Here is a 136,551-nt window from a genome sequence, read left to right as displayed (position 1 = left end):
TAGCAAGTAAAGCTGCCACCCGCAATTCTACATCCCAAATGGGCTCGATTGGGGTCCCTGCTACTCTCCTCCACTTTCAATACTGCTCCATGCTAATGGCCTGGGGAAAGCAGCAGAAGATGGCCCAAATAAAGTTACCAGCTCCAGCCAGGGGACTGAGACCATTTGGTGAGCGAACCAGCAGACTGAAGACCTACTACCTCTCTCTTGCCCTCTGTAACTCTTTCAAATAAAAATAAATAATTTTTTTAAAAAGTGACACTTTGAACTAATTTTAAAAATCAGGGCCAAGTATTCAGTTAAGACGCTCCTTGAACTCCCACAAACCATACCCAGGTGCCAGGGTTCAAGTCAGATGGGGCTGGTGCCGTGGCACAGTCGGTTAATCCCCTGCTTGCGGCGCCGGCATCCATATGGGCGGTTCGAGTCCCAGCTGCTCCAGCTCTCTGCTGTGGCCTGGGAAAGGCAGTAGAAGATGGCCCCAGTCCTTGGGCCTCTGCACCCACGTGGGAGACTGGGAGGAAGCACCCGGCTCCTGGCTTTGGATTGATGCAGCTCCAGCTGTTGCAGCCATTTGGGGAGTGAACCAACAAAACAAAGACCCTTTCTGTCTCTCCCTCTCACTGTCTGCAACTCTACCTCTCAAATAAAATCTTAAAAAAAGAAAAAAGTCAGCTTCTGACTCCAGCTGATACATACCCTAGGACACGTGGACAGGGCTCAAGTACTTGAGTCTGACTCAAGTTTCAGGCTCTTGGGCTCCAAGCTAGGCTTCAGGGCATTCAGGGAGTAAGCCAGTTAAAAAACAACTTAAGAATGTCTGTCCATCTCTATTTGTTTTTAGACCGTTCAAATAAATTTTTAAAGCTAAGTAAAAAGGTATTTGCCTTTGCCCTATGTATTCCAGTACTCTCTCTCTCACAACAGAGACAGCCAGTTTCTTACACTGAGTTTCTCAATAGAAACACAACGATAAATTTTTATTACCCTACACTGTGCAGCACCTTGCTTTTTCCATTTAATTATACATTTTTGGTGTCAGCGTCACCACTATAGAAAGCTTCCTCTTCCTCCTTTGGTAGAGCGCATTACTGTTGCACACACTTTTTAGAACCAATCTAAATGGGCTTAGTTTCTAATCTTTTCTTAGGCCAAAGAGTGCTGCAACAAGCAACCTGGTACCTGTTCAGTTTCCTGCAAAGGCAGTATATTTGTTAAGATTAACCTCCAGATGTGAACAAGCTGGGTCCAAAAGTTATCACAGATGCCACCAAATCACCCTTCATGCACCTTTTCTTATGCCAGTCCTAATACCAAGTTCTGAGGCTCTGAAATGTGTGAACTGTTGGGCTCCCATCTCCCCACACTCCAACTGAGTTTCTTTTTCTTACTTTTACTAACTATTGCTGCCTGGCTACTTTTCTATATTAAGTATAAAATCCACTTACCTAATTACAAAAGAAAAAAAAAACCTGTCAATGCTTTTATGAGGATTGTATTAAACCAATTTACTGACGTTTCCACTCTCTAATGTAATGCAGTTGTTCCAATCTCATGCCTCTAAGCAGTAGTACTTACAAAGTCCCAAAGTTTTGCACATTTCCCTTATCTCTTTATCGCTATTAGAGTGGCTTTCTCCAATTACTTATTTACCTGCCAGAAGCCATAAGGATATTGATTTGCAGATCTTACTCTGCTACCCTTTAGTCTTTTTAACTCTTTCATTATTTAAAGCTTTATTATTTAAAAGAGGACGGCAAGGGAAGTCTTTAGAAAAAGCGTCCAAGGAGATGCACTCGGTCTTCTCCATTACAATTACAAAGCTCATGTAAATTGCGAACATCTCCACCTACTAAGGAGTCAGATCACCTAGTATCTAGTGTAGACTCGTGGATAAATATCTCAACAAGTAATTTTTCTCCAAAAAATGAAGATACTTGTGGCAACCTAGAACCCCCGAATCCCTCCCCTAACCCTGGGCTCCCAGCGTTAAATGACAACGCTTTTTAAAGTATAACACTAAGTAATATAAAAATGTAAAAAAAAAAAAAGTACGTCGCTAGTCTAAGGCTTTGCCTAGCAAACCTTATTAAAGTAGATTAGGGAAGCTGGGGCATTGAAAAGCAGGCACCCCATAACAAAAAAATTCCTTTGAAAATATTGTTTCCAAAAAGGATTAAGAAAGAAATCACGGAGACTCGTATTCTCCCCAAAGCAAAAAGAAATGAGCCTTTATCTAAAAATTCGCCTTAAAAATAATCCATGGCCAGCCTTCTCCTCCCCTTGCAAATTTTCAAGTAAACCAGACGCTCCAGGAAAATGGCACCGTTATAATTATCAGCACTTTCGACAAGGGAAGCGCGGCTCCGACGCCGCACTTCAGCGCCAGACTCCATATTTTCACGTTCGGCGCAACCACACACACTCCCGCACCCACAGTTTCACATCTACTCAACAATTCCAAACAACAGGTCAAACTTTGCGGTCAAACTCAGGGTCACACACACTCGAACCCGCCTCGGAGGCCTCCACCTCCGCCCCACACACAGGCCAAGCGCTCTTAAACCCACTCCCCAACCTCGCGCTGCGCCCCTGGAAATCCAGAATCCTCCCCTTCGACCTCCCCGGCCCGACCGACCCAAGAGGCCCAGAGCCCACCTCCTACTTTCGCGCCACGTGGACCCGAGGGCCGTACTGACCCGCGGACAAAGACCAAAATGTCCACTCGGTGCGCTGCGCCTGCGCACTCCGAGGGCGAGTAGGCACTCCCAGAAGTCTCCGCGGCTCGGCCCGGCTCCTTGACGAAGGCCAGGCCCAGGCTGGTACGCAGTTACCTTGTGTTACTGACAAGGGCGCTTTTCCTGCCGTGGACTACATTTCCCGTAAGGCTTTGCTGCTCGATTCTCTGTCTCCGCCACGCAAACTTGGCTGCCTCCTCTTGTGCTAAGGGGACTTTGAGGGTGCGTGGTCCTTTACTGAACTCAATCTCTGGCGTGCCGAAAGGTTTGCAGGGCGGATTCCCTCTTTGATGCCTCTGGGCCAAACCCAGACTCAGAGGTTAAAAAAAAAAAAAAACCGCCATCTTGTCCGTGGCTGCTTGGTCTGTGGACTACGTTTCCCAGAGCCCACAGCGGCCGACGTTTCGTCTCCTTTGACGTCGTGGCGAGATCGCAGGCTCCGCAAGGACCCGGACGCGACCAGGGGAGGCTGAAGGTGAGGGGTCTGGGAGTTCGGGGCGGGGACGGGGCGTGTCCGGAGACTCGGGTCTGTGCGCGCAGGCGGGAGCCGGCTGAGGATGCGCGTTGGGGCTGGGTGTGGGTTCCTGTGAGCGTGCAGTTCTGTTGGCTGGTTGTTTTTGTGGAAGAGTGTGTGATACTTTGTATTGGGGTGCGGGGTCCGTGTGATAAAATGCTTGTGGCTCCGGTGTGCGCCCTTAGCGCGCCTGCCTGCCTGTACGCCCTGTGCAGGTGTCTGTGCGGTTGTGACCGCGCGGCTCCAGGGTGGATGCATGGCTTTGGTTGTGTGATGCTAGCCTGTGCCACACTGCGTGTCGTTGCCGTGTGCCTGTGACTGGAGACTGCGTGTGTACGCCTGTTGTGAATATTGGAGAATGTGTGAGGGTGGGGGTGGGGGTGGGGGAGATGGTGACTGATGCTGTGTGTGCAGATAGGGACATCAGCTTGTGAAGGTGTGATCTCCCTCCTCTGTGTCATAGAGTAGGGGGATGACTTTTCTTTCCTTTTATTTATTTATTTATTTTAAGGCAGAGTTAACAGAGAGAGAGGTTTTCCATCTGCTGGTTCACTCCCCAAGATGGCCAGAACAGCTGGAGCTGGGCCCATCTGAAACCAGGAGCCTGGAATTCCATCCGGGTCTTCCTTGTGGGTGCAGGGGCCCAAGCACTTAGGCCGTCTTCCACTGGTTTTTCAGGCACATTAGCAGGGAGCTGGATCAGACTCGGAGCAACCAGGACACGGACCAGCGCCCATAAGGGATGGCAGTGTCACAGGCGGCAGCTTTGCCTGCTCTGCCACAATGCTGGTCCAGGGGATGACTTTTCAAAGCTGTCCTGGTCACTCAGGACTTTTTTCTCTTAACCCTTTGTCAAGAACAGTGTTAAAAGAAGGAAAGAATTGCTATTGACCTTCTAACCTAAATGCCAGACACATCAGGTTTTATTCCTTCCTTGGAAGCTTGCTTATTATTGTTTTCTTCTTTCTGAAACTCTGTAACAGAGCTACTGCCTACTCACCACCTGCCAGAGTGACCTAGTTTCCAGTATTTGCTGTGGGAGTCATTGAGTGCCCTGGAGATGGCCTGAAAGGTTCACATCCTTTCTGCTCCCTGTGCACCCAAGGTTTTTTAACATTGTTTTCATGTTGAATTAATTTTAGACTTCAAAATGTTATACAAATAGAATTCCCATATACTCTTTTTAAAATTATTTATTTGAAAGGCAGAATACAGAGAGAGAAGGAGAGAGAAATCTTCCATCTGCTGGTTCACTCCCCAGCAGGCCATAACGGCTAGAGCTGAGCAGATCTGAAGCCAGGAGCCAGGAGCTTCTAGCAGGTCTCCTGTCGCTCCCCCTCTTCGTGGAGGAGCAACACAGGACCCTGCGCTGTTCTTTCGTCTGCTCGGCCCTCCCCGGGTTTGCCGCTGGTTCTTCCCGGGTTGGCTACTATCCCTTCCACCTCCGTGGAAGGGCAGTTCCCCCTGGCCGCATTCCCCACTTCCGCAGGGGAGCGGCACACCGCCGGCCGGCTCTTCTCGGGGGCTGCACAGGTGTTCCCTCAGCTAGATGTTCCCCATAGATGTTGCTGGTGCATGTCGTCTCTCTCCTCCTTTATAGTCCTCCTCCGCCAATCCCAACTCGGCTGAGTACGCTGCTCTCCAATCAGGAGCAAGTCCTACAGTTAATTGGTTGAACTGGAGGCAGCTGTGCGGAAGCTGTTTACTTCTCTCCCAGCGCCATATTGTGGGAGAGCAGATGCATAGAATAAGTCCTAATTCGAGCAACTTAGTCTAGTCCGGATTGCTCCCCACAGATCCCCCTTTCTTTTTATTTTTTGGCGTTGATACGTGCCTGTCTTCGGTGTCCCGCAGCACACACTCTGCTGTACTTGCTAGAGTTGCCACAGGCTCTTACAAGTCCTATCAATCAGGAAAACCGAATCCGGGTCCTCTCTTCGCCATGTTGTGAGGAGGTTTCTAGGCGCTGATGCGTGCCTGTGTTCGGTGCCCTGCAGCGCATGCTCTGCTCTGCTAGAACTGCCCGCAGGTGTTTACAAAACCTATCAGGCAAACCGAATCCAAGCCTTCTCATTGCCGTATTGTGGGGGAGACTTATTAGTGTTGGTTCGTGCCTATCTTCGGTGACCTGCAGCTCATACTCTGGTCGAGCTTTGCTGGCGCTTACCGCCTTAAATCAGGCAGACCGAATCCAAGCCTCCTAATTGTTGCATTGTGGGGAAGCTTTACTGATGTTAATTCGTGCCTGTCTTCGGTGACCTGCGGCTAGCCGCCCAGGTGCTCACCGCCTCACTAATCGGGCAGACCGAATCCAAGCCTTCTAATTGGCATGTTGAGGGGAGGCCTTATTTCTCTCTATTTCTCTATCTCCGGGCATTCCTATTTCTCCCATTTTACTTCTATCTTCCAGCATTCCTATTTCTCTCACTTAACTTCTAAAACTTCTGTTTCTCTTATCCCCGCAGCTTCCCGGCACCTCGCCCCGCCGGCGGGTTCCCGGCTTTGCGCCGCTTCAGCCCGCGCGCCTCTCTCATCTGCGCAGCTTCCCGGCTTTGCGCGGCTCCGCGGTCTCCACGCTTAACCCTTTCGCGTCTGAACCACGGCCTACGCCAGCCCCGTTCCCTATCTACTCACGCCCCGTGCTCTCTCTGCACGCGGCGGCTTCCGCGAGTAACACAGCGTAGCTTGCGTCTCCACCACTAGCATTCAATCCAAGTTCCCCGGGCTAGCCTGGCGAATTCAACCCAGCGTACGTCTCCGCCCCACGGTTTGGCTTCCCGTCCTTTGCTCCCCGAGCTAATCAGACGGATCCCAATCTGGCTTGCGTCTCAGCTTCTGGTTTTAACTTTTCGCCCCCTATTCCCGGGCTAACTTGAGAATCCCAAAGTGGCTTTCGTTTCCGCCTTGGCCTGCCCCCCGCGGCTTCAATTTCCCTAACATTTTTCTCTACCCGGTATGTTTCCCCAAGCTTTCCTCCAACGATATTCCTCCCTCATTTCTCCTGGCCTCTCCCCACAGTCCGCGTCCGAGTCTGTTTGTTCTAGCTTTCACTTTCGCTTTCGACCTTAGAGATTTCTCCCAGCTTCCCCCCGTAGTCCGTATCCGAATCTATGCCTAGGCTTTCAATAGCTTCTTCCGGCTCCTTTTTCGTCCGGCTTTTCCCTAGGCTGTTTGCTAGTCTCTCCGATATTTTCCCTAGGCTGTTTGCTAGTTTCTCTCTCCGATATTTTCCCTAGTTCTTCCCGTTTCTTCCCGTTTCTTCCCTCCTAAGTTTCATATCCGTCCTAAGTTTCCTATCCGTTCTAGGTTTCCTATCCGTCCTGCGTTTCCTATCCGAGTCACGGCACCATTATGTCGCTCCCCCTCTTCGTGGAGGAGCAACACAGGACCCTGCGCTGTTCTTTCGTCTGCTCGGCCCTCCCCGGGTTTGCCGCTGGTTCTTCCCGGGTTGGCTACTATCCCTTCCACCTCCGTGGAAGGGCAGTTCCCCCTGGCCGCATTCCCCACTTCCGCAGGGGAGCGGCACACCGCCGGCCGGCTCTTCTCGGGGGCTGCACAGGTGTTCCCTCAGCTAGATGTTCCCCATAGATGTTGCTGGTGCATGTCGTCTCTCTCCTCCTTTATAGTCCTCCTCCGCCAATCCCAACTCGGCTGAGTACGCTGCTCTCCAATCAGGAGCAAGTCCTACAGTTAATTGGTTGAACTGGAGGCAGCTGTGCGGAAGCTGTTTACTTCTCTCCCAGCGCCATATTGTGGGAGAGCAGATGCATAGAATAAGTCCTAATTCGAGCAACTTAGTCTAGTCCGGATTGCTCCCCACAGTCTCCCATGTGGGTGCACTGGCCCGATGATTTAGACCGTCCTCCACTATTTTCCAGGCATATTAGCAGGGAGCTAGATCAGCAGTGAAGCAGCTGGGACTCGAACCAGTGCCCATATGGGATGCTGGTGCTGCAGGCAATGGCTTAACCCGCTATGCCACAGCACCAGCCCTGCAATTAGAACTCTTGTGCATTGTGCAGCTGGTAGGGGAAACAGTTTGTTGATTCCTCAAAAAGTTAAAGATATTGGCGGGGGGTGGCATTTGGCCTAGTGGTGAAGATGCCAGATAAGACATCTGTGTACTATGTCACAGTGTCTGCGTTCAATGCCGGGCTTCACCTCTGATTCCAGCTTTCTGCTGTTAAACACCCTAGGAAGCAATGGTGATGGCTCGAGTGCTTGGATTCCTGCCACCCATGTAGGCGACCTGAACTGAGTTCTTAACTTCTGGCCTGGGATCTTTGCAGGCATTTGGGTAGCAAAGCAGTGGTTGAAAGCGCACTCTGTCTCTCTCTGCCTCTCAAATGAAAAAGGAAAGAAAAAAAAGTTAAAGGTAAAAAGTCTGTGGAAATGGATAGTGGTGATGTGAGTGTACTTAATCCTCTACACTGAAAAATGATTACAGTGGTAAATTTTATGTATGTTTAACCATAAAACAAAATATTCACAGATTAACAAGAATGGTTACTATAGTGAAGGAATGGGAATAGGGTAGGAAGAATGGAAGAATAGGGAGAGAACAAACAATGGAGGAGTGACTGAATAGCTATTTCTGTCTAATTCTGACTTAGAACCATATTATTGTTTCACTTAATAAAAAATAATTAAAATCAACAAAAACATGAGGGGAGCCCAGACTTGTGTTTTCAAAAAAAATTTTTTGAGAGGCAGAGAAAGAGGGACAGACAGACAGACACAGAGACAGAAAAGAGACATAATTCCTAGCTACTGGTTCATTCTTCAGATACCTACAACAACTGGGACTGAGTTCAGCTGAAGCTGGGATCCTGGTGCTCTATCCAGATTTCCCATATAGATGGCAGGGATTCAATTACTTGAGCCATCACCACCACCTCCTAGAATCCAGATACTCCAATATGAGATACATGTGTCTTAACACAGGTATCTTAACTGCTAGACTAAAAGCACAATCCCCAAGACTCATTTCTTTAAATTTTAAATTTTATCTATTTATTTGAAAGGCAGACACACACACAGAGAGAGAGAGAGAGAGAGAGAGGGAGAGAGAGGGAGAGAATCTTATCTCCCATCTGCTGGTTCACTCCCTAAATGTCAGCAACAGCCAGAGCTGGGCCAAGCCAAAGCTGGGAACTAGGAACTCAATCCAGGGCTCTCACTGGCTGCCAGGGATTCCAGGCACTTCTCCTGCTGCCTCACAGGGTGCACATTAACAGGAAGCTGGAATTGGAAGTGGAGCCAGGACTCAAACCCACACACTATGATACATGGAATGAGAGTGACCCCAGTGACATCCTAACTGCTAACCACTCACCCTCAAACTTATCTTTTAATTCCATTTTCCATGAATTTTAACAAATATCTTGATACAAAAGGCTGTAGGAAAAAAGTAATTTTAGAAACCTGGCACCTAGGCCGGTGCCGCGGCTCACTAGGCTAATCCTCCGCCTGCAAGCGCCAGCACACCGGGTTCTAGTCCTAATTGGGGCGCCGGTTCTGTCCCAGTTGCTCCTCTTCCAGTCCAGCTCTAAGCTGTGGCCTGGGAAGGCAGTGGAGGATGGCCCAAGTGCTTGGGCCCTGCACCTGCATGGGAGACCAAGAGAAAGCACCTGGCTCCTGGCTTTGGATCAGCGCAGTGTGTCGGCCGTGGCGGCCATTTGAGGGGTAAACCAATGGAAAAGGAAGACCTTTCTTTCTGTCTCTCACTGCCTAACTCTGCCTGTCAAAAACAAAAATAAAAACAAAACAAAAAACCGGCACCTGGCTCCTGGCTTCAGATAGGCCCAGTTCCGAACGTTGCAGTCATTTGGGGAGTGAACCAGTGGATGGAAGACTACTCTCTGAATTTCAGAAAGCTATATATTGTAAGACTAACGACAAAAAGAACTGAGTAGTATGTGAAGTAATTTTTTTTCTTTAAAGATTTTCCATTTTATTTGAAAGACAGACTTAGAGGGAGAGACAAAGAGAGAGCATATATCTGCTAGTTCACTCCACAAATGGCTGCAGTGGCTGGAGCTGGGTGGGTCCGAAGCCAGGAACATAGGTCTCCCACTTGGCTGCAGGGGCCCAAGCACTTAGGTCATTCTCTGCTGCTTTCCCAGGCCCATTAGCAGGGAACTGGATTGGAAGTGGAGTAGCCCGGACTCCAACCAGTACCCATATTGGATGCTGGCACTGGAAGTGGAGGTTTTACCCACTATACCACAATGCCAGCCCCTGCAGTAACTCTTAAACCACTTTTGACATAGGATTGTGCAAATAAGTATCATAATTATTGACATAGGATTGCGCAAATAAGTATCATAGTTAATGAGAAGCCAGGTTTTTCACTTTAGAGAAAGGAGTTACCACAAAGGAAGTAGAGGTTAAAATAAACCCTGTGGTGTTGAAGTGAAACTGCTATCATACAAACTCAGGGATTATTTGTATATGCACATAGACAAACACAGATGGGTTTGTGTGTACAGAGTTCATAGCTGAGCGAGCCTAAGAAGCAAAGACATCTCAGAAGTATTGTATATATCTAAGCTGGATTTCAAAATAGCATTTTCTAATAAAAGGAATCCATGTTCCCTGGGAAACCTGTTGATTCCGGGACAGGGGCAAGGAGAGTACAGAAATAGCCTGGAAATTTCATGGTGCCGGCCGGCGCCGCGGCTCACTAGGCTAATCCTCCGCCTAGCGGCGCCGGCACACCGCGTTCTAGTCCCGGTTGGGGCGCCGGATTCTATCCCGGTTGCCCCTCTTCCAGGCCAGCTCTCTGCTGTGGCCAGGGAGTGCAGTGGAGGATGGCCCAGGTGCTTGGGCCCTGCACCCCATGGGAGACCAGGAAAAGCACCTGGCTCCTGGCTCCTGCCATCAGATCAGCGCGGTGTGCCGGCCGCAGCGCGCCAACCGTGGCGGCCATTGGAGGGTAAACCAACGGCAAAAGAAGACCTTTCTCTCCGTCTCTCTCTCTCACTGTCCACTCTGCCTGTCAAAAAAATAAAAAAAAATTAAAAAAAATTTTTTTCATGGTGCCAGAAAATAAGGAAGTACTACCAAAAAAAAAAAAAAAAAAAGTTGTGGGGAGGCATGCCACACTGAAACGGAGTCACAGGGGTTTCCACAGCCACATCTGTGACAATTTGAGCAACACAATAATGATAGTATTAGATTACAGTTTAAAGGATAAAAAATTCTAGTTAATATTTAAATAAGTAAACAAGAAGGAAAATCTCTTTCTAACAGTAATATTTTTCTTTATTTTAAATATGGCTGCAACAGTCTGAGTTGTGCTGATCTGAAGCCAGGAGCCAGGAGCTTCTTCTGGGTCTCCCACGTGGGTGCAGGGGCACAAGCACTTGGGCCATCTTCTACTGCTTTCCCAGGCCACAGCAGGGAGCTGGATTGGAAGTGGAGCAGCTGGGACTCAAACCAGTGCCCATATGGGATGCCAACACCGCAGGCAGCGGCTTTTACCAGCTACATCACAGTGCCAGCCCCCATCTAACACTAATATTCTAATAAATAAATCAATAAATGTGGGAGACTTGGATAAAGTTCCTGGCTCTTGGCTTCAGCCCAGCCCAGCGCTGGCTATTGTAGTCATTTGGGGAGTGAACCAGCAGATGGAGGATCTCTTGCTCTATCTCCCTCTCTCTCTGTAATTCTGCCTGTCAAATAAATACGATAAATATATATTTTTTTAATTTTGAGTTCTAATTTTTCCATCTATGCCAACCCTTGTTTTGGTAATAGTGATCCTATGGGGTGTCAAGTGACACTTCCCTAATGTTAGTGATGTTGAATATCTTTTCATGTGCTTGTTAGCTATTTATATGTCTTCTTTGGTGAAATGTCTGTTCAGGACCTTTGTTAACTTAAAAAATTGTGTTATATATATAAACTAAAAGTTACCATTTTAATCATTTTAATTGTGCATTTTAATGGCATTAAGTACATTTTTCACATTGTTTTACAACCATCACCAACATGCATCTCCACAATGTTTTTCTTCTTTTCAGGCTGAAGTCCCACACCAGTTAAAAGGTAACTCCCCATTTCTCCCTCTTCCCAGTTCCTGACAATTGCCATTATTTCTATCTCTATGAATTTGACTACTTTGGGATCCTCATATAAATGGAATCATACAGTATTTGTCTTTGTGTTGATTGACTAATTTCACTTAGCGTGCGTCCTTGTTGTAGTACATAGTACTACATGTTGGGCTACATAGTACTTCTTTGCACATATGGACCACATTTTGTTTATTCATTCATCTGTGGGCACTTGGGTTGCTTCTACCTTTTGGACTTTTGTGAATAATAATGCTGTTGTGACCATGAGACTACAAATGACTAACCTGTTCCACTCCCTGCTTACACAGCTTCTGGGTGTATATCCAAAATTAAATTGCCATGGTAATTCTTACGTTTGATTTCCTGAAGAATTACCATACCATTTTCCCCAGCAACTGTGCTGTTCTCACTAGCAGTACACAAAGTTTCCAATTTCTCCACATCCTCACCAGCACTTGTTATTTTCTTGTTAATTTCTTTGTAAGATAGTGCATTTTTAGGGCTTTTTAAAAATTTTTATTTTTTATTAATTCGAAAGGCAGAGTTACAGAGAGAGAGGGAGAGAGAGAGAGATACAGAGATGGGGCCAGCGCCGTGACTCACTTGGTTAATCCTCCACCTACGGCGCCGGCATCCCATATGGGCACCGGGTTCTAGTCCTGGCTGCTCCTCTTCCAGTCCAGCTCTCTGCTGTGGCCAGGGAGTGCAGTGGAGGATGGCCCAGGTCCTTGGTCCCTGTACCCGCACGGGAGACCAGGAGGAAGCACCTGGCTCCTGGCTTTGGATCGGCGTAGCTCTGGCAGTAGCAGCCATTTCGGGGGTGAACCATCGGAAGGAAGACTTTTCTCTCTGTCTCTCTCTCTCGCTGTCTAACTCTATCTGTCAAATAAAAAAAAAATTTTTTTTTTTAAAAGAGAGATACAGAGAGGGATCTTCCATCCATTGGTTCACCTCCCAAATGGCTGTAATGGCCCGGGGATGGGCCAAGCTGAAGCCAAGAGCTAGGAACTCCTTCCAGATCTCCTACATGGGTGCAGGGGCCCAAGCACTTGGGCCATCCTCTGCTGCTTTCCCAGGTGCATTATCAGGGAGCTGGATTGGAAGTGGAGCAGCCGGTACTCAAACCGGCCCATACGAGATGCCAGCATTGCAGCGGCACAACACTGGCCCTGCCTTTTTTTTTTTTTTTTTTTTTTTGTAAATACACTTTTCTAATGAATCATTAGTATTTCTGAGCATCCTTTCACATGGTTATTGCTTATTTGTATATCATTTCTGGGAAAATGTCTACTCAATCCCTCCCCCATTTTTTTTAAGTTTTATTAATTTGAAAGGCAGAGAGACAGAGAGAAAGATCTCCATCCAAGGTTCACTCCCCAGACGGCTGCGTTGGCTGGGGCTGGTGCAGGCCCAATCTAGGAGCCCACGACTCCATCCAGGCCTTCCACGTAGATGACAGGCATCTAAACAGTTAATCCCATCATCTACTGCTTTCCCAGGTGCATTAGCAGGGAGCTGGGTCAGAAGCAGAGCAATCTGGGCTCAAAGCAGCACTCAGAGAGGGGACACCTGTGTAACAGGCAGGAGCTTAACCCTCTCTGCACACAAAGCCAGTGCCTAGAAAGTGTTAACGCTAGAGTTCTAAAGGAACTGAGTTTTTGCTGAGTCAAGGTCAGTTTCAAGGCAGGAAATCGCCCTGTGTGGTTAAGATGCCAGTAGGAATACCCACAGCTCACAATGGACTTCCTTTGTTCAATTCTACCTCCACTTCCAATTATAGCTTTCTGCTAATGCACACCCTGGGAGACAGCAGGCAGTGGCTCAGGTCTTGGGTCCTTGCCACCCACATGGGAAACCAGGATTGTTTCTGATTCCCAGCTTTGACTTGGCCCAGGCCCAATCTTTGCAGGCATTTGGGGACTGGACCAGAGGATGTAAGCTCTCTCATTCTCTCTGCCTGTGGGGAAACAAAAAAAAAAAATTAAAGGGGGGGGGGGCAGTGCTGTGGCACAGAGGGTTAAGCACCCATCTGCTGTACCACATCCCACATCCGCACTGGTTCAAGTCCTGGCTGCTCCACTTCTGACTTAGCTTCCTGCTAATGTGCCTGGGAAAACAAAGGAAGATGGCCCAAGTGCTTGAGCCTCTGCACCCATGTGGGAGAGCCAGAAGAGGCTCCTGGCTCCTGGCTCCTGGCTTCAGCCTGGCCCAGCCCTGGCCATTGCAGCCATTTGGGAACTCTCTTCCCTCCTGCCCTGTCTCTCCCTTTCTCTCTCTGTAACTCTGACTTTCAAATAAATAAATAAATCTTAACTAACTAACAAAAAAAATTTTTTTTTCTGGAAAGGCAGAGTTACAGAGAGAGAAAAGGAGAGACAGAAGGAGATCTTCCATCCGCAGGACTTAGAAAATGATTTTAGATTTTTGCTCATGCTGTATATCTAGTATGGTTCAACAAGGTCCCAGACTGAAGGAAACTCCAGGATCCCACACCTGAACCATTTGATATGCACAGCTCCTTGGTCACCACATCCAGGAATAGGAAGATTAGCGAATTGTGCAGTCTTTCCCGTGTGGCTCAGACTGAAGTGATGCACAGCCCCAGCTCAATTTCCTTGGCCAAAACCAGTTCATGATCTTACCTAACTCCAAGAAGTTGGAAAATATTATCTTCTGAGGGCCAAAAAAGAAAAGAAAATGGGTTAATGGTGAAACATTAGTAATGTCTACCGTACTGGCTAAGGCCCATTTTTTTTCTCCATGTGTAGGAAGTTGCTTCTGTAAATTAGATGTAGTGTGTGTTTGTGGAGCAAAGAAGATATCTCTGGAGAGAAAGGGTTGACTTGAGCCAATGCACAGGTGAGTGAGGGGACTAAGAAATTAGGAAGGCTTTCCTGAGAGATTGCCTCTGTGGTGAGAGCTTTAGGGTCCTGGAGAAAACCAAACTCTCACCATCCAGGTTCCCAAAGGTGCACGTATATCTCCTTTTATAATCTACCACCCCATTAATTGTATTATTTATCTTTATAAAATTACAATATCTTTATAAAATATATGCTTAAGGAAAAAACTTGAAAATACAGGGCAAAACAAAGATCCCTTCATTATTATAACATACACAAGTGTAAAAATTTAATCGAGAATCCTTTCAGTCTGTCTTGTCTTCCATGCATACATTCATGCATACAGGTGTTCAGTGTGTATTTTTCCTGTAAGAATGGGATTCTAGGGGCAGGTATTGGACATAGCAGTTAAGGCATCACTTGGGATGCCTGAATCCTCTATCAAGTGTCTGGGTTCAAGTTCTAGCTCTGTGTCTGAATCCAGTTTCCTGCTAATATACCTGGGAGGCAGTGGATGATGACCCAAGTGGTTGGGTGCCTGCCACCCACATGGGTTTCCACATGGGAGACCTAGATGGAGTTCCTGGCTCCTGGCTTCAGTCTGGCTCAGCCGTAGCTGTTCCAGGCATTTAGGAAGCAAATCAGTGGATGGAAGGTCTCTATCTCTATCTCTTGTCTCACTCTACTTTTCAAATAAATAAATCTTTTATTAAAAAAATAGAACCAAAATGCTAACATTGACCTTCAAGCCCCGCATGGTCTGGCTTCCCATGCACTCTCACTCCTGCTATCTCTGTCTCCCTCCCTTTTCCCACCCTCTGTCAGGTGAGCCACTACCCCCTTCCTCTCATATATTCCATTCCTTCCCCTGTTCCTGCCTGAGGCCTTTGTAACTGCTGTTCTCTTCTACTGGAAGTGCACTCCCCGGGTGTCTGCACTGCTCTCTCACTCCATGCAGGCTGTGCTTCCATGTCACCTTCTCAGCACAAAGCCTCAGACCTCCCTCCGTTCCCCCAAAGCTCCCTGTCCCTTACTCTTCTCCATAGAACTTTGGCCGCCTCACAGGAATAGAAGGTAACATTTGTGGACTGCCTCTTCTCATTAGAATGTGAGATCCGCTGGGGCAGGGAGTTGATTTGTTGTATTTATTATGTTCCTGATCCCTAGAACTGTGCCAGTTGAGGTAGCAGCTGAGTAAATATGAAAGAGTTCCCTGGCTTCTCTTTCTCTGCCTCCATATCTGATCAGATGCCAAAACCTGTTGGTTTTACCTCTAATCTCCACCTTGAGTTCATCCCCCTCCTCCTCATGTCTACTGCTGCTGTTCTGGGTCAGGCCCTCTTTGTTGCCTTTGAAAAGTACAAGGATCTCTCAGTTTTGGCATCAGTTTTATTGATCTCATCACTTCCTTCTTAAAATTCTTCAGCTGCCTTCTATTTCATTAACGGGTGAAAGTCTAACTTTTATGTGGTTAGCCCGTGTGTATTGGTCACATGTGTTCTCCAGACACTGTGGACACCGTGCTGATGAGAGTGGTGATGAGACCCATTGGTCCTTGCCCTCACAGTTATTTCAGTCAGATGCCTTCATTTTCTGATCTCGGGTGTCATCCTCAGCTTTGTCCGCCTCAAGATTTGGAGCTAATTAAATTTAAATTTAGACCACTTGAGATTACATTTAATTGAAATTCAGTTCTTCAGACGTACTAGCCGCATTTTAAATGTTAAATGGCCATAAGAGGCAAGTGGCTACTATATTTATAACACAAATGTGAAGATTTCCACCATTGCAGAAAATTCTGTGGCACAAAACTTTCTCAAATTACTCAACTAATTTTAAATTATTCTGTTTACCTCAAACACACCATATACTTTAGTCCACTATTTTGGCCACTGCATTTCACTCTGCTTAGAGTGTTCTTTTCCTTTTTCTGCCTCTTAAACTTCCATGATTTTTTTTATAACCCCATTCATATTCTATATCTTACAGCAAATTTCCCATGATACCACCTCTATTGGTTACATTAATCTTCCTTCTCACCACTGATACCACCACAACCATAGGAAGCTTCTTATACCTCTAATTAGAATCAACTTTAATACCCTCCTTAAAATCCTGAATTTTCATTGCTGTTGAGAAATAGGACGTTCACCGGACTAATAACACTGCCAGCCCTGACAGTCGCTGAGGAAGTGATTTTCTTTTTCTTTTTTCTTGCCAGGCAGAGTTAGACAGTGAGAGAGAGAGACCGAGAGAGAGTCATAGACAGTGAGAGAGAGACAGAGAGAGAGGTCTTCCTTCTGTTGGTTCACTCCCCTAATGGCTGCTGCGGCCAGCGCTGCGCCCATCCAAAGCCAGGAGCTAGGTACTTCCTCCCTGTCTCCCATGCAGGTGCAGAGCCCAAGCACTTGGGCCATCCTCCGCTGCCCTCCCGGGCCATAGCAGAGAGCTGGACTGGAACAGAAGCAACTGGGACTAGTACCCGGCGCCCCAAGCAGGACTAGAACCCGGGGTGCCGGTGCCACAGGCAGAGGATTAGCCAGGTGAGCCACGGCGCTGGCCTGGAAGTGATGTTCTACAGGAAAGCAATAGGGTGAGCTTAGATGGGAAATACAGAGTGGTGGGTTAAGAAACTTGTAGAAACTGAGTTTCCACTGAGGTCAGTACTCTGGATGTGCAGGTATGCATGTAAGATGTGTGTGTTGCTGTGGCTTTCTTGCTCCTGTCTTGTGACTACAGCTGGGGCTGGAGGCTTTGATAGAACTGTTGATAGTGTCGCATTTTAGATGAGGAAGAAGGAAGTAGAGCAGGTGAGGTACCCAAGAGGTTTGGCCTGCTGACCCCCAGAGAACCTGGAAGACTTCTTCAGAGATGTCTTTTACTCAGGTTGTGGCCTGTGCAAAAGTTCTGTGCTCCTAGCCTGATGGTGTAAGGGATAAAGTGGGTGGGAATGAGTTAGGATTGTCCTTGCTGCAGTTTGGAGCAGGTGAGCTTCATAAAGGCCCCGTCTAGGCTTAGATTAGCATCAGCAAGATGGCGTACTGTCCAGACCTGAATCTGTGCCTCAGAGCTGCTTGAGCTCCAGGGCAGTGTCAGAGCACAGGTGCCTTGAAGACACAGTGCTGCTTAGGGGTTCCCTAGTGTTCATAAAGAGGCTGGGCTTTGTTAACTCTGCAGTTTTCAATATCAGTGTATGGTGGGACAGGGAGGGCAGGGAAGCAAAGCAAGGTCAGCAGAAGTACAGTTGTTTTATGCTCATCCATGTGGGAGTTCTCTGTTCATCCGAGTTTTACCCCATTCTCCCCTAACCTGCTTTTTGCTCTGCATTTGTCTAGAAGAATCCAGAGAAATCAGAGCCCATCAGATAGATCTGAAGGCCATGGCCCAGGTATGTTGAAATTTATTGTATCCTTGGAATAATCTTTCTTCCCTCCACATCGTATCAACGTTTCTGTTCTTTATCCTGAAACTTACTGTTCTGCACAGTCCGTTTTAGAACTTTTTCTTGAAGATTTATTTATTTGAGAGGCACAGCTATAGACAGAGGGAGAGACATAGAGAAAGGTCTTCCATCTGCTGGTTCACTTCCTAAGTGGCTGCAATAGTCCGAAGCCAGGAGCCAGGAGCTTCTGCATCTCCCATGAGAGTGCAAGAGCTCAAGTACTTGGGCCATCCTCTACTGCTTTCCCTGGCCATCTAATCCAGGGAGCTGGCTTAGAAGTAGAGCAGCCAAGATTCGAACTGGCACCCATAGGGGACGCTGGCTCTGTAGGTGGTGGCTTTACCCTCTACGCCACAGTGCTGGCCCCAATTTTAGAACAATTTTATCATCACAAAAAAAAAAAAAAAACCCAACTGTTAAATGTTAAGAGTGCTTTCTGTATTCTGGATACAAATCCCTTATCAGATATATGATTTGAAGATATTTTCCCATTCTGGTGGTGGGATTTTTCACTTTCTTAGTGGAATCATTTGTGGCACAAAAGTTTTTAATTTTTATAAAGTTCATTTATCTTTTTGACCTAGGAAACCAGTGCCTGACTCAAGGTCATGAAGATAGACTCCTATGTTTTTTTCTAGTTTTATTGATTTAGCTTTTCACACCTGGGTCTGTGATCATTTTGAGTTGGTTTTGCGTGTGGTGGGAGCTATGAATCCAGCTTCCTTTTTTTGTAAGTGGCGATTCCTTTAGTTGTCCTAACCCTGTTTGTTTAAAGAGACTGCTCTTTCCCCCACTGAATTATCTCGATGACTTAGTTTATTTTCTGGCAGTCCTTAGGGAACTGGCTAAATGATGCTCTCCATCAGAGAGGCTTTGCATGTTGGACGATTTTCAAACTCAGCACACTTTAATTTTTCACCTGGAGTTTCCTCCAACCACATGAATGATGTGATTTTTTGGAATTTCAGACTTCCTTGAGTGTTGGCCTTCAGTTAGAGATAGGCAATGGAAGTTGATAGTAGTAAGGATCATTCATGATAACGCCTTTTCTTCCCTCTCAAGCTGCAGGAGGTTCCTTGTCATTCTTCTTTCCCAGCAGGGTTCTCATAGGCCTACCATTTCACCGATTCTCTTCTAGGATCCCAACTTTTCATGGGTTCATACCCTGCTGTGTTCTAGGTCCCACACTAAGGTTGATCCCCAAAGCATTTCACTTCAGATTGGCCCCAGCTAACATATTTACTCACCTCTCTGGGTTGAGGAGTGTGTGTGTGCATGTGTGTATGTGTGTGTCTATGTGTTCTGTTAGCTCTGGGATTTTGTTTCCCTTACTTTCTTGAGAATTAGAAATGTGTTTAACATATAACAAGGGTGGGCTGGCACCATGGCTCACTTGGCTAATCCTCTGCCTGCAGTGCCAGCATCCCATATGGGCACCCGGTTCTAGTCCCAGTTACTCCTCTTCCAGTCCAGCTCTCTGCTGTGGCCCGGGAAGGCAGTGGAGAATGGCCCAGGTCCTTGGGCCCCTACACCCACATGGGAGACCAAGAGAAAGCACCTGGCTCCTGGCTTTGGATCGGTGCAGCGCCGGCCATAGCGACCATTTAGGGGGTGGACCAACAGAAGGAAGACCTTTCTTTCTGTCTCGCTCTCATTGTCTAACTCTACCTGTCAAATAAATAAAAAACAAAACAAAACAAAACAAAACCCATATAACAAGGGTGTTTGCTGTTACTATTCGACATTAGAATGTTTGCAACAGAAGCCCCCAGTCCTGTCTTTTCTGTGTGGACATGGTTGGAGCTGTAGTGTGTCGCTCCCCCTCTTCATGGAGGAACGACACAGGACCCTGCGCTGTTCTTTCGTCTGCTCGGCCCTCCCCGGGTTTGCTGCTGGTTCTTCCCGGGTTGGCTACTGTCCCTTCCACCTCCATGGAAGGGCAGTTCCCCCTGGCCACTTTCCCCACTTCCGCAGGGGAGCGGCACACCGCCGGCCGGCTCTCTCGGGGGCTGCACAGGTGTTCCCCTTAGATGTTCCCGTTAGATGTTCCTGGTGCATGCCGTCTCTCTCCTCCTTTATAGTCCTCCTCCGCCAATCCCAACTCGGCTGCCCACACGCCGAGCACGCTGCTCTCCTCCAATCAGGAGCAAGTCCTACAGTTTATTGGCTGAACTGGAGGCAGCTGTGTAGAAGCTGTTTTCTTCTCTCCCAGCACCATATTGTGGGAGAGCAGATGCATAGAATAAGTCTCAATTCCAGCAACTTAGTCTAGTCCGAGTTGCTCCCCACAGTAGTGGTTGGTCCTGGTCTCAATATATGGTAATGTCTCCTGTTTTGTGAGGCCTTTTAGACAAGGGCTGTGATTGGGAACTTTAGTTAGAAAACTTTCTGACATGTCCATGCCCTCTCACCCCTGCAAAATGGAAATCAAGACTCCAGACCTCGTTTCCATTTTACAGAAAGTTTAGAAGTAAAGCTGGGGGCAGCACTGTGACACAGTAGGCTAAGCCTCTGCCTGTGGCACCTGCATCTCATAGGAGCACTGGTTGGTGTCCCGGCTGCTCCTCTGATCCAGCTCTCTGCATATGACCTGGGGAGGCAATGGAGGATGGCCCAAGATTTTGGGCCACTGTACCCACATGGGAGATCTGGAAGAAGCTCCTGGCTCCTGGCTTTGGATTGGGTCAGCTCTGGCCATTGCTGCCATTTAGGGGCTGAACCAGCAAATGGAAGACCTCTCTCTCTGTCTTTCATTCTCTGTGTCTGTAACTCTGCCTCTCAAATAAATAATTAAAAAAAAAAAAAAAAAAAAAAAAAAGAGGCCGGCACTGCAGCTCAATAGGCTAATCCTCCGCCAGCAGTGCCGGCACCTCGGGTTCTAGTCCCGGTCAGGGCGCCGGATTCTTTCCCGGTTGCCCCTCTTCCAGGCCTGCTCTCTGCTGTGGCCCAGGAGTGCAGTGGAGGATGGCCCAGGTCCTTGGGCCTTGCACCTGTGTGGAGACCAGGAGAAGCTCCTGGCTCCTGGTGGTGCGCCGGCCGCAGCAGCCACTTGGGGGGTGAACCAACAGAAAAGGAAGACCTTTCTCTCTGTCTCTCTCTCTCTCTCTCTCTCACTGTCCACTCTGCCTGTCAAAATAAATAATAAATAAATAATAAAAATTTAAAAAAAGAAGAAAAAGTAAAGCTAGTGGCCAGTGCTGTGGCTCAGCAGGTTAAGTCGCCATTTGCGATGCTGACATCCTACATGGGCACCGGTTCAAGTCCTGGCTGCTCCACTTCCAATCCAGCTTCCTGCTAATGTACGTGTGAAAGCAGTGGAAGATAGCCCAAGTGTTTAGGCTCCTGTACCCATGTGGGAGACCAGACAAAGCTTCTGGCTTCAGCATGGCTGAACCCTGGCCATTGCAGCCATTTGAGGAGTGAACCAGCAGATGGAAGATCTCTCTCTTTCTCTCCATCTCTAACTATGCCTCTCAAATAAATAAATAAATAAACCAAAAAATAATGAGAAAAAATAAAGCTATGCCATGAAGATACAATCAGCCAAATCTAGAATATGGTGATTTCTACCAGATCAAATATGTCTTTAATAAACAAATGGTAATAAAATTTTAACAGGTTTGTGTGAACTGTTAAAGATTTGAGAGACTTTAGGGAACCAATCAACTAAATGCAATATGTGTGTCTTGTTTGAATCATGGTTTGACCAAACCAAGTGTTCAATCACTTTTGGGGGCCAGTGTTGTGGCATAGTGGGCAGAACTGCCACTTGTAACACTGGCATCCCATACAAGCACAGGTTCGTGTCCTGGCTGCTCCTCTTCTGGTCCATCTCTCTGCTAATGGCCCAGGAAAACCAGCAGAAGATGGTCCAAGTGTTTGGGCCCCTTCCACCTATGTGGAAGACCTAGATGAAGCTCTTGGCTCCTGCCTTCAACCTAGCCCAGCCCCAGACATTGTGGCCATCTAGGGGAGTGAACCAGCAAATAGAAGATCTCTCTCTCCCTCTCTCTGTCTTCTCCCTCTGTCTCTATACCTCTGACTTTCAAATAAAATAAATAAATATTTTTAAAGAAAATCACTTTTGAGGAGCAGGCATTTGACTTGGTGGTTAAGACACTGGTTAGGACATTCATGTCCCACATCAGCATCCCTAGCTTTGTTTGGTTTTTTTTTTTTTTTTTTTTTTTTTTTTTTTTGACAGGCAGAGTGGACAGTGAGAGAGAGAGACAGAGAGAAAGGTCTTCCTTTGCCGTTGGTTCACCCTCCAATGGCCGCCGCGGAGGCACGCTGCGGCCGGCGCACCGCGCTGATCCGATGGCAGGAGCCAGGAGCCAGGTGCTTTTCCTGGTCTCCCATGGGGTGCAGGGCCCAAGCACCTGGGCCATCCTCCACTGCACTCCCTGGCCACAGCAGAGAGCTGGCCTGGAAGAGGGGCAACCGGGACAGAATCCAGCGCCCCGACCGGGACTAGAACCCGGTGTGCCGGCGCCGCTAGGCGGAGGATTAGCCTAGTGAGCCGCGGCGCCAGCCAGCATCCCTAGCTTTGATTCCCAGCCTCTAGCTCCTCATTCCAGCTTCCTGCTAATGACCCAAGTAGTTAGATTCCTTTTACCCATGTGGGAGACCTGAATCAAGTGTTCCGCCCCCAGCTTTGTAGCTGTAGGCATTTGGGGAGTGATTCTGGCAGAAAAGTGCTCTCTTAGTTTGTCTCTCTGCGTCATAAATAAATAAATAAATAAATAAGATCACTTTTGATACCACTTTGGATGGAAGATCTGTCTCTGTCTGTCTGTTTGTCTCTCTCTCTCTCTCCCCTCTCCCTTACCCTTTCTGTCTCTCTGTCCCTCTGCCTTTCCAATCAATCAAATTTTTTAAATCACATTTCAGAAGATTGAGATAATTTGAACTTAATCTGTTTATTGGGAAATTATCGTTAATTTTATTAAATGTGATAATATTCTGACTCTTATGCTTTTCTTTAGGAAAACAAAGTCTCTAACCTGTTAAATACTGAAGCATTTGTAGGTGAAGAATTGTGATGTTTGTTGTGTGAGATTTGCCTCAATACATAAGAGATAAAAGATGGAAGAGAGAAAACAAGAAATGCAAACCTTGTGGTTATTTGTTGAAGCAGAGTGTTAGGTGCATGGGGGTCGTTATGCTATTCTTTGTATTTTTGTGTATTTTGAAATATTTCATAATAAAAACTGAAGAACACAAAAGTCCTGGAATTCACTAGTCATGCATGGGCTTATTGTTTCAGGGATTGGTGACATTCAGGGATGTGGCCGTAGAGTTCTCTCAGGAAGAATGGAAGTGTCTGAAACCCGCCCAGAGGGACTTGTACAGAGACGTGACTTTGGAGAACTTTGGTAACTTGGTCTCACTAGGTAAGGATATTGTGTCACTCAGGGCCAGGCAGTAAATAAGGAGCCAGCAAGCACATTGGTGGGGGCCTGTTTCTGCCTCTAGCCTGAAAGGCCGAAGAGAAGAAACCAGGGTGCAGAGAAGGGCCCAGGCCAGCGACTGCAGTTCCCCCCAGAACTCCTGGCTCAAAGGAAGGAGACAGGGCTAAGAAAGGACCTGCATGCTCTCTGTTTCTGCCTGAACTCCTTCTGATACTTCCCATTTACCAAACCCAGTGGGAAAACATGGGCATGGATAATACCGTCCTTACAGGTAAGCTCTCTGGGCACAGAGCAGGACTCGGGACAGGGCCAGGAGCACTGAGGAGTGAATTGCAGGCAAAGGAGAAGGTTAATAGAGGATAACCACCCTCGTTGCCTAGTCCACATAATTCAGGCCAGCCTTCTGGAATTTCTGGTTTCTTCGTTGTGAATTTCTAGAGCAGTTTATGAGTTTCGGACTCAATTCCCGTTCTCTGTTCCCAGGAAAATTGTTTTGTGCTTTATGGAATTGGAAATAAGTGGTTTTGTTGAGCATCCCTGTCTTCCCATCCTTTGGACAACCTTCACACCTTCCTCCTATAATTTCTTCAGTTTCTTGGTGACGAGGGACTGGGCTTGAATTTCGAAACAGTGTGATCATACCCCATTTCTCTTCCTATAAACAGGGATTTCCATTTCTAAGCCTGATATCATCTCCTTGTTGGAGCAAGGGAAAGAGCCCTGGACGATTGCAAATGATATTACAGGACCATGGTGCCCAGGTGAGCGAGGATGATCTGTTGGGGGTGGTCGTGGGTGAGTCACGTGGTAGAGGTAACTACAGTTATGTGGAGACGCTCCCCTCATAGCCGTCCTGGGAAAGAAAGGCCTGGGACCTTACTGAGATTGGAGGATGTGAAGGACATGGATCTGGCGGCAGCAGCGTCTGAGCACACCGTTCCTGACCCCCGTTCCTGCCTCTCTGCTTACGTTTCCCTCCCACTTAAAACAAGGTTGTGCCGTCTCTTCCTCAGTGGCCACCACTTTGCCTGTGCGTATGGTCCTTTCTTCTGCAACTATCTTCATCCCTTAGAAAAGCTTGTTTCCCCAAGACTGCCACTCGTTTTATCTGATTCAGCAATTCATTCATTTATTCTCCTAACTTTGGAGTGCTGGGGTTGTGTAGTTGAGGGCACAGACTCTTAGTTTCAGACTGCCTGAGTTCCTTTCCTTCCTCTTCCACTTACTCACTATGTAGTTTGAGAAAATTATGTAAGTTCTCGGTGCTTCAGTTTTCTCCTCTGCAAATGGGATAAAAGCAGTGCCTTTCTCATGTACTTGTCATGGCTGTTATGAGGTGATTATGTGACAGTGCCCAGAACAATGCCAGGTCACTAAGTATATGCTAGCAAGTACAATAAACTGGGACTTGCAGGGCAATATTGGAACCTTTGGCTACTTAACCATCAGTCATTCCTCTCCTAACTTCTCTGCTGTTGTCATATCCATTTTCATTTGGTGTCATTTTCTTTCTATTGGAAGAAAACACCCTTAACATTTGCTTTGTTAAAAAAATTTCCTTTGTGGACATCTGCTGTTGACAAATTCTCTCAATTTTTGGCCACATGAAAATGTTTTTATCCCACTTATTTCTTGATGAATATTTTCACTGGTATGGAATTCTATGTTGGCTGCTTTCTCCTTTGAGTCTAAAAGAAAAAGACTGCCTTCTGTCTTCCATTGTTGTTGACAGTCAGATTGTTCCACTTTAGAAAAATGTTCCCACATGTACTTAAAACTAATCCTTGTGGTTCTATGAGGGTACTTCAAAAAGTTTGTGGAAGAATAGAATGAAAAGATAAGTTTGAGGCAAGTGTTTGACCTGGTGGTTAAAATATCACTTGAAATGTTTGCATTCCATATCAGCTTGCCTGGATTCAAGTCCTGGCTCTAGTTCCAACTAATGTATACTTCAGGGGGTGGGGGGAGCAGCAGGTGTCAGCTCAAGTTCTTGAGTCCCTGCCACCAACGTGGGAGACCTGGATTGAGTTCCAGGTTCCTGGCTTCAGCGTAGCCCAGCTGTGGCTGTTGTGGGCATTTGGGAGAGTAAAGCAGCAGGTGGAATATTTCTTTCTCTCCCTCTCTGAAAGAATAAATGAAAATAAATAAAAACGTAAAAATAATAAAAGATACATGTATTTTGATGCAAAAAATTTTGAAGTTTTTGCCTAGTTTTGTTTGTTTTTTTGTTTTTTTGTTTTTTTACAGGCAGAGTGGATAGTGAGAGAGAGAGAGAGACAGAGAGAAAGGTCTTCCTTTGCTGTTGGTTCATCCTTCAATGGCCGCCGCGGCCGGCGTACTGCGGCCAGTCACCATGCTGATCTGATGGCAGGAGCCAGGTGCTTTTCCTGGTCTCCCATGGGGTGCAGGGCCCAAGCACCTGGGCCATCCTCCACTGCACTCCCTGGCCACAGCAGAGAGCTGGCCTGGAAGAGGGGCAACCGGGACAGAATCCGGCGCCCCAACCGGGACTAGAACCCGGTGTGCTGGCGCCGCTAGGCGGAGGATTAGCCTAGTGAGCCGCGGCGCCGGCTGCCTAGTTTTTTATAATATACATTTCCATGAAGGTTTTGTAGAAGCCTCATGTTATTTAGACTCTACATATCTTTCGTTCGGGTAGGGAGGGAGTTTAAACCATACTTTATTTGTTACTATAACATTACCTGTGGGGAGCAACTCGGACTAGACTAAGTTACTGGAATTAAGACTTATTCTATGCATCTGCTTTCCCACAATATGGCGCTGGGGAGGAGTAAACTTCTACGCAGCTGCCTCTTGCCAATTTGACTGATGAGCTACAGGAGCTGATCCTGCTCCTGATTGGAGGAGAGCAGCGTGCTCGGCGTGTGGGTAGCAGAGTTGGAATTGGTGGAAGAGGACTATAAAGGAGGAGAGAGACAACATGCACCAGGGAGTATTCAGATAACATCTGAGCAGCCCCCGAGAGAGCCGGCCGGCGGTGTGCCGCTCCCCCGCGGAAGTGCGGAAAGTGGCAGGGGGAACCGCCCTTCCACAGAGGTGGAAGGGACGGTAGCCAACCCGGGAAGGACCAGCAGCAAACCCGGGAAGGGCCAAGCAGACAAAAGAACAGCAAACAAAAGAACAGCGCAGGGTCCTGTGTAGTTCCTCCGCGAATGGGGGAGCGACAATTACCTCTTTTTTTTCTTTAAAGATTTATTTGTTTATTTGAAAGGCAAGAGTTACACAGAGGCAGAGGCAGAGGCAGAGAGAGAGAGAAAGATCTTCCATCTGCTGATTCATTCCCCTAATGGCCACAACAGTCAAAGCTGGGCCAATCCAAAGCTGGGAGCCAGGAGCTTCTTCTGGGTCTCCTGCATGAGTGCAGAGGCCCAAGGACTTGGGCCGTGTTCCGCTGCTTTCCCAGGCCATAGCAGAGAGCTGGATCATGGAGGAAGTGGAGCAACCAGAATATGTACTGGTACCCATATGGGATGCTGGCATTTTACCCATTACACCACAGACCAGGCCCCTCTCTTATTTATTTATTTATTTATTTATTTTTATTTGAAATGCAGAGGAGTTGGGACATGGGCATCAGTTGTAAGCGGGCATTATTTCATCTACCATATTCTGTGGATTATTTTTGAGCAAAGATCATTGAGTATGTGTAAATTAATTTATATGGAATGATCCACTGTAATTCTGTATCAGAATAGTAAGTCTATTACTGCTGTTCCCATGGAAGTATTGTTATCTTTCAGAGAACATTTGGTTGGTGTGTTTTCTAACTTCTTGTAATTATGAAAACAAAAATTTTTCAATTATCATATAATTTTTGTAAAATATACATTGCATAAAATTTATCATTTAAACTACTTCTAAGTATATAATTCAGTGTTATTAAGTACACTTACAGTATATCCAAGTATATTAAATACATTGTGCAGCCATCACCATAATCCATTTCCATAATTTATTTATCATCCCAAGTAGTAATTCTGTACCCAATAATTAACAGCTCTCCATTTCTCCCTCTTCCAGCCTGTAGTAACCTATTCTACTTTCCTATGAATCTGTCTATCCTGGGTACCTCATATAAGTCATAATATGTGGCTTTGGGATCTGGCTTATCTCACTAAGTGTGTTTTCAAGGTTCATCTGTACTATAGAATGTGCCAGAATTGCATTCCTTTTTATGGCTTAATAATCCACCGTGTGTGTGTGTATATTCATATGTGGATGTACAACTGTCTGTCAAGTCTCTGTTTTCACTGTTCTTGCTTCTTTTGTGTATGTACCTGGAATGCAATTGCTGGATCATATGATAATTCTATGTCTAAATTTTTTAGGAATTATGCTTATTTTAATATCAGTTAATTAATGAATTTGAAAGGTAGAGCAACAAACAGAGAAACAGAGAGACAGAGATCTTCCATCTTCTGGTTTGTTCTCCAATTGGCCACAACAGCCAGGGGTGGGCCAAGGTGCAGCCTGGAACCCAGAACTCAATCCAAGTCTTCTGTATGGGTGGCAGGGATCCAAATACTTGGGCCAACATCTGCAACCCTCCCAGGAGCATTAGCAGGGAGCTGGATTGAGTCAGGAAGCACAGCTGCCCAGACTCAAACCAGCACCCCAATGGGATGCCAGCATTGCAGTTTTGGCTTAACCTGCTACAATGCTGGTCCTAATCTCATATTTTAAAAACATTTTCTCTCTAATTGTTGTGTACATGGTTTGCAAATGTGAATTTCTTTTAAGATTTTATTTTATTTATTTGGAAGGCAAAGTGATAGAGATATCTCTTCCATCCACTGGTTCACTCCCCAAATGGCCACAATAGTTGTGGCTGGCCCAGGCTAAAGCCAGAAGCCTGGAACTCCAAATGGGTTTCCCACATGGGTGGCAGGGGCCCAAACACTTGCGCTATCTTCCACTGCTTTCTTAGTCACTTTAGCAGGGAGCTGGATTGGAAGTGGAGCAGCTAGGACTCCATAACTCCGCCTTTCAAATAAATAATTTTTTTTAAAAATCTATTTTGTCTTAAACTAAGGTAAGTCTCATCCTTTTATTTATTTATTTAATTTTTTTGACAGGCAGAGTGGACAGTGAGAGAGAGAGACAGAGAGAAAGGTCTTCCTTTTGCCGTTGATTCACCCTCCAATGGCCGCCACGGCTGGCGCGCTGCAGCTGGTGCACCGCACCGATCTGAAGGCAGGAGCCAGGTACTTCTCCCGGTCTCCCATGGGGTGCAGGGCCCAAGCACTTGGGCCATCCTCCACTGTACTCCCTGGCCACAGCAGAGAGCTGGCCTGGAAGAGGGGCAACCAGGACAGAATCCGGCACCCCAACCAGGACTAGAACCCAGGGTGCCGGCGCCACAGGCAGAGGATTAGCCTAGTGAGCCGCGGCGCCGGCCGCAATTCTGCCTTTCAAATAAATTATTAGAAAAGATTTATTGGGCCGGCGCTGCGGCTCACTAGGCTAATCCTCTGCCTGTGGCGCCGGCACCCTGGGTTCTAGTCCCTGTCAGGGCGCCGGATTCTGTCCCAGTTGCCCCTCTTCCAGGCCAGCTCTCTGCTGTGGCCCGGGAGTGCAGTGGAGGATGGCCCAGGTCCTTGGGCCCTACACCCACATGGGAGGCCAGGAGGAAGCACTTGGCTCCTGGCTTCGGATCGGCGCTGCGCGCCGGCTGCGATATACTGGCCATAGCAGCCACTTGGGGGGTGAACCAACAGAAAAGGAAGACCTTTCTCTCTGTCTCTGTCTCTCTCTCACTGTCTAACTCTGCCTGTCAAAAAAAAAAAAAAAAAAAAAAAAGATTTATTTAGCAGCTGGAGCTGTAGCCTGTCAGGTAAAGCCACAACCTGCAGTGCTGGCATCCCATATGGGCACTGGGCATATGGGCTGCTCCACTTCTGATCCAGCTCTCTGATATGCCCTGGGAAAGTAGTAGTAGAAGATGGCCCAAGTCCTTGGGCCCCTGCACCCCCATGGGAGTCCTGGAGGAAGCTCCTGGCTCCTGACTTTGGATCGGCACAGCTCCAGCCATTTCGGCCATCTGGGGAGTTAACCAGCAGATGGTAGACCTCTCTCTCTCTCTCTCTCTCTCTCTCTCTCTCTCTCTCTGCCTCTCTGTAACTCTGCCTTTCAAATAAATGAATGAATCTTTTTTTAGGCAGAGCAACAGGAAAAGATCTTCTGTCCACTCTTTTGTTCCCTAAATGGCCACAACAGGGCTGGGCCAGGCTGAAGCCAGGAACCTGGAACTCTGTCTCATAGGTACAGGAGTCCAAGTACTTGGGCCATCTTCTGCTGTTTTCTCAAGCACATTAGCAGAGAGCCTGATCACAAGTGGAGCAGCTGGGACTTGAACCAGTGCTCCAATATGGGATCCTGGTGTCGCAGATGGCAGCTTAACCCTCTGTACCACAATACTAGCCCCCACTGGTTTTATAGTTTTACTTTCTATTTCTCTTCCGTTAGTGTTTATACTTAAATTTTCACAATGTGTTGTCAAGAAAAAAAAGAAAGTAATAAAAAATGACCACTAGGTTTTGGGGAATTGAGTGCCTGGTGAAAGGTGGAGCCCTACTGATATGGGGTAAAATAGGAGAGGAATGGATCTAGAGGAGATAACACAAGAATCTGGCATATTGCTTTGTAACTTCCTGTCAGCTCTCCACGTGGGGATGTTGAGCAGGCAGTGGGGTGAGTCTGGACCTCAGGATAGAAAGTAAGACTAGACCTAGAAACAGTGATGTCATCAGAATGCGAACAATTGTTAAAGCCATGCAGATGACTGAGACCGCCTAGGAGTGAAGGAGACCAAGGACTGAGCTCTGGGCACACCTGTATTGAGTTATTAGAAAGAGGATGCAGTCAGGGAGACCAAGAAGTGGGGTCTGTGAAGTAATGAGAGTTCCCAGGCCAGCGGGAGACACTGAGAACTGAGCGAGGGGAGCCGCAAAAGGCTGCCAGGATGTCCTGCTAGCTCTGGCAACCTGAGAGATGTTCAGCCTTGACTTAAGTCAGTACTGACTTGAGCCTTACTGTCAGTAAGACTGAAGGTTTTTATGGGCTTAGTAGGGGTGGTTCATTGGCGTATTGGTGTAAGAGCCTTTAGGGTGTGACTTAGAAAGTAGAACGTCAGGGACGGCGCCGCGGCTCACTAGGCTAATCCTCTGCCTTGCGGTGCCGGCACACCGGGTTCTAGTCCCGATTGGGGTGCTGGATTCTGTCCCGGTTGCCCCTCTTCCAGGCCAGCTCTCTGCTGTGGCCAGGGAGTGCAGTGGAGGATGGCCCAGGTGCTTGGGCCCTGCACCCCATGGGAGACCAGGAGAAGCACCTGGCTCCTGGCTCCTGGCTTCAGATCAGCGCGGTGTGCCAGTTGCAGTGCGCCGGCCGTGGCGGCCATTGGAGGGTGAACCAACGGCAAAGGAAGACCTTTCACTCTGTCTCTCTCTCTCACTGTCCACTCTGCCTGTCAAAAAAAAAAAAAAAAAAAAAAGTAGAACGTCAAACAGAGATGATAGTGAGTGTAGATGCCTCTTAGAAGCAATTTTATCCACAGGAAGCCGAGGAAGGGTTGATAATGGGCAATACAGAACTTTGAAAACCATAAGAATGACTGGGTTGGACAAGGAACTTAGTTATTTGTGGGAGTAGAAGCTGCCACACCACTCATTCATTCCCTTATTTCTGATTATTTGGTTGTGTTTTATCTCCTTATTCCAACTTCTGGGTTGAAATGATTTTATTTTGACTTGAGTTTATATTACTCATCTAGCCTACTGATGGCACCAGTGTTTCATTTCTTTATGCTGTTTGTCTAAAGATGGATCTGTCCATCCTTCTATCTGGGAAGCCATGCCTGCATTTTAAAAGGGGGAAAGAAGGCTTCTGTGAGTATTATAATAAATTCATTCAAAAATGCTCACACCATTTGGCAGCACCAGTGTACACGTACAATGGTTTCCTGTTGTCTCACTGATAAATGATGTCAGATTTATCATGGCCAAAAAGTAGTCTTTTAGTGTGACTTTAATTTGCATTTCCTTTGTTATGAGTCAACTTAAACATCTTTTTATATGTGTAACTTCTTTCCATGAACTATTTTTTTTTTTTTAGATTTATTTCTTTATTTGAAAGTCAGAGTTACACAGAGGAGAGGCAGAGAGAGAGAGAGAGAGAGAGAGAGAGAGGTCTTCCATCCACTGGTTCACTCCCAGTTAGCTGCAACAGCCGGAGCTGCACTGATCCAAAGCCAGGAGCCAGGAGCTTCCTCTGGATCCCCAACGCGGGTGCAAGGGACTAAGCACCCAGGCCATCCTCCACTGCCCTCCCAGGCCATAGCAGAGAGCTGGAATGGAAGTGGAGCAGCCGGGACTAGAACTGGTGCCCATAAGGGACGCCAGCACTGCAGGCAGCAACCCTACCCACCATGCCGGCCCCTGAACTGTCTATTAATGTGTTCATTTATTTTTACTTTTTTTTTTTAGTTAAGATTAATTTTATTTATTTGAAAGGCAGAGTTGATAGAAGGAGGGAGAGCTATCTACTGGTTCACTACCCAAATGACTGCAGTGGACAGTGCCAGGCTGGGCCAAAACCAGCAGCCTGGAACTCCAGGTTCCCATGTGAGTGGCAAGGGCTGAAGCACTTGGGCCATCATCTGTTGCTTTCTAGGTGCATTAGCAGGGAGCTGAATCAGACGTGGAGCGACCAGGACTTGAACCAGTGCCTACATGGAATGCCGGCATTGCATGTGGTGACCCATCCTGCTGTACCACAGTGCTGGCCTCTTACTCTTCATTTTTATAGTACGGCCCAGCGCTGTGGCATAGTGGGTAAAGCTACTGCCTCCAGCACCAACATCCCATATGGGTGCTGGTTCAAGTCCCCAGTGCCACTTCCAGTCCAGCCCCCTGCTGTTGTGCCTAGGAAAGCAGCAGAAGATGGTCCAAGTCCTTGGACACTTGCACCTACCTGGGAGATCAGCCCATCTCTGGCCGTTGTAGCCATCTGGGGAGTGAACCTGCGGATGGAAGATCTCTCTTTCTCTCCTTCTCTCTCTGTAACTCTGCCTTTCAAATAATTAAATCTTTAAAAATTTTTATAGCAAACCTTGGTGAGTTTATTTCTCAAAAAACCCATTAAGGATTTTTAATTTAGGGGGAGGGCCTTGGGACACAATGGGTTAAAGTTGCTGTTTGAGAAGCCTGATCTCGTATCAGAGTGCCAGTTTAAGTACTGGCTGCCACTCCTCTGATACAGCTTCCTGCTCATGAATCTCGGGAGGCAGCAAATGATGCCTCAGGTGTTGAATCCCTGCCACCCACATGGGAGACGCAGATGGAGTTCCAGGTCTCCTGTCTTCGGCCTGGCCCAGGCCTGGTTATTGAGGGCATCTGGAGAGTGAACCAGCAAATAGAAGCCTTCCTCTACTCTGCTTTTCAAGATAGGTTGGTTGGAAGGAAGGAAAGAAGGAAGGGAGGTAGGAAGGAAGGGAGGTAGGTTGGTAGGTAGGTAGATAGATAAATAGATAGTCTTAGCTACATGAAATGCCAAGATTAGGCAAACTCATAGAGACGGAATTAGTGTTTCTCTACCATTAGTGATTGCCTGTGCCTGGAGGGAATAGAGAATGGAGGTGACTGCTTAATGACACAGGGTTTCTGTTTGGAGTGATGAAATATTCTCGGACTAAATATAGTGAGACTTTCTACAAACCACTGAATTATACATTTTTAAATGGTTTAAGTGGAGGAATTTTTTGCTATGTTAATTTTACCCCACTTAAAAATATATAGATAAAGACACACACTTTGGGCCTACTGCTGTAGATGTTGATTCCATCCGGGATGATGTTCGGATACTTTTTATTAACAGGCTTCCTAGTGATTCTGATGCATGTCAAAATTGTGACTCCCGGGCTCAATTTAATTTATTTTCCTGTTTCTTTCTGGAACCAGATGAGCTGTTATCATATTTCTGCTTTCATGTCCTTCTTAGAAATTATATAACATGTGAGACTTATGTAAGCTATTCACTTTTTATAGTTACTGTTTTCATTTCATCTCCCTATTTTACTGTAGAATTTTTTTTTTTATTTCTCATAGAAGAGGAGAACAGCTTGCATTTACTTTTTCTTATTTTTCAGACTTGGCATCCAGGTGTGAAACCTTCCCACAAAGAGAGATTTTTGAAATAGACTCATTCAATTGGGAGATAATGGAAAGCCTTCGGTGCTGTGATCTTGAAATCACCAGTTTTAAAGATGACTGGAAATGCAAAGGCCAGTTTGAGAGACAACACATGAATCAAGAGTGCTGTTTCCAACAGAGGAAAATCACCCGTGAAAACTTGCCCACTTTTGAGCACCATACATCTGCCACTCTACGTCAGAGCAGTGAGACTGGTGAGAGACTGATTGGATGTGATGACTGTGGGAAAACCTTTAGCCGGGGCTCACACCTTATTCAACATCAGAAAACTCATACTGGAGAAAAGCCCTTCGAGTGCGAGGAGTGTGGGAAGGCCTTTAGCCGAGCCTCGCACCTCGCTCAGCATCAGAGAATTCACACAGGTGAGAAACCTTATGACTGCAAGGACTGTGGGAAGGCCTTCGGACGCACTTCGGAACTCACTCTGCACCAGCGACTGCATACCGGTGTCAAACCCTATGAATGTAAGGAGTGTGGAAAGACCTTTAGGCAGCATTCCCAGCTTATTCTGCATCAAAGAACTCACACAGGTGAGAAACCCTACGTATGCAAAGACTGTGGGAAGGCTTTCATTCGTGGCTCACAACTTACTGTTCATCGCAGGATTCATACAGGTGCCAGACCCTATCAGTGCAAAGAATGTGGGAAAGCCTTTAGACAGCATTCGCAACTCACTGTACATCAGCGAATTCACACTGGGGAGAAGCCCTATGAATGTAAGGAGTGTGGGAAGGGCTTTATTCACAGCTCAGAAGTTACTCGACATCAAAGAATTCACTCTGGGGAGAAACCTTACGAATGTAAGGAATGTGGGAAGGCCTTCCGACAGCACGCACAGCTGACGCGACATCAGAGGGTTCACACCGGTGACAGACCCTATGAGTGCAAGGACTGCGGGAAGGCGTTTAGTCGGAGTTCGTACCTCATTCAGCATCAGCGAATCCACACAGGGGACAAACCCTACGAATGTAAGGAGTGTGGGAAGGCCTTTATTCGTGTCTCACAGCTGACTCACCATCAGCGAGTTCACACCTACGAGAAACCCTATGCGTGCAGGGAGTGTGGAATGGCCTTTATCCGCAGTTCCCAACTCACCGAACATCAGAGAATTCATCCAGGTATCAAACCTTATGAATGCAGAGAATGTGGGCAGGCCTTTATCCTCGGCTCACAGCTCATTGAACACTACAGAATTCATACTGGTTAGAAAATCTCAGCTGTTAAAGACGTAGAAAAGCCTGGATGTGGAGTTTAAACCTGATTCAAGATTAGATCATTTAATGTGATTATGTCAGAAAGCTTTCATTTGTCACTTCCATTATGGAACATCAGAGAACTCCTACCAGAAGAAAATTCAATAAATTCGGGAATTCTTGTCGCCTATTTACTGTTTACTAAGGATCAGAGAACGTATGCTAAAAATGTCAATGTAGAAAAGCCTTCTGTTGCCACTCAAAATGTGTTAAATTTCTGAGGATTCCAAATAGAAAATGACCCTATTAAAATGTTTTGTGAATGTGCCTTTCACCATGACATACAGTTTACCTAATAGTGTCTCATTTCCACTGATTACTGACTATTCAGCATTGTACAAATTATGCAGCCTTTCTGTCCCTCAATTTACATTTTTTTAACTGGTGGTAATTATACATATCCAAGAGAATTTTATTTTTAAATATTTTACTTAAAAAGGTAGAGTAACAGAGAGATAAGGAGACAGAAAAATAAAGGGATCTTCCATCTGCTGGTTCACTCCCCAAATGGCTGTAGTGGTCGGGTCTGGGCCAGGCTGAAGCCAGGAGCCAGGAAATCCATATGGGTCTCCCACGTGGGTTGCAGGGCCTATGTGCTTGGGCCATCTTCAGCTGCTTTCCCAGGCCCATTATTAAGGGTCTGGATTGGAAGCAGAGCAGCCAGAACTCAAACCAGCACTCATATGGGATGCTGGCATCACAGGCAGCAGCTTAACCCACTGTACCACAACATCGGGCTGCTCACTAGGCTAATCCTCTGCCTGCGGCGCCGGCACACCGGATTCTAGTCCCGGTCGGGGCGCCGGATTCTGTCCCGGTTGCCCCTCTTCCATTCCAGTTCTCTGCTGTGGCCCAGGAGTGCAGTGGAGGATGGCCCAAGTGCTTGGGCCCTGCACCCCATGGGAGACCAGGAGAAGCATCTGGCTCCTGGCTTCGGATCAGCGCGGTGTGCCGGCCGCAGCACGGCAGCCATTGGGGGTTGAACCAATGGCAAAGGAAGACTTTTCTCTCTCTCTCTCTCTCTCTCTCTCTCTCACTGTCCACTCTGCCTGTCAAAAAAAAAAAAAAAAAAGCCTTGAAAGCAGAATGTCTGGCACATACAAACACGTGCTCAATGATCATAAGCCATTGTCTTTAAGTTTATTGTCAGTATCAGCACCCATGTGACAGAATGGCATTTTGAATGTCTCAAATCAGAAAGCTTTCATAACCACTTAAAATTCATTCTTCAAAACAGTAGCAATAAAGGAAAGTTAATCACAAGAAGGTTTTCTTTTTTTTTTATTTTATTTTATTTTATTTTTTTTGGACAGGCAGAGTGGACAGTGAGAGAGACAGAGAGACAGAGAGAAAGGTCTTCCTTTGCCGTTGGTTCACCCTCCAATGGCCGCCGCGGCCAGCGCGCTGCGGCTGGCGCACCGCGCTGATCCGGTGGCAGGAGCCAGGAGCCAGGTGCTTCTCCTGGTCTCCCATGGGGTGCAGGGCCCAAGCACTTGGGCCATCCTCCACTGCACTGCTGGGCCACAGCAGAGGGCTGGCCTGGAAGAGGGGCAACCGGGACAGAATCCGGCGCCCCGACCGGGACTAGAACCCGGTGTGCCGGCGCCGCAGGCGGAGGATTAGCCTAGTGAGCCGCGGCGCCGGCCCACAAGAAGGTTTTCATTCAAAAGGTTGAAAATTCAGAAAATCAAACAGAAGAGTAACTGAAAAAAATCTCAGAGATCTAAAACCATGTCTAAATATAACATAAGGAAAAAACAAAACTAAATTACAAGCTAGAAATGAGTGATATCAAAACCACTTCAGTGTCGCCAGTGCTGTACTCCTGTCGGAATCCCAGGATGGAGGGATAGGAGCTGTGTTCTCCCAGTGTGGCTTTGCCAGTCACGCGCTAGGCATGTTGGGTGAATGGTCAACTCTAAAAGATAGGAAAAAATAACAGCAAAAACCCAAGTCAGCAGTAGGAATGACTATTAAAGATAAAAGGAAAATTAATAAAATAGAAAAAGCAATAAACAATTTTAAGATTGTCTTTTTAACAGTAAACACTTTGTTTACAAGTGTGATCTAGGAAAAAAGTATGGCTAAAGAAGGGATGAAGTGTATCTTTAAATAGCTTACTGTGCATCTAATATATTTGAAGATCTAGAGACTTTTATGATAGAATGGATTTTTACAGATACATCAAAAATGGTTCAAGAGGATGTGAAATGCCTGAGTAGATCAATGACTACCGAAGGACGTAAAAAAGTCATCAAAAGTCTTTCCCTTTAAAAAGGAAAAAAAAAAATTTTGGGGCCTGTGCTGTGGCAGACTGGTAAAGCCACTGCCTGCAGTGCCGGCATCTCTTATGGGTGCCAGTTCAAGTCTCAGCTACTCCACTTCTGATCGAGCTCTCTGCTATGGCCTGGGAAAGCAGTGGAAGATGGCCCAGGTCCTTGGGCCCCTGCACCCACATGGGAAACCCGGAAGATGCTCTTGGCTCCTGGCTTCGGATTGGCCCAGCTCTGGCTGTTGAGGCCATTTGGGAGTGAGCTAGCAGATGGCGGATCTCTCACTCTGCCTCTGTCTTTCTGTAATTCTGCCTTTCAAATAAATGTCTTATAAATAAATAAATAAAACATTTTAACCTACAGAAACTTCAAGGAACAAATAACCTGTAAGGGAAACTTGTCAATTCATTTTCAAGGCTAGATGAAATTCTGATTTTACAAAAATATTAGATAAAAATAGCTCCCAAAAAGCAAATTGTGAATTATTGCCATTTGTGAAGATACATCTAAATAAAATTCCTGCTTATTTAATCATACTAAAATTAAGAAGCTAATTCCAAGTGGCATGTCTGGAACTTTACCTGTTATGGACTAATTATGTTTTCAGGATATTAATATTTTAACTCCAAGAGATTACAGTAGTGGAGAAAAGAGCCTTGATCCATCCCCAGTGATAGGGTTGTGAATCTTAGGACTATCAGGAAATGGATCCCCTCAGCCCTTGGAGTAGCCAGGCAATGTCTGGGCAGAGGCCCAGTTGCCCTGTGAAGCCAGGCATTTCATCAGTCATTTCAAGTGTTACAGAGAATCACCTACATTTTATACATGTACCATTGCCTACAGTGAATTAGAAATCGGTGTTGTGTATATCTTCTTTAAATTGCTTAACAATTAGGATGCACAGTTGGAGGGCTCAGAGCTATGGCGTTAAAAATTATAACTGAATAATTAAAGCACATGCCTGGGATAAAAATTTTAAAGTCACAATTTGGTATGCAGAAATAAGTGAGGCTTCATACGATCCCTGCCCCTTTCCCACCCAGTTACCCTTTATGAAACAATTGCTAATAATCAAGCTCCTCTATATACTAAGTTTAAATTTGTGTAAGCACAGGTATACACATAACATACGGTTCATGAAAAATTTTTACATAAATCGTAACAAGTTTCTATACATTGTTGTTTTTCTTATCCATACATCTTGATCATACCACATCAGTAGATATATGGCTGCCTCATTCATTTTTTTTACAACTCTGTGGTATTCCATTATATGTGTCTCATAATTTGATTATATCAATTTAGTCTCATGTTTAGCTTTGCAAATAATAATCTCATACTTCCCTTGCTCATAAATTATTTTTCTTGTGTGTGATATATCTTTTTTTTTTTTTTTTTTTTTTTTTTTTGGACAGGCAGAGTGGACAGTGAGAAAGAGAGACAGAGAGAAAGGTCTTCCTTTGCCGTTGGTTTACCCTCTAATGGCTGCTGTGGCCGGCGCACCGCGCTGATCCGAAGGCGGGAGCCAGGTGCTTTTCCTGGTCTCCCATGGGGTGCAGGGCCCAAGCACCTGGGCCATCCTCCACTGCACTCCCTGGCCACAGCAGAGAGCTGGCCTGGAAGAGGGGCAACCGGGACTAGAACCCGGTGTGCCGGCGCCGCAAGGCGGAGGATTAGCCTGTTGAACCGCGGCGCCAGCCATGTGTGATATATCTTTTTTTTTTTTTTTTACAGGCAGAGTGGACAGTGAGAGAGAGAGACAGAGAAAGGTCTTCCTTTGCCATTGGTTCACCCTCTAATGGCCACCGCGGCCGGCGCACTGCACTGATCCGAAGGCAGGAGCCAGGTGCTTCTCCTGGTCTCCCATGGGGTGCAGGGCCCAAGCACTTGGGCCATCCTCCAGAGAGCTGGCCTGGAAGAGGGGCAACAGGGACAGAATCCGGCACCCAACCGGGACTAGAACCCGGTGTGCCAGCGCCGCAAGGCGGAGGATTAGCCTAGTGAGCTGCGGTGCCGGCCGATATATCTTTAAGAGAAATTCCTAGAGTTGGAAATGCTAGAACAAAATAAATATATACTTTTTTTTTTTTTTTTGACAGGCAGAGTGGACAGTGAGAGAGAGAGACAGAGAGAAAGGTCTTCCTTTGCCGTTGGTTCACCCTCCAATGGGCGCCGCTGCAGCCGGCGCACCGCGCTGATCCGATGGCAGGAGCCAGGAGCCAGGTGCTTTTCCTGGTCTCCCATGGGGTGCAGGGCCCAAGCACCTGGGCCATCCTCCACTGCACTCCCTGGCCACAGCAGAGAGCTGGCCTGGAAGAGGGGCAACCGGGACAGAATCCGGCACCCCAACCGGGACTAGAACCCGGTGTGCCGGCGCCGCAGGCGGAGGATTAGCCTAGTCAGCCACGGCGCCGGCCTAAATATATACTTTTTAAAAACTTTATTATGAAAGCTTGGAAGATAAATAAAAATACACAGACTCTTAAAATGAGCTCCCATGACCCCATCCCTAGCTCCAATTATTATCAGCTCTTGGTCAATTTTATTTTATCTGTATTCTCACCTACTTCCCTCACCTCCATGTTATTTTTGAAGATACATCATGATATCGTGGATATTTCAGTATATATCTTTAAAAGATATCACAACTTTAGAAAAGATTTTCACTCATTTAAAAAAAAAGGCTTTGCTGCCTGAATACCATTGCATATATAATAGTGTTCCAATTTCTCTTTGTTTCATAAATGCAATTAAAAATAAGAGTCAAGATCCAAATAATGTCCATAAATTGCAGGTGAATGTTAGGTCTCAAGTCTCAATCTATGCATTTTCTCTTGTGCTTACTTTTTTACCTTTGCAACTTTTTTGTTTGGTTTGCTTTATTTTTTTTTCTTAAATAAACTAGGTTATTTTATGTAGTTCCTCAGAGCCTGATTTTTTTTTTTTTTGGTTGGCATCCACTGTGATACAATGTAACATGCTCCTCGCTTAGTATTGCCTTTAAATTGGTAATTGGGATTTAGAGGTTTGATCAAATTGAAATTCATTGTTTTGTTAAGATTACTTTTAAGTGATTAATATTAAGAGACAGAATGTTTAGGTGTCTTCCTTTTTGGTAAGTCTGTTACATTGTTGGGGTTGCAATACAGTTATATACTATTATTTACTGTATATTTTCATGAAGAAAAACTTTCCTTCATCTACTATTTGGTTAACCACTGTTTCAGTAATGAAAGGTGGAGTAAATACATCTTTCTTCCTGTTTTATTGGTTTCAAAAAAATAAGTTGGTTCCCTAGCATTCTGTTACATTTGCCAATGAATCTAGGTGGAGAGAGAGAGAAAGAGAGAGAGAGTGTGTGTGTGTGTGTGTGTATGTGTGTGTGTATTTAATATGCTTAAGTTCATTTAAGTTTTTCCCACAGTGCTGTTCAAATTGTTTGATGTTTAATGTGTGGGAGTCTCTCCCAGCAGTACCTGTGTCCTTTAGATACAACCCAAGTAGTCTTTGATCATTGCTTGTTCTCTGCCACAAAATGTTCTAGCTTCATGTGTTTCCTGTTGCCCTCACCTGGAAGTAGCCATTTATTTCCCAAAGAGCCCTCTTTCCCTTTTGTATGTTGGTACTTTCCCAAACGGTATTTGGAAACCACAACTGGGTTGCTAGGAGTGCTTCCAGCTCCGGGTTAGCCTTCTACCAGATGTATACACGCTTTAAGCCGTAGTAGAACCGCATTAAGTGCCTTCAGAAAGATATCATCTGTACGTCTACCTCCCTACGGTAGAAGAGATCCCAGAGCACCACACTCATCCAACCCTAGGGAACCGCCTGTATTTTGAACATAGGCCATTTAATAGGTGAGAAACGACATATCATTTGCATACCTTTGATTACGATTACTCTAGATGACCATTTGTTCAGGTCTTTATTGACCATGGATGTTGCTTTTCTCATAATGCCTAAACAAAGTAGATGCTTAATAAATGTTTAATTGAATAAGTTGTATGTCCCTGTCCTTTGTTCATTTAATGTTGGCATAAAAGAGCTGTTTTTGAGAGGCTTAAATGTGTGTAAAGTTCCAAGTACAATGCCTGAAACTCAGCAAGTATTAGTTCCATTCCTTATTAGTTGCATATATTATCATTTATGTCTAAGAGTGGCGCATGCTTTTTTTTCTATTTTGAGGCTTAGGGAAAAGGAAATTAGGACCCAGAGAGGTGAAATAGCTTATGGAAGGCCAGTTTTTATCTTGATTTAAAAGACAAGAGCAGTAGGGTGGAATTTCATGCATACAGCTTTCAGTATATGTGACTGAGGGAAGGAAAAATAGATGTCTTTGCAAAAGACATATCTACCTACAAAATGCATTTTTTTTAATGGAAAGTCATTGCAACCAGGACTTCTTTTTATTCCTGTGTGTAAAACAGTCGAAGGTTGCACTTACTTATTGAGGTATTAGCTGCCTCCTCCCACCCCCGCATCTAGAAAACACACCTAGATCTCCTAGACGGCAGAACTGTGTCAAGTTCACTCACAACGCTTACGACAGACTAGACCCCCAAATATTGGTGAGCGGCTGAATTAATAAAGACAAACTTCAAGACGATGCTCCAGTGAGCAAATGAACCAGCCAACGTTTCTGCCAGGGTTCTTTGGGTCACCAGATTGATTTTGAGGAACCCAGATAGAATGCAAACAATCAAATGACAAACATGAGAATTCTTTCAGAACCTTTGGCAAAGGAAGGAGCGTCAGTTGGTTAGGTAATTTGAAAGAACAGTAAGGTTTAGGGTTTTTTGTAGATATTTCTGGGGGGAAATGGTAGACGAGAGATGGGAAATGCTGAGGAAAAGATGGAAAAATATGCAACAAAACGGACTCACTCTTACGTCACAAAGTAAAGGTAAAGGGAACAGGTGAGGAGGGAGGCAGTAAGGAAGTGGAGCTGATCTTAGAGAATCAGCGAGCAGGGGGGCAAGACTTGTGGGAAAGGGAGAAACTGTGACCCCTGTGGAAGAGTGTGAACAAAGGGTGAACAGTGGGATTTTTGATCAGCTCTGTGGATACCAAATAAAATCCAGCTCTTCCCTGATTCTAGTCATTCTGCCCACATCTGAATCCATCTGAATTTTCCTTGTTGCTAGGCTACATTGACAGATTTCCTACGAATGTACTTTTATATTAAGACGCAAATAAGTTTGTTGAAAATAGAGACGGCAGTTACACCAAGGAAGGCTTTTACAGAGGCCTTGTTCACAAGCTAACTGGGAGGAGGCTTTGTCTTCAGGCGGGATGACAGCTCCGCACCACACTTCTTAGGAGAGCAAATGAAATACTATTGAGATTTAAAGCACAAGGAAATTCTGTCGTTTGGGACAATACAGATGAATGAACTTGGAGGACATTGTGCGAAGTCAAATAAGCCAGGCACAGAAAGACAAAAGGTGGAATGGAAAACAGTAAAACTCATAGATGCAGAGAGAAGAACGGTGGGGAAGGTGAAGGCCAGGAGTGGGGAAATGAGAAGATGCTGGCGGAAGGGAGGATTCCGCAGTTGGGAGGAATGAAATGATAGGTGCTTAAAGTTCGAAAGGTGCTCATTAGTGTGAATCATTCCACACCATACACATATATCACTGTGTGCCCCATAGTTGTATATAATTGTACTTTGTGGAAAAAAAGTAAAAATGCTCAAATAAGGGCTGGCGCTGTGGCTCACTAGGTTAATCCTCCACCTGCGGCACCAGCATCCCATATGGGCGCCAGGTTCTGTCCCGGTTGCCCCTCTTCCAGGCCAGCTCTGTGCTGTGGCCCGGGAGTGCAGTGGAGGATGGCCCAAGTACTTGGGCCCTGCACCCGCATGGGAGACCAGGAAGAGGCACCTGGCTCCTGGCTTCGGATTGGCGTAGCTCCGGCTGTGGCAGTCATTTGGGGGGTGAACCAACAGAAGGAAGACCTTTCTCTCTGTCTCTTTGTATCACTGTCTAACTCTGCCTGTCAAATAAAAAAAAATGCTCGAATAAAAAAAAATACAGAGAGTATAGGAAAATGGGAGAGAAAACACTGGTAGTAAGGTGTTTGGTTCCTCCTGACACCACATGCTTTGTGATCTTTGCCAACACCACCTCTCCAACTCTGTGACACCCCAGTATCAACCAGGCATCAAAAAATTCAACTCTAGTCTGACACTACCTGCAGTTAGTGTCAGATCCCACAAGATAAAGGACTCCGCCCCCTCTTCAGAGGCTAGTCGCAAGTGCTGGACAGCCCATCCTCGGGAACAAGCAAATGTTGAGTCGAAGGTTCTTACGACTCTCTTGGGTTTGATAATTGGCTAGAAAAGCTCCCAGGACTCAGGAAGGTACTCATGTTTACTAGTTGTTGGTTTTTTTTTTTTTTTTAATTTATTTGACAGAGTTATAGACAGAGAGAGAGAAAGACAGAGAAAGGTCTTCCTTCCATTGGTTCACCCCCCAAATCGCCACTACGGCTGGAGCTGCACCAATCTGAAGTCAGGAGCCAGGTGCTTCCTCCTGGTCTCCCATGTGGGTGCAGGGTCCAAGCACTTGGGCCATCCTCCACTGCACTCCCGAGCCACAGCCAAGAGCTGGACTGGAAGAGGAGCAACCGGGACAGAACCCGGTGCCCATAAGAGATGCCGGCGCCGCAGGAGGAGGATTAACCAAGTGAGCCACGGTGCCGGCCCCTCATGATTACTAGTTTTTTATGAAGGATATAACTCAAGAACAGCCAAAATAGAAGTGAGATGTAGAACAAAGGATGGAGGGGGTGTGGTTTAGAGCTTCCTCGCCATTTATAATTTAAACCACTGTTCACTGTTGGGTTTTTTTTTTTTTTTTTTTAATTGGAAATGCAGAGTAGGAGAAAGAGAGGAAGAGAAAAAGAGATCTCCCATCCACTGGTTCACTGCCCTAATGGCCTCCATGGCCAGGTCTGGGCCAGGAGTCTGGAACTCCATCCTGGTTTCCCACATGGGTGGCCGAAGCCCAAGCACTCGGGCCGTCTTCTGCTGCCTTCCCAGGGGCATTAGCAGGGAGCTGGATCAGAAGTGGGGCAGCCAGGACTGGAACTGCTGCTCCAGCATGGGAGGCTGGCATTACAGGCAGCAGCCTAACCTGCTGCGCCACAGCCCTGGCCAGGGTGCCGGTGATGAACTCAGTCTCCAACTCTTCTCCCTTCCTCAGAAGGCTGCAGGTGGGGCTGAAAGTCCCTCTGATGTCGGACAAATTCGCAGGAAGTTAGTGTCCGATTGCTGGGCTACAAGCCACCGCCCCCTGGTAATTCTATCCTCTTACCTGTCAATCAAAATGCCCCCTTTCCTGGGATGAAAACTGCTTCATGCAGGCCCTAAGGGAAATGCCATGAAAATATTGAGCTATTGAGCTCCACGTGGAACTTGTGGAGGTCCTGAATAATCCCCAGGTAGCTTCAAGCCTGGAGGGTCCACCCCCAACCTCACAAAGGCTGAGTCGCTCTCTCTCCTCCACCAGAGACCATGGCTGAAGGGGCTGCCAGGTGTTCTCTCTCTCATACCCCTCCTCCACCCCTTCTCTTCCTGGGCAAATCTTCCAGCCCCCTGCCCACTCGTAACAAGCATTTCTCTGTGTGGGGCAACCTAAGCTCAAGTGTGTATGTAGGTTCACTTTCTCACCTTTTAAATAAACTGTATCACTCTGCACTTTATTGGTGTCAGTACTTAGCATGTTTGTGCATGACAAGAGCCTGGAGCAAAAAAATGAATACCCCTTCACCTATATTACCTTCAGCTATGTGCTCACCAACCCAGGAGCTCTGTGGAGCCCACTGTTTTGAGGTGTTTTATGGAGGTTTTATTACCTAGGCGTGATTGATACATGAAAGTTATCAGCGCCAAGATGGAGTCACATGAGTCAAAGCCATACAACATAGGAGGTTGGGGGGAAGGGCCCTCACGCACACACCCCTGTGGTAAGAACTATTATGAAAAAGACTCTCTAAAGAGCTCTCATGCACACTTTGCCTCATAACAGGAACTATCACAACATTTTCCAAGCCACAGCTTGCTCCATGAGTCACACAGGGCATCTGGGGTTTGCACAGAAACAATTGCCTGACACGTTGTCTCCATGAATGAGCTCACTGTAGCCTTAGGAGGAGTTCCTGGATCTCCTGTTCTCTCTGTCTCAAACTTTCAGATGGTAGCAGAGATGGCCACTGGAACAGAGGTTCCTGTCTTCCAGCAGGACAGGAGGCAGAGAGTACCGGTAGGCAAAGCAGCGAGGTTTAAAGCAGCGGTGCCTCCAGCAGAATGGATGGGCCCTCTGCAGACGGCGCTAAGACGGAGTGCCCAGGCATTCAGACCCGGGAAAGCAAGGCAACAAAGTTTCCCGAAGGAAAAACACCTGATAGGCCAGCTGGGTGGATTTCTCAGCGAAAGGACATGGAGCTGAGCGCAGTTTGCATTTAGACTGCGGCTTGCAAGGGTACCGGAGCCAGGTCTTCCCACCATTTCTCCTTCCCCCCCACCCTCTTCTCCAGGACAAATGATTTCCTGGGTGTGAAATTGGAGAAATTCCTCCCAAGGTTTTATTACCCAACACCATCAGACTGGGTGGCCCACTTGGCACTGGGCAAAGAAGATTCTCCCGGAGTGCTTCCCTTAAGGGAAAAACCAGAACTACATCTAAAGTTATTGGGTAGGGGTACACGTAGTGTAAACAGGTGGTGTAAACTACTGGCCTGCTTCCCAGGAGGGCTCCTGAAGGTGCTGCATTCCTTTCTGCAGGTCCTTTGTTTTCCTTAGGCCCCTGCACACACCCAGGAGTTCCATTTTCCTCCCTTAGATGTACAGACTCTGCACTGCAGTGCCTTGCCATTCTGATAAAGCTGACTGCATTCTTCAGAGAACCTCTCTCTGGGTTGTTATTTAGATTAAAAGATTAAGTCATTGCCGCTAGTGATTGATTCAGTCTCCAGTCCTTCTCCCTTCCCCCAGAAGTCTGGAGTGGGGGCTCAAAGTCCTAACCTTTTTTAAGAAAAAAATTATTTTCTAAATGATGTAGCAGGGAGTTATTAATTTTTATTCCAGGCTCTTGGCTTTGCACATAAGCAAGCATTCTAAATGCAGACACATATAAGGTACACAAAGTGATAGCAAATTTTCTTCAAAGGTAAGAAAGCAAACACACACACACACACACACACACACACACACACACGTGAGCATGGGTTGCCCCATACAGAGAAAAACCCATCATGAGTGGGCAGAGGCCAGAAGATTGCCCAAAAGGAGGGATGGGGGAGGAGAGGGAGAGCACACCCAGGCAGCATCTCCAGCTGTGGTCTGGGGGTGGGGGGAGTCAGTGAGCTCCTCCCCCAGTGTTGCCCTCTTTAGTGAGATCAAGGTGGTGTCTCGCCAGGCGTGAAGCCACCTGGGAATTATATGGCAACTCCACAAGTTCCATGTGGAAATCAGTATTTGTATTTTCGTGGCCTTCTCTCATTTATGTCTCAGATGAGGCAAATGGATCCCAGGAAAGGAGGCGTTTTGATTGACAAGTAGGAGGATAGAATTACACATCGGGGCTTGCAATGACTTCCAGCTCAGCAGAACTAAGCTATCTGCTTCTCCCATGTCATGAATACTTATTTATTTGAAGGGTAGGGCAATAGATAGAGGGAGAGACAGAGATTTTCATTCACTGGTTCACTCCCCAAATGTCTGCACTGGGTAGGGCTGGGCCAGGAACTCCATCCAGGTCTCCCATGTGGGTGGCATGGGCCCAAGTACCTGGGTCATCTTCCTTTGCCTTCCTAGGGGCATTAGGAGGAAGCTGGATTGGAAACAGAGCAGCTGGGACTTGAACTGGCACTTGGATACAGGATGTGACCTCACATGTGGGAGCTTAACCTACTGGGCCACGACACTGGTCCGGGTCTCAGCCTTGTAATCATGCCTTGGTCTTCCTGCTGCCCAGTGACCATCCTGAAGCCATCCAGGGGCCCCCAGCCAGTGGTGGATGGAGCAGGATGCTACAACTCCGGAGAGTCAAGGGATTTTAGGAGCAGTGGGCGGTTAAGGATTTTAGGAGCAGCAGAGACAGAACCCAAACAATCTCGCATTGTACCAACAAGGACCTCAAACACAAATGGTATTGTCTTTACATGTTTCCTTCTCACTTTTAAGTTTAAAAAATGATACTTTATCATGGAAAACTACAAATATTCAATATAAGAGTAAAAGTACAGTATTAGTAGCACTCATATCCCCATTACCAGCTACAAAAACCATCAACCTATGCCAGCCTTGTTTCTGCTGCAAATCCACTCCACTTATACTAGATTCTTTTGAAAGCAGAACTGAGATGTCATAGAATGACATCTGTAAATATTTCAGTAATTATCTCTAAAAGACAGACTAAAAATATCAGTGAGGATTTATAATTTTTTTAAAAGATTTTTATTTTATTTGTTTGAAAGGCAGAGTTACAGAAAGAGAGGGGGAGAGACAGAGAGAGAAATCTTCCATCTGCTGGTTCACGCCACCAAACAGCTGCAAAAGCCAGGGCCGGGCCGGGCTGAAGCCAGGAGACAGGAGTTCCATTCAGGTCTCCCAAGTGAGTACAGGGGCCCAAGCACTTGGACCATCTTCTGCTGCTTTCCCAGGCGCATAAGCATAAGAGGAGCAACTGGGACCAGAACCCGGAGCTTATATGGGATGCCAGCGCCCACAGGGGATGCTGGCCTAAGTGGTTGCTTAACCTGCTCCTCCACAACTCCAGTCCCAAGAATGTATAACTAGATCTAAGCCATTAGAAGGGAGAAGAATAAAGTTTTCTACCAAAATCTCGTTAAAGTTCATATGATTTTCTTTCTTTCTTTCTTTCTTTTTTTTTTTTTTTTTTTTTTTGGACAGGCAGAGTGGACAGTGAGTGAGGGACAGAGAGAAAGGTCTTCCTTTGCTGTTGGTTCACCCTCCAATGGCCGCCGCGGCCAGCACGCTGCGGCCAGCGCACCGCGCTGATCCGATGGCAGGAGCCAGGTGCTTCTCCTGGTCTCCCATGGGGTGCAGGGCCCAAGCACTTGGGCCATCCTCCACTGCACTCCCGGGCCACAGCAGAGAGCTGGACTAGAAGAGGGGCAACTGGGACAGGATCCGGCGCCCTGACCGGGACTAGAACCCGGTGTGCCGGCGCCGCTAGGCGGAGGATTAGCCTAGTGAGCCGCGGCGCCGGCCTAAGTTCATATGATTTTCATTGTGGTTACAGAGAAAGTTGTTTCATACGTATTAAGAGAATTAGAAATTTGGGGCCGGTGCCATGGCTCACTTGGTTAAACCTCCGTCTGCGGCGCTGGCATCCCATATAAGCTCCGGGTTCTGGTCCCAGTTGCTCCTCTTCCAGTCTAGTTCTCTGCTGTGGCCTGGGAGAGCAGTGGAGGATGGCCCAGGTGCTTGGGCCCTGCACCCCATGGGAGACCAGGAGGAAGCTCCTGGCTCCTGGCTTCAGATCAGCGTGGTGCGCTGGCCATGGTGGCCAACTGGGGAGTGAACCAACGGAAGGAAGACCTTTCTCTCTGTCTCTCACTCTCACTGTCCACTCTGCCTGTCAAAAAAAAAAATAATAATTAAAAAAGAGAGATCAGACAATGGCCAATCTAGAAGAAAACCTGGCCAGAGTGCTGGGGTGGGATCGCAGGAGCCCTGGCTGTCAGGAGACTGACTTCCTTTACTTTCCAGACTATGGGAGATGGGAAGAGTGGTGTCCCAGGCAGTCACTAAAGGTCAGGCTATTAACCTAATTTTAACACCTACTGCACTTTACTATAATTTTAAATCTTTGAATATTGAGAATGGTATCTGGTTTTGGAGGCAATCAAATGCTTACTGAATGATCAACATAATGAATTTGGTAAATGAGAAAATATTTTTTTATGAAATGCGTGCTTATTTTAAATCAAAGTACCAAGCAGATACTTGCAAACAACGTACAGAGCAGAGCTCCCACACCATGAATGAGAGAATATTTTTAAGATGAAAAGATATAGGTAGATAGGGAAATTTCCTTAATATATATTTATATATATAAATATATTATATATATATATATATTTCATATGCATGAAATTTCACACTTTGAAGTTAACCTGTCTTACAACTCTAGTGGAAAAGAATTTCACAAATCATTCCAAAGAATTCACATGTCATCTGTGGACACGATGTTCGGCATTTCATCTTTCTTAGATTTGTAAGCAACATTAATGATGCAACAGCTTGCGGTGCCACTACATGTAGACATCGCTCAGGCATCTCAAATGATATTTATATCGAAAACCAGATTTGTGGTTCCATTCCCTCCACCCTATACCTCCAAAATTCTCTTTTCCATCTGTATTTCTAATATACCACATTTATCTCAGTCTGCCTGGTCCCTCAAGCAAGAAGCAGGCAGTCAGCTAAGACTTCTGGTACCTCTCCTCCACAGTCAGAATATTAGCTTTAGATTCAGGTCTGAACTCAAAGAGTTACGGGCTTTCAACAGTACTTCATAAAGCTTTCATGACAATTTATTAAAAAAAGATTTATTTATATTTGAAAGACAGAGTTAGAGAGAAGCAGAGGCAGAGAGAGAGAGATAAAGAGAGAGAGAGAGGTGTTCCATCCGCTGGTTCACTCCCCAGATGGCTGCAATGGCCAGAGCTGGGCCAATCTGAAACCAGGAGCCAGGAGCTTCTTCCAGGTCTCCCACACAGGTGCTTGGGTCATTTTCTGCTGCTTTTCTAGGCCATAGCAGAGAGCCAGATTGGAAGTGGAGCAGCTGGGACTGGAACAGGCACCCACATGGGATACCAGCCCTACAGGCAGTAGCTTTACCTGCTATGCCACAATGCTGGCCGCTGTCACGAAAATTTAAATGTGAAGTACCTAGCAGAGTTTCCAGAAAGAAAGCTTTGTCATATACAATAATTCAAAGTTACTCAAACAATTGCCAGCACGCTCCATCTCTGTCCTGGCTCCCGGCAAACGGCCCCACCTAGTTCCTGAAGCAAGACACCCAGGAACCAACCTTGGCCTCAACCTGATAATTGTGGAATCATTTGTTTCTGTCCACACAGACATACACGAGGTATGTTGAGCACCACAAAGAGAAGGAATTTAGAGTAACGGGTCCTGGAACCAGAAGTTCTGAGTTCAAGTGCAGGTTCCTGTACTTTACATGACCTTAAACAATTTTCATAACTTGTGCCTCTCTAGTGTTGTTATCAGGGTGTAAGTGCAGTTGGCTCACATACCTGTGGGTTCTGCTTCCATGGATTCAACCAACCTTGGATCAAAAAATAATTTTTTAAGATTTATTCATATATTTGAAAGGTAAAGTGACAGAGAGCGAGAGCGAGAGAGAGAGAGAAAATCTACTGGTTCACTCCCCAAGGGCTAAGGCTGGTCCAGGCTGAAGCCAGGAGCCAGGGACTCCATCTGGGTCTCCCCTGTGGGTGACAGAGGCCCAAATACTTGGGCCATTACCCACTGATTTCTCAAGCACGTTAGCAGGGAGTTGGATTGGAAGCAAAGCAGCTTATCTAGCACTCTGAGGCTTAACCAGCTGCCCCACAATGCCACCCCAACAGGTTAATAGAAATGAGATCACTCAAAATTCCAAGGGAGGCTCTCGAACAAATGCTGCCACACTTGTGCCCAGTAGAAATTCTCAAGAGCCATTAACAAAGGAGCATGACCCAAGTGACCAAGAGCACTGATTCTGGTGCCTAGGATTGGCAGCCTGAACTAGCACCTGACTAACCACGCCCACAGGAGTTTGAGAGGCGCTATTCCAAAGAGGAAATCTGTTATCCTGCCTTCTGTTGGCCAGAAGTGCATTCTTCAGAGTACTCCAAAGACCAGGACTTACCAGCTGGGGAAGAGAAACAAAATCATGCAGATTTATGACTACTTGATAGGCATAGTTTCCACCAACAGCAAACACACACATACACACACACACACACACACACACACAGACAGAGACAGAGGGAGAGAAAGGGAAGGAGCTCTGTAAGATTGGAAGTGCTGGTATGTGTTGCCTACCTCCTTTTACTTAGTGAGCTATATTGTGGGGAGCAACTCGGACTAGACTAAGTTACTGGAATTAAGACTTATCCTATGCATCTGCTCTCCCACAATATGGCACTGAGAGGGGAGAAACAGCTTCTACACAGCTGCCTCCAGTTCAACCAATAAACTGTAGGACCTGCTCCTGATTGGAGGAGAGCAGCGTACTCGGCGTGTGGGTAGCAGAGTTGGGATTGGTGGAAGAGGACTATAAAGGAGGAGAGAGACAACATGCACCAGGAACATCTAAGGGGAACATCTATCTGAAGGAACACCTGTGCAGCCCCCGAGAGAGCCGGCCGGCGGTGTGCCGCTCCCCCGCGGAAGTGGGGAAAGTGGCTAGGGGGAACCGCCCTTCCACGGAGGTGGAAGGAACGGCAGCCAACCCGGGAAGAACCAGCAGCAAACCCGGGGAGGGCCGAGCAGACAAAAGAACAGTGCAGGGTCCTGTGTCGTTCCTCCACGAAGAGGGGGAGCGACATAATGTTGCCGTGACTCGGATATGAAGCCTAGGCAGGGTTCAGTGTCGTTCCTCCACGAAGAGGGGGAGCGACACTATATTATTATTTTTAAAGATTTATTTTATTCTTTTTTTTTTTTTTTTTTTTTTTTGGACAGGCAGAGTGGACAGTGAGAGAGAGAGACAGAGAGAAAGGTCTTCCTTTGCCGTTGGTTCACCCTCCAATGGCCGCCGCGGCCGGCGCGCTGCGGCCGGCGCACCGCGCTGATCCGATGGCAGGAGCCAGGAGCCAGGTGCTTTTCCTGGTCTCCCATGGGGTGCAGGGCCCAAGCACCTGGGCCATCCTCCACTGCACTCCCTGGCCACAGCAGAGGGCTGGCCTGGAAGAGGGGCAACCGGGACAGAATCCGGCGCCCCGACCGGGACTAGAACCCGGTGTGCCGGCGCCGCTAGGCGGAGGATTAGCCTAGTGAGCCGCGGTGCCGGCCCAAGATTTATTTTATTCTTTTTAAAGACAGAGTTGCGGGGGGGGAGGAGCTTGCATACACTCGTTCACTCCTCAAATGGCCGCAACGGCCGAAGCTGAGCTGATCCGAAGCCAGGAGCCAGGAGCTTCTTTCGGATCTCCCAAGGACTTGGGCCATCCTCCCCTGCTTTCCCAGGCACATTAGCAGGGCACTGGATTGGAAGTTGAGAAACCGGGACTCAAACCAGCACCTACATGGGATGCCAGTGCTGCGGGCCAGGGCTTTAACCTGCTGTGCCACAGTGCTGGCCCCATGAGCTATATTTTTAAAGCAGGGTCATAATGCAAATGCCAACAGAGACAGAGGCTGGAAAGATTACTGAAACGAATAAGGCAAGCCACGTGAAGGAAACACACAGTGGAGGAACTGGGGTCTACTGGACAGTGTGTGTCCTGTCCATCCAGTTCATGGCTTCCACACAGGGACACAGGTATGGTGTTGTGACCCTCAATTTTTTTTTTTTAGGCAAAGCAAGCAATCCGAATTTTTATATGAAAATTCCCAATTCTGGATGCTACGCACATCAGACACAGCCTTTCTGAGGCCTCTGGAAGGGGCCAGTTTGTAAGCCCTACATGTTTTCCGTTTTCAGACTGAAATTCTCCCTGAATGCGAGAAACACCTGGAGCAAGACCAGCTCTCTCCGCCTCGCTCCGGGTTCTCCTCCATCAGCATGCAGAGGCTTGGGGTTGGAGTTGGAGTAAGCCTCTTTTCTTTGTATTTGGTGTCCAGGTGTCCTAGCACCATTTGCTACAGAGAGTGTTCCTTCCCAAGAATGATCCTGGGCTTCCTTTACTTTATCTGTCATCTTATCTTTGGCCTTGAGTTTCACGACTATCCATGGGGATGAAGAAGAAAGAAGGAAGCAGGGTGACTCCCAAATCACCCAAGCTTGAATCCAGCGTCACCCCCCTCCCATCTGCCCACCCCCTCTCAGCCTCAGCCGCCTCCACTGCGCTCATGAGGCTTCTCATTTTCAGCTGATTTATTCTGAGAGGCAAAGAGGGGTGTGGGGGACAGAGAGACAGAAAACTCCCATTTATGGGGGCCGGCGCTGTGGCACAGTGGCTTAAAGCCCCAGCCTGCAGCACCGGCATCCCATATGGGCGCCGGTTCGAGTCCTGGCTGCTCCACTTCCAATCCAGCTCCCTGCTAATGCACGTGGAAAAGCAGCAGAGGATGGCCCAAGTCCGCTGGCCCCTGCACCCATGTGGGAGACCTGGAGGAAGCTCCTGGCACCTGGCTTCGGATTGTCTCAGCTCTAGCCGTTGTGGCTATTTGGGGAGTGATCTCTCTCTACCTCTCTCTGTAACTCTTTTCCAAAGAAATAAAAATAAATAAATAAATCTAACACACACACACACACACACACACCCAAAACTCCCATTCACTTGTTCACTCCCCAGATGTCCGAAACCACTGGGGCTGAACCCAGCTGGAGCTAGCAGCCAGGAGACAGGAGGAACTCAAGTCCAGCCTCCCACCTGGTTGGCCGGAAATCAATTACTTGAGTCATCATTGCTGCCCTGCAGGGTCTGCATTAGTAGGAAACTGGAATGGGAAATGGGGGTGAATCCAGGACTCAAACCAATACACAAGATGAGGCCCTGATGGAGTTCTGGGTTCCTGGCTTCAGCCTGGCCCAGCCCCTGCTGTTCTGGCATTTGGCGAGTGAACCAGCTGATGAGACTTCTCCCTCCACCTCACCCTCTCCTCTCTTGCTCTCCCTTTCAAACAAATCGAGGTGAGAGGAGCGGTTTCCTGTGTCTGCCACAAGGTGGCAGCAGAGTGACACCAAAGCCGGGCCCTGGCCCCCGGCAGGCTGCCTGCCTCAGTGCCCCTGCCCATACACACACACCAGCAAGTTCCTGCCGGGTGCTGGCCCACTTCTATCTTGAGCTATGTGACAATGGCAGCGCTAAACCATCCCCAGATTCCTGGCCCACAGAAAGTGTGAGATATTTATAGTTTTAAGCGGCTATATTTCAAGGGTAATTTGTTCATTGTTAATAGAAAGCTAATACGTCAAACCATTCGAACACAAATATTTTTTCCAAAAAAATATTTTAATATGTATTTCTAAAATGCAAAGACAGGAATGGGCATTGTGGCACAGGTGGTTAAGTCACTGGGACTCCCACATCCCACATCGGAGTGCCTGGTGTCCTGTTCCAGGTCCATTTTTGAGCCAGCTTCATGGAAACTGTATTAGCATTGTGACGGTGCGGGGGGGGGGGGGTGCTTTAAGAGATGATCAGGTTGCGGGAGGGCTGAGTGCCTTCATTATGGGAGTGAGCCGGTTGCCAAGAGGGCGGACTGTCATAAAGCCAATCCACCCCTTGCTCACTTCCCCTCCTGCCCCTCCACCATGGCAGGACCCAGCACGAGGCCAGCACCACGCCCTTGGGTTTCCCAGCCTCCAGGACCACGAGTCAGGTAAAGTTCTACTCTTTATAAATGACTTAGTCCCAGGTCCTCCACCAAAAGCGACACACCAAGGCATCAAACTGTCTGCTCCCCAATCCCCATTGATTTTTATTTTCCTCTCTGCACACTGATGGCACAGCTGCAGATTCTAAGGGACAGATGCATGCACGGGCCATGGGCACATCACTGGGGAGGCCCAGAAATCTCTCGGAGCTGGGCACAGGCTAGGAAAAGCGTGGCGATCCCACTTTATTAAGAGGTGGGGGTGACCCCGCCAGAGGACAGCTGGACTGGATTCCCTTGGGCAAATATTTACCAAGTCCCACCCAGAAGCCAGGTGCTGAGGGTGCCCCGTATGGTCTAAGGTCCACAGGTGGAGAAACAGCAGCCACACGGGTTTCCGTGCAGGGGAGGGGATAGGTACAGCACGGAGACAACTGGAGGGCAGTGCAGTCACTCCGGAGGTTAAACTTCTCATCAGCTTTGTCGATTCATGACAAGGCAAAAGAGAGCGCAGAAACATGCATGTAGCTGCTGGAAATAAACCTTCCCTCCCTTGCACTCAATGAGTCCATGTCCCAGGTGAGGGTGGGACCTGGGATGTGATCTATCATTTCTGAATGTAGAGGAGAAAAAGTAGCATCTTTCCCCCACCCATCACAGGGGGCGGAGCTGACAGTCCTACAGCCCAGGATAGATTAACCAGGTGCTGTGGCGTAGCAGGGTAAAGCCACTGCTTGCAGTGCCGGCATCCCATATGGGCACCGGTTCAAGTCCCAGCTGCTCCACTTCCGATCCAGCTCTCTGCTGTGGCCTGGGAAAGCAGTGGAAGATGGCCCAAGTCCTTAGGCTCTTGCACCCAACATGAGATACCCGGATGAAGCTCCTGTCTCCTGGCTTCAGATTGGCCCAGCTCTGGCCACTACAGTCACTTGAGGAATGAACCAGTGGATGGAAGACCTCTCTCTCTCTCCCTTTTGCACTCTGTGTAACTCTGCCTTTCAAATAAATAAATACATCTTAAAAAAAAAATAAAGCAAGTTTATTTAACCAAGGGTGTTGCAGCACACAGGAGCCAGGGGATTGGGGCTGGATTTACACCTGGGTTCAGTGAAGAACGGGCAGTGATACACAGGGCTGCCTGGACACAAGGGGTGTGAGCTGATGGCAATAAACTGAGGAGGGGGCATCCCGCCGGGCTTGCTCGGTCAGATTCTTCCTGATCTTGGGTCTAAGGCAGGACCCCTCTGGAATGAGGGTCCTGTAACCTACTTTGAGGTGCGGCAGGGCAGGAATTTTATGACCATGATTCACACCCAAGTCGGGCAAAAGGCAGAGGTTAAGATCTGCTTCTGGCCGGTGCCGCCGCTCACTAGGCTAATCCTCCGCCTTGCAGCGCCCGCACACCGGGTTCTAGTCCCGGTCGGGGCGCCGGATTCTGTCCCGGTTGCCCCTCTTCCAGGCCAGCTCTCTGCTGTGGCCAGGGAGTGCAGTGGAGGATGGCCCAGGTGCTTGGGCCCTGCACCCCATGGGAGACCAGGAGAAGCACCTGGCTCCTGGCTCCTGGCTCCTGCCATCGGATCAGCGCGGTGCGCCGGCTGCAGCGCGCTGGCCACGGCAGCCATTGGAGGGTGAACCAACGGCAAAGGAAGACCTTTCTCTCTGTCTCTCTCTCTCACTGTCCACTCTGCCTGTCAAAAAAAAAAAAAATCTGCTTCTGTGGTTTGCTCACTTGCCCGAGAGCCTCAGCGGGAGCACCGTGTGCAGAACCCCAACATGTCGTTCTTGCCTCTCTCGTGAATGACTTGAGTGCATTTTTCACATAACATCTTCCCTAAACCCAAAACCGATGCTGATGCTTTGTTAAAGCCACAATGAGGGGCCGGCGCTGTGGTGTAGCAGGGAAAGCCACCGCCTACAGCGCCGGCATCCCACGTAGGCACCGGTTTGAGTCCCAACTGTTCCACCTCCAATCCAGCTCTGCTGTGGCCTGGGAAAGCAGTAGAGGATGGCCCAAATGCTTGGGCCCCTGCACCCGCGTGGGTGACCCGGAAGAAGTTCCTGGCTCCTGGCTTTGGATTGGCTCAGCTCTGGCTGTTGTGACCATCTGGGGAGTGAACCAGCGGATAGAAGACCTCTCTCTCTGCCTCTCTGTAACTCTGACTTTCAAATAAATAATTCTTTTTTTATATATTAAATCAACTACAGGAAGAGTTGGTCAATGAACTATTATAATCTGAAATGTAAAAACCATGCTAAAAGGGTCATTGAAGAGAACACTGCAGGTAAAAGTTTTGAGAGCAGAAATCAGAAATAAGCAGAACTTCTTGCCTATAGGACAGAAACAAGCAGGGGAACTTAATCAAATCCCATTGTTGGGGCTGGCACTGTGGCACAGCGGGGTACGCCACCGCCTGGGACATCTCATCCCACATCGGAGTGTAGGGAGTGTGGGCTGGAGTCCTGGCTTCTCTGCTTCTGATCCAGCTTCCCGCGAACGCATCCTGGGAAGCACTCAAGTGCTTGGGGCCCTGGCCACCCTAGATGCAGCTGCTCCCAGCTTTGACCCGGCCCCGCCCCACCTGTTGTGGCATTTGGGGAGTAAACTAGTGGATGCAAGATCTATCTCTCTGCCTTTCAAACAGATTTTTAAAAAAGTAAAATAGGCTGGCACCGCGGCTCACTAGGCTAATCCTCCACTTGCGGCGCCAGCACACCCGGTTCTAGTCCCGGTCGGGGCACCGGATTCTGTCCTGGTTGCTCCTCTTCCAGGCCAGCTCTCTGCTGTGGCCCAGGAAGGCAGTGGAGGATGGCCCAAGTGCTTGGGCCCTGCACCCCATGGGAAACTAGGAGGAAGCTCCTGGCTCCTGGCTTCAAATCGGCACAGTGTACCGGCCATAGCGGCCATTTGGGGGGTGAGCCAACAGAAGGAAAACCTTTCTCTCTGTCTCTCTCTCTCTCACTGTCTCTGTCAAATAATAATAAAAAAAAAAAACATTAAAAAAAAGTAAAATAAAATAAACATTTAAAAAATCAAAAACAGTGGAGGAGATAAACAACAGTGTAATGGTGATAATCTCAAACCAAGAGATGGGTCATGGATTGGGGAACCTCATTATACCTTTCTCTTCGCTTTCGTCTGGGTTTGACAATCTCCTTGATAAAATGTAGGCTAGAGGCTGGAGCTGTGGCATAGCAGTAAAGTCTGCAGTGCCGGCATCCCACATGGTCGCCGGTTTGAGTCCCAGCTGCTCCACTTCTGATCCAGCTCTGGTGGCCTGGGAAAGCAGTAGAAGATGGCCCAAGTCCTTGGGCCCCTGCACCCGTGTGGGAGACCTGGAAGAAGCTCCTGGCTCCTGGCTTCAGATCAGCCCAGCATTGGCTGTTGTGGCCATCTGGGGGAGTGAACCAGTGGATGGAAGACCTCTCTCTCTCTCTGTGCCTCTCCTCTTCTCTCTCTGTGTAACTGATTTTCAGATAAATAATTTTTTTTTTTGAAGGAAGGTAGCCAAGTCCGAATACCGGTGAACACAGCATTTAACCATAACCACCATCCCCAAAATTGTAGGCTAATACAAAATACCTGATCTGTGAACTTACTTCTAAGAATAATGACTTTTTCTGAGGCCCTTAATGCTTTGAGAGAGACTGACTCGGTCCTCACGCTGCAGACACGGAAAATGGGGTTCGATCTTTCTCTAGGGAGATGGAACAAGGAGCTCAAACCCTAGCTTCTCTCAGCCCTCGCTCCCTTGCTCCGCCACCCCAGCCCAGCAGGGAGAGGCCCGGAGAGGAGCCCACTCGGCCCAGGTTTCCCTCTCCTCTCCTACGCACAGAAATTCCAGGGCAGAAGCCAGCGCGGGGCGCGGCGACCTGGCGCGGGGTCTTGTCGGCCCGTGGGGGACACTCCCGGGTTTGCCATCCGCTGCGCGCTCACCCCGCCCCGGCGCGGCCACGCCCCGCCAGCTGTCCGGCCGCGCGGCCTGGCCGGGGCTCCCCGCGCGGGGAGGGCGCTGTGTGTCCTTGGGCGGAGCCGGGAGGTGACTCTGGCCGAAGAGGACGACGGACGCAGCATGAGGGCCCTGCGGGTGAGGGCCCCCAACGGCCGGGCCGGGCTCCCTGCTCAGCGCCCTTACCCTAAACATCCCGGGATCTGGGGCCGTGCAGCTCCCCCCCCAGTCCGAGCTGCGGAGGTAGCTGGGACCCCAGAGCCCCGGGGTTTAAAGCTCTTCCCTTCCTCTAGGGCCCCTGGGGGCTGGGAACCTAACACCCCTAACTCTCGCTGACACTTCAGGGGCTGCCTGGAAACCCCAAGGGACCTGCCGTCCAACCCCCCCACGTTCATGGGACCTGACCTCTCATTAATCCAGGGAGCCCCAGATCCCCCCAAAGCATCAAGACTTGGGCTCCCAGAGCATGAGTCTCCTTCAGGGCAGCCTGGTAACCTCCAAGTCAGTTCTCTTCTGGCCTTTTCTTGCCAAGAGCCCCCTCCCCACCTTCCCGGGCAGGTGAGAGGCCTGGGTAGGGTTCATCCCACGTCCAGGCCTCTCCTCCCCACCATGCCAGACCCTCCAGGGGCCTCCAACACCACCCGCTCCCGACCCTCCCAGGTGTCCCAGGCGCTGGTCCGCTCTTTCAGCTCTACAGCCCGGAGCCGCTTTGAGAACCGAGTGGCTGAGAAACAGAAAGTCTTCCAGGTAGGGGCAGGGGAGTGAGGAGAACGCCCTGGCTGTAGACTGGGTCCCCTAGCAAGTGACGGGAGGGAGGGATACGCTGTATGGCATGGCCAGCACCCCCTTCTCATTGGCACCCCCCACCCAGGCGGACAACGACCTCCCGGTGCACCTGAAGGGCGGTGGGATGGACAACATCCTCTACCGCCTGACCATGACCCTGACTCTGGGAGGTGAGTGCAGAGCCCGTGTGGCCTGAACTGCAGCTGGGGGCGGGGGTGGGGGGGACAGCTGGCTCTTGGTCTGGGGTTTGGGGAGAGGACCCTGAGCTGACCAGGCTGGGGACCATGACTGGTAACCAGGGAAGGAGATACCTAGGCTCCCGGTCCTGGGCTGGGGATGGGCCTGGGGCCCAGGTAGGAGCTGAGCAAGCACCCAGCCTGGTGCAGACCAATGCCAGGGGATCCCCACCTGGAGTCCAGTTTGGAAATGGATCCAGACTGGTGTCTGCAGAGCCTCGGTAGGGGCTTCAAATCCCAAGCCAGGAGGTTCAGGGTGGCGATTGGGGTCTCAGACTGTCACCCCCACTTCTGCTTCCCAGGCACTGTCTACAGCTTGTACTGCCTTGGCTGGGCCTCCTTCCCCCACAAGAAGTGAGAACAAGACGCCTGGAGGACACAGGGGACTTCAGTATCAATAAATGCGCTGGCTCTGGCCTCTGTGTGTGTGTGTCCAGGCCATGCTCCCATCAGCCCCTGGCCTGTGCCCTGTGGATGGCCTGCGGCCCCAGCCCCTGCCCCCCCAGGCTGGACCAGGGCTACTCCCCATCTCCCAGTATTGCTGTCGCTCCGCCCTCCACTGAGACCTCCAAACACAGGCCTTGGGCTGTGCCTCGGGGCCTGGGGCCCTGGGGTGGTGTTCCTGAGTGGGACAGGAGTCCTGGGACCTGCTGTGCGGCCCTCTCCCCAAGGAGGAAGTCAGTGCTGAGCACCGGCCAGCAGACACAGAGGCAGAGGCAAGTGAGGACAGACTCACCCAAGGCCGGGGCTGAAACAGCAGCGCATGTGGCCTCGAGGGACAGAGCCCAAGATGGCACTGGGACCTCCCAACAGCCTGGGCTTCCGGGTCCCAGGCTCAGCCTCCAAACCTGTGAGGGACTGAGCAAGAACCAGGCCACACCCCCCAGCATGAGACAAGGTCAGAGACGGGACCAGGAGCCAAGCAGATCCAGGCCTGGGGAAGGCAGGAGACAAAAGCCACCGCGCCCCACCCACTCCCCAGCGCCCAAGCCACAGCCACCCCTCAACTTTCAGAACAGGCGAGGTCCCATAGACAGCAGCCACTAGGGTGCATTTATTTCCTGCTTGGCCTGGCAGGCTGGGGGCAGAATACAAAGGCACTGGGTGTGTGGGCCTGGGATGGCCTGCAGTGTGTTTGGCTGCCCGGGTGGTAACCGAATCTGTGTGTCAAGGTGTGTAGGGACCGGAGTGATCTTTCCAGAGCTGAGAGAGGGCCCTTGGGCATGGAAGCCACCCAAGGGCTGGGCTTGGCACAGACACAGGACAGAGGTTATACAGAAGGTATCAGATGGGTGTGTCAGGAGTGGGGTGACAGAGCATGCTAGAATGTCTTGGAGCCAGGGGTAACTTAGGGTGTGGCTCGCTGGGGCGTGTTGGGCTGTGGGTATTGCCTGAGAAGCTGGATGCCAAGGGCTGAGGGAACCAAAGGCCTGTGGGTCAGCAGGACCCAAGAAGACGCGAAGACAGACAGGACCTGCCCTGGGAGAGACCAGGGTCCGAGGTGACTCCTCCGGCGAGGCGGAAGGGGGCGGCTCTGGGGTTTCCACTCAGGAGTACATCGTCAGCTGCAGCCACTGTGGGGAAGAAGGCAGAGCTCAGAGCTGGCGCACGGGACAGCGGGGGGGCCAGGCACCCGTGAGCCAGGAAGCGGGTTCTTACCTCCTGGATGTTCACCTGGATTTGCCCAGTGCCGTCTTTGTCAAGAGATTTGAAGGCACCTGGGGGAGAGAGAGTACAAGTTAGATGGGAGGGGAGAGACGGGCTTTTCGGGATGATCTTACTCCGGCACACGGGATGATGGTGACGTTAACAGTCACAGCCGGCACGCCCCCGGCACGCCCCCGAATATTTACTCTGCAGGAACTCAACAAAGTGCTTTCCATGCTAACCCATCTAACCCAAGCGCCATTTGAAAAATGAGGCTCAGGGAAGCGGGGCAGTGTGCCCCAGGTCACAGAGCGAGAAAGTGAGAAGTTAGGATGGAAAGCCAGGCTGCTCCCCAGCTCAGGAATGGCCTCTGTCTCCCGACCTGCACCCCCCAGCCCCCACCGCCGTCTGTGCTCCACCCTCCCCGGTTCCAGCCCCGGCACCGAGGCTCTGAGTCTCGGCGATTCCCATGCTTGCCCTGAATCGCGGCTCCATGTTCGCCACTCACAGCCGGCCCAGCCGAGTGGCGCCTGCACTGTCTCTGCTTCTAGGCGTTCATCAGTCACCACCCCCAGTGGTGCTCTGGGCACCGCACTCCCTACCTGCCTAAGGGCTGTTTCTGGGGCCTCCTCATTTGTTACCCGTGGCTCCCGCCGTCCCTGTGGCCCTGACATCTCGCACAGCTGCCTCTGTTCCTCTAGCACACGCATTGCACTGTCCCCCCGAGGGTCTCTCTGCAGCCAAACCTGGTCTTGCTCCTGCCCTGCCTAGGACCCTCCTGGCTCTCCAAAGCCCCTGGTAGAGTCTGAGCACCGCCCTGGGATCTCGGGAGGCCAAAGGATCTTTCTGTAGTCAATCTTTTTCTTTCTGTAATCCTTTTCTAAAAAAAGATTTATTTATTTGAAACGTGGGGTGGGGGCAGAGGGAGAGGGGACAAAGAGACCATTCATTCTCCAAATGGCTGCAACGGCTGGGGCTGGTCCAGGCTGAAGCCAGGAGCCTGGAGTTCCATCTGGATCTCCCACGTGGGTAGCAGGGACCCAAGCACTCTGGCCATCTTCCACTGCTTCCCCAACGCATCAGCAGGGAGCTGGATTGGAAGTGGAACAGCCAGGACTCGAACTGGCACCCATATGGGATGCCATACCCTGAGGCAAGAGCTTAGCTTGCTGTACCACAATGCCGGCTCTTCTTTAGCCAAACCTGATCCTGTTCCTTCCCTGTCTGGAACCTCAAGGCTCTCCAATCCCTTAGTAGAATCCGAGCACCATGGACCTGGCATTCACAGCCCCCTGCATGGCTCCTGCTTTCTGTTCAACTCCACCCACATCTCAGACAGATCCAAGGTCAAATTCCTTCCCAGGTTCCTAGCTGAGTGGCTGTGAGACTGCAACGTCACCTCTCTGAATCCTAGATTCCTCCTCCATGAAAAGGGGAAATAACTCCTACTTCTCAGGGATGTCTTAAGAATTCAGTCTGGGGCCAGCACTGTGGCGTAACAGATTAAGTATCTGTCTGCAGTGCCAGTATCCCATATGCGTGCTGGTTCGAGAACCAGCTGCTCTACTTCCAATGCAGCTCCCTGCTAAGAGGCTTGGGAAAGCAGCAGAAGATGGCCCAGGTGGTTAGGCCCTTGCACCTGCATGGGAGACCCAGAAGAAGCTCCTGACTCCTGGTTTCAAATCAGCACAGCTCTGGCCATTGCAGCCATCTGGGGAGTGAGCCAGCAGATGGAAGACCTCTCTCTCTCTTTCTCTCTGCCTCTGCCTCTCTGTAACTCTGCCTTTCAAATAAATAAATAAATCCTTAAAAAAAAAAAGTATTCAATATATGGGGAGGGCCTGCATCTCCTATTAGATTGCCTGGGTTCAAGTCTTGGCTCTATTTTGTACTGTAACTTCCTAGTAATAATATGTACACTAGGGGGCTGGCATCCCATACGGGCACTGGTTCATGTCCCAGCTGCTCCTCTTCTGATCCAGCTCTCTGCTATGGCCTGGGAAAGCAGTGGAAGATGGCCCAAGTGCTCTCACATGGGAGACCTGGAAGAAGCTCCTGGCTCCTGGCTTTGGATTGGCTCAGCTCCGGCCATTGTGGCCATTTGGGGAGTGAACCAGCTGATGGAAGATCTTTCTCTTTGTCTCTCCCTCTCTGTGTAACTCTACCTCTCAAATAAATAAATAAATCTTTTTTTAAAAAATATGTACACTGGGATCATGGTTCGACACTCTGGGTCCCTGCCACCTTTATGGGAGTCCCGGAGTGAGTTCCCAGTTCTCTGCGTCAGCCTGGCCCAGCTGTAACAGTTGTGGACAACTGGGACTGAACCCTTGGCTGGGAGATCTCTGTCTCACTTCTCTCTCTCCCTTCCTCCCTCTTTATCTTTCAAATAAAATAATTTTTAAAAGATTTTATTTATTTCAAAGTCAGAATTACAAAGAGAAAGAGGGAAAGACAGAGAGAGGGAGAGATCTTCCATCCACTGGTTCACCCCCCAAATGGCCACCATGGCCAGGGCTAGGCAAGGCCAGAGCCCGGAGCCAGGAGCCATTAGTTTCTTCCAGGTCTCCCACATGGGTGCAGGGGCCCAAGAACCTGGGCCGTCTTCTGCTGCTTTCCCAGGTGCATTAGCAGGGAGCTGGATTGGAAGCGGGGCAGCCAGGACTCCAACTGGTGCCCATACGGGATCATATGGGATGTTGGTGCTGCAGACGGCAGCTTAACCTACTATACAACAGCACGGGCTCCAGTTTTCTTTCTTTCTTTCTTCTTCTTCTTCTTTTTTTTTTTTATTTTAGCACAGTAACAGCCATAAAAGCCCTCCTGGCCTAGTCCCTACCAACCCATCCCAACCTTATGCCTCCTTATCCCACCCTCTCTGCAGCACTCTTTGAGTTGTACCACTCTTCCCTACCCTCTTACTGAGTTCCCTCCTCCTTGGCTCTCACCCTACACGTACTCTCCTCTGGGGAGTCCACCCTGGTCCATCAGATTCGCCAAGTGCCTCCTAGGTTCCTCTGGGCAGCTCCAGGCACCACCTGAACACACTAGGCCTCCCCTGTCACAGCCCCGCCACTGTGACCCAGCCACAACCAGCTTGGAGGGGTCACTACCTGGTGACTGGGTCTCCTCCCCTGCGGCTGTGCCAGTCACTGCAGGGGCCCTAGCCTCACCCACGTCTAGGTCAGGCTTAGAGACTTTGGCCAATGGAGGTTGAACAAGTCCCCACCCAGGACAGCAAGCGAGAGGGTGACTCACGGAACATGGCGTCCAGCCTGACCAAGCAGCTGATGAAGTTGTCAAAATCCATGTTTCCTGCCTCATCTGAATAGCGTCGGATGATCATGTTGTAGAGATGCTCATTCAGGTGGAACCCTGCCAACGGTTTCGTCCTCAGGCGTGCGTTTTGGGGGAGGCACTCAGCTCACTCCCGTGCCCAGGACTCCGGCTCAGCCCAGCCTCGCCATCCCACCCCCAGCCCCGCTGGGTCCCTGTCAGGCCACACCTGCTGCCTCAAAGGCTCCCGGCAGTTCCCGGCTGCAGATGGTCCCTGATCGGTCAACATCAAACTGTTTGTATATGGCCTGTGGGGACAGAGGTCAGGGTTCAACGGGGCATCATGCGGCAAGGGGTCTCTGTGACTTGGGGGTCTGGATGCCACGCACCTGCCACTTTTTGATGTTGTTCCACAGGTACTTGAACTCCTCAAAGCCCAGCTTGCCCGTGGTGTCGCTCTGGGGGGAGGTTGTTAAGGACAGTGTGACAGCTGTGCCCAGATGCACGCCACGTGCGCGTTGTGTACGTGATGGGAACCCGGGCTGCAACTCCTGCTCCAGTGCAACCTAGTCATGGCCCCTGCGCTGCGGCTTTGTTACCTGTCTATCCACATAGCTCTGCGTTTAGAGTTCTCGATAAGAATGCTCTTTAATTCCACTGGGAATGATACTGAGCTCCAAACTCCCAAATGCCTCATCTACAAAGAGTTGTTAATTCCTCATTCATAACATTCTTGATATTAACTCATTTAATTAATGTTAAGACATATTTACAAAAAGGAAAAGAGTATTCTAAAAATTCTAAGGAAGTAAGGTAAGCAAGTGGCTGCTGGATTTTTGGCAAAACTGAGATCCTGTTATAAAGTCCTTAGCTGAAGGCCTGGCATTTAATAAGCGCTCAATAAACAACAACAACGGCCGAGACTTACCAAGTTGTCTAGTACATGCCCCACTCTGTGCTCCACTCCTCAGGAACACTGCTTTTCTCACTAAGTCCTCAGGACACCAGCCCTACCAGAATTGGTCTCAGAGAAACAGACTCAAGGCGGAAAGGTCTTCCCAAGTAAGCCCACAGGAGCAGCCAATGGGTGCACGCCACGTGTGTTGTGCTGTGCTAAACCTTTTGCAGGGAGCTCGTTTGGTGTCGCCATGATGCACACTCCACTTTGCAGACAGGGAAAGTGCACAGAGAGGCCGTTAAACTGGGTAAAGGGTACAGCCAGGTTGTTTCACCCTAGGTAATATGTGCATGAGCACATGACACATATGTATGCACACGTGTTGTGCTACTCTGTGTGCTGGGTGTGCACGTATCGAAGAGCTGCTAACAACTGGCCCATATGCAAATACACATGTGTTCCCATGGACGTTCCTTCATATCCCTTCACGTGTGTATGTGTGTGTATGGGCATGTGAGTGTTATAAGCTTAGATTCTCAGGGCAAAAGATCTCAGTCCAAATTCCTATCCTGCTGCCTACTCTTGAATTATAGCTTCAGACAAATGACTGCTTCTGCCTGATGCTGAGTCCCCCACCAAGCACTGGAGTATAATAATGTGCCCACTTAACCGCATGGCTGTGAAGGGCCAGTCAGTCAACGTAAGAAAAGTGCCAGCTGCGACAGCTCATGTGTCACTTGTTGCCACGTGCCTACAGGTGGGTCCATGAGCGGGGGTACAGGAAAGCTAGCCTCTGTCTCATACTCGCAGAAAACCCTCTGTTCACCCAGGGCCCCTCCCCCAGACTGTCCCCCAAGGATACGTCCATCACGGCCACCATGCTGCGACATGTGTCAAGGCCAAAGCCATCGGTCTTCAGATCAGGGTCTGCGAGGAACAGGGTGAAGATCAGAGAACATAGGTCAGAGTCACCCCAGCCCCCATGCCTCCACAGCTGCCCAGTACTCACGTCGGGTCACAACCTTGTTGAGAATGTTCATGAGTTCTGTGGCACTCACCTCCATGTCCTGGGGGCAGAAGGCAGACACAAGTCAAGGGGGACAGCAAGAGGCCTGGGCAGGTCATGAAGCGGGAACTTTGGGGCCATGGGGGTCACACAGCCCAAGGTCAGGTGGGGCTGGGCTGGGGCAGGGCCAAGCCCCAGGCTACTTACATCTCCGGCCAGCTGGGCAAACAGTCTCCGGAACTGCCGGACCTCTTCGCTCTCGTTGGCCTCAATGTTGGAATAGTGGGTTCGTGGGGGCTGCCGAGGGAGGAGACCTCAGGGCTGGCTGGGGGCGGGTGCCCTGGCCAGGGCAGCTCCCTGAACCCCAGCACCCTTGGAGGGAAAGGCAGAGAAGGCTGGGCGGCGGGCTGATCGGAGGAGTGAGGGGTGGTCGGGGACCCAGAGGGGAGCAGCGCAGCACGGGTAGGGCCCCGGGACAAGCTGAGGGCCCTGGCCAGGAAGGCCCTTGATGGCGGAGGAAGTTCACTACCAGGGGAAGAGAGGTCAGACTTCTCTCAGGGGACAGGGATGGAACTTGGAGAAGGCCTCGGAGCAGAGGGGCGGCTTACCGGGGGCTCCGGGTTGTACTGCGCAGCTGCCTCGCTGAGAGGAGACAAGGGGGAGTTAGCGCCGGGGGCGGGGCCTCCAACGGGCAGCGCAGCGGAACCCGAACCGGAACCGGAACCGCCAGTTCCGACCCCCACACCCCAGCCCACCACCCTTCGCACCCGGTCCCTCTGCCCCTCGACCGCCTTCGTCCTCATGTGTCCCAGTCCCTACCGCCTCGTTCCTCTCCGTCAGGCCAACGCCAACGGCGGACCCGCCCCCGCGGGAGGCAGTGACCAGTGACCAGCCCCCCACTTCTGCCCTGACTCCTCCATATGCGCCGCCCCTTCGAGGGCTGCCGCCATGGGCTCTGCCCCCACTTCCCAGGGCTTCAGCTCCGTGAAGTCCCAGCTGCCCAGGACTCCACGCCATCACCCCCCTGCCAGAGGCCTGTCTTCTCAATGTCGCATTCCAGCCCCGCTGGTCCCCACCCATTTCCAGGGCTCGCTGCTTGCTGGCCACCTGGATCCCAACGACCTGTCCTACCCCTACCAATGCATTTTTCGTCCATTAATCCAGCCAATTCCTGGCCAGGCTCAGCCCCTTCTGGGCCATTTGGCCTATCCCATGGGGCCTTTGGCCTTTTCTGGGCCCACCTACCCAACGACCCCCCACTAGAAGCATAGGTCAAACTCTACTCCCATGAAGGGGCACCCACTCATTAGCCCCGCCTCCTAACACTCCTCTCCAGGTTAGCCAGAGCAGGTGCACCCAGTCCCAGAAGTCCCACAAGTCCCACTTCCCAAGGCAGATCCGGGAGCCATCCACGTGAGGCCCACATCCAAAATATGCCCGCGAAAATCCCCGCCCCCCTGAAGTGACATCCAGGCTCATTAGGGGTCTGCTTCTGATGCTAAGCCTTAATTAAAGCCCTCAAGGCAGACTCCAGATGAACCCTTGTGTCCTTAGACCACGCCCCTCCAGGCCCCGCCCCGGCCCCCAGGCCCCGCCTTACCTGATGGCGCTGATGACTCCGCCCAGGATGCGCATGGCTGTTCCGCCGCCGCCTGCTCCCCCGCCGCCGCCGCCGCCGCCGCCACCGCCCCCAGCCCCGCTGATCAGGCCTCCGAGAACATTCCCTAGGCCCCCGCCCAGGCCCCCGCCTCCCCCGCCGCCGCCGCCGCCCTTCAGGAACGAGTTAACCAGGAACATGGCTGCGGCTCAGACTCCTGAGGGGAGAAGGGAGTCCAGTGGCCGCCTCGCCCGGGCCTGCCCCCTCCCGCAAAATACGCATTTCCGGTAGCTGGACGTGGGGGGGACTCCGGGGCCCCTGGGCGGGGGCCGGTCCTCACACTGGGTCTGGGTGCCCTTTGCACGGCTGGGATGGGGACGGAGGAGCAGGTTTGGAACTCGTGGCGTGGCGGACGCAGCCCTGGCTGCAAGCCTGGCCAGCACTGAGGGGAGGGGTACAGCGGGGTTCTCCCGATGGGGTCCCAGGTTGGCGTGAGGGACCCCCGACGAGTCTGGGTGCTCAGCTCTGAGATCCAGGGTCCCATACTTGAACTTGGGGGTCCCGGGCGGGTCAAGAGGCTTTGGGCGGGGCTTAGGAAATCTAAGTCCCCGAGATGGGGACTGGGAGTCCTAGAGGCCCGGGAGAGCGGGGGTCCCCACCGGAATTCGGAGCTCGGATTTAGGATCTGGACGCCCCGTGGGAGGCTCTACAGGGCACTATTAAGTCGGTGGGCTTGTGTCCTGGGACAGGGAGGGTCCTAGGGACAGGATAACGGGGGGTCGGGCAGGACGGAGGGTTCGAATCTGAGGTCATGAGTCTGGGAGACCCCTGAGGCCAGGGATGCAAGGTGCAGGGGGAGTCCGGGCAGAGCGCTCCCGCTTCACTTACTCGTCCGGCGGTCCGGCGGTCCGTTGGTCTGCGGCTCCCGGGCCTCCCGCTGCGTCCGGCTCCGGAGGGCGGGGCCCGTGACTCATGCAGCGACTTTCGGGTTAAACCCTGGCGCAGCCGGGCCGCCATCCGCGCGGTCCTAGAGCTGCTCCGCCCTGCGCGTTTCCGCCGCCCGAGGCGCCAGCCCCGCCCCGGCTTGCTGGGTGCCAGGGCCTCTGCCCACCTCTGCGGCGCGAGAGCGATCGCGCCCGGGGACAAGATCTCCACGATGCACCTGTGCCTGCCTCGGACCAGGCCACGCCGCGGTGCGCTCTCGGAACTCGCATCCGTGGCAAGGACTGAGGCTAGACTGGACTCCCCTGGCCCCTGCGGCCGCCCACGGAGGCCGCCTGTGCCTTTTCCCACCTGTGTCGCTAGCCCACGGTGTCGCCTCGCTCTTCCCGCCTTAGAGGGCCGCGGGCACGGAGTAGTCCCCTGGCCGCGGCCTGGTTTCTCAGGGGGAGGGAGACAAGATGTCTGCCGCTTGCTCTCCAGTTCCAGCCTCCACCCTGTGAACGCCCAGTACTTTTCCGGGGCTTCTCAGAGGGACGGGAATCAGGCTCCCAGGTGCTCTGGCCCTCAGCCCCTCCCCCGGGGGGCGGCTAGAACTGAGCTGGGATCCCGACCTGCCGAACCCCCACCCCCCAGGCCCCTGTCAGAACTAAGTGACAAGAGTTTGGTGAATGGCAGCTGTCAGCTGCGGCATTGGAGCCCACCCGGACTCCTCAGCGACTGGACTTCTGCGCGTGCCATACGACAGAGTCAAATGACCGCCAGGCATTCCAAGCGCTTTCCATGTATCGGCCCGCTGGTGCTCCTAACGGCCCTTTGGGATGGGTGCTGTTTAATATCCCCATTTTACAGATATATAAACGGAGGCTCAGCCCAGGCAGCCAGGCTTCTAAAGCTATATCCTTAACCACTACCCTCGTGGTAACATCAACGGCATAATTAATATGATAATAACAAGATCACGCCTGACAAGCAGCGCTTCCTGAGGGCTTGCTGGGGCTGGGTCTTGTCTGAGGCGGGATCCAACCAGACAGGAGGTGCAGGCTCCCAAAGTCAGGGTCACAGCCGGTGACAGGACCAGCTCTGAACCCGACGAATCTTTCGGCAATGACTAATCTGAACGCCCTCCTGGGCTCAGCTCTCCCTGCCTCCTGCCAGAAGCAGACTCATTTGCATGGCCGGGACACTCCTGCCTTTTGTGTTGGATTTTTATTGTGGCCTGCTTGTGTGCTTACTTGGAGGGCTTTGGGTATCAGCTCAGGGGCCTCCTCTTCTAGGAAGCCCTCCTGGTCTTCACCCCCACCCGAAACTAGATAAGGCTTCCAGCTAAGTGCTCTCCAAATGCCTTGCACTTTTTCATGCCATTCACTGCCAATTACAGTCAGCTCTGTCTCCCTGGGCAGCCAGGTCTTGGGTTTGTTTCGGTCTCTTGTCTGTACCACACATGCCACAGATGCCACCTCCTCCCACGGCTTAAATGCCACCCTGCGGCTGCCAACACCCAGAGTTCTACCCTGCAGCCCAGGTGCCTCCAGGCTGCCACATCCGGCGTGCTCCGCCCGCGCCGGGGCAGAGGGTGCAGGATCTCAGAGGGATGTCAAGCTCCACACTCCTGAAACTGAGCTTCTGACCTTCTCCAAACTCGCCGCCTTCCACACCCGGGCCACAGCGTCACTGTCTCTGTGGAGAAACACGCCAGGCTGGTTCTTGAGCCCTCTCTCTCTCCACATCCACCCCACCCCCACCAGTCAGAACTTGCTGGCTCCATCTAAAGAATCTGGGGTCCTTCCCCTCACCTGCCATCCTGCACGGTGCTTGCCCCGGTCTGTGGAGGCTGTCGCAAGTGTGCATGGGCTTCCTCATTTTTTTTTTCTCACCATAATAAAAATCTTATATTTCTATTTCCCATGAAATGGACGCTGCCAGGCACAGCAGCCTCCTGCCTGCTCCCTGCTCTTGGTCCTGCCTCCTACAGTCTGCTCCCCCACGCAGCCCTGCAGGAAGCCCGTGGACATCTGAGTTGGGTTGGGGTCCTCCTGACTTCGCCCTCTCTGGCTGCATCTCATCCCAAGTAAGAGTCAAAGGTCTCTCTGCAGCCTCCACGTCCCTACCCTTCCCCTCTCTGCCCTCACCTCTTCCCTCCCGAGAAGCTGGGCCTGGGTGTTCCCAGCTGAGCGCACAATTCCACGAGGAGGCTCTGCGAGCTGGCAGTGTCCACACGGCCTCTGGCCCGGCGTTCAGGGCGCTGCTGCTCCACTACCGAGGCCCTCTGCAGCTCCCCTTCGTGCCCCACGTCTTACAGCCCAAGTGTCCCCGTCTAGGGCGCTCAGGAAGGTCCTCAGGTCTCCGATCATACCCCTAGCTGTCCTCAGTCATCAGCGGCTAGCATACCGTACACGTCACTTCTTTATCCCGTTCCTTGTCCATTGCCTCCGCTAACGTGAGCTCCCAGCAGGCAAGGATTCCTGCCTGGCTCATTCCCTGCTATGATCCCCCGTTCCTCAAGTCCTGCCACACCTTAGGTGCTCACCAGTACTTGTTGACTATAGGAATGAAACGTTTTCTGTGTGTTTCTCATTGAATTGTCAGCACCATCAGCGAGAGAGTAGAGCAAGCATTTCTAATGCCTTCCCCCATTTCCCAGGCTCCTTTGCATTCAGCCATGGTTACGCAAAGTGCTTTGGCCTTTGGTGAGTGGAAGTGTTGAGTGGGCTGCTTTAAGCCACGCAGTTGTTGTTCACTGCCTGGGCAACAGGGGGAGCTCTGCGAGCACAGAGGTTCCCCGGGCAGGAAGCCAGCTGTGCTGCTGAGGCTGGCAGGGAAGACAACTGGCCTATGTTGTTGTCCAGACCCACAGCTCACTTTGCATGAGAAATACGTCAGGGCTAGCACTGTGGCCCAGTGGGTTAGGCCACTGCTTACAATGCCTGCATCCCACATGGAAGGGTCAGCGGATCCAGTCCTGGCAACGCCACTTCCAATCCGGCTTCTTGCCGGCGGGCCTGGAAAGGAAGCAGGGGATGGCCCAGGCCCCACCCGTGGGGGCCATTTCAGTAGTGAACCAGCAAATGGAGGATGTTTCTCTGTCTCTCCCTCTCTAACTCTGCATTTCAAATAATGATACAATAAATACTTAAAAAAAAAGAAATTTCAAAGTGTTAACCCATAAGGCCTTGGGTGTATCTGCTGCTACAGTGTCACGGGGCCTAGGCTGACTGTTGCAGATCTTACAAGATCGGCACCCAGGGAGGTGGCATCACTTGCCCCGAAGCTCACAGCCGGTAAGCGTGGTTATCAAGACCCGGATGTGGGAAGTGAGCGTCGTCCCTTACGCTTTTAACTCTCACAGTGTGCTGCCTTAACAACATGAATGTTCTAGAACACCAGCTACTAAACTCCCCGTCATCATAACCACTCCAGCGAGTGCGCCACGGCGCCAGGCTGGAGTGATGGCTTTAAGGCCCGTCTCGCCAGGGCCTCTCACAACCCTCTGAGCAAAGAAGTGGAGACACAGAGAGGTGGAGGCCCTTGCCTGGGCCCACACCGTGGAAGGCAAGGCCAAGTTTGCACCCGTGCGTGGTTAATGCCAAGTTGTTGTGCAATGACTAATCCAGATACCTGTCCCGTGCCTACCAGCCTGCGGCGGGTCTGAGCCACTTCTGTTGCTCCTCCCCAGGTCCCCTGGCAGCCGGGCTCTCCCATGGGCTGGGACTCTGCAGGATGACCCCTCCCATCACTTCGCCAAGAAATCCTTTCTCACATCACCCACCACGGACGGGGAAGCTGTCCCACTACATCTTTCCGGGGAGGTGAGGCCTTTCGGACGTAATAAGTTCACTCAGGAAGGTTCATGACTTTCTTGCGGCTCTGGGCTCGTTCTGCAGAGTGGGTTGTTACGAATGAGCCCAGCCCCCTTGCGCTTGCGTCTTCGATGCCCACCTGCTTGCCTTCCCACTTTTCCCGATGTTCTGGGGGGGCACGAGGTGCCAGATGTCGCTGCCTGCTCTCGGACTGCCAGCCTCCAGCATCATGAGCCACAAACAAACAAACAAAGACTGCTGTCTTTTTTTTTTTTTTTTTTTTTTTTAAGATTTATTTATCTATTTGAAAGGCAGAGTTACAGAGAGAGATGGAGAGAGAACTTCCATCCACTGGTTCACTCCCCCAGATGGCCGCAACGGCCAGAGCTAAGTTGATCCGGAGCCAGGAGCCAGGAGCCAGGAGCTTCCTCTGGGTCTCCCACATGGGTGCAGGGGCCCGAGGACTTGGGCCATCTTCTGCTGCTTTCCCAGGCAGAGAGCTGGATCAGAAGTGGAGCAGCTGGGACTTGAACCAGCGTCCATACGGGATGCTGGCACTGCAGGCGGCGGCTTTGCCTGCTAGGCCGCAGGCCCATTCCCTCGGGGAATCCCGTGCTGCCTGAACCCCAGCCCTGCCTCGCCGACAGCTGCTGGTTCCCTTGCTCCCAATCCTGTGAGCTGAGCAGTTGGGCGTTTGTGTTTTCCACAGGTGTGCTGATTTTTTTTTTTTTTTTTTTTTTTGGACAGACAGAGTGGACAGTGAGAGAGAGAGACAGAGAGAAATGTCTTCCTTTGCCGTTGGTTCACCCTCCAACGGCCGCCGCGGCCAGCGCACTGCGCTGATCCAATGGCAGGAGCCAGGTACTTCTGGTCTCCCATAGGGTGCAGGGCCCAAGCACTTGGGCCATCCTCCACTGCACTCTCGGGCCACAGCAGAGAGCTGACCTGGAAGAGGGGCAACCGGGACAGACTCCAGTGGCCCGACCGGGACTAGAACCCGGTGTGCCGGCGCCGCTAGGCGGAGGATTAGCCTAGTGAGCCGCGGCGCCAGCCAGGTGTGCTGATTTTCACAGTGACAGACTTTGGAAGCAGCTGGGAATGCTTGTTCATTGCACGCAATACAGCCGAGTCTATTAAAAATCGTCACCCGCTCTCCCGACATAGCCTCTCGTTAGATTTCTCCTCGGCTTTTTTCCTGGGAACACGGTAAGGCATTTTTGACCAGCCTGCACATGCAAATTTGCATCCTGCTCTCTTCTGCTGAGAGTCTGCATGACTCGGCAGTGAGCAGCTGCACGCCCTCGGCGGCGCACCTGGGACCTGACGTGACACAGCGGAATGACACAGCTGCTCTCAGTGACCCTCATCCTCAGTGAATAAATCAGACAGGAAGGCGGGGCTTCCATTTCTCGTGCGCCCGTGCTCTGGAGAAGCGGCGGAGTGAGTCTCCATTTCCTCTTTCTCCTTCTCACCGCCCGGAACGTGGCTGGGCTGGCAGCCATCTTGGATCACCCAGCCCTGGGTGCTCGCCCCATGCTCCAGGCAGACAGGAGGAAGAAGTGTGGGTGCTGGGTGCCAAGAAGCCTTGAAACCAGCCCTGCTCAGGCTGCCTTGGAAGAAACACAATCCTAGTTTCTTTAATCCACTGACATCCCGAGTTGTGTTATGGGGTTTATATGAAATCCCACGGAACCTACAGGGCCCTTTAACATATGCTCTGAGCACTCTCCCACGACCTTCAACATGTCATTTGCAAAGTGTTCCTGATAGTTCTTCATTTGAGAGTGACTTTCCCCGCATCGAGAGATACGAGCTACGTGCTCGCTTCTTACACCTGCGCGGTTGGTGACCACTCTGGTCAACAGCAGCACCGGGAGCTTCCAAGGCTGGGTTACAAAAGGCCAGGCGGATTTTGCCTGCTTCTCCCCTGACACTCCCTCGGGAGAAAGCCAGGAATAAATAGTTCAGCTGCTGCTGAGACCGCCCGGCTGGGAAGGCCGCATGGAGGTGCTCTGGTTACAGCCCCAGAGCCCAGCCGGCAGCCAAGCTGAGTCACCTCGGATAGCCAGCCTGGTGAGGCCTACACTCGAGGGGAGGGCTCTTAAAGAGAAACAGAACTAAGTGCTTTGTGGGCACACTGTAAACCCATCACCACCTGTGGGGCTGGTGCTGTGATGCCGCTGTATGCAACACTGGATCCCGTATCAGAGCGCTGGTTCAAGAGCTGACTGCCTGGCTTCTGATCCAGCTACCTGTTAATGCACTTGGGAAAGCAGAGGATGGCCCCTGCACCCACATTGGAGACCCGGATGGAGTTTTTGGCCTCTGGCTTCTGCCTGATCCAGCCCTGGCTGTTGTGGCCATTTGGGGTGTGCACCAGGGGATGGAAGATGGATCTCTCTCTCTGTTTCTCTGTTACCCTGCCTTTCAAATAAATACATTTCTAAAGAAATAAATAAACCCACCGCAACAGAAGTTATAAACGCAGCCCCTAACTCTCACCCTAAAGAGGCCACATACTGTAAGCAGCGGCCTGGGCCTGGGGTAGGCGCTGGAGACGCACTCTGCCGCTCTGGGCCCGACGGCTCCATGCCCTTTCCTGTCTGCTGTAACCAGGGCTGCAGCTCCTAGGCGCCCCTTTCACTGGGGTTCACTGGGGGCTGAGCCAATGGAAGCACAGGTGAGAGACGGGGAGGGGGGGCAGGAGCAAGAGGCCCTGGTGATTTTCCTCCTCGAGGGTAATTTTCCGTTTCTCCCTGTGGTTGTGCCTCCTGCATAGCTCCGGCCCCGCGGCTGGACAATTCCTCTGTGTCTGCAGCTAGAAGTCTAGTGAGTGACTAATCTCCGGGGATGCGGCTGACATCCCCTCCCCGCTTTGTTCCTGCAGCCCTGAGTGGCAGCCCGGCAGCCGTGTCCCTCTGCTGTGTACAGCTGATTGCGTCGCTCGGCCCTCGGCTCCTCCATCCCAAGTCACCAACCCCTTGGTTAATGGCCCTCAGTTTTCATGCCAGAGTGATCCGCACCACTCTGCCCCATCTCTCTGCCTTTTAAATAGGTAAAATTAAAAAAAAAATTTTTTTTTTGACAGGCAGAGTGGACAGAGAGAGAGAAAGGTCTTCCTTTGCTGTTGGTTCACCCTCCAATGGCCGCCGCGGCCGGCGCACCGCGCTGATCCGAAGCCAGGAGCCAGGTGCTTCTCCTGGTCTCCCATGGGGTGCAGGGCCCAAGCACTTGGGCCATCCTCCACTGTACTCCCTGGCCACAGCAGAGAGCTGGCCTGGAAGAGGGGCAACCGGGACAGAATCCGGCGCCCCGACCGGGACTAGAACCCGGTGTGCTGGCACCACAAGGTGGAAGATTAGCCTAGTGAGCCGCGGCACCAGCCAAAATAAAAATTTTTAAAAAGACATTCACGAGGCCGGCGCCGCGGCTCACTAGGCTAATCCTCTGCCTGCGGTGCCAGCACACCGGGTTCTGTCCCGGTTGCCCCTCTTCCAGGCCAGCTCTCTACTGTGGCCAGGGAGTGCAGTGGAGGATGGCCCAAGTGCTTGGGCCCTGCACCCCATGGGAGACCAGGATAAGTACCTGGCTCCTGCCATCGGATCAGCGCGGTGCGCCAGCCACAGCGCGCCGCAGTGGCCATTGGAGGGTGAACCAATGAAAAAGGAAGACCTTTCTCTCTGTCTCTCTCTCTCACTGTCCACTCTGCCTGTCAAAAAAAAAAAAAAATTAATGAAACAACCAGGGACTTTTGTATATCAAAAGTTTTAGGTATGATGAAAATGTTTTAGGTGTGATAGAGACCCCTTGCCTTTTAAAGATACACCAGAAATATTTCCTGATGAGACAGTATGTTTCTTATGTGAATTTAGTGAAACTCGGTCATGGGTACTTGGGAGATCCTTATACAATTTTAAATTTAAGTTCCTTTAATGTGCCCCCCTCCTCCCGTTTTTAAAAAGGCTTGACTGTGAGGAAGAGAGCAAAAAGTGGGGGAGGCAGGAGTTTGGCTCCAGCTGGGAGGCCCATTTCCACTATGGGTACCCACCGGCGAGGGCTGCGCAGCGCCCAGATCCTCGTCCTTGCTTCGAGAAGAAATTCAGGAGCAAGTTGGAAAACTGACAGGCAAGCTGCAGGGATACACATTGCACAGAGTGGGCCTGCCTACTGGGGAGTGGGCCTCTGAATCGTGTGGAATATTGTAAAGGTTGTCTAGCCGAAGGGGAGGTACATTCTAATAAAGGGGAGCCATGTCCTAATAAGGGGGAGGAATATTCATGGTTGTTCTGGGAGCTAGCTGCCGCCCCTCTTTGTTCCTTTTATGCCCCAGCGTTTCATGTCAGCGATGCTGGGTGGGAGCTGTGTCATTAGATGCTAATGAGTTACAGTGAACACAGGATAAACTAGAAGTCAATCTAGGTCATCCTCGGCCCCCTCAACTGTTATGAGCCAGGTCCGAGCAGGGGGTCGGTTTATCTTCAGATCAAGAGGACTGAATGGATACCCTATAGGTCTTTGGAGAACAGGGCTACTCTGTCCGGGGGCTACCCGCTTCCTCTGCCTCCCTGTCTCAGTGCCAGAGTCCCTGGGTTGAGTTCTCAGCTCCCTGAAGATGGGGTCACCTCATGCCTTGGCCTGGCGGGAGAACTGAGCTTGGACGTGCAGAGGCCCCTGCATGTGGGTCCATGCGCGTGCCCGCAGCCCAGCGAGCCAATCTCTGACGCGTGGCGGAAGGTGGGTGTTCATGGCCAAGCGCAGGGCAAGCGGCTGGGCGGCTACTGCTGGATTCTCATGCTCCTTGCAGTGTTTGGGGTAAAGGTTCTCACAGGCTGCAGCTGGGGCTGCGGCCTGCATGCCCAGCTGTGCCGGTCCCTGGCCGCTCGGTGTGCTCGGGCCCTCTTTTGGTCACTAACAGCTCAAGGCTGGGGTTCCCTGAGAAGTCCTCGGAGAGAAACACCCTCATGAGTAATTTATGGGGGCCAGCTTACACCACTTCCTCAATTCAGCGAGTTAATTTTTAAGTGGTTGTTTATTTGGGGGAAAGAGAGACAGGGACAGGCTGCTCTCCCACCAGGGGGCTCGCTGCCCAGATGTCCACAGCACCCAGGACTAGGCCAGGTGGACGCAGCGGCTGGGGCCTCCTTCTGGGTCTCCCATGTGGGTGGCAGGGACCCAAGTGCGTCAGCCAGGGCACACGCGAGCAGGAAGCTGGAATAGGAGGCGGAACCGGGCCCTCTCAAAGGGGACATAAGAGTGCCAAGGGACATCGTAATCTCTGTGCCGAACACTGGCCCCAGAGCGAGTTACGGGAGGAAGTCTAAGACCTCACAGCACTGTTGCAGGGGCACGGGAAGCGAATGGTTAAGACGCAGGAACGCACAGGCCCACTCCAGGACAGGAGTTCCTCTGGTTTCTCTCAGCAGGTGGCCCTGCTCTCCTTCTGGGAGCTGACCGGCGCCAGGCCGCCCGCGCCTGCGCACCAACGCCCTCCTTGTGCTGCGGGGCCGAGTCGCTCCATCCCACCATCCCCCGAGAAGCCTAGGGAGCAAGACCCCAGCTCCCAGACTCGAGCAGGAGGGGGCTGAGGATGTCACACGGCTTTCTGGGAAACGCGGTCTGAGCAGAACACCAGGCTGAAGGCTCTGGCCCAGCCGCCCGCGAGCCCGCGCGACTCGCACGGCACCGCGTGCAGCGGCTGAGCGGCGCGCTGCTGCCCCCTCGTGGCAGGTGGTCGGTAATGGCCGACGCTGCGGACGCGGAGGGAACCCGGGAAGCAGGACCTGGGGCGGGAATCCTTTCCCTGGTGGGAGGCCGGGAAGAGCGGGATAGGGTGGGGAGGGGAGAAACCGTGAAGAGTGGGGACGAGGCTCGCTGTGAGGATTAGATGAAACCAGCACAGCGACTCCGGGCCGTTACGTGAGCGTCCCACGCGTCAGCCCACTCAGCCCTCGCACGGGTGTCTGAGGTGCTGTTTTCGGCCTCGCGTTACAGGAATGAGGCTGAAACCCAGAGAGGGGGAATGCTGCTTGTCCCGGCTCGCGGCCGCTCAGCGACAGAGCTGGGGTGCGGACCAGGGCTGCCTGGCTTTCAACCAATTGAATCGGCATCTGTGAGTGGTGCACAGATAACGCAAGGGGCCGCTGGCATGTGAATCTTTAAGGATTTAGCGCAGCGCCAGAACCAGGGGTGCTTTCATTGCTGAGGGGTCTCTAAAGGGGTGACTTCCGGCTCAGCCAGCCCTCTCCTTTGGTTCAGGTGACTCCTATGCAAACATCCCCACGCCCCACATCCGGCTCTTCCCTGATAGCCGGCACACTGCTCACTCGCACAGTTTGCACCCCATGCTTTTGGGACCCCTCTCTGTCAGGCCTGAGGCTGCAAACACCCATGAATTGGATGTAGGTAGCTCTTGGCTTGGAAGCTGGGGCCTTTTTTTTTTTTTTTTTTTTTAAAGAAATCTGGCTCCCTTTTTTTAAAGTTTTCTTTATTTGAAAGGCAGAGTTAGAGAGGTAGAGACAGAGGTCTTCCATCCACTGGTTCACTCTCCAAATGACCACAATGGCCAGAGCTGGGTTGATCCAAAACCACCAGGAGCCGGGAGCTTCTTCCGGGTCTCCCACTTGGGTGCAGGGGCCCAAGCACTCTCCCAGGTGCATCAGCAGGGAGCTGGATCGGAAGTGGAGAAACCGGGACTTGAACTGGCGCCCTTATGGGATGCCGGTGCTGCAGGCCGAGGCTTTAACCTGCTACGTCACAGTGCTGGCTGAATGCTTTCCTTTTTAAAATCATTCCCTGCATTCTCATTTGCTTTTTGACCTTTGCCAAGTGAATTACTTGAGCTCCTCTTTTTTTTAAAATTTTCCCACTGATCTGAGAGTGGCTTATCCTGTTCTTACTCTACTAGTGATTATGGATTTTCTTAAATCTGATTACAGATTTGAACTTACTTGTGTAATCCTGCTTGTGTAATAGGAGGGAGATGATAGTTATTCATTTTTAAAGATTGATTTTTTTAAAGATTGATTTTATTTATTTGAAAGACAGAGTTAGAGGTAGAGGTAGAGAGAGGTCTTCCATCCGCTGCTTCACTCCCCAGGTGGCGGCAACGGCTGGAGCTGAGCCGATCTGAAGCCAGGAGCCAGGAGCTTCTTCCGGGTCTCCCACGTGGGTGCAGGGGCCAAAGGACTTGGGTCATCTTTTACTGCTTTCCCAGGACATAGCAGAGAGCTGGATTGGAAGAGGAGCAGCTGGGACTAGAACCGGTGCCAGTTTGGGATGCTGGCGCTTCAGGCCAGAGTGTTAACCCACTGTGCCACAGCGCCGGCCCCAAGATTGAATTTTTTTTAGATTTATTTATTTACTTGAAAGAATTACGCAGAGAGAGAAGGAGAGGCTGGTTCACTCCTCAGATGGCCACAATGGCCAGAGCTGAGCTGATCCAAAGCCAGGAGCTTCCTCCGGGCCTCCCACATGGGTGCAGGGGCCCAAGGACTTAGGCCATCCTCTACTGCTTTCCCAGGAGCATTAGCAGGGAGCTGGAAAGGAAGTGGAGCAGCCGGGACTCAAACCAGCGTCCAAATGGGAAACCGGTGCTGCAGGCTGGGGCTTTAACCAGCTGTGCCACAGCGTCCCCCCACCCCCGGATGGGGGGCATCTTTACTGCTCCTTGTTCTGGCAGTTCTCTGACCTGAGGGGCCTCAGCCTGGGGTCCTTTCCTAAAGCACCTTTCTTGGGCAGGTAGGTAATTGCAGCATCATCACCCCTGCTGGGGTGACAGTCATCCCGCCGAGAACCCCTTCCAGAAGCTGCTGAGGGATTTTCCTGTCACACAGGCACACCCGCGGTGACTCCAGGCCCTCAGAACACAGGGGCTGCACACGAATGTCACAGACCTGAAGGCACAGTGTCTCTTGCCAGGCTCCACAGTGCTACGCAGACCAACTTCATGCAACTTCTAAAGCCTTTTATTCCTTTAAAAAAATGAAAGGCTGGCGCTGTGGTGTAGCTGGAGCCGCCGCCTGCAGTGCAGGCCTCCCAGAACCCACTGCCCCACTTCCTGTCCAGCTCCCTGCTGACCGCCTGGGAAAGCAGCGGAAGATGGCCCAAGTGCTTGGGGCCCTGCGCCCACGTGGGAGAGCCGGATGAAGCTCCTGGCTTCACCCTGGCCCAGCCCTGGCAATTGCGGTCATTTGGGGAGTGAACCAGCAGATGGAAGACTTCTCTCTCTCTGCTTCTCTTGTAACTCTGCCTTTCAAATAAGTAACTCTTTAAAAAATAAATAAACGAAAGATTAAATGACTGAGGTGGCGCTGTGGCACAGTGGGTTAGGCCACGGCCTGTGATGTTGGCATCTCACACGGGTGCCAGTTTGCGTGCCAGCCGCTCTGCTTCTGACCCAGGTCCTGGCTAGCTGCACCTGGGAAGGCAGTGGAGGATGGCCAAGTACTGGATCCCTGTCACCCCTGTGGGAGACCTGGAGCAAGCTCCAGGCTCCTGGCTTCAGCTTGGCCCAGCCTCAGCCATCATGGCCATTTGGGGAGTGAACCAGCAGATGGAAGATTTCCTTCTCTCCGTCTCTCCCTCTCTCTCTGTCACTCTGCCTTTCAACTAAAACAAAACTAATCTTAAGAAGAGAAACAAAGTGAAACTTGGCTGAGAGACTATTCCCCAGACACCTCTGCAGCTGCATACGGTCAGGGCCAAATCCTGGTCCATGAACCACACATCTTCCTCAAAGGCATAGCCTCTCCCTTCCCATTCTTCTGCGGATGGAACAAATAAAGTGGGAGTCACGAGGAGGAGACAGGAGAGCAAGAAAATAAGGAGATGGAGACTGGCCCTGACAGGGGGCCTGGTCCCGTTAGCTCCTGGTGACTGCGTGGAACTTGACAGCAAACAGAAATAAACTTTCACCTGGTTGAAGCTGCTGTTACTTGGGGTCTGTTACAGCCGCAGAACATTACGTTACGTAGTAAAGGACAAGCTCATGGGCCTCCAGCCTCACCCTGCCCAACCTCAACTTCGCCCAAGCCCCAGTTTCACCCTCGCTTACCTGGCTGGCCCCAGCCCCTCCCCAAATCACTGACTCCTGCACACCTCCCAGGTTTCTGGGGAATTTAATGTATGAGTCTCAAAAGTCAATGGCATTTAATTCTCCAGATTAAAACGAGGCAGGGAAAGGCCGCAGGCACACACACACTGGGGTCCATGAGGAGCAAGTGAGGAGCTGGAGTGGGGTGCCCGTCCTTGGGGTCACATCTCGTCCAGCCCGTAGTCCTCCTCTGGAAAGTCCCCCACCGTCACGACTGATGGCTTGACAAAGGCACCGTACTTGGCCTGGCATTCGAAGTAGCGTTTCCCATTCACACTGCAGGGCATGATGGGAGAGGCAGTGGTCAGAAGATTACGCACATGGCTCCCACTCCACACGCTAGGACAGGCAGGCTCACCCAGCAGCACAGACACACACGCACGCCTCACACCGGGAACACTGGTTACCTGCCATCGTTTTTCCCTAGTGGCTCATCGTAACGGACACCGATCCAGTAGCCAGGCTTGAAATCTGTGAGTCCTACCAGGGGAGAAGTCCCAGTGAAACCTCTGGACACAGCCTGCCCGGGATTAGCGCCTGCCCATCAAGCCTGTCCCGCCCCACAGCCCTCCGGCTCCACCGTCACTGTCAGCTGACAGACTGGGTCACCCCAGCAAAGCAGAGCGCCTGAGGCCTCAGAGATGCGCCTGTGCCTCCCCACCTCAAGCCCCGGGAGGCCTGCGGGCCACTCACCGACATACATGACGGTGCCCCTGCGAGGGGACTGTCCGGGCGCGCGCACCTCGCAGCGGCTGCCCACGGAGATGGCGCTGGCTTGGTCCTTCTCCTGGGCGAGGCGCTGGGCGGCCTCCACCTCTTGCTGGGCTCGCTCCTCTTCGTTGTAGCGGCCTAGCTTGCTGCGCTTCAGGAAGGAGCGCACTGAGTCTGTGGGCGGGGCGGGGGCGGGGGCGGGGTCAGCGTGGGCTCTAGGGCCAGGCTGCTGCCTCAGCCAGGGGCAGCCGGGGAGACCCTTCCGCGGGCCCCCAAGTCCCCCACCAGGCCTTGGCCTCTCCCCAGGCCTCCAGCCTGTCACGTGACCCCATGGTCGCACCTGGTCCTCTACCCCCATGTCGGCCTCATCCAGCCCTGAAGCCCCCGTCTTTCCCACCGCACGTGTTGCCACGCTGCCCGTTCTGCTCCACAGTCGCTGGTGTTCTGCCCCCCCACAGCATCCACTTGCACCACCCCGCGCCTCCGCCTCACCCCGACCACTCCCCCAGCACACGGCCCTGTCATGCCTCCCTCCACTTCCCCAGTCTGCCTGCCTGCCCACCCCCTGCCCCAATTCCTGCCCTGTACCATCTGCCTCGACTGCCCCCATGTGCCCATCGGTGCCCTCCATCAACCTCACCCGCCTGCCTGCTCCCAAGCCCTCGGTGCCCCTGCCCACACGATCTCTCTAGCAGTGCCCCTGTCTATGCTCCTGCCCCACCCCCACCCCGCTGCCCCCAGTCCCCCCGGAGCTCCATACCTTGCCTCTGCTCATAGGCTTCTTGTGAGATCTTGTATTTCTCCACCCTGGACACGTCCTCGTACTCCCCGAGGCGGGCGCCGCTGTGGTCAATGACCTGTGGTGAGGCATGGCAATGAGTAGGGATCAGTTGGCCCGGGAGGCCTGGCATGCCGGCTGTGGTCGCACGCTGGAACATTCTACAGACGTTCCTCTGGGAAGACACACTCGTCTCTCCTCACCTGTATCCCAGCCTTCTCTCTTCACCTGAGCCCTGCAGGAGGGCTGGAGTGGGCTCCACACACCGTGTCCCCCCTCCCTCCAAGCCCCTGGAGGCTGCAGCCAACCCTGATGTCCCTCACATTGCTGACGGCTCTACAATCACCAGCCCAGCTGGCAGCGCTCAGGTCCCGTTCACAGCCCTCTGGGAGCTGCCTGCACTGGCCCACGCTCCGGAGCCCAGAGCATCTCCCCCTGTGCTACCACCCCAATACTCCTTCACTCAGTGCCTACTGAGCGCCTCCGAGGCACCTCTAGGCCCTGTGCTGGGCTCTGGGGACACGGGGCAAAACCAGATGCTCCCCTGCCCTCAGGCGGTGGCCTCTCTGCTGGGAGGAGACCGAACACACACGCACAGGCACTCATGTTAAACGCAGGGAGAAGTGAGGAGCCACGAGGGTGGTCACGGCGACCTTCCACAAGGAGGGGATGCTTGAGCCAAGGCCTCCAGGAAGGAACAGCAGGCAGGGGTCATGGGTAGGTACGTCTCCTGTCTGCTGCAGGCACAGCAGAGGGGCCAGTGTGGGTGGGATGGAGAGTGGAGGCACAACAGATGGCTGTAGGCTTCGTGGCATTTACCTGGCATGAGCGCAGCGATGGCTCGCAGAGGACTCAGGGTTCACAGGCTCCCTCTGGCTGCAGGTGGGGAGCAGACTGCTGGGGCATGGGTGGGAGTTTGGGGCCAGGGATGAGGCTGCAGGGATGTCTGGGCGGGAGGGGATGGAGGCGGGGCCACAGTGGGGGCAGTGGAGGAGAAAAGAGCTTAGACTGCGTAGATTCTGGAGCCAACCAGGTTTGCTGAGATCACACGGGGTATGAGGGAAAAAGAGGGGTCAAGGACAGCCCCAGGGTATTAGGCCTGAACCACTGGGCTAACATGGCAAAATGGAAATGGCCTTTGGGCCAAGGGTCATTCAGAATTTCTGTTTTGGGGCCATCGCTGTGGTGCAGCAGGTAAAGTCACCACCCACGACACTGGCATCCTGTGTGGGCGCTGGTCCAAGATTCAGCTGCTCCACTTCCAATCCAGCTCCCTGTTAACACGCCGGAGAAAGCAGCAGCTGATGGCCCAACTGCTTGGGTTCCTGCACCCATGGGGGAGACCCGGAGGAAGCTCCTGGCTTTGGCCTGCCCCAGCCCTGGCCGTTGTGGTCATTTGGGGAGTGAACCAGTGGATGGAAGATCTCTCTCTCTCTGTTAACACTTTCAAGTTCAAGTAATTTTTTTTTAAATCCTGTTTTTTGGGGGCTAGTACTGTGATACAGTGCGTTAAGTCACTGCCTTGGATGCCAGCATTGCATATCTGGGGTGCCAGTTCCAGTCCCTGCTGCTCTGCTTCCAATCCCGCTCCCTGCTAATGTGCCTGGGAAAGCAGTAGAAGGTGGCCTAAGTGCCTGTGTCCCTGCCACCATGGGGGAGACAAGGATGTGGAGTTCTGGGTTCTTGGCTTCTGCCTGGGCCAACCCCTGGCTGTTGCCACAATTTGGGAAGTATACCACCAGATGGAAGATCTTTCTCTGTCATTCTGCCTTTCAAACAAATAAATCTTTTTCTTTTCTTTTCTTTTCTTTCTTTCTTTTTCTTTTCTTTTCTCTTTTTTTTTTTACAGAGTGGACAGTGAGAGAGAGACAGAGAGAAAGGTCTTCCTTTGCCATTGGTTCATCCTCCAATGGCCGCCGTGGCCGGCGCACCACACTGATCCGAAGCCAGGAGCCAGGTACTTATCCTGGTCTCCCATGGGGTGCAGGGCCCAAGCACTTGGGCCATCCTCCACTGTACTCCTGGGCCATAGCAGAGAGCTGGACTGGAAGAGGAGCGACCGGGACAGAATCTGGTGCCCCAACCGGGACTAGAACCCGGTGTGCAGGTGCTGCAGGCGGAGGATTAGCCTATTGAGCTGTGGCGCCGGGCCAAAAAGATAAATCTTAAAAAATAAAAAAAAGAATTTCTACTTTCTGTGTTAGGGACTTTTTAGAAGTTTGAAGCTGTGTCCTTTAAGCAGTAACCATGGATGATACTTATAAACAGAAAAAATTTTAGAAAAAATAAACATCCCATGGCCTCTTTTTATCAGCTGGATTCTGGGTGCCTCCTTCTTGTATCTGCTGGTCCACATGACTGTCCCAGCGAGGGGGACCTGAGTGTCCCTGGGCCCCTGGCCCAGATGGGCTGCTCTGGGCCTCCCATCAGCCTTGGGGCCAGGGCGCCTTCTCTGTGAAGGGCTGAGAGGAGCCGCCTGGAGAAGACCAAGCTGAGGAGCACCAGGCACAAGGCTGCTCCCTCCTCCCTGCCTGCCAGAGCCTCAGAGAACCAGACCAGGCCTCCGGCACTCGCGAGCAAGCTGCGTTACTAGACACAGAGACTTCAAAATGTCAAGAATGCCCCTCTGTGCTGGATAGCAACACTTTGTTCTCTGGACACCATCATGAAAGCTGGTGACTATAAGAAGAGAGATTCTGATGCTTCATGAAAAGACATGGAAATTGTTACGAAGAGCACTTTTCGGGTGAGCATTGGGGTCCAGTGGTTGACTCGCTGCTTGGGACACCTGCATCCACACACAAGTGCCTGGTTTGGGTCCCAGCTGCGGTATTTGCCCCCAGCTTCCTGCAAATGCACCCTCTGGGAGGCAGCAGATGATGGCTCAAGTACTTGGGTCCCTACCATCCAAGTGAGACACGGGATGGAGCTCCTGGTTCCTGGCTTAGACTTGGCCTGGACACGGGACATTTGGGGAATGAACCAACAAATGGACTACTTCTCTCTACCTTTCAAATAAAATGAAAATATCAATTAAAATAGAATAGCACTTACACTGCAACAGAAGAGGCAAAAAGAGCTGGAAAGGGAGCAGCAAGAAGGGAACTGGCGAGAAACGTGGCTGACTGCCACGCCAGCTAAGCAAAGTCGAATTGATGTGTGCTTTCTTCCCCTGTCCCGCACCGTTGGCCTACAGCGGAGTCAAGCATGGGTGCAAGGGCAGTGCCTCCTACCTCTGGGCTCTCTCGGGCCAGGACGGTGTCCCCTGATACTCAGGAAAGCCTCCTCTTCTCTCCGAGGACTGGGTGTAATGCCGCTTGTTTCAATAGTTATGAGTATACACAACTTTTCAACTTCCAGTTTTCAAGGTCACTATTCTGGCTTTGAATCACTTGTCAACTGGAAAAAGTGTGAGTATCGTCAGAGTCTAGACGCTCAGTCAGGGCTGGGCAATGTCCAGCCCTGGGCTGTCTCAGGCCCGCAAAAGCACTTGGTCGGCCCTACCACGGCAACCCCGAAATCCAGCGGCTCTCCAGCAAGCTAACCCCTAAGTTGATGACTTTGCATGGTCTGCGAATGAGGTTATAAATACCCAAATGGCCCTTGGCAGAGACAAGGTTCCCCACCTGCTCTAAGTGGTTAGAAATTAGTATGAATTTTTTAGCTTCTTGAGTGTTTCATTTTCTTACTTAGGAAGTGACTTGCCTTTCTGGCAATGCATCATCGGTTTGGGGTAACAGCCTTTTATTGCTAAGTTAAGAAGCAGTGCCACTTGTTTAATCCCATGGGTCCCTGGAGACGAGCAGACATGCGCCTTTGTGAGGAACCTAATGGGGTGGGCCTCTGGGCTGGTGCTTAGGAAACGCCTGCATGCCTAGAGGAGTGCCTGGGTTCTTGACTCCTGCTGCCTGCTAAACAGTGATGGCTCAGTAACTGGGTTCCTGCCACCCACGTGGAGACCTCCCTGCTTCGGCCTTTGCCCAGGCCCAGCTGCCACAGGCAGCTGGGGAATGGACTGGAGGGCGGGGGCTCTCTCCCTTTCTGTAGTAAGTGTGGCAGGAGAGCGCACCCACAGGAAATGGCACCTTACACATGGGCCGGGTGGGCCAGATGCCAGATGGGCTCTTCCAACAACACACTCCATTTCCTTGTTTGTTGCTAACGTAACTTTTGGGGCTCAAAGTCGACTGCATCTACTAGTACAGGCTGGCAGAGAAGGTGAGGCTGTCACCCACGCAGCGTGCCTACATATTCGCCACATGCTGGCAGTCGTCACGGACTGAGACGCAGCTTCCGTGCATCTGAAAACCCCTCACTGAGGTGCCCCAGCCACCCACTTTTTAGCCAATGAATGGCAGAAAATTAGTAAACAGTTTAACAAAATGACGGCATGATGCCTTTAATGTTGTCTACAGCTTTTTTTTTTTTTTTAAAGATTTATATTTATTTATTTGAGAGGCAGAGTTACAGAGAGAAAGACTGAGTTCAAGATCTTCCATCTGCTGGTTCACTCCCCACATGGCTGCAACAGCCAGGGATGGGCCAGGCTGAGGCCAGGAGCCAGGAACTCCAACTGGGTCTCCCACGTGGGTGGCAGGAGTTCAAGTACTCAGGCCACTGTTGCTGCCTTCCCAGGTGCATTGGCAGGGACCCGAACTGGAAGTGGAGCAGCCAGGACTTGAATTGGTGCCCATATGGGATGCCTGTGTTGCAGGCGGTAGTTTAACCTGCTGTGCTAGAGTGCCGGTCCCTAGAATTTTTTCCAGATATTCTGTGCAGGAATTTATGAGGGAAATATGACCTTTCATTGTTTAAAATCAAGAGTGTGCTATCTGGGCCGGCGCCGTGGCTCACTAGGCTAATCCTTCACCTGTGGCGCTGGCACCCTGGGTTCTAGTCCCAGTCGGGGCGCCGGATTCTGTCCTGGTTGCTCCTCTTCCAGTCCAGCTCTCTGCTGTGGCCCGGGAGGGCAGTGGAGGATGGCCCAGGTCCTTGGGCCCTGCACCCACATGGGAGACCAGGAGGAAGCACCTGGCTCCTGGCTCCTGGCTCCTGGCTTCGGACTGGCACAGCGCGCCGGCTGTAGCAGCCACTTGGGGGGTGAACCAAGGGAAGGAAGACCTTTCTCTCTGTCTCTCTCTCTCACTAACTCTGCCTGTAAAAAAAAAAAAAAAAAAAAAAAAAAAAAAAAAAAAAAAAAGAGTGCTACCTACTGTCTTAAAATCCAGCTGCTTCTCACTTTGCTCCACAGGGAATGGACAGAGCCTGGAAAGGTGGCTGACCTGAATGGGTATCTTCTGAACCCAGGTTATGTTTGGTGAGCTGGAGTCACCACCTCTGACCACGTGTCAGGCTACTTTGGAGAAAACATTAGATTTAGACTGAATGCTAAGTGCACATGCCACAATTTAAATAATTTGTTTGAAAGAGCCTTTTCCTTCTTCAGTAAGTGAATTATGGTCTCACAATTCACTTGACTTTGACCGCATATGTAAAAATAGAAATATATATTTTAATTGAAAAGACCAAGTATTGCCCTTAAACACTTGGCTAAAACTGCCCCCTAAATAACTGCAGACTTACTCACTGTGAATATGAGACCTGATATCTGACTCCCTTCGAATATGTGCACTGTTTCTCAGAGCAGTTGTGGGCCAGTTGAACTGGTTGTTTAAAATGCTGGTTCCAGGGGCCAGCAGTGAGGCATAGTGGGTAAAGCAGCCACCTGCAGTGCTGGCATCCCATATGGGTGCCAGTTCAAGTCCCAGCGGCTCCACTTCCCATCCAGCTCTCTGCTATGGTCTGGGAAAGCAGTAGAAGATGGCCCAAGTCCTTGGGCCCCTGCACCCATGTGGGAGACCTGGAGGAAGCTCCTGGGTGCTGGCTTCAGGTTGGCGCAGCTCCAGCCGTTGCGGCCATCTGGGGAGTGAACCAGCGGATGGAAGACCTCTCTCTCCGTCTCTGCCTCTGCCTCTCTGTGTCTTTCACATAAATAAATTAAAATAAATAAATAATGCTGGTGCCAGGGTAGGCGTTTGGCACACTGGTTAAGAAGCTACAGGGGGGCTGGCGCTGTGGCGCACTAGGTTAATCCTCTTGCCTGCGGTGCCAGAATCCCATATGGACGTCAGTTCTAGTCCCAGCTGCTCCTCTTCCAACCTACCCTGGAAAAGCAGTAGAAGATGGCCCAAGTCCTTGGGCCCCTGCACTCGTGTGGGAGACCAGGAGGAAGTAACTGGCTCCTAGCTTCGGATCAGCACAGCTCCGACCATTGTGGCCATTGGGGAGTGAACCAACGGATGGAAGACCTTTCTGTTTCTCCCTCTCACTGTCTGTAACTCTACCTCTTAAATAAATAAATAAAATCTTAAAAAAAAAAAAAAAAAAAAAAAAAAGAAGCTGCAGGGGACACGCAGCCCACATCAGACGCCTGTTTGAGTCCCAGCTGCCTCATAATGTGCACTCTGGGAGACGACAGTCTCACGTGCCGGGGCTCTTGCCGCCCCACGGGAGACCTGGGTTGGGTTCCAGGTTCCTGGCCTAAGCCTCGCCCACACTGGCTGTTGTGGGTATTTGGGGAGTGAACCGGCAAATGGAAGATCTCTGTCTCTCTGCCTTTCAAATGACATGAAAATAAATACATTAAAAAAAAAAATGCTGGTTCCTAGACAACACTTTCAATCTACTGAAGCAAACCTGCAAGTATTTTGTTTGCTTTTTATCTTTAAAATTTCCTCCAGAGATCCTGATTCACCTGAAAAGATGAGACTAGGGCCAGCATTGTGGCGCGGTGGGTGAAGCTGCTGCTCACGACACTGGCATCTCGTACCTGAGTGCTAGTTCGAGTCCCAGCTGCTCTACTTCTGATCCAGCTCCCTGCTCATGTGCCTAGGGAGGCAGTGGATGATGGCCCAAGCACTTGGGTGCCTGCACCCACGTGGGAGACCCAGATAGAGTTCCCAGCTCTTGGCTTCAGACTGGTCCGGTTCTGGCTATTGGAGGCATTTGGGGAGTGAACTAGGAGATGGAAGATTTCCTCGCTGTCTCTCTCTCACCTTGTTTCTGGTAACAAATACCAACATTCACTACTCAAGGTCGATTACACTCAGAAGTACTGTTATCTCGGTGTCAGAACCTGTAACTCGGGCATGTGTTTGTTGCAGTTAACGTGTTGCTTGGGACGCCACAACCACATCTCATAGCGGAGCACCTGGGCTTGAACCCCACCTACGCTTCCCATTCAACCTCCTGACAACTGGGACGCTGGGAAGCTGCGAGCGACGGCTCAAGTACTTGGGGCCCTGCCACCGATGTGGAAACCCGATTTTTATACGAATTGAGGGCTACTGGCTTCAGTCCGGCCCAGTACTGGCTGTTGTGGACAACAGGGAGTAAACCAGCAGACAGAAGTTCTTCTTTCTGTTTTTCAAATAAAGTGAAAAAATTTAAAATTTTTAAAATCTAAAACTGTATTTCTTCTTTTTTAAATATTTTTTTAAAATGTATTTATTCCAGAGGTAGAGTTACAGACAGTGAGAGGGAGAGACAGAGAGAGAGGTTTTCCTTCTGTTGGTTCACTCCCCAAATGGCCGCAACAGCCAGAGCTGTGCCGATCCGAAGCCAGGAGCCAGGTGCTTCTCCCAGTCTCCCCCGAGGGTGCAGGGGGCCGAGCTTTCCCAGGCCACAGCAGAGAGCTGGATTGGAAGAAGAGCAGCCGGGATTAGAACCGGTGTCCACATGGGATTAACCAACTGATCACGGCACCGGCCCCAGCTGTATTTCAGTAACACAGGAATAAACTTACTAAGCTGAATGAAACACTTCTAAGCAGTCTTAAAAATTTTTTGCACAAAATAGTGAATTGGTAGTTGGAAGATTTTTATTACTTGGCTCGAAAAAATTGCTCATTTTCAAACTATAAATCACTATGCACTGAGCTGAAATTATAGGAGTTCATTTGTTATCTTTCGTTGCATTAAGCATCATGTAAACATGCAGTGCTGAATGTAACACAAGTATAAATTGTGTCCACAGTGTATTTATGTGAAAACAGTTTATAAATATACCAATTACATACACTTACATATTGGTCTGATTAAAAAAAAAGTTTATTTTCATTTACTTGAAAGGCAGAGCAACAGAGAGAGATCTTTCATTTGCTGGTCCATTTTCCAAATACCCGCAATAGCCAGGACTGGGCCAGGGCCAAAGCCTGAAGCCTGGAACTCCATCCGGGTCTTCCCAGTACTCGAGCCATCATGTGCTGCCTCCCAGGCGCACCAGCAGGAGGCTGGATTAGAAGCGCAGAAGCCAGGACTCCAGTGCTGGGTGCGGGCTCCCAAACAGTGGCTTAACCCACTGAACTACTAAGATGAGGACTACTTCTTACACATTTAAGAAAACTGACCCTGAATTTAAAAACTACAAGTCCCCAGAGGCTCTGGGGCAGCTTCCTAGAGCGGCCTGGGAAGCCTTCCAGAGGCCTGTCTGCCCTCAAGCCCCGGGAGGGCCTGCCTCCGCCCGCCCATCCTGAGCGCCTGCCGTTCCCTGCTATGGTCCTGGCCCCCCTGCTCCCTCCCCTCCTGCAGCAGTGCAGTCTGGGAGCAGCTGAGTTGGAGCAGGGCCCCCTGGCCCAGGGCGCTTCCCAGCTTCCACTTCCTCCCGCCACAGCAGTTTCTGCTCGTCAGTGTCTGGTGCTCCGAGTTCCCTCCAACCTCAGTGTTTGCACCTGCTCTGTCCTCGCTCCAGAGCACCTTTTCTCTTTCTTCAGTTAACTCTATTTTTCAAGTCTCTGTTCAGGTAGCACCTCCTCCAGGAAGTCCTCCCAGACCTCATTGATGGGTCAGATATCACAATACAGGGAATCCCAGTTCCACTATCTCCTCCCGCATGGCCCTCATCTCCACTGACCGTTCGCATGTGGCCTTGCGATCATTTAGTTAACCTCACATAGTAGACAGATCTAAAACAGGGACCTTCTCATATGTGGCTCAGAACTACACCCCCTGCACAACGCAATGCTTAGCGAACCGGTTATCTGGGGACACTGGTTTCCAAAGTTAGGCAAACTGAGGTCACACTTCTAGCAAAGACAGTAAATCCCGTCCTGCAGCCAAGCTTGCTCGTCTGCAAAACGGGGATGATTAGACCATCTTCCCAGTCTTACTTCACGGATTCAAGTCGGCATTCAACAGTGGTTGACCGAGTACCCCTCTGTGCCAGCAGTGGCCCAGGTGCCAGGGACACAGCACGGAACCAGAGTGGGGACATCAGGGCAGGCAGACAATAAGCAGACCGATCAGAAAAGCCTACCGTACGTCAGAGGGTGACATACTCTAAAAAATCTAAAATAAAGCGAAAAAGGGAAAAGAATGAGCTTAAAGTTTTACACTACGGTGGGTGAAGGCTTCACTCAAAAGGTGACATTTTAAGGGAAGACTACAAGGGTGGGGGGAGTCATGTGGGCACATAAAAAAAGAACCGCTCAGATAAACAGGGTCCAGTGCATGCAAAGGCCCTGAGGTAGGGCTCGCCGCGGACGTGTAAGCAGCAATGCGGCTGGTGCAGACTGAGTGTGTGGCGGTGGCGATGGGGAAGGGGATGAGGACAGAAGGACGTCGGCTGACACACACGAAGTTCCCCGCGTCTGGGCCTGTCCCACCTTGTCCGGCTGCCTAAGCCTCACCTCTGCTCCTCCACCCCGCGTGCCTTCCCCCCTTTTCTCCCAGGTCACCCTCTCCTCCCTGGTCAGGCCTCAGCTCAAGATGTGCTTCCTTCCAAGAAGCCCGTTCTGGTAATCGCAGGTGGAGCCAGGCACCACCGCCGGGAGCCCCCAGCTACCCCGGGCTCCTCTGTGTGGTGACAGGTCGCTCACTCCGAGGATCCCGTAAGGCCTAGCTTGGTTATCACACAGGGCAAGGCACAGCCGGCAAGGGTCGGATCCATGCACGGATGAGAGATGGGGTCCCGATGGGGGTGGGGTGGGGGTGGGCCTCACATGGACGCGGCAGCCGTCGTCTACGGGGTAGGAGCCCAGCAGCGCATCCTCCTGATCCAACTTGCTGTAGAATTTGTCGTCGACTCCATACAGCTCCAGCTCCATGCAGGAAGCAGGGCTGCCCACCACCAGCTCCAGTTTGCACTGCGGGGAAAGGGCCGGATGAGGAGAAAGCGTGCCAGAGGCCCCATCCTCAGCCCTGAGGCTCCGCCCCGTGTGTCAACAACCGCCCGCCCACCTGGGCTCCCGCAAAAGCCCCTCCACGGAGCCCCGCCCCTCTGCTCAGGCCGCAGCCCCCGGCCTCGCCCCTGCTCTCTGGAACCTCGGGTTCTCTCCGGCCTGCGCTGCAGGGCCCAGGCCCCTCGCCGCTCCCTCGGGCCGAGGGGCCCTGCCCCGGGCTCTGCGAGCTCGGATAATCGCTCGCCCCTCCCCACGCCCGCGGAGCCCCCATTGCACCTCGCCCCGCCCCTCCAGGCCCCGCCCCCGCGGCCACACCTTGAGTTCCGCGATGGTGAGGCTGCGACTGTAGCGCTTCTCCGAGCGGAAGCTGTTGAGGGAGCTGCTGATGAAGATGGTCACCGTGGGCGCCGATATCCCCGCCACCTCCATCTCGCCGCGCCCTGCAACGGCCCGCGACCCGGTTCCACCGCCTCACGCCGGCTCCGCAGACGCCGCCTCTGCCTCTGGGCTATTAGCCCCGCCCCCGCTCCCGGATCCGACCAATCCACGAGCGCCCGCGAGGCGGCTCCGCCAATCCCCGCCGTCTCTCCTCCACCGCTCCCGTAGTCTTAGACGGGCCCAGCCAATCCTGAGAGGTCTTCCATGGTTCACAGTCCTCCCAATCGCGGCCCGGGAAACGGCCAGGGCGGCCTGGCGGGGGCTGAAGCCGAGGGCAGAGACTGGCAAGACCGTCCGCCAGGGCTAAACCCGGCCTTCAGCCGAGCCAAGCGCAATGGCTTCTTCCAGTGCTGCTCAGGGCCTCGCGGGTGACATTGCCCGTCGTCCTGGATCCGGCTCTTGTTCTGAGGAGGCGGCGTCCAGAAGTCGGAAGCAGTTGCCCTAAGACACGTAAAGATGGAAAACAGTCACTCGGGGCGTAGCATGGAGGGGCCGGACCCCAAGGCCCCCGGCTCGGCAGCCAGCACGGTAGGCGGCTCCGCCCCTCGTCTGGCGAAGCCCCTAAAGCTGACCCTTCCCGCCACCTGTAGCACGGCCGGCACTTCACGCGGCTCCGCCCCCGTCTGGCGAAGCCCCTAAAGCTGACCCTTCCCGCCACCTGTAGCGCGGCCGGCACTTCACGCGCTCCGCCCCCGTCTGGCGAAGCCCTTAAAACTGACCCTTCCCGCCACCTGTAGCGCGGCCGCACAAGCGCCGACGGCGGAGCGACTGCGAGTCGCTATGGAACCGGACGGGACCTACGAGCCTGGATTCGTGGGCATTCGATTCTGCCAGGAATGGTGAGGCCGGGGGAGCGGCGTGTGAGGGGAGAGACGGGTGGTTCCAGGGCTGAGCTCTGACCTCCCCTTCCCCACAGTAACAACATGCTGTACCCCAAGGAAGATAAGGAAAACCGTATTCTGCTGTACGCGGTGAGCCCTGGCCTGTGGGGCGCCCCGCTGGCCCCGACGTGTCCTGGCGTCGCCTCCCCGTCACCCCGCGAGTGGACCCGGCCGCCTGTCTCGGCCGCAGCCCTCCCCTCCGCCCCGGGCCCTCCGGGGGCGTCCCCGTGACCGCCTTCCCGCCCCACTCGTCCTCCCGCAGTGCCGGAACTGTGATTACCAGCAGGAAGCCGACAACAGCTGCATCTACGTCAACAAAATCACGCACGAAGTGGAGTGAGTGGCGGCGCCGCAGCTGGGGGGCGGGGGCGTTGGCTCGGGAGGCCGAGGGGGGGACTCACGCAGCCCCCTCCCCGCAGCGAGCTGACCCAGATCATCGCCGACGTGTCCCAGGACCCCACGCTGCCGCGGACCGAGGACCACCCGTGCCAGAAGTGAGAGCCGAGCCGGTGCCGGGGAGGGGGCGCGGCCGTCTTCAGTGGGCGGGGAAAGGCGCGGGAGGGCGCGGCGAGCCCTGCGTGACCGAGCCGCCCCCCACCAGGTGCGGCCACAAGGAGGCGGTGTTCTTCCAGTCCCACAGCGCTCGGGCCGAGGTGAGGGTCGCCTGCCTCCCGGGCCACGGGCTTGGGCCTTCCCAGGGGCGGGGGGCGCAATTCCAGGGTGACCCTGCCGGCCCGGAACTCTGGGCCTTGGGAAGGTTCCCCAGGCCGTTCTTTGGGGGCGAGACCCCGTTGAGTGTGTGTGTGGGGGGGTGCCCCGTGCTGTTTCCCGACCCTGAGCGTGCCCCCGTTTCTGCCAGGACGCCATGCGCCTGTACTATGTGTGCACGGCCCCACACTGTGGCCACCGCTGGACCGAGTGACCGCCGCGCCGCGGGTAATAAATGCCAAGTACTGCACAGCGCTTCCTGTGTTTATTTGCCTCGTGGCTGGGATGGCTGAGCCGAGCGGCTCAGGCGGGGCGGTGCAGGGCGCGGTGCTGCGCGTAGGCGTCGGGCCGCGAGCTGGTGAAGCCGCAGTCCTCGCACACGTGCAGCTTCTCGCGGCGCTCGCGGTAGGCGTAGCTGGCTGGCTGCCCGTGCACCTTGGCGAGGTGAGCTTCGAGGGAGCAGCGCTGCGTAAATGCCTTCCCACAGGCTCCGCAGCGGAATGGCCGGATCCCTGTGCGGACGGGCAGCAGAGGGGGACCGTGGCCTCCAGACAAGGATGCCTGCCAGCCGCCGTCTGCTGCCCCCAGGCGGGGCATGCGGGGCCGGACCTGCTGACCTCGCCCCCCCCCCCCACCAGTGTGCCCTCCCCTGGGGGGTTCCTTACACCCCTCCCATCCGGGCCCCAAGTCCTGTCAGCAGCACCTGTCTTCCCGCCGTACACCTCCCTCCGTGTCATTCTGCCCCGCCTGGGGCCCGCCAGCCCCGCTCGGTCCGCGCGGTGGCTCACCAGTGTGAGTCCTCATGTGGCGCTTGAGGTCGAAGGCGTCGTGGAAGCCTTTGCCGCAGCAGCGGCACACGTGGCGGCGGGCCGGGCTGTGGCACTTGAGGTGGCGCGTCAGCATGCGTTGCAGCGGGAAGGCCTTGGGGCAGAGCGGGCAGCCGAGTGTCCCGGGGCCCCTGGGAGCAGAGGCCAGGGTGCCCTGTGTGGGCTTCCAGGGGGACATGCGTTAGCAGCCCCCCAGGCTGGACCCTCCTCACCCTTCGTTCCTGCACAAACGTGTACTGACAGAGTGCCCAGAGCCTGGGGTTAGTGTGTGCGCGTGTCACCCGCTCTGCACGCCTCCTCTTGGCCAACCCCCATGGCGCTTATTGTAACTATTTCTCCATAGCAAGTACCATTATCCTCTATACCTCCCTGCCCCGGTAGAATAAAAGCTCCACACAGGAGTGAGTTTGTGTCTTCCCGGTAAATACACCGTGCCTGCCTGGAATGGCGCCTGCTTCTCAGCGACCACTGAAATGTTCAGGTCCACATCTGCATTCCGGCAAATGCTGATCTAGCCTTGGCCGGTGTTGACAGCACATTGCCCCCTCCTCCTTGGATCCTGTCCTGCCCTACTGGACACTGGATGGAGATGTCCCCCGGGACAGAGGCTGCGACTGTCTCACCGCCCCACCCCCGCGGTGGGAAGACAGGGCTTGGAATACGACCTTCCAGCGAGCTCACTGCTAGAGAAGCAGCGGGAGGGCCATGGGGGGCCGGGGAGTGAGGGGCAAGGGCGGGCAGCACTGGGTGAGGCTGAGTGGGCAGGAGGAAACTGAGTCCTACGCTGGGGCCCAGCTGCAGACTCACCGCTGCCCAGGAGTCCCCGAGGCTGGAGGACTGGGGTGTGGGTGGCCCACCCCGGCTGCTGCAGGCTGAGGAGAGAAGCCAGACGGTGATGCTTTGCGTCTCCCCTGCCCCTCACCTCCAGGCCCAGTGAGGGGCCCACCTGGGATGTAGGCATCTCCCCGGAGCTGGTCAGGCAGGTGGCCCCAGTTGGGTGGCTGCGGGCGTCGACTCCTGACCAGGAAGGCTCGGGGCATCACCTCGGGAATGGTGCGATGGCTCCACACACATGCACAGGGCTGCCCCCTGCACCTGCTGTTGGCCCTCAGCTCCCAAGAGACCTATCCCAGGTGGGAAGGGAGGGGAAAGCCCGGAGGAGCCTCATTCTCTTCATGCAAATTTCGTGACAAGACCAGGGAGCAGCCGGAGCTGGCCTGGTTACCTCTGCCCTGGGCCAGCCACTCCTCTCCTGGGCCAAGTTCCTGCAGGACCTCTCAGCCTCCAGGGGCAGACAAGCACTGGGACCCCCAAGGAGGGTCAAGCAAGAGGCGATGGGGAGAGGAGGTAGGCCCAGGGGGAGTGAGCGTCCCCATGGAATTAAGGCAAGGGACTTAGGGCTCTGTTTGCCAGGCAAATCAGTCACTACCGGACATCCAGCAGCCTGCTTGGCTATTCAAATCCAGCAGCTGTCTGGGGAAGGAGGGGCAGGGTGGTGCAAGGACAGCGGGTCCACAGGGAGGGACCAGGCTGTGCACCTTCAGGCAGGAGACGCCATCTCTCCGATCCTCAGATGTCTGGGGCTGATGTTCAGCCAGAAGCATGGTTCAAGTGCAGTAGGTGTTAAAATTAGGTTAATAGCCTGACCTTTAGTGACTGCCTGGGACACCACTCTTCCCATCTCCCATAGTCTGGAAAGTAAAGGAAGTCAGTCTCCTGACAGCCAGGGCTCCTGCGATCCCACCCCAGCACTCTGGCCAGGTTTTCTTCTAGATTGGCCATTGTCTGATCTCTTTTTTAATTATTATTTTTTTGACAGGCAGAGTGGACAGTGAGAGTGAGAGACAGAGAGAAAGGTCTTCCTTCTGTTGGTTCACCCCCAAATGGCCACCATGGCCAGCGCACCACGCTGATCTGAAGCCAGGAGCCAGGTGCTTCTCCTGGTCTTCCATGCGGGTGCAGGGCCCAAGCACTTGGGCCATCCTCCACTGCCTTCCCGGGCCACAGCAGAGAGCTGGACTGGAAGAGGAGCAACCGGAACAGAATCCGGCGCCCCGACCGGGACTAGAACCTGGGGTGCCAGCACCGCAGGCGGAGGATTAGCCTATTGAGCCACGGTGCCGGCCCATTGTCTAATCTCTTAACTAGGGTTATGGGTCTGGAACACTCCCAGGTAGTTATTTTATCTCATTTATTTACCCAAGAATATTTTCTTTTTAAAATTTTTATTTATTTATTTGAAAGAGTTACTCAGAGGCAGAGGCAGAGAGAAAGAAGTCTTCCATCCACTGGTTCACTCCCCAAATGGCCACAATGGCAAAAATTGGACCGATCTGAAGCCAGGAGCCAGGATCTTCTTCCAGGTCTCCCATGTGGGTGCAGGGGCCCAGGCACTTGGGCCACCTCCCACTGCTTTCCCAGGCCACAGCAGAGAGCTGGATCATAAGAAGAGCAGCTGGGACTTGAACCAATGCCCATATGGGACGCTGGCACCGCAGGTGGAGACTTAACCTACTATGCCACAGCACAGGCCCCATACCCAGCAATATTCTAAGCTCCAACTGCAGGCCAGGCTTAACTCGGCACCAAAAATGAATACCCAAGTCCAAAGGAAAGACACACCAATGGCAACCCAGAATGATCAACAGTGAACGGGAAGGCACTGGCATTGTGGCACAGCGGGTAAAGCCACCACCCGTGACACCAGCATCCCATGAGCACCAGTTAGAGCCCTGGCTGTTCCACTTCCAATCCAACTCCCTGCTAATGCTTCTGGGAAAGCAGCACAAGATGGCCCAGGTGCTTGGGACCCTGCCACCCATGTGGGAGACCCAGATGGACTTCCTGGCTCCTGGCTTCAGCCTGGCCATTGCAACCATATGGGAACTGAGACAGCAGATGGAAGCTTTCTCTCTCTCTTAACTCTGCCTTTCAATCTTCTTTTTAAAAATTTTTTTCTCCTTTTTCTTTTTTAAAATGTCTTTTTAAAAAAAATTTTTGAGTGTTTTTATTTATTTGAAAGGCAGCAGTACAGAGCAGAAGAGGCAGAAAGAGAGAGGTCTTCCATCCGCTGGTTCATTCCCCAAATGGACACAACGGCCGGAGCTGTCCTGATCTGAAGGCAGGAGCCAGGAGCTTCTTCCAGGTCTCCCACATGGGTGCAGGGGCCATCTTCCACTACTTTCCCAGCAGAGAGCTGGACTGGAAGAGGAGCAGCCAGGACTTGAACCGGCGCCCATATGGGATGGCGGCACTGCAGGCAGTGGCTTTACCTGATGTGCCACAGTGCCAGCCCCTGCCTTTCAATCTTGAAACAGGAAGATGCGATTTTCGGTGAAAGGGAAGGGTATTCAGGCGGGAACAAAGTCTTGGCAGTGAGAGGGAGCATTTCCTCACGTCCCTCCGGTCCCGGAGAATCAGTGCAGCTGACCCGCGGCAGGAAGCTAAGGGCCACAGTGCTGAGATGCAGAACAGGCTGTCGCCTCCCACTCAGCAGTTTGTACTCAAAGTTCACGTGAGAAGGCCGCGGCCTCCATGCGGCCAGGGGACGGCTAGGCAGTGCCCCGGCCTCAGCGGGCCCATCTGTAACTGGGGGTTGAAGGGAGGCCCTGCAGCCACGGCTGCTGTGGCCGGAGCAGGTCTGGCAGACGCTGGTGTGAAGGGAGAGCCTGGCCAGCGTGTGGGGAGACTGTTTCCTCGGTTGTCCTGTCCCCATGCCCACCGGTACGTCTCCGGGGGGCACTGGTGCTAGGTGTCATTTGCCCCCAGATGCCTCTCTGTTCTGTCTCGCCCTGCTCCACGGCCTGGACCTGGTGGGCTGCGTGACCAGGGCTCCAGTACCCTCTGGCTTCTGGTAGGAGTTGGACGACAGGGCAGTAACAAGCTCAGGGTGTTGAGTCCCCAGCTCCCCCTAGTGGGGCTGCCAGAGCCAGAGCTCCTCTCCCAGGGCCCTGCCTTTCTGGTTTTCGCTTTGCACCTGCGGCCCAGGGTGGTAAGAGCCCCGCTCTGGCAGCAGTCCCAGGGAAGTCAGCAGGGACTGTACCGGCCTGGTGATTCCCTAGTCCTGCCCACTGCTTTGCAAGCTGTCTCCCTGGAACACAGGCACGCTCCTCTTCCTGCTGGCGCTCTGCGGGTCCCCCGATGGCAAGCACGCCCTCCAGCCCCAGCAGCACTGTCTCCCCAGGAGGTCTGAGCACACTCAGGGCTCAGGAGCTTGGCTTTGAAGGGGGCAGCGCCACACTAGCTGCATCCTACCTACCAGCCCTGTTCCCTTCTGCTCCAGAACCCAGCCCTGTCTTGCAAACACGCCTTGGACAGCAGAGGGTCCCATGGCAAAGCGCCAAGGCCTCTGGGAAGACTTCCCGTCACCATGGTGGGTGCCTTGCTTCATGCCTTTGCTCCTAGTTGGGTGAGGTTGCGCTGCTGGGTGCCACAGCAGCCATGTTGTAATTGTGAGGCTGTGAACTAAGAGGCACACTCGTCCCTGCAGCTTGGGCCTTCTGTGGTCCTGATGTGTTCATGTCCTCATGACACAAGGCCCAGCTGTGCCACCGCACAGATCAGAGTGGAGTGCACACATCACAGCAAGCTGGGAGCGGGGGGGGGGGGGGGGGGAGGGCCTGCCCCTGCCAGCGTCCCTTGTGTAGGGACTTGGTCACAAACCCACTTTCTCAGCAGACACACCACGTGGAGGACGCCTGCTACCTAGGGGAGCTGGCACCAGTGCTGGGAGTTCACGGGACGAGGCTGGATGCAGCCTTCCCGCTGAGGTCAGTTACTGGTCCCAGCTGCGGGATGGCCCGGGCCTCCAGCCGGACTGTCAGTTTCTCCTGCCGTGGATGGGGCCTCCAGTGGGTTCAAAGCAAGAAGGGCTGGCCCCTCCTTGGGGGACAGCTGGCCCCACTGGTCAAAGACCACACACAACCATCTACCCCCTCCAGTGGCAGCCCCATGGGGTGGGGCTGGGTGAGGTGGGAGGCCAGGCCCTGGGGCAAACCTGAGTCTCCTGAACATAGCTCTCTACCAGTTTGTGGATGGGCCAGGGTAGGCACTACAAACTACTGCTCCAAGCCTGTCAGTTTAATTCTTAAAATACCTATTTCTTCAAACACAGCAGAGGTGTGGGGGAGGGGGTGCTGCCGGCCCTCAGTCCCCCCGCGCCTTCCTCCGCACGGCCTGTACCAGCAGTTCCGAGTAGTGTTCTAGCAGGGCGTGCAAGTCTGGGCTGGCCAGCGGGCACAGCGGAGGTGGGGAGGGGGGCGCTGGGCTGGGCAGGGCCTGGGCGGGGGCCATGTCGGTCCCAACTAGCCAGTCGGTGGCCTCCAGCTGGCTGTGGATCCAAAGGAAGGTGGACGCCAGCTCGGTCTGTGCCTGCCGCCGCTCGGCCCCCATCTGGTTGCTGGAGACCAACTGCAAGGGACGCCGATCGGGTCAGGGTCCACCCAGGCCAGGCAGGCCCAAGGGACCCCCTTCACCCCTTTCCCTGCCTCGGGCCTGGCTTACCGTGTGGTAAAGGCCCAGGGCTTCTTGGAAGGCAGTCTGCAGCCTGCGCACGACACTCCCCACGCTGGTCAGCTCAAGGGGCACTGGGGGCGGGACTTCAGCCGGCAGCCCCAGCTCCCCGCAGTGGCCAGGGCTGCCCCGGATCAGGCTGAGTGCACCTGCAGGTGGAGAGGAAGAACAGGCCAGACATTTGTTCTTCCTGGCTGGTTGCAGAGGGGTCTGGGGGCTGGGCCAACTCTGACAGCGGTCGGTCCGCAGCACGCCCTTCACGCCCCAAGGCCCCTGCCTCCCCTCTGTTTCTCCTGTGGCCAAATCACTTTGTGATGCATGTGACACTCTGGTTCTGCCTGGGCGCTGCCCCTAGCTACGATGTCAGTTCTCTGTAGTCTCATTTACCACCATGTCCCCAATGCCTGACATACATGAAGTGCTCATTGAATATTTAAGTAAACCCGCAAAGGAATGCATGGCGCCAGTCCTGGGCCAGAGCAAGTGTCCACCTCTGGCACTGAGCTCAGGGGACTGTCCCCACGTGGTACTCACCAGGGGTGGGCTCCAGGAAGGAAGCAGTGCAACTAGGGACTCCAGGCCTGGCCTCTGGAAACTGGGGGCTGTTGGGGTGGGCAGGAGAGTTGAGGGGCTCAGGAGCTGGGAGCCTTGTGAGAAAGGCAGAGTGGTGGGGTCTTGGGACATTATTATCCATGGGGCCAGGTGCTGGGGCCGTGACACAGGGCTGGGCTTCCGTGGGCTTCTGGGACCAGACACGTGTGGGTGACTCCAGAGGGGGTGGGGACAACAGGAGCCTGTCACAGACACTTGGCAGGGTCAGTCTCAGGTTGGCCCGGGCCTCGTGGTTGCCCCGGGAGGGGAGGGTGGGCCCTTGGCTCTCGCTGCCAGAACTGGGTGTTGCTGTGGCGGTGATGGGGTGGAGCTCCTGGCCCAGGGAGGCCAGCTCCCCCACAGATGAGGGCCTTCTGAGGGCCCTGGCCAGCTCAGCCACAACAGAGCCTTCACCGTCCTCCAGGGAGATGCTGCGTGACATCTTGGCACGGAAGCTGGCAGTGGCCTCCATGTAGGAACAGGTGGAGGGGGTGTGGACACCCGGAGCCAGGCCGGGGGGAGGTACAGATGTGGGTGTCGGCGGCTTCCTGTCTGTGGGAGGCACTGGGGAGGAAGGGACACAGGGAGCCGGGCAGGTGAGGCAGGAGGCTGAAAAGGAAGTAGAGGCGCGTGCTCAGCCCCCAGCCGCAGAGCGCGTGGACAGCATCCCCTCAGGGTGGTGACAGGGTCTGAATGCAACCCCCGCCTAGCCAGCCCCCAGGGCTGTCCACGTGGGGCTGGGGGCACTCACTCCGTGGGCACCAGGCCTCCGAGGTCTCCGCAGCCTTCTCCCCACAGCGGACCTGCAAGCGGAGCTCTGAGGTGAGGACAGGCTCCTGGCTCTGAGCCCCGGGCCCCGGAGGACGGCGGCTCCAGTACTCACCGTGCTCCCCTCCGGGGAGGCGTGGCCAGCACCTGCTCGCAGGGGCTCGGCTCTGGGCTGGCTCCCCCTGCTGTCCGTGGGCTTCACCTCGGGAGACTTGGCCAGGTGGCGGGGCAGCCGGGCAGGGAAGGCCTGGGCGAGCCTGTGGGGAGGGAAGCAGCTGGGCGGGGCCGCTCCCCCAGCCTGCCTGGGTGCTGGCCGCGGGCCTGGGAGTTCCGCCCTCCTACCTGGATGGCTTCTGGAGGCGTGAGAGGAACTGGGCCGAGATGCTCAGCCGGGGGTTGAGGAAGACGTCCTCGGCCTCAGGGACGTTCGCGTCCCCCAGGGAGCCGTGGAAGAGCTCTAGGGCGATGCCCAGGGCGCTCAGGGTTGCTGCGCTCACAGGCCAGCAGGCCCGCCCCACAAGCCTCCACAGGAACCCAGCGGGGCAAAGGCAGCGGCGGGAGGAGCTGCGCACTCAGCCGGCCCTCCCGGCCCGCGCCAGCCTCGCCCGCGCCAGCCTCGCCCGCCCCGCCCGGGGACAGGCCTGCCCCAGACGCCCACACGTGCCTGGGCGGGGCTCAGAGCGGTGGCCCTACCTTCAGGGTGGGCGTCAGTGAGGGTCTCGAAGTGGTGGCGGAGGAACTTCTCCTGCTCAGGGGTCTGGGGCAGGGAGCTGCTGGGCACGCTGGGCCCCTCGGGCCGGGGCAGCTCCTCCTCCGAGGGGCCTGGGCAGCCTGGGAGAGCGACAGAGGGGGACAAGGCGGGCAGAGAGGCTGTCACATGCGTCACAGGAGCCGCCACTCGACAATGGAGAAAGCGGGACTCGCCCCGCCCTCGCCGCCATCCAGCCGAGGCACCTGAGGCTCAGTGGGCGCAGGCCAGGGCTGCCTGTGCCCACCCCTCAGCCGGGCCCAGGCCCTGGGCTTCCCTGTATGGCCCCTGCTCACCTCGTGAGTGGGGCGTCGTTCCGGCACAGCGAGGCCCTGGCTCGGGCCGAGGAGGGGAGGCCTGGCTGCACTCCACATCGCTGTCTGACTCCCCCGAATCTGCAGAAGCAGAGCACAGGGTCAGAGGCCCCCAGTGCCCACACCGGGCAAGCCAGGGCACGTGGGCATCGGTTTCCCCATCTGGAGAATGGGGACAGTGACAGCAGCCACCCCTATTTTTCTGAGCCAGGGAAGTTGCATGGCGAGGAGGGGGCAGAGCTGGGTTCTCAGCGGGAGCAGGGCTCCAGAACCCTCAGGCAATGGCAGGAACCATGTCTGTCTTCTGAGACTCTGACCTTTAGGGCAGGTGGGTCAAGGTCACCATCAGTACCCAGGAAGGAGCCTGCTGGTGGAACAGACTGTCAGAGGGTCCTTGCCTGCTCCACACTCACCCTCAGGTGGGCTCTGATCCTTCGAGCTGATGGAGGAGACCCTGAGGTAGGAGTCAGCGAGCTGGTCTCCAGGCCCTGCCTCGGCCTCCTTCTCGAAGGACTCGCTGCAAGGCCGCGCGGGTGGGGTGAAGAATGACTTACACTGGCGAACAAACACCTGGTCCCACCCAGAGCCTGGGCACCCGCACCCTGCTCGACCACGAGCCCTCTCTTGGCTTCTCCCGTCTCCCCCTGTGCTCTCTTCCCGTGCTGCACCCCACCTGGAGCCAGCAAAGCCAAGGCTGCAGTTGTGACCCCTTCCTGCCCATCCGGGCCTCAGCCCTCTCCCTCGGCGGTCTCCATGCCATGGCCCCAGGGAGAGGCCCCTGTGCGCCCCTCAGCAGGGGGCTCCTCTCTCCAACTACAGCTCCCTGCAGTGTGGAGGCCACTCACCTGTCTGTCCCCGGGACTGGCACCTCTGCCTCCAGGGAGTAGATGAAGAGCTCGCTGGCCTCCGCTGGCTCCCTCTGTGGTGGCAGGAAGGGGCGCTGCCCGCAGCCGTCCTCGCGGGGGCTCTCTGACTGTGGGGGGAGGGGGCGCAGCCTCCTGAGGCCGCTGTGCAGCCGGGCCTCTGCAGGCCACCCAGCATTAGGCCAGCTAAGGCCTAGGAGGAAGCTGCCCGGGGCCTCAGCCTCGGACAGAGCCAGGACCTGTGCCAAGAGCCCTGCTCCCTGACCCGGTCCTGTGCTTCCCCTGCACTGTCGGCCCTATGGCTCTACCCTCTAGGAATCCACTTAGATCAAGTTCAAGAACGAGCAGGCCAAGCCAAGGTGAGAGGCTGGAATACTGGCTACCTTGAGCTAGGGGAGGGGCACCAGGGGTCTCCTAGGAGGCAGAAAATACTCGGTTTTGACCGCGGTAGTCGATACATGGGAATCACCCAGGGAGTCCACCGAGCTCTGTGCCTCGTCGGTGCGTTACTGCATGTGGACAAGGGGGCTTCGGAAAGGGCACAGAAATGCATATTATGAAAAAAGCTACGCGTGGACTTCCTTTTTTTTTTTTTTTTTGCACCCTAATCAACTTACTATTTAATTCCATTTGTTGACAAACTTTTGGAAGTTTCCTTGTCTTGCACCATAATGAAGAAGAAAACCGCACAGCGCGCTAAAAAGTTCTGCTTGGAAAACAACAGAGCTACAGCTGCTGGGGCCCAGCCCTGCTCCTGGTGCTGGCTTCCTGCAGAAGCCCTCTGAGGCACAGGAGAACCTAAAGCCCAGAGAGGCAAAGCCTCTTACTCCAGGTCACACAGCCAGGAAAGGGAGGGCTCAGGGCTCCATCGACTCAAATGCCCCTCACTCAGATACAGAGGGGCTGGGCTGCTCTAAGGCCCAAGCTCTTAGACCCAAGGCACCTACTTCCTAAAGGCTCCTGGTCTATCCTGGGAGGTCTCACTGTGCAACAGACCTGGGGCTCCCCGTCCTGTCCTCTCCACACCTCTGGAGTCAAAGCAGGAGACCCCCCCGGCCCCACGTCCTGGGTGGGCAGCCGTGGCGCAGAGGCTGCAGGCAGGGCTGGGGTGGGCGGGCTCTGTACCTCGCTCAGCAGACCTGCCAGGTTCTGTGGCTCCACCGTGTCCAGAATGGAGTCGTCCAGGCTCTCGGCCTTCATGGGGGTAAAGTAGCAATCCAGCTCCCGCGCATCCAGGATCGTCTTGAGGGGCTCCTGGCCAGCCCGTTCCGCCCAGCGGCCGTGGGGCTGGTAGCTGCGCTTGGGGTGGAAGGCCGAGCCGTCCGCCACATCGTCATCTCCTAGCTTGAGGGAAAGGGGAAGGTCAGGCAGCAGCCCTGCTCACCAGCTCCAGTGAGGACCACGGACACTGCGCAGGCCGCAGCCATTTGCAGACAACTTCAGGCTGAACTGCACACGCACTGCTCTGCGTCCCTGCACGCACGTTCGGCTGCGTTTCAATTAGCTAACGTGTTGAAAACTCCTGATTTTTGTCCCGGGCCTGCTCTTCCTAAAGGCTCCCCTATCTCAGCCATTCTTTCCAGTTGCTGAGCCCCCTCATTCCTCGCTTGTTCTGTACACCGTATTTCAGCTGAAAATCCTGTTAGCCCCGCCAGACAAACACTTCCAGAACACGGGTGTGCTCGCTCTGGTCCTGTGAATCCACTACTCCTCCCAACACTCTGGATGGACAGACTGCAGAGGACACAGGCTCTGAGCCAGCCCACCCCACCCAGGGTCAATCTCTGCCCACCCCACCCAGGGTCAATCTCACACCTGAGTCCTAGGTATAAGACTCTGGGCCTCAGCTTCCCCAGTTGATGTGGGGCTAAGAAGAGCCCCTACAAGGGCCGGTGCTGTGGACAGCGGGTTAAGCCACCATCTGCAATGCCGGTATCCCATATGGGCACCAGTTCGAGTCCTGGCTGCTACTCTTCCAATCCAGCTCCCTGATAATGGCTTGGGAAAAGCAGTGGAAGATGACCCAAGCGCTTGGGCCCCTGCACCCATTGGGAGACCCGGAAGAAGCTCCCAAGTCCTGGGTTTGGCCTTGCCCAGTCCTGGCTGTTGCAGCCATCTGGGGAGTGAACCGGCAGATGGAAGATCTCTGCCTCTCTTCTCTCTATATAACTCTTTCAAATAGACAAATAAATCATTAAAAGGAGAGAAGAGCCCTACTCGGCGAGGCGTCAACGGGCTGACCTAGTGAGAGGCTCAGCACCACGGAGCTGCCGAACATCATTCCCGCTATTACCCGGGCTGGGCAGGGAAATGTCAGGGCCTGAGTGGGCAGAACCAGGCGCCCTGACCTGGCCTGCAGAGGGAGACTTCCCTGAGGAGCTGGCACCGAGGCCAGGACCTGAAATATGACATCGTTCCTGAAACAAACTCCAAACCTAGAGTGTGCCGCCAGCTTCTAACCCATCATCTCCCAGCTGGCTCCTCTCCAGGGCCAACAATCGTTGATTCAATCTTAAGGCCACCTTGGTCCTTCTCTATCCCTCACAACCAGCTGTTCCCCTCTGAAGTCCACCTAGAATCCCACCCTTTCTTGCTCCAGCCTCCAGCCTCTTCACCTGGATGACAGCAGCAGCCTCCCACCCCCACTCCCAGCCCCAGCCCTCAGTGTTTGCCACCTGCGGCCTTGGCACCTGTCAGCCCTGAGTTGGATCCAAGCCTCCCTTGGCCCCAGCTCATCCAGGGGCACAGGGAGGAGTAGGGCAGGACATCAGGGCGTGTCCTGGGAGCTCATGGAGCTCTTCTCCCCACTCCATCCCGGGGGCACCCCCAGCCTCCCTGCTCCTCCCGGAACGTTCTCAGTACAGTCCTGCCTCCTGGCCTTGGCAGTGCCCTGAGCTGCACGCCTCGCTTGCTCCAGCTCTGCTCAGATGTCCTCCTTCCTCAAGACCCTTTCTTCTTCCCCTAAAACTGCCCTCCTCCACTCTGCTACTCAGAGTCTTTTTCTTCCACGGCGTTGATGAGCTCCCAGCACGCTGAGCAGCACTTATTTCCCACGACACTGTCCCTCTCCGACATCACAAGTAAGCCGTGAAGGGAGAGCTGCCTGCCCTGCTCACTGCTCTATCTCCGAAAACCAGAACAGCACCCGGCACCGCGCGTGGGAATTGCATGAGCGCAGAGCTGTCCAGGCCGGCGCTGCGGGGCTGATGGCATGCTCCGGCCGCGGAGAGACGGAGAGAGGGAACGACGACCCGGAGGACAGCAAGGTGCGGGCAGGGCCCCTCCTCTGCCCGCCCCAGGCGTTCCACTCCCCAGGAGACTCACCAGCCGCTTTGCCCAAAGTGGCAGCTTGCCATTAGTCAGCAGGCAGCGAGGATCTGGAGAGACACAAGGAATCCATGGGAGTAGGACCAACAGCCTGGCAGACAAACGGGCAACGTGCACAGGTGGGCGGCTTCCCAAAGAGGCGGCACAGGAACTCACAGATCGAAAGGTGCTCAACCTCACTAATTGCCAAGGAATGCAAATTTAAACAATAGAATATAATGCTGTACTCGTAAGCCTGACCAAGATTAAAATACTTAACACTGCTGAATGTTGACAAAAAGTAGGGGGGGTGGAGGGCCCGGCACGGCGATGCATGGAGCAGTAATTGGATTTGGAGAGCTCTTGGGGTTCTCTCAAAAAAATAAGCCAACTCTTGGGTGGTGCTAAGAGAGGGCAGGCAGGTGGGTGAGCTGCTTCTGAGAGGAAGGAGAGAACAATCCCCAGGCTCTAAGACAGCTAATGGACATAAATAACACGATGTGTTCCTGGGCTATGTCCAAAGGCATATTAAGTTCAGGAAAATTCACACCAGACTGGTACGGGGTCAACCGGAGAGGACACCAGACTGGGCATGAGGGTGGCCACAGGCATTACGGACGAGCTCACTTTGTAACGTTCGCCTCTCTGAGGCTAAACTCTCACACCGCTGTTGCCCAGGAGGCAGATCCCCAGGCAGCCCCTGCCTGTGTCCCCTTGCAGGGACAGCCCACCCCCACCCTAAAAGCACTCTGGTCATCACCATTCCCAGCCTTGCTGGAAGCCACATGGCCAAGGGCAACCAAGGGAAGCCTGCCAGGGGCTTCTGGGCATCCTCTTGCAAGGGGATTCTCAGGAGGGAATGGCTCGCATCCTCAACCTGTCTCAAAGTTGCTGAGTGACCACTCTCCCTCTTGCCTGAACAGAATCTGTCTCGTCTTCCGGTTCATAGCACCGTGTCTCATAGACAGCTCTTATACCCCCTGCCTTTGGTCAAGTGGCTAAGCTGACTCTGCCCTCGGCTGATGGATCGCATGACTCAGGCCTGGTCAACCAGAGAGACTGGCTCAGAAACAGGCACATGATTCACACCAGAAACTTGAGTCATGACCTGGGATTTTGTATTAGAACCATTAATGAATCAGAATTAAAGAGGTGCTGGCCTCTCTATTGAGTTTTATAAACTGCAGTTGCTGGAGTGTCCTTTCCCCTGGCACAGGCAGAGTCTGCCTGAAGGCACAGCCAGCGTGAAGAAAAGCCAACATGGACACAAGATGGGGACGGATATTTTCCTTTCAGCGTCACCTGACGCCCTGGATCGGGCCAGGCCTAATGCCAATCCTCTCGAATTTTCAGTTAAGTGAACCAAAAACTCGCTCCAGCTTAACCAGACTCTCTAGTCTGGTTATTCTTGCTCTGAAAGAGCCCTGGCTGATACAGTTACTGAGTTTCAATCACTGCACCAGGCCTGGCAAACACAGTGGGTGAAACCCCGGGATGACCAAGCAGGCCCCCCGACGGGCCGCCCACCCACCTGGATCCAAGCGCTCCTTGGACGGTGTCGTCAGCAGCTCTTCTGGCTCGCACTCCTCCTCCAGCTCTTCCTCCGTCTGCTCTCCAGGACTCAGCGAGCGAGGGGCACGGGGTGTGGTCGTGCACGTCTCCTGCCTGCAGCCGGAGGAGCAGTAAGGAGAGAAGTAGTGGTGAGTGGGGGTGGGGTCGGGAGGGGCCTCGTGCTAAGCTCCCTGTGGACACATTCCTGGCTTCTGGTCAAGATGGTGCTGGAAGGCCGCTCGTTTGACACCAGCCCTCCACCAGAAAGACGTCCCCTCAACAAATACATAACAAAGGCTGCGCTCAAGATAAGACAAAGTGTCTCAGGGCCGTAGCAATGGGCCAGACGGCAAAGCGGACAGGGAGTCCGCCGTCCTGGACTGCAGGTGCCCTTTGGGTGCAGCCAAGAGATTTTTGCCTCTTTGGAGTTCAGGAAACTAAACAGGCTGGACACGCATGTGGTGGGCACCGGGGCCAGATCCCGCTCACAGTCAAACACCAAAAACCCCTGGTGCCGCGCTCTGTGGCACCTCCGCCCAGCTTGGACAGGCGGTCCGTGTCAGGGCCTAGTCCCACAGGGCCTGGGAGGCAACGGCAAAGCCTCAAGACAGAGAGGCCGTGAGGGGACAGAGCCAGAGGCAGAGGAGAAAGCCCAGAGGGCCTTGCCCTCAGGAGCACCTCCCAAATCAAACCCCGCAGCAAGAACACGAGTTCATGGAAGTTACCAGCGTGTGGCAGGAAGACTTTAACAACTACATCTAAGACCCCAAGAACTAAGTGAGGAAAGTGTCCCCTTAAAGGAAGAGGGGACGCCGAGCTGCGCGGAGCCCTCCCTACTGCCGGCCGTGCCTCGGCTTCCCCTCCCACGGTGCCTACAGGCCTGCCGTGCACTGTGCTTTCCCACTTGGAAACCCCTCCCACGTGCACTTCTGGAACTTTCCAGGCCACGTCTGTCTCCCCCACTGGGCCATGGGTGCCCTAAGGGCAGGGCCAGGGCTGTCCTGGCCACAGCCACGTCCCCAGCATCACTCTTCATGGGGCCCACGGCGGATGAAGAGAGGCTGCCAGGACCTGGGGTCGCTGCTCCAGTTCCGGTCCTTGGTGTGCTGCTGCTGCTCCTGGTGGTCCATCTCCAACAAGTGCTGCTTCATGCAGTTGGTGATCTCGGGGCCCAGGTGCCAGATGAACACACAGCTGCAGAGGCCAAAGCAGAGGTGGAAGGGGCAGAAGGAGTGACCGTGGGTGCCACCGCCCTGTCTGACCCCCGGGCCGCCTGGGTCCCCAGACCCTCCTGGAAAACACCCCTCCGCCGCTTGGCGTAGAGGTGCCAGACGTTGTCAGATCTATACCCTGGCCTGGGTCCAGGGCGTCCCAGCAAACCAAGGCCTGCACTGGAGGGAGGGAGCTTTGGGGATGGGCTGCAGACGGACAGGAGCGACCAGAGGGACAGAGGTCTTCCATCCACTAGTTTACTCCCCAGAGGGCCACAATGCCTGAAACCAGGAGCCAGGAGCGCCCAAGCACTGGTCCTTTTCACTAACTCTTTGAAGACCTCTCATATATGTCCCATCCGTTACCAGAGGGGCCCAGCCAGCTCTGCCCACCTGTCTCCGGACACTGTGATCAAGTGACGACAATCATAGGTGAACTTCATGCCAGTGACGATTTCTGCAAGCAAAGCAGAAAAACTGCCCTTGCCTTTGGAGTCAGAGGCGGTATAGGCGGGGGAGGCCTGGGGAAGGCGCTGAGCAGCCAAACACACCCACCTGAGTGACCGAACATCTTGGCAACACACTCGCCCGAGTAAAAGTCGATCACTGAGATGCTTTTGTCAGAGCAGCTTGTGGCCAGGAAGGTGCCTGAGGGGTCCACATGGACCTGCCGGGAAGAGGACCCAAGTGTCACTCAGCCCCTCTGCTTCTTCCTATTGTGAGGCCTGGGCCAGACAGCCCAGCACCCCAGGGGGGGAGGTCCAGCCCTTTGCAGGACCCCCAGCGCAGGAAATCGTGCCAGGAGTCCCCACGATGCACCCAGGCAGGGGAGGGGCTCCTGCTCCCCACTACCACAGCATAACGGTAGCAGGGCCCCGTGCTAAGCACTGCACCTGGCCGAACTTGACCCCTTCACAGAACTGCCTAGGACAGGAGCGGTTTCTATCTGCTGTTTACAGGCAATGAAACAGGCGCCAGAGTTGACACTTGAACAGGATCACAGGCAGAGTGAGGCAGAGCGGGGGCTGAGCTTGGAGCCTGAACTTGGTATTACCAACTCAGCAGGCCAGAGGCTCTGAGGCCTCCACCTTGTGTCCGACAGGGGCAGGCCCAGAGATGAGTCCATGCCTCTCAGATTCTTCCTCCAACTCTGTTGCCACTCAAAACAGAACCCACCCAAACACCCCTGCCTGAGGCAGGGCTCAGTAAATAGAGGGACCACAGTCAGGGCCCCCCACACCCCTTCCCCAGCTTCCTCGGCTAACCAGGCCCAAGTGGACACTGGCAGCCTGCGATCATTTAAGCACTAAGGACACAGGGCTCAGGCGGCCCAGGATGGGAGTTCCCACCCCTCACCTTCAGCAGGGATCCTTCATCACCCTGGGAGCCCTTGTAGCACTTCTTCTGCTTCCCGTTCACGGTGTTGTAGACCCTGGTGGGGAGGGGGCACGATGCAGCCAACAGGGCCCTGCCCGCCCGTGCCCTCCTACCAGCTGGTCCTGGTTCCTCTGCCCTGGAATCCTGTTATCTCCTGCCCCCATCCGGGGCCTGGACAGAAGCCCTGTCTCAGGGACTGAGACCCAGCTCTGTGAGGCGAGGGAGCTTCTGTAGTGGGAGATGCACTGAGTGAACGCCTGCCTCCCTCTTGTGCCCAGTTTGAACAAGCCATGAAGCAGCAGAGAGCCCTGCATGCCTCTGCCCTCTGCCGCTTGGCCTTGCCCAGCTCGCTCCTCCACATCCCCTGGGCTCAATACATGTCTCTCCCTCCAGAGGTCAGGGAGCTCCCCAGAGCCCTGGGACCCAGCCCTGACCACCCTGTGTTGTCACTCTCTGGACCATAAGCCCCATGAAGGAAGGCCGGGGACTATCCTGGCTATAGCTGTGACCCCAACACTGCACCACCCAGAGAGGGACTTAGGGAATGCACATGACTGAGTCACCCCACACGGGTCCCAGGAGACCAGAAGGGAAGCCTCTGTGGATGTGGGAGCAAGGCCTGGGAGGGCTCAGCTTCTAAGAAACACGTGCTGGGTCCCTGCGCCCCTCCCAGCTTCTCCGGGGTCAGATGAGCAAGGGGAGGAAAGCAGACAGCCCAGGAGAAGCCCGGCTAGGTCCAGCTAAGGGCGCAGGGCAGTTCCTCACCTCACGTTGCGGTCCTGGCAGGCCACGGCCACGTACTTCTGGGTGATGTCAATGTCCATGTCATACAAGGTGGTTTTCTCTGCCACGTGGTGGGTACGGATGAAGTGGAGCCCATCTGAGGCCTGGCGCGTAGGCAGGACTAAAGTGAGGACACCCAACACGCCCCCCGGCCCCCACCCTCGAGGAGGACACGGCACCTACCTGCTGGGCACTGCGGAAGTAGATGCTCTTGTCGGCCCCACAGCTGATCATCTGGATGTCTCTGTGGCCTGGGGGAAGAGGAGGCAACGCCTCTGACATGGGAGCTGCACAGGCTGGGGGCCCTAGCGAGGGAACTCTGCTGCAAGGGCCATCAACCCGCAGGGCAGGCCTCTGCAGGACAAGAGCAGAGAGGGACCCAAAGCTCGTGACACAGAGGGACACCATCTCTAGCGTGGCATTCAGACAGGGGACTCTAGCAGCAGAGGGGCGGTAAGACAAGCTGGAGGCCCACACCATCGAGAAGATCCCCACCATCTTCAGACCAGGCCCTGGGCGCCAGCCTGACCTTCCACCCTGTATACAGATCAACATGCGCTCGGGGACAGAGTCCTGTCCTGGGGCCCGCAGAGAGCCAGGACAAGCTCCGCTCTGGACCAGGCATTCTTCGCTGCCAGAGTCAAAGCCTTGACCACTGTGCTCGGAACCAGGCTTCTCTTGAGCCTCAGCTCTCTGCCTACGCTCGGCCTAATCACAGCCCTGCCCCCAAGAGCTGCACGAAGCCCTGGGGGTAGGGGCCACCATGGGGCAGACAACACAACCTCCTACTGCTCTATAGCTCTCGTTTCTTTACAGAATAAGAGTTGTGGTGGGGACGAGAACAAGAACACGAAGGAGTCTTGGTACAACAGAAGCTGCCTTCAGCACAGCACATCCGAGAGAAGCCGGCCTGTCACACAGGAGTCGCTGGCACTCACAAGGACGTGAGCCCTGTGTCGGGGAGGCAGCATGACTTGGGAGTGACCCAGGGAGTGCCTGCACCCCATGGGTGATGTTCTGCTTAATCTGCAGTGGGTACAGCCAATATTTAACAACATCCAAACCACAGGCAATCAGAACCGTCTCTGGCTATACACGGTGGGTGCACCTGTCCCAGTCCAGAGCTCCCGATGATGAACTTGGATGTGAACTTTCACTGTGATCCTCCGTAAATTATGCACAGATTCTGTGCTCACTTATTTCTATGGAAAGGTTGAGTGACTGAATTCCTTAGCAGGGCAGCTTCAACCAGGCTGGGACTGGCAGCACCTGGTTTCTACTGGGGAAGCCAGCTCAGCCACAGATGGACACCCAGAAGTCGGGTTTAGCTCTGCATTCTTCCAGACTGGCCAGAGGCCACTCCAGAGAGGGGCCCACAGCCCTAGGCAAGTCCCTAGGCTCCTCACCTGCTCGCGTGCGGCTGTGGCCGGAAAATGGGGCACAAAGGAAAAAAACAGGAAGAATCCGTATCTAGTCACAGAAATAGCCCCCCGCAATCCTTGTGATCACCTGTTCTCCCGCCAAGGTTACCAATGCCTATCCTATCTTCTCACAGGCTCAGCACCCCAGTCCCCTTCTGGGGACTGCCAGTCCCCTGGGTCAGGAGGTGGAAGTAGGTGGGGACAGGGGACACATGGGTCAGCTGTGGCCCAAGACAGGTCCCAAGGCCCTGGCACCAGTAACTGCTTCTGGGAAGGGCAGGTTCCTCAAGTTGGAAGAGAGGAAATTATCTTTCCAGGGGCACAAGATCCTGCTCCCAAAGACATAGCTCAGAGACAGAGACCTGATAATTAAAATATTTTTTTTCCTCCTTTGGATTCAGCTAGACGTGGGAACCCAGAGCTTTCTTCTCTCCCTTCTGTTCCATCTAATTCTAGTGGGAATTTTTGCTGTTGCAAGCAAAGGAACCCATGTAACAAAGCGCAGGGACAGGCAGGAAGGGGCTCACCAGCAAACTTAATGGCCGTGATGGAGGAGGAGTGGTCATCCAGGGTCTGCTCCAGGTTGTAGTTCTTCTCCACGTTCAGCACGTGGATCAGGCGGTCCCGACTGGCCGAGGCCAGCAAGGTCAACCCTATGTGTGCAGAGGATGAACCTGGATTCCTGGAAGGCTGTTTGGATGCCTCAGGCTCCCAGAAAGCAGTGGGACACAGCATGTAGAGACAGGGTGAGGAGGAGGACAGCGGAGGAGGTGAGACACATCACGGACTTCTGGGAAGGGTCTGTGGGTACTCAATATAACAAGCCTGCAGTTTTCCTGTAGGCTGCAAATTTTTCCCAAGTAATGCCTAATAACTGCTCTACCTTCTCCAGGGCAGGAAGAGTCACTCACACACTCACCTCTTTGGTTTGGGCCCTGGTGGGGATGCTGGGACCAGCAGGGAGCAAGTCAAGCAGTCTTGCCTGCAGGTGTCTTGCTTCTGAGAGGCCCAGCCACTCTGGTTACACGGTCACATGGTCGGGAGACCTGGCCATCCTCCCTATTCCCACCAACACCAATTAGCCCTCCCTGTGGCTCCATCTCTCCCACACCCACCGCAGGCTCACCTGTCTCAGGCTTGGAGTACTCCAGGCATAGCACCTCAGCATCATGGGCCTCCACCTTCACCAGCTCATCCATGAAGTGCAGCTCGTGGATCCTGGAGACACACACTGCCCGCTGTTCCCTGCCTGGAGCCCCTCCCACAGCCCCAGGGGCTGCACCACCGCCACAAAAGGCTGAAACAACCAGGCAGCTAATATGGCAAATCCTATCACGGCCACCTGGCCCAGAGCCACCCAACAGCATCTTCTCACCTAGAAACCTGCCCTCCTAAAAGGGACTGTTGAGCCAGACGCCTGAGCAGGCACAGCCCCTTGGGGTTCATGGGCCAGAACATACCCCCAGCGACCTCAACAGTCCTATACAGTCTAGCAGGGCTGCAGCAGAGGTCTCTGGGGGCAGGGCAGAGGCCAGGGGTCAGAGGTCACAGTCAAGGATAGGACCTATGAATGAGAATGTTCCATTCTAGTCTCTCATTCTGAAGTCTCAAATCTAGACCTTCCTTATTCTTTCCAAATGGAATCAGTCAACAGGTCACCCAGCTCCCCCCACTCTCTATTTGCTACTTGCCTCACCAGTCTTGGTTAATTCATCTGGGAAAAAAAAAAAAAAAAAGTAGCTAATAACAGCGCTTCCTCCAGAGGGTCGGCCAGGATTAAAGCAGTGGAGGCAGCCAGTGCTCAGGCCAGTACTGGCCGAGGGAAAGAGCACGAGGCCCACGTGAGTCCTTGCTATCCTTTGGCCATTCCCAGCTGAGCCCCATCAGTGAGAGCAGCCCACGGACACAGTCGGTTTGCCTCAGGCAGTAACCACTGTTTAACAATCACAGAATTTCACAGAAAAACACCAGCCCTGCACTCTGAGTTCTCTTGGGCAATGAGGAGACCTGAGGGCACAGAGCCCGCGCTCCTGGTGCCACGAGATGGCTGCCCCTTTACAGGTTCCCCCGTCTCTTCTGTCCCCTACAGCCCCAGCCCCTGGCATTTGTCACCTTCAACCTGCCCCTGTGACAGGGCTGATGTCACAGCCGGGGCCCTCAAACGCCCCACCCTCCCGGCCTCTCTCAGGGTCCCGTCAGCTGGGGTTTTCACTGTTAGGTCAGCATCGGTGCCACGAGGTGGGTGAAGGGGCCGCTCTGCTCCGGCGTCCTGGGAGTCTGCACGCTGGAGGCCAAGTCTGCACAGCCCAGTTGCTGGACTCGCAGCCGTTACCTTCCCCTCAGCCCCTCTGGAAGCCCCTTGCCAGCTTACACTGCGGGGTGGCTGGTTGCTGCCTGCTGCACTTCCTCCTTCCCAGTGGGCACTGGAGGTGCCAAAGCCGGGGCTCCTCCCCGCTGCCCTGAGATCCCGAGCCAGAGCTGGGAGGCACACGCTAGACGCCGCCAGGGCCCACTTGCCTCAGATTTCCACTGCGGTCGCCTGAAGCCAAGTGCTGGCCATCAGGACTGACCTGCATGACGCGCACCCCGGCTTTCGCGTCCACGGGCGTCCCGCTCTCGCTGCCGCGGTCTGGGAAGTGTGACATGTCCTGCAGGTGCTGGATGTCGTTCTCCACGTACACTACCTTCAGAAGGGTCTGTGGGAAGGACAGGGCTCAGGTCAGTGCTGCAATGGAAGCCTCGCTGGGGCCAGACCCTCATTCTTCAGCAGGACTGAAATTCACATTTCGAGCCAGAAGCTTTTACCAGTGTTTCCCAGCGTCCCTTGCAGCCAGAGGAAGTCCCATGAATATATTCTGGGCAATGAGACATGGCTCCAGCTTCGGCAGCCATACTGGATCATGAGAACAGGGCCATCTCCCAAGGGACAGAGTGGAGGGCTGCAGGGCCACTGCGCCTCCAGGGGCTTCCTGACGCTGTGCCTGCTTACCTTCCAACTACTTTTGTGAGTCAGAAATCCAAACTTGTACACCTTGTTGTGAGCTGTTCTGTTGTCTATAGCCAAATAGGACATGTTTTTCACAAATGCAGGAGAGGATTCTAACACTGGATGGGGCAGGGGGCAGTGAAGGAGTGCCTGCTACACACGTACCGCTTTAAGGGCCTTTTTTGTTCCAGTGACACTGATCTCTTTCAGCTCTTCCAAATCTCAAGGTCTTTCCCACCACTGGGCCTTTGCACAGGTCATTCCACACGGAACTCTGCCCCTCCCAGTGCTCCGTGTCTCTCAGCTCAGTTCTCTCTTCTCAGACAAGATGCCCTGAGACTGTGAGATAGCCTACTGAGACTGGGTGATTTCCAGGGTGTTGTGATTACGCACAAACTGTACAGTTAGCAGTTCACTGTCTGCCTCCCCTACTAGACGGGGGGTGCCACAGGGCAGAAGAGCTTCTCCGAGGCCCTGCTGTGCCCCAGCTTGCAGCAAAGCGCCTGACACTGACCTTAACAGGATCTGCAGAACACAAGCACACACGATGCAGAGCCCAGCTCCCAGAGAAGCGCCCTCACTCCTCTAGCAGCGTAACCGAATTCCTTCAGCGCACTGTCCTGTTCCCAGCCTTCTTAGGATCCTCCCAGCACCCACCTGATGTCCCAGTGAGCAGCAGCTAGTTAGGCAACGTCCCTGGCTGGCTGGGCCCATCTCCTAGGGAGTTCTGACTCAAGACTTGGTGGGGCAATTTCATCCCTGTTGAGTGTCAGGCTGCCTGGAGGAGCCATGTCCACGGGAGAGAGGGGCTGGCTGACAGAGGGAATCAGGCAGACAGGCCATGTCACCTCAGATAGAAGCAAAGAGAGAGAGAGAGAGAGAGAGAGACAGAAGAGGAAAGGACACAGCGAGTGCCCTGCCGTGGTCCCTGGCTCCTGTCCCCTCCGAAGCCTAGCTAGCACGTATGTTCCAGAAGGCTCCCTCCTGCCCTGTATCCTACTTAACGTACGTCTCTGTTCCCCTGAAAATACGCCTCTCGGGGAAGCCACTCACATTGCTGAAGATGTTTTTCTGCCAGTGAGAGTCACGGCAGTTATCCATGTTCCAGAAGCGGATGGTGTTGTCTGAGGAACAAGTCAGAAAAGATCCTGATGGCAAACAAGCTCTCTGATCTTCAAACTCAGGATACACCTGCAGTTCCCGGAGAACAAGGCAAAGGGCGATGCGTCACAATCAACTCAACGACAGGGCTGACACACTGCTGCACCTGCGTGGGAAACAAAAAAGTGAGTGAAAGAAAAACAGGAATACCGCACTACCTTCTGTGACAAAAATAAACAAGACGAAAATACGTAAAGTGCTACCACCCACATCCCACCCTCGGCCCAGGCCTTTAAACATCTCCACAAACTCCCAAGGAAAATGAACAGCTCAGGCAGAAATCACTAAGCCCAGAAGGAAAAAACGTAGTGGGAACAAGAAGTAACAGATCCACAGCTTAGCAGATGTCGAATACTGGACTTAACAGATAGAATATTAAGATAACCATGTTCAACATATTTGAAGAGACTGCAAATTGTGAAAGCCTGGGGCCGCCTGGGCAGATGCCGACGGCAGCACAGACTTTTAAAGAGCAACCAGAAAAAATCAAAACTCTACAGATAACATTCACAGTAAAAGTAGGTGACAAGACTCTCTCTACGACCCTCAAAATACAAGCAGGTAGGGACAAACTACCCCAAGCCACAAGAGCTGCACATCGCCTACATGTATGTGGGAGACAAAGCACAGACAATGAGGCATCTGATAGATCCAAGAAGAGATAACTGCTAGTAGTCAACAGCTACTCACGGGCAAGCGCCCTGGCCCCAAGTGAACGGCAGCTGGAACTGGGGGGCTGTTGTACTCACCGGCTCCCCCCGCGCTTGACTGAGGGCTCAGGTAAGGCATAAAGGGGCCAGAGCAACCTTGGCCTCTGAACTCTCGGAATCCACCTGACAGGGACCCCTGCCAGGACAAAGCCTCACACTGAAGAGAGACTTCTGGAAGTAGAAACCAAAGTGATCAGGATAGAAACAAGAGACAAAGTAAAGAGGAGATCCAGATAAAAGTAGAGACACAACAAAAAATAGGAACATAAAAAAAGAAATACCAGAAAGCAAGCTCCCTCTGCTTTTCAAATAGGAGACAAGTGGTGTTGCTGAAAATGGCAGAGTAGGAAAACCCACAGAACTCTCTCCACTCAAGCAGCTGGCAAAAACCGGTCAGAATCAACATATTCAGAATTCTTGGACCTAACAAAGAACTTAACCAGGGGAGTGCTTAATGAAAAAGACATTGCTAAAATTTGGCACTTAAGAAAATCCATTAAACTGTGAATGTAATAGGGACTTCAGGTACAACATATGACAGAGTACAGTCCTTGCAAAAAATACTTCAGAAAACGCACCAAACCACAAATAACTCACGACCATTAGCAAAAACAAACCCTGAGGAAGGGGAAGAATCTGATTTTCAGAATTATCACACTCAGATCTGGAATGGCCAGTATTCAACAAAAATTATGAGGCATCAAAAGGAAAGTATGGTCTACTGATAGAAAAAAAAATGAGGGGCTAATGTGGCACATGGGTGCAGGGGCACTTGGACCATCCTCAGCTGCTTTCCCAGGCACATTAGCAGGGAGCTGGATTGAAGGTGGAACAACCAGGACACAAACCAGTGCCCATATGGGATGCCAGCACAGCAGACAGCAGCTTTACTCACTACGCCACCGTGCCAGCCCTTATATTTTTATATTTATTTGAAAAGCAGACAATAGACAGATCTCCAATCTGCTGGTTCACTCCTCAAAGACCTGCAGCAGGTGGGCCTGGGCCAGGCTGAAGCCATGAGCCCAGAGCCCAATCTGGGTCTCTGAAGTGGGCGGAAAGGACCCAAGTGTTTGAACCATCACCTGATGCCTGCTAGGGTGAGCATTAGCAGGAAGCTGGAATCAAGAGGCGGAGTTGAGGGGCTAGCGCTTGTGGTGTAGCAGGTAAAGCCGCCGCCTGCAGTGCTGGCATCCCATGTGGGCACTGGTTTAAGTCCTGGCTGCTCCACTTCCCATTCAGCTCTCTGCTGTGGCCCGGGAAGGTAGTGGAGGATGGCCCAAGTGCTTGGGCCCTGCACCCCATGGGAGACCAGGAGAAGCACCTGGCTCCTGCCTTTGGATCAGCGTGGTGCGCCGGCCGCAGCATGCCAGCCGTGGTGGCCATTGAAGGGTGAACCAACGGCAAAAGGAAGACCTTTCTCTCTGTCTCTCTCTCTCACTATCCACTCTGCCTGTCCCCCGCCTCCAAAAAAAATTGTGAGAACATGTATAAAAATGCTTTAATATTTTCCAGAATTGAGGATAGCTCAAGTGCTTGGGCCCCTGCATCCGCATGGGAGACCAGGAGGAAGTACCTGTTTTCTGGCTTCAGATCGGTGCAGCGCCAGCTGTGGCGGCCATTAGGGGAGTCAACCAATGGAAGGAAGACCTTTCTGTCTCTCTTTCACTGTCTATAACTCTCTCTCTCTCTCACTGTCTAACTCTGCCTGACCAAAAAAAAAAATTTTTTTTTCCAGAATTGAGTAATTGTCATTCTTAGATGTTTTATGTATAACATCAGAAACAGCAAAGTAACCAAGGTTATTCTAATTCCACCATAGTGTCCTTGAGAACTAGAATTCTGGAAGGATTAATCTAATAGCTATAAGCATCCCTGGAATCCAAACTATGATTCTGAAAAACTCATTTATGTTAAAAAAATTGTTTTCAAGAAATGGCTGATTCCAGGTCTGGGACAGGAAATGTGCAAGACAAGGCTTAAACATCTTGTACTCCCAGACAGGGACGTAGGTGTCAAAGACTAGAGGGTCACGTTCAAAGGTCTCAGGCTCAATGTGAAGAGGTTCCCGTTGGCCAAATGGGACAGTTTTAGCTCCAATGTTAATCACTGCACTGGATTAAAATATACCCAATATATTTCAATGAGTTCACAATAGTAAATAAAATAACTAGTTATGTTCAGAAGATAGAGAATCAATTTATTATCTTGAGAACTGGTAAATTAAAGAACCAAACATTTACCCTGCCTTTCCAATGAAGTATGACTCTGGGTGATCAAATCGTGGGAGGAGGGGGAATGTCTCTTCATGTAAGCAGTCCAGCTAATATCAGTAGTCCAACAGAGACATGACAGGATTACAGTATGACCGCATTACAACCCCCACTGAATACACGGAGCTAGTCATTTGAGCATCAACAGTTGCTAATACTAACTGATAAACTATACCTAACTTCTGTGTGGTCCTCGTGATCTGTTTTATTTATTTATTTTTAAAAATATTTTAATTAATTAATTAATTTTTTATTTGACAGGTAGAGTTATAGACAGTGAGAAAGAGACAGAGAGAAAGGTCTTCCTTCCGTTGGTTCACTCCCCTAATGGCCGCCATGGCCGGCGCTGCAACGATCCAAAGCCAGGAGCCGGGTGCTTCCTCCCGGTCCCCCATGCGGGTGCAGGGACCCAAGCACTTGGGCCATCCTCCACTGTCCTCCCAGGCCACAGCAGAGAGCTGGACTGGAAGAGGAGCAGCCGGGACTAGTACCCGGCGCCCCAACTGGGACTAGAACTGGGGGTGCTGGCGCCGCAGGCAGAGGATTAGCCAAGTGAGCCACCGCACCGGCCAGATCTGTTTTATTTTTAAAAATATGACAGAGTTATGAGGAGAGAGAATAGGGTAGAAACAAATTCTTAAATTGGTACTGGCCTAGAATTTTCTAGAACTGATGATAAAATTCACCCATAAATATTTCATTGAGGAAATACGTATGTGTACATATAAATAATTATAGATACAAAGAAAATGAACTGCAAGAACAAATAATAAACTGATAATGATGGGTAAGGGTGAGAGGGAATGCAACTGGGGGCTGGGAAGGATCAACAGACTTTTAGCCTTACTTGTAATATTCCGCCTTTTCCCAAATTAAAAATTAAATGTACATTTTATATATTAATTTTAAGTTATTAACTTTTTTTTTTTGCTAAGTGGAAAAAGTGCCATCAACAAAAACATCAGACCCATGAGGGCGGATGAATTCAGCAGAGTCCCAGGGTTGAAAAATGCCCACTCACAAGGACCAAATTCTTTCTCACCATCCTGAATTGGGCCACAGGAAACATAATTTCTTTAGAATAAGCATTTCCAGTAGGAAGAAATTTTCAGCAAAAATAAAAATGAATGAGTAGAATACAATTCTTTCTCTATCATTTGTCTCACAGCGCGTCACTCCCTCCCTCCCTCCCTCCCGGCAGGTCTGTGCTCAAAGGCCAATGCCGAGGCAGCCCCTGGGTCCTCCCCTTCCAGGAGGCAGCCCGCTCTCCCTTGCCCCTTCCCCGCTTCACCGACGTTTTGCTACTTGGTGTGACACACGCTGGTGGTGTTTCATGTTTATTCTTCTACCCAGCGTGAACTCCATGAGGGCATGACTTTTTAGAAACTGGTTTCCTTCTCAGCTTTGTCTCCCCAGCACTCAGAGCATGGACTGCCACAGGTAGGGGTCAATCACTTATCTTTTTTTTTTCTTTAAATTTTAACTATGGTTCTATTTCACTTGTGTTTAGTCATTCACAATTCTGATTCTTCCTAGTTGTTTTTTTTTTTTTTTTTAAAGATTTATTTGAAAGGCAGTTACAGAGAAAGAGAGAGAGAGAGAGAGATCTTCCATTTGCTGGGTCATTCCTCAAATGGCCACAACGGCTAAGGCTGCCCAGGCTAAAGCCAGGAGCCAGGAACTCCGTCCTGGTCTCTCATGTGAATGGTAAGGGCCAAGTACTTGGGCATCTTCTACTGCTTTCCCAGGCACATCGACAGGGAGCTGGATTGGAAGTGGACCGGACTTGAACAAATGCCCAAACGGAATGCTGGCGTCGCAGGCCAGTGGCTTAACCTGCTGTGCCACATCAGCCTCAGTGAGTACGTTTTGAAAGAGCAGCTGAATGGGCTGCTTAAACCCTGCAGAAGCTTCTTCTGGCTGGGTCCCCACACGGGGGCTGAGCAGAGCGGGCAGAGGGAGCGAGAGAGGGGCTCACCTCCACATTCCAAACGTAGGAGCTATGGAAGAGCTCTGACCACAACTTGCCCACTTTGTTGATATCCTTGACATCCCAGACATAGATGCTGTGGTCCTTATAAATGCAGGACAGCCGCTGGTGCACGGGATCAAACGTCAGTGCCACTGTATCTGGATAGACGGCTTCCGCCTTCCTGCGGAAGAGGAAGCTAACAAGGCCACACGGGTCGTCAATCACCATCAGTGTCACCCTAACTAGTGCCAGCCACCTCTGGTGCCACTGCGGCCGCCTCCTGCCTGGCAATGCCACCTCTCGTGGTATCTGTGGCTAAACATCTCTTCGACTCCAACCCTACTTCCTCCTGCCCTCTCCTTCGCTTTGTTTCTAACACAGGCTGCCAACTGGAAGCTTCTACATGGCCCCTATTTTGAGGTTTTCACTTCCATTCACATTTCTCTCCTCTCATTCCATCCAAGTGCCTGTCCTCTCTGAGCACAGAACAGGCAGGCAGCTCGGGCCTCTTCTCTCCTTGGCCTCATCAACACATGATCGGAACCTCTGTATAAGGCGTGAGGCCTCCCTACAAGGCTAGCTTATGGAGCACCGACTGCATGCCAGGCTGAGTTTCAGCTGCACTGAATTCTCACAACCACCCCGAGAGGCAGGTAATCAATGTTACAGATGAGAAAACTGCAGTACAGGGGGCGCAGCCACCTGGCTACCGCAACACACCTCTGGCTGCGGGTAGCTCCCCACCCTCTTTCCTTCCAACACCCAGACCCCTCCACGCTCTTGGAAAGGCACCCGCGAGCTAGTGTCTGACTATGTACAAAGAGGCAGCACCCAGCACCCCTTCTATTAAACAGTCTTACAACAAACAGGAAGTTAAGCCACAGCTCAGCCCTTCCATCCAGTCTCAACCCAGCAGCACAGGCTGGTCACGCCCCAGACTAGAGGACCAGTTCCTTCCATCCATCCTTGCACCTCATCTCCTACCATCCTCCCCTGCACACTGGCAGATTCTAGATGGCCCCTCCCTGCCCCCTCTCCCTTCCCTGCTGGGCAGTACCTAGGCTCCAGGCCCAGTGCCACATCTACCCCAAGGTAGTGTGGCTTGGGCAGGTTGGCGAGGTAATGCAGGCTGTGGGCCTCGAAGATGCGGACTATCCCATCTGTGCAGCCGCAGAAGATGAGCTCCTGGCTGACGCAGAGGCAGGAGGACAGGGAGACCTGTGGGGACAAAGGAGACGCCAGTGAACCTCATGCTTCATATGGCCTGGCCCAGGAGCACAGGGACTGACAGAGCAGCCCTGGGCTCCAGAGAAGACTTCTGCTTCCTTGGAGCTAAGACACTCATCTCGGCACCTTTTAAGATTTTTGGTCAGGATGTAACACGTGGTCACTATTGAAGGAAACCTGCCGATGGGCAGAGAGGCACCGGCTGGAACAGAGTTCTCACTGCTGTCTTCAGAGCAACTTAAGCTGTGAGTGGAAAGCACCCCTTCATGTAGGCCACCTCCAGTGACAAGGCTCAACTTTAGGCTTACATTTTATTTCCTGTTGTTTAGAAACAACTTCGGAACAGGCACACTCCTGCACAGCACAGAAAATACTTAGAGGATATGGAAGGATTGTTCTGTCCCAACAGGATATGCAGATAAAAGATGCAGGAAGAGCCAGACCTCTGCACTCAATTTTTTTCCCCCAAATTTAAAGCAAGGAATTCATTTATAAGTTATCTGGTGCTCAGACACTAAACACCTGTTTGTAAAAGCGTCTGACTTGCTTAAAAGCTGCCTAAGTTTTGGTAAGAGGATTAAAATGAGAAAAACATAAAATATTTAGGAAAGACAGAGAAAACCTGGAATTCTTTTGCATGCCATTAGCCCTGCAGGTGACCTCTGGAGGTCTGAGTTACGAGAGCAAGCTGGGAAGCGGAATGAAACCACAATGCTCCCGCCGGCAGCCACACAGACAACTGAGCTTGGAATGCAGACAGCGCGGCCTCACCAAACCATCAGAGCTGCAACTCATTGATATACTATCCTTCAGTTTAATTTTCATGTGTTTTGTGTAGCATTTTGGACCAGAAAGTGATGAACTCAGTGGTACCTTAGATTTGCAAAAAGGGAAACACAGCCCTCTCCACAGCCAAGAGGCTCAGTGAAGACGAGGTCCGGCCCTGTGCTAGGCGCCTCACTCACGTTATTTCCTGAGACTCCCTTATCAACTCTGCGAGGAAGGCAGTATCCCCACTTTACGGATGGGGAAACCGAGGCTCAGAGAGGAAGAGTTGGTCACCCAGAGTCACACAAGCAGAACTCGCGAGGTCAACTCGTGAGCAGCAGGGGGAGAGGGAGCATCGCTGAAGACCCACACGGGCAAAGAGCACGGCCCCCGGCGATGGCAGGGAGGGACCGGGGTACCTTCAGATTGATCCACTTCTCCAGCACCCTCTTCTCGTTGAACTGGCAGAGCAGGCCCGAGTAGGACACACAGAAGGTGCTGCCTGCCACCTGGCCCCGGCCACACGCCACGCCACAGAAGATGTTGTTGTGAAGTTCGCCCAGGATGCCCGAGCGCCCTACGAGGGGCACTGTACCTGTCACCTGGAGGCATAGCAGAACAAGTGAGAGACCGGCCCCACAGCCTAGCCCCCAGTACACCACGATGGGCCCCGGGGACCAGAAAGCACAACAGGACTCTATAGTTCAAGCACACTCTGGACAGAAGGGTTGGAAAGCGCCAATCCAAGAATGAGGTCTGGTCCCAGGGCCAGGATCGAAGCAGGGTCTGCCAGGCAGAGGCCCAGAAATAGAATTTGGACCCCTGAGAGGCCTGGTGACCTCCGAGACCACTGCCACCAAATCTCAGGTAGAGACGGGGCCCATACCACAGCCGCTGGCGACCTCCCAAGGGCCTGGCTAAGGTGGCGGGACTGGAATTCACCTTTGCTTCTGTGGAGACATCCAAGAACCAGAACCTCACGTGCCGGTTCCCAACAGTGACAAAATAGCTGCTATCTTCAGAGAAGGACAGGGCGATGACCCTGCACGACACCTTGTTGGAGGCCACCACGATGTCTTTCTGGAAGATTCAGTGCAGAGAAGCTCATGGCAACACCCACCCGTTATGCTATTTGTAGCTTTGTGGCCCTGGGTCTCCCTGCACCCCCCTATTCCATCTGCTTTCCTTGGACCCCACGAGCTGTTCACGGGAAAGCTGTATGTGACTCTCATTCCTAACCTCCAGAAGGGAGGCATCTGCTAGTGCTGACTCCAGGTCCTCTGCCCGCTCCCCAGACTGCCCTCAAGCCCAGTCTTCCAGGACATTTCAGTTTGCTGAAGTCTAAACTCAATTGGGTGAATGCTACCACAGATGAGAAACAGCCTCACAGACAGGTTAAGACCTTTGCTACAGGTCACAGCAGGTGAGTACAAGCATAATTCTAGAATTCCTCTAGCTGAGAGCTTATGGTGTGTCCTACAATAAGGGACCAGCATGTAGCAGCTACTTAATAAACACCTGCTGGCTGAATGCGCACTTCACCAAGTCTATCACTGACTTCTCCCAATGCCTGAGACTCGATTTGCTCTCAACGGGCTGCCTGCCCACAACGCCTGCTGGCTGGCTCTCACCTTCCAGTCCCAGACGTTGAGTACCATGTCGTGCTGGTATCCCATGGACACGATGTGCTTCATATTGGGTGAGAAGGCCACACAGGCCACGCCATACTTGTGGCCCAGCATCTCCGCCACCTGACTTTTCTCCTCCACGTCCCAGATGCGCACCGCTGGCCTGTGCCCATTCTGGGGAAGGTGGAGCCATTACTGCTGGGCTCTGTACCAGGGAGGGCTACAGGGGCTGTCAGGGCTGAAACAGGCATCACCACAGGGTGTGCCCCAAAGCCACCATCCCCATGTGTCCCAGGGGCTAACGCAGTGACTGCCAGCCCTGCTGGGAGCAGGAGTGGCTCGGAACCTTACCCCCTGCTCAATCACGATCGTGACTCACCTCTCCTGTCACTATGTACTTCCCATCAGGAGAGAAGGCCAGAGCGCTCAGGGACTTCCTGGGGACAAGGAAGAGAGCTGTTTACTGGGTTCTGCTGAGGCTGTGCGGCCTGGGCCCAGCCTGGCTCTGCCCACTCCTGACTCCTAAGCCTTGAAGGGGGCCAGGAGAGGTGATGAGAACAATTCCCATAGGGCCAGCGCCACCTGTTGTGTCCAGCCCAGCACGTGGGAAAAACGGGAGTGGAAGCAAAGGCCCCTTCCTCCCTAAAACTCCAAACCCAAATGGGGTGAACAATGCATAGGAAAGCTTTCTTCTGCCTCCGCGAGGGTGGGCTCCCTAATACCCACCCTCCCTGTAACCCTGAGAAATGCAAGCGCAGGTGATTTAGGTAGGCGATGGCCTCACTGAAGGGGTGGTGCTGGTGGAGGACCCTGGCAGACAGCAGCCGGCTTGCAGCATGTGCTCCAGGACTAAACGCTCCAGGTGTTTGGAAAGCCCAAAACCAACCAAAACCTTTCTCTCCCACTTGTAGCTAGCCTGTGGAAGGACCGAATGACCGGACACACCAGCCTGCACGTTGTTTGGAAACAAGATTCACTGCTCCCTGTGAATAGTAGTTTTGTTTTCTCTCCTTTCTCTTTTAATTTCCTATTCCTGTGTTATTTAACAGTCTACTAACTCAGTTGACTTCCCTCGCCTGAGTCAGTAACCTGGAACGCAGGTGACTATGAAAATACCTCTGGGGTCAGCTCTGTGGCTCGGCAGGTTAAACTGCCGCTTGCGACACTGGCATCCTCTATCAGACTGCTGGTTCGAGTCCTGATTGTTCTGCTGCTGAGCCGGCTCCCTGCTCTGCCAGCCACATGGGAGACCCCAACGGAGTTCCTGGCTCCCGGCTTCAGCCTGGCCCAGCTGCCCACCTCTAGATTCCTTATATGTGGGAACAGCATGCCCTTGTGTGCAGAGCCATGCGCACTGTCACCTGCAGCCACCCCGGCCTGTGCGTGTCCCGTCCCCAGATGTTCCGTGGGCATCACTGCAGGTGAGGACTCTCGTCAGCCAGTTTCGCTGGTGAGAATACCTCAACCCAGGGAAGTCTGCCCCAGGGTTTCTCCTGCAGCGGGGTGGAGCCCAAGCCGCTCGGCCAATAGTTCTTAGTCCTGGCCACACGTGAGAATCCCTGGAAGAGCTTTTTTTTTTAAAAGGTTATTCATTTTCACTTATCTGAAAGGTAGACTGACGGAGATACAGAGATAGAGGGAGATCTCCCATCCACTAATTCATTCCCCAAATGCCCACAGCAGCTGGCCAGGAAGTCCATGTCAGTCTCCCACACTTGACCCCAACACCTGAATCACACGTGCTATCTCCCAGGCACATTAGCAGGAAACTAACAGGAACAAACAGGAAGCAGAGGTGGGGCTCAAACTTTGGCACTACAGCTGCTTAACCCGCTGTGCCAATGCCCACCCTGCTGCGAAGCTTTTTTTTTTTTTTTTTTTTTTTTAAGAGTTACATAGTAAGAAAGGAAGAGAAAGAGAGAATCTTCCATCGGCTGGTTCAGTCCCCAAGTGGCTGCACTGACCAGGCCTGGACCAGGCCAAAGCAAGATGACAGGAACTCGGTCCTAGCACTTGGGCCATCTTTGCTGCTTCCCAGGTGCGTTAGCAGGGAGCTGGACTGGAAGCAGAGCAGCCAGGACTCTGGTGTCGCAGGCAGCAGCTTGACCTGCTGTGCTACAAATGCGGCCCCTACCCTACTGTGCTAAAGAAACAGGATGCCACCTGTGAGGCTCGCTGGAGACGCCCCCAGGATGCCTGCTAATCACGACGCCGACAGGAGGCTCTGCCGTGGGGAGTCTAGCAGGTGCCACCTGAACCACGGGCTCCAAGGGGACATGGGACTGGATGAAGACGTCCTGAAAGGGGGCACCGACAGGCACGTGGTGCTTTTGAGGCTCTCTTATCAAAGACGGAGACCCTGAAACTACCCATGAGAAACATCAGATGAACCCAAATGCTGGCACATTCTACAGAATACCTATTCTGAAACTCAAGGACAGACAGGAGCTGCTTCAGCCTGCGGAGACTGAGCACAGACGTGCATGCGATGAGTGATCCTGGACAGAATCCTCTGGCTCTGAGGGGCACCTGGGACAAATGGTGAAATCTGCATGGAGTCCCCTGAGGAGTACACATCTGACAGCGATGTGCTGGTGTGGATCTCCAGGTTTTCCTGGAGGTACTACGGTTTTGAAGCATTATGTCGTTTTTCGTACGACATACACCGCGAAGTATTTGAGATATAAGGCTAGTAACTACTTCCAGATCATTGAGAAAAAATTAGTATGCATATGCACAGAGAATGATAAAAAAATATGGTAAAATGTTACCATTTGGGAGCTATGGGCAAAAGGCATACAGGTTCTTTATGCTATTCTTGTAAGTCACAATAATTTTGTTAATGACAACTATCACCCAGAGCAACCGACTCGGCCTTCCCTGGGTGTGGCCCAGGGATGAGGTGACTCTGATCTGCAGTCAGGGTGAAATCCCTCTCACTGGCCACGCCAGCTCCTAAGACAGGCCCTGGGGCTCAGGGTGGACGCCTCCGTGCCAGTCACTCTCCCCCTCACTATTTCAGGTCTCGGACATGGGAGGCGTTCCCTGAGCCCCCTGCTGAGGCTCTCCTCCACTCACTGCCTGCACACTGGCCTCACCACGTCCCCACGTGCCCTCCACAGCACTGCTCATGACAACCAGCAATCTGCTGACCGGTTTACAGTCTGTCTCCCTCACGGGGCTCTCCGCTCCAGGAAGCAGAGTTGCATCTCTTTTGCTCACCGCTGGGTCCCCGGCACCCGGAAGAGCACCCAGCACTGGTGAGCGCCGCTGAACCATGAGTGAATGCATGAGTCAGCTATGTGAGAGCACGTCCAGGCTCTGCCGGGCGGGACGGTCCCACCCCTGCCCCGTGCCCAGGCCCCAGCCTACCTGGCGGTGTTCAAGATATGCTGCTGCTTGTTCTCCTTAGGGTTCAAAATCACTACCACACAGCTGAGGAGAGAGGAAGAGGTGCATGGATTGCAGAGAGCACTGGGCTCCAGGCCTGCTTCTGGTGCCGCACACGAATAAGGCCACCTCTGAAAACAAGACTCTCTCTGACCCCCCCTCCCCAGTGTTTACAATAATTCTAGGGCCCTGTTTTTTAATTTTTAAAGATTGTTATTTCAAAGGCAGAAAAACAGATCTTCTATCCATTGATTCACTCCCCAAACACCTGCAACAGCCAGGGTTGGGCCAGGCCAAAGCTAGGAACTCTGTTCCAGGCTTCTACGTGGGTGGCAGGGACCCAAGAACTTAAGTGATCATCTACTGCCTCCCAAGGTACACATTAATGGGAAACTGGACTGGAAGCAGAGGTGCAAGGCCTTGAATCCGGCACGCAACGTGGGATGCAGGTGTCTCAAGAGGTGACTCAACCGGGGCCAACACCTTCCCAAGCATTATTACTATCCCTGCCGGGGAACAGGATGTCCCTTTGGTGTTTAGAACAGCGCAGGCAAGATCAGTATTTGCAGGGCTGGTTCTGTGGTATAGAGGGTAAAGGTGCTGCCTACAGTGCTGGCATCCCATTTGGGAACTGGCTTGAGACCCGGCTGCTCCACTTCCAATCCAGCTCTCTGCTGTGGCCTAGGAAAGCAGTAGAAGATGGCCCAAGTCCTTGGGCCCCTGCACCCACGTGGGAGACCTGGTAGAAGCTCCTGGCTGCTGGCTTCAAACAGACTCAGCTCTGGCTGTTAGCCATCTGGGGAGTGAACCAGCAGATGGAAGACCTCTCTCTCTTTGCCTCTGCCTCTCTGTAGCTCTGCCTTTCAACTAAATGGATAAATCTTAAAAAAAAAAAAAAAAAAAAGGATTATCAGTTTTTGCAAACAAAACACTGCAGGACCTCCTTCAGTCCTGTCAACTACCCACGCACAGGGTGCCACTACGTCTGCAGTACAGGAGTAGAAGCAGAGGCTCAGGGGGACACGCACAGAGAGCTGGGACACAAACCCAGGTAACCCAACAGCACAGGGCACCTTCCCAGCACCAGCCCCTCTGCCACCTCCCTCCAGTGGGCACCAGCAAGGCTCTCACAGCACTCACAGAACGTTCTAGGTGCTGACGGGCCCACGGAACACTTTCCACAGTGCTCAGAACTAGGCGGCATGATCCACATTCCGTATGGGAAGGCCGAGGCCCAGAGAGAGTCACGGATGACTCCAGGCTCCAAACTCCCTAGGAATGATTAGACGTCCACCTCTTCCCTGCCCCCGTCCCCCCTTTCACTCACCCTGCTAGGTAGGCCACGTGGCCTGTGCCAGGGTCACAGGTGAGGCCACTGCTGTTCTGGGCTGTGATGCCAAGGACCTTCTCAAGAGACACCTGCAAAGAGAAGGCCCGAGTGAGAAGCACCTTTAATGGTTCATAAGCATGATGACGGTTCATACACGGAGGTGTGCCTTCTTCAACGCTTGTTACAACGTTAGCACATTGGAAAGAACATTTTTTTAAAAATTCTCAAAGTTAAATGGGCCAGACCTTGTCATGCTTAACAATTTATTTAATTAATTTATTTAAAAAATTTTAAAATATATTTTTCATTTTATCTGAAAGGCAGAGAGAAATCTTCCATGTGCTGGTTTGTTCCCCAAATGTCTGTAATAGCAGGGGATGCACCAGGCCAAAAGCGGGAGCCCAGAACTCAATCCGGGTCTCCCATATCAGTGCAGGGATCCAAGCACTCAAGCCATTACCTGCTGCCTCCCTGGGTGTGCAGTAGCAGGAAGCTGGATCAGACGTGGAAAAGCCGCCACTCTGATATGGGATGGAGGCACCCCAAGAGAGACTAAACCTCTCTGCCAAAGGCCTGCTCCACACCAAACTCAACTGAGTATGGACTGATAGCATCGTGGCATTTTCATAATTTGAGTAATTATTATTCTCAACCATGTACTTGACCTTATAATTCAAGAGCAAACACAGGATAATAATAAGTAGTGTTTATTGATCTAAGCACTCTTCAATTACCTCTAGCTGTATTAACTTGTTCAGTGCTCACAACAGCCCTCTGATATAGTCACTGTCATCAGCATCAACCCCATCTTACAGATGAGGAGACAGAGGCCAGAAAGGAGAGGTGCGGGGCCAGCCCTGTGATGGAGTGGGTAAAAAAAGCTGCCGCCTGCAGTGCTGGCATCCCATATGGGCACTGGTTCAAGTCCCAGCTGCTCCATTTCCAATCCAGCTCCCTGCTCATGTGCCTGGGAGAGCAGTGGAAGATGACCCAAGTCTTTGAGGCCCTGCACCCACATGGGAGCCCTGGAAGAAGCTCGAGGCTCCTGGCTTCTGATCAGCACAGCCCCGGCTGTTGCAGCCACTTGGGGAGTGAACCAGAGGATGGAAGACCTCTTTCTCTCTGCCTCTGCCTCTCTCTAACTCTGCCTTTCAAATAATCTTTTTTTTTTTTTTTTTTAAGAAAGGCAAGGTGCCAGGATTCTAAGACAGAAAACCAAGCGATGGTGCTGTGTTGTTTGTTCTGCCCATCAGTTTTACTAAGCATTAGTATCACTGGCCATTTTCAGACGAGGGTTTTTGCAAGCCAGATGCTCTCTGTGCAGCCAAACAAGGAAAATACACAAATGACGTTACTTAAAAATACAATAATAGGGGGCTGGTGCAGTTGTATAGTGGGTAAAGCTGCTATCTGCAGTGCCGGCATCCCATATGGGCACCTGTTTGAGTCCAGGCTGCTCCACTTCTGATCCAGCTCCCTGCTAATGCGCCTAGTGCTTGGGCTCCTGCCCCAACATGGGAGACCTGGAAGAAGCTCCTGGCTCCTGGCTTTGGCCTGGCCTAACCCTGTCTGTTGCCACCATTTGGAGAGTGAACCAGCAAATGGAAGATATCTCTCTCTCTTTCTTTCTCTGTTTCCCCCTCTTTCTCTGTGTAACTCTTTCAAACAAGTAAATCTTTTTTTAAAAACTAGAACAGTATTAGCCAGCACTAACAGAGTGCTAGCTATAGGCCACACGTTGTTCTGGTGCTCAGGCTACGTGAGCTTATTTAATCCCAAACAACTCGAGGAGAGCTTGGCATCACTGCTCCGTCTTTACAAGTGAGGACATCAGGACAGATCGTAGCTTGCTGGGAGGAGCAGCACTGCGGCTCACACTCGGGCAGTCTGGGCCGGGGCTGTGCTCGGAACCACCTTGCCACACCTCTCCCCAAATCTGCTACTGCCGATCACCAGCACACACAGCTTTACAGCCCAAGGCACCCTCAGGTACGCACAGCTAGGGCCCTGAAGGCAGGGTCCTGGGCGAGAGACTGAGGTGGCTGTCTGCGTTAGACGGGCGTTCAGGAGGCCTCTCAGGCGGAGGCCCGAGGGATGGCAAGGAGCCAGCCAGGCAGGTGGCAACAGAAGACCAGTGAGAGGGCTCAGAAAACACTAAGGCCAGGGGGAGGAGAACGACTGGGAGCCTCGGGAAAAAAAAGAGTAGGCCAGGGTGCCGGATCCCTGGCGAGGCGAGGGCATTCTCATAGAAGTACAGCCAGAAGGGGGGACAGCGCGATACAATCAGAGGGCAGAGGAAAGCGGCAATAAGACCCCCCAGCAGCCACCGCACATCCATCCACACCTTTTGTCTGGACTCTGTGCCGACAAGGTCAGAGTCCCAAGTTCATCTCCCTGCTGTCACCATTTTATATATATAAAATGTTTATATATATATATTATATATATATATATACACACACACACACACACAGCCTTTGTGCCCAGGGAGCGCAATTTTGAAAAGCATGCCCGCGCACCCGGAATCCCTTCCACCTATTCTCCAATCATTGGCTGCCACGGTTCTGCGCCCCCCGGCAGCGCTGCTGAGAGTTCACAGCGACTCCCACCCTCGCCACAGTCCCACTTGGGCGAAGGAAGAAAGACAAGGCAGAGCGGACCCGAGGAAGAGACGGGACCTAGCGAAGGACCCTCAAGACACAGCGGGCTGAGGCTAACAGAAGTGGAAGCGCCCAGGGAGACCTCTGACGCACACCGAGGCGAGGCTGGGCGGTGATCGGCGGCGGCAGAGCGCATTCGGAGCAGGTGAAACCCGGGCAGAACCCCGGGAGCGCTCCGCCGCGGGGTGCGGAGCCCGGAGTGATGGACAGCCACCCGAGCGCAGACGGGCAGGTGGGAGGAGCACGGCGACGGGGCGGGGCCTGCGGCCACCTGAGGGGACGGCCCAGGGAAGCCCAGGACTGGGGTAGGCAGGGCGCGCGGCTCCTCACCCGGTTTTGCACGGTGTCCTCGGGCGCCGCCGACAGTCGCGTCCGCCGCCGGAGGCAGAGCGCTGGGGCCGGGGGCGGAGAGGACTGGCCCTTCCGCGCCGGAACTCCCGCCATGACAGATGGCAGCTTCTCGACTGCATCGTTCCGCGCGTAGCCTCCGGGCCCTAAGGCCGCCATCGTCGCGCCGGAGACCGGCGGCCGTTAAACCTCCCAACCGCCGGAGCCGCCACGACCCGCTCGAATAGCGAATGGCCGCGGGAAAGCCAGCGCCGCTGCCTATTGGTCGCGGCGGGCCGCCCTCCTGGCCAATCTCAGGGCTGCCGGGCGGCGCTCTTGACCAATGGGGGCCGAGAGGCGGAGCGGGGAGTCTGGCAGGGCGGAGCCACGTAGTGCTGGCTCGGGGTCTTGGTGTTTTTCATCCAGTCTGCGTTTTCATCATTCACTGGGACGCACGGGTTTTAACTTCCACAAGACTCAGGCTATAGCCTCCTCGTCTCGCCTTTTCTGGCCACCCAGGACGACTGTTCGCGCTGGAGCAGTCTCCCGGATGTACGCGTAGAGTGGAGCCGAAAGACTGACGGGCCCGTGGGTTAGGAGGGCGCATGCTCAGAACCGTCGTGACGCCGCTGCTCCCGCACCACGTGACCAAGGTTAGGGCGGCGAAGAGCGGCTCTGTGCAGAAGCCTTCGCGGGGTCCCATTCGCCTCGTGACAAGGGCGTAACTGTGGTAACGCGGAGGCGCGCCTAGCACGCCGGCGTCTTCCCTGGTCCCCCGTCACGTGACGGGACACCAAGGCGGTCACGTGAGGCAGGCGCAGAGCGCGCGGGCGGGGCCCGGCCGGGACCCGGCTGAGCTCAGCGGGGCAGGGTGGTCTTGCCCAAATACTGCAGGGCTCCGGAAGTGTTGCAACACTGCGGGCCGGCTGGGCGCGGACAGACGCCCCCTGAGCTTCTGCAAGTGAGCGCAGGGCGGGGCGGGGGGAGCAGGGTTAGAACGGCAGCAGTGAACGCTGCCTGCACGTGCCAAGTGCAGATGCAACAGCAGGGGTAAGCGACCAGCCGCAGATGGTGATGCGCGCAGTCGGCAGAGGGGCAGGAGGTGTCCAGGCTGTGCGAGGGTCCCCGACTGCCCACTCGCTGTCCCCAGGAATTTCAGACGTCTCAAACTCAACGCAAAACGGACTTTCCACAGCCTTTCCCCTCGGTTGATCGCTTACGCTCATCCTTACCTCTCTCTTGAGACTTGAAAAAGTCAGAATTAGCTTGGACTGCTAAGAACTCCGCCATCCCATGTGTGTGTCTGAGCTAACAGGCATCGGAGAGGCTAGCAGGTGTGAGAGGCAGAGCGCTCCTTCTGAGTGACCGCTGCCTTCTTACTGGCAGACGTTGCCGAAATCAGGCTGTGGCACACGTTGCAGCTTGAAATCACATCAGTAAGAGTGAAGCGTCTCACTTTGGCCCGCAGTCACTTTGACACAGGACAGCAGCCCAGATGGAGCCTTGATCTCTGTGCTCTGCCGCCCCCTGCCCCTGCCCCACACTGCCTCAGTCTGCTCCCCCATACATAGCTAAAAGCAGCCTGAGAATACTGGAGTCAGAGCAAGGTTCCCCCTTCCTCAGA

At 52.8% G+C, this 136,551-nt stretch overlaps 8 protein-coding genes and 2 long non-coding RNA genes across 28 annotated transcripts in view; 4 read left to right on the top strand and 6 right to left on the bottom strand.

Annotated features, from left to right (window-relative positions):
* Window positions 1–2,750, bottom strand: part of ZNF146 (zinc finger protein 146) — a 21,297-nt gene extending 18,547 nt beyond the window's left edge. Inside the window, exons 1-2 of one of the 3 annotated variants that reach the window (XM_070062487.2) lie at window positions 2,659–2,714; window positions 333–456 (exon numbers count right to left, since the gene is read on the bottom strand). The gene's annotated coding sequence lies outside the window, so the exon portion shown is untranslated. Of the gene's footprint in view, window positions 1–332; window positions 457–2,658 lie in introns of all 3 variants that reach the window. The other 2 variants (XM_008249564.5, XM_008249563.5) reach the window with 2 other exon arrangements.
* Window positions 2,751–2,796: 46 nt separating this feature from the next.
* On the top strand, window positions 2,797–34,791 carry ZNF565 (zinc finger protein 565). 7 transcript variants are annotated; one of them, XM_008249566.5, is made up of 7 exons: window positions 3,081–3,213; window positions 11,283–11,307; window positions 14,105–14,195; window positions 17,515–17,567; window positions 22,888–23,014; window positions 23,698–23,793; window positions 33,195–34,791. In XM_008249566.5, the coding sequence occupies exons 4-7, from the start codon at window positions 17,559–17,561 to the stop codon at window positions 34,463–34,465; spliced, it is 1,503 nt and encodes a 500-aa protein (XP_008247788.1). In that variant the 5' UTR covers window positions 3,081–3,213; window positions 11,283–11,307; window positions 14,105–14,195; window positions 17,515–17,558; the 3' UTR covers window positions 34,466–34,791. The 7 variants fall into 7 exon arrangements, with proteins under 7 accessions (XP_008247787.2, XP_002722297.2, XP_089175626.1 ...); XM_089319498.1 differs by lacking the exon at window positions 14,105–14,195 and adding an exon at window positions 4,236–4,324 and having other exon boundaries at window positions 3,165–3,213; XM_089319497.1 differs by lacking the exon at window positions 3,081–3,213 and adding an exon at window positions 4,236–4,324.
* Window positions 34,792–58,334: 23,543 nt separating this feature from the next.
* Window positions 58,335–59,693, top strand: COX7A1 (cytochrome c oxidase subunit 7A1). 2 transcript variants are annotated; one of them, XM_051836093.3, is made up of 4 exons: window positions 58,335–58,393; window positions 58,916–59,002; window positions 59,127–59,211; window positions 59,580–59,693. In XM_051836093.3, exons 1-4 carry the CDS (start codon window positions 58,379–58,381, stop codon window positions 59,633–59,635), a joined length of 243 nt encoding a protein of 80 aa, XP_051692053.1. In that variant the 5' UTR covers window positions 58,335–58,378; the 3' UTR covers window positions 59,636–59,693. The 2 variants fall into 2 exon arrangements, with proteins under 2 accessions (XP_051692053.1, XP_089175600.1); XM_089319474.1 differs by having other exon boundaries at window positions 58,335–58,498.
* A 610-nt stretch (window positions 59,694–60,303) lies between these two features.
* Window positions 60,304–68,730, bottom strand: CAPNS1 (calpain small subunit 1). The gene is given in 11 exon segments (NM_001082264.1): window positions 60,304–60,851; window positions 60,937–60,995; window positions 64,183–64,299; window positions 64,430–64,508; window positions 64,590–64,658; window positions 65,961–66,025; window positions 66,108–66,165; window positions 66,312–66,401; window positions 66,713–66,746; window positions 67,705–67,918; window positions 68,590–68,730. Coding segments are annotated over 10 exon segments (795 nt in total). The 5' UTR covers window positions 67,902–67,918; window positions 68,590–68,730; the 3' UTR covers window positions 60,304–60,824.
* On the top strand, window positions 67,857–73,599 carry LOC108175738 (uncharacterized). Of its 4 annotated transcripts, none has more exons than XR_016224884.1 (3): window positions 67,857–67,988; window positions 70,567–70,711; window positions 73,496–73,599. It is a non-coding gene; the product is annotated as an uncharacterized LOC108175738 (long non-coding RNA). The 4 variants fall into 4 exon arrangements; XR_016224883.1 differs by lacking the exon at window positions 70,567–70,711 and adding an exon at window positions 72,317–72,449 and having other exon boundaries at window positions 67,876–67,988; XR_016224882.1 differs by lacking the exon at window positions 67,857–67,988 and adding an exon at window positions 68,003–68,090.
* Window positions 73,600–79,443: 5,844 nt separating this feature from the next.
* Window positions 79,444–80,449, bottom strand: LOC149120828 (uncharacterized). The gene is made up of 2 exons (XR_016224880.1): window positions 80,333–80,449; window positions 79,444–79,667 (listed from the first exon to the last, which is right to left on the bottom strand). It is a non-coding gene; the product is annotated as an uncharacterized LOC149120828 (long non-coding RNA).
* Window positions 80,450–81,539: 1,090 nt separating this feature from the next.
* On the bottom strand, window positions 81,540–93,696 carry TBCB (tubulin folding cofactor B). The gene is made up of 6 exons (XM_002722231.6): window positions 93,513–93,696; window positions 93,018–93,161; window positions 83,003–83,099; window positions 82,225–82,416; window positions 81,939–82,011; window positions 81,540–81,807 (listed from the first exon to the last, which is right to left on the bottom strand). The coding sequence occupies exons 1-6, from the start codon at window positions 93,624–93,626 to the stop codon at window positions 81,693–81,695; spliced, it is 735 nt and encodes a 244-aa protein (XP_002722277.2). The 5' UTR covers window positions 93,627–93,696; the 3' UTR covers window positions 81,540–81,692.
* A 583-nt stretch (window positions 93,697–94,279) lies between these two features.
* POLR2I (RNA polymerase II subunit I) lies at window positions 94,280–95,474 on the top strand. 2 transcript variants are annotated; one of them, XM_017338167.4, is made up of 6 exons: window positions 94,280–94,474; window positions 94,552–94,606; window positions 94,779–94,852; window positions 94,936–95,010; window positions 95,118–95,169; window positions 95,376–95,474. In XM_017338167.4, the coding sequence occupies exons 1-6, from the start codon at window positions 94,416–94,418 to the stop codon at window positions 95,436–95,438; spliced, it is 378 nt and encodes a 125-aa protein (XP_017193656.1). In that variant the 5' UTR covers window positions 94,280–94,415; the 3' UTR covers window positions 95,439–95,474. The 2 variants fall into 2 exon arrangements, with proteins under 2 accessions (XP_017193656.1, XP_051692052.2); XM_051836092.3 differs by lacking the exon at window positions 94,552–94,606 and having other exon boundaries at window positions 94,332–94,474.
* A 53-nt stretch (window positions 95,475–95,527) lies between these two features.
* OVOL3 (ovo like zinc finger 3) lies at window positions 95,528–97,197 on the bottom strand. The gene is made up of 4 exons (XM_089319473.1): window positions 96,998–97,197; window positions 96,859–96,923; window positions 96,013–96,214; window positions 95,528–95,736 (listed from the first exon to the last, which is right to left on the bottom strand). The coding sequence occupies exons 1-4, from the start codon at window positions 97,089–97,091 to the stop codon at window positions 95,528–95,530; spliced, it is 570 nt and encodes a 189-aa protein (XP_089175599.1). The 5' UTR covers window positions 97,092–97,197.
* Window positions 97,198–101,115: 3,918 nt separating this feature from the next.
* WDR62 (WD repeat domain 62) lies at window positions 101,116–135,654 on the bottom strand. 6 transcript variants are annotated; one of them, XM_008249558.5, is made up of 32 exons: window positions 134,931–135,654; window positions 131,938–132,029; window positions 130,593–130,655; window positions 127,600–127,657; window positions 127,224–127,394; window positions 126,535–126,672; window positions 126,012–126,194; window positions 124,655–124,815; window positions 123,604–123,793; window positions 118,535–118,672; window positions 117,013–117,191; window positions 115,622–115,713; window positions 115,023–115,148; window positions 113,258–113,325; window positions 113,057–113,178; window positions 112,271–112,346; window positions 111,470–111,581; window positions 111,308–111,371; window positions 110,775–110,897; window positions 109,684–109,817; window positions 108,171–108,223; window positions 105,972–106,190; window positions 104,829–104,956; window positions 104,397–104,500; window positions 103,966–104,064; window positions 103,615–103,752; window positions 103,264–103,378; window positions 103,037–103,178; window positions 102,905–102,956; window positions 102,097–102,762; window positions 101,554–101,711; window positions 101,116–101,460 (listed from the first exon to the last, which is right to left on the bottom strand). In XM_008249558.5, exons 1-32 carry the CDS (start codon window positions 135,105–135,107, stop codon window positions 101,197–101,199), a joined length of 4,605 nt encoding a protein of 1,534 aa, XP_008247780.4. In that variant the 5' UTR covers window positions 135,108–135,654; the 3' UTR covers window positions 101,116–101,196. The 6 variants fall into 6 exon arrangements, with proteins under 6 accessions (XP_008247780.4, XP_008247781.4, XP_089175574.1 ...); XM_008249559.5 differs by having other exon boundaries at window positions 123,604–123,778; window positions 134,931–135,548; XM_089319448.1 differs by lacking the exons at window positions 124,655–124,815; window positions 126,012–126,194; window positions 126,535–126,672; ... (3 more) ...; window positions 131,938–132,029; window positions 134,931–135,654 and having other exon boundaries at window positions 118,535–118,605; window positions 123,604–123,713.
* Between the last annotated feature and the right edge of the window lie 897 nt (window positions 135,655–136,551).

This window comes from Oryctolagus cuniculus, chromosome 18 (assembly GCF_051225735.1).
Source record: "Oryctolagus cuniculus isolate XC-2025 breed Fujian yellow rabbit chromosome 18, ASM5122573v1, whole genome shotgun sequence".
Lineage (NCBI taxonomy): Eukaryota > Metazoa > Chordata > Mammalia > Lagomorpha > Leporidae > Oryctolagus > Oryctolagus cuniculus.
The sequence above is the reverse complement of the archived record's forward strand: the minus strand, read 5'-3'. Positions and strand labels throughout refer to the sequence as shown.

Coding starts and splice junctions, on each gene's coding strand:
- ZNF565 (XM_008249565.5), top strand. Junction 23,015..23,697: donor TGGTAACTTGGTCTCACTAG/GTAAGGATATTG, acceptor TCCTATAAACAG/GGATTTCCATTTCTAAGCCT. Junction 23,794..33,194: donor TACAGGACCATGGTGCCCAG/GTGAGCGAGGAT, acceptor CTTATTTTTCAG/ACTTGGCATCCAGGTGTGAA.
- COX7A1 (XM_089319474.1), top strand. CDS start 58,379: ATGAGGGCCCTGCGGGTGAGGGCCCCCAACGGCCGGGCCGGGCTCCCT. Junction 58,499..58,915: donor CCCCAGTCCGAGCTGCGGAG/GTAGCTGGGACC, acceptor CGACCCTCCCAG/GTGTCCCAGGCGCTGGTCCG. Junction 59,003..59,126: donor AGAAACAGAAAGTCTTCCAG/GTAGGGGCAGGG, acceptor CCCCCCACCCAG/GCGGACAACGACCTCCCGGT.
- TBCB (XM_002722231.6), bottom strand. CDS start 93,626: ATGGAGGTGGCGGGGATATCGGCGCCCACGGTGACCATCTTCATCAGC. Junction 82,417..83,002: donor AGCCTATGAGCAGAGGCAAG/GTATGGAGCTCC, acceptor CCCCGCCCACAG/ACTCAGTGCGCTCCTTCCTG. Junction 81,808..81,938: donor CTAGGGAAAAACGATGGCAG/GTAACCAGTGTT, acceptor CATGCCCTGCAG/TGTGAATGGGAAACGCTACT.
- POLR2I (XM_017338167.4), top strand. CDS start 94,416: ATGGAACCGGACGGGACCTACGAGCCTGGATTCGTGGGCATTCGATTC. Junction 94,607..94,778: donor ACCGTATTCTGCTGTACGCG/GTGAGCCCTGGC, acceptor GTCCTCCCGCAG/TGCCGGAACTGTGATTACCA. Junction 95,170..95,375: donor CCCACAGCGCTCGGGCCGAG/GTGAGGGTCGCC, acceptor CGTTTCTGCCAG/GACGCCATGCGCCTGTACTA.
- OVOL3 (XM_089319473.1), bottom strand. CDS start 97,091: ATGCCCCGAGCCTTCCTGGTCAGGAGTCGACGCCCGCAGCCACCCAAC. Junction 96,924..96,997: donor GGGAGATGCCTACATCCCAG/GTGGGCCCCTCA, acceptor TTCTCTCCTCAG/CCTGCAGCAGCCGGGGTGGG. Junction 96,215..96,858: donor TCGGGGACTCCTGGGCAGCG/GTGAGTCTGCAG, acceptor TCCCCCTGGAAG/CCCACACAGGGCACCCTGGC.
- WDR62 (XM_008249558.5), bottom strand. CDS start 135,107: ATGGCGGCCTTAGGGCCCGGAGGCTACGCGCGGAACGATGCAGTCGAG. Junction 126,673..127,223: donor TCAACGTCTGGGACTGGAAG/GTGAGAGCCAGC, acceptor TGAATCTTCCAG/AAAGACATCGTGGTGGCCTC. Junction 102,957..103,036: donor CCTCCCCGGAGGGGAGCACG/GTGAGTACTGGA, acceptor CTCCGCTTGCAG/GTCCGCTGTGGGGAGAAGGC.